The 140041-nt window shown below is 47.8% G+C and overlaps 7 protein-coding genes and 2 long non-coding RNA genes across 10 annotated transcripts in view; 7 read left to right on the top strand and 2 right to left on the bottom strand.

Moving 5' to 3' along the window:
- The first annotated feature begins 10025 nt into the window (after positions 1-10025).
- Positions 10026-11597, top strand: MRPL17 (mitochondrial ribosomal protein L17). Its single transcript, XM_008710966.2, has 3 exons — positions 10026-10302; positions 10629-10697; positions 11039-11597. The coding sequence occupies exons 1-3, from the start codon at positions 10129-10131 to the stop codon at positions 11312-11314; spliced, it is 519 nt and encodes a 172-aa protein (XP_008709188.2). The 5' UTR covers positions 10026-10128; the 3' UTR covers positions 11315-11597.
- A 23290-nt stretch (positions 11598-34887) lies between these two features.
- DCHS1 (dachsous cadherin-related 1) lies at positions 34888-70366 on the top strand. The gene is made up of 21 exons (XM_040630737.1): positions 34888-34943; positions 49506-51419; positions 57161-57349; positions 57449-57680; positions 57821-58057; positions 58384-59409; positions 59619-59812; positions 60026-60122; positions 60224-60381; positions 60579-61443; positions 61536-61775; positions 61852-61977; positions 62608-62817; positions 64021-64899; positions 65024-65137; positions 65304-65515; positions 65605-65759; positions 65957-66087; positions 66203-66486; positions 66825-66963; positions 67298-70366. The coding sequence occupies exons 1-21, from the start codon at positions 34893-34895 to the stop codon at positions 69907-69909; spliced, it is 10065 nt and encodes a 3354-aa protein (XP_040486671.1). The 5' UTR covers positions 34888-34892; the 3' UTR covers positions 69910-70366.
- Positions 70367-71055: 689 nt separating this feature from the next.
- TPP1 (tripeptidyl peptidase 1) lies at positions 71056-78034 on the top strand. The gene is made up of 13 exons (XM_008710967.2): positions 71056-71179; positions 71279-71350; positions 71629-71768; positions 72896-73046; positions 73255-73382; positions 73535-73713; positions 73892-74090; positions 74237-74425; positions 74656-74725; positions 75163-75283; positions 75367-75525; positions 75698-75823; positions 75992-78034. The coding sequence occupies exons 1-13, from the start codon at positions 71136-71138 to the stop codon at positions 76130-76132; spliced, it is 1719 nt and encodes a 572-aa protein (XP_008709189.1). The 5' UTR covers positions 71056-71135; the 3' UTR covers positions 76133-78034.
- A 498-nt stretch (positions 78035-78532) lies between these two features.
- TAF10 (TATA-box binding protein associated factor 10) lies at positions 78533-79916 on the top strand. Its single transcript, XM_040630736.1, has 5 exons — positions 78533-78764; positions 78902-79056; positions 79290-79354; positions 79449-79563; positions 79746-79916. The coding sequence occupies exons 1-5, from the start codon at positions 78533-78535 to the stop codon at positions 79833-79835; spliced, it is 657 nt and encodes a 218-aa protein (XP_040486670.1). The 3' UTR covers positions 79836-79916.
- ILK (integrin linked kinase) lies at positions 79885-86613 on the bottom strand. Of its 2 annotated transcripts, XM_008710968.2 has the most exons (13): positions 86474-86613; positions 85909-86043; positions 82514-82679; positions 82265-82360; positions 81967-82063; positions 81794-81877; positions 81607-81692; positions 81356-81465; positions 81123-81250; positions 80920-81041; positions 80722-80821; positions 80484-80614; positions 79885-80296 (listed from the first exon to the last, which is right to left on the bottom strand). In XM_008710968.2, the coding sequence occupies exons 2-13, from the start codon at positions 85995-85997 to the stop codon at positions 80147-80149; spliced, it is 1359 nt and encodes a 452-aa protein (XP_008709190.1). In that variant the 5' UTR covers positions 85998-86043; positions 86474-86613; the 3' UTR covers positions 79885-80146. The 2 variants fall into 2 exon arrangements, with proteins under 2 accessions (XP_008709190.1, XP_040486669.1); XM_040630735.1 differs by lacking the exon at positions 86474-86613 and having other exon boundaries at positions 85909-86320.
- Positions 86614-86726: 113 nt separating this feature from the next.
- RRP8 (ribosomal RNA processing 8) lies at positions 86727-90881 on the top strand. Its single transcript, XM_008710969.2, has 7 exons — positions 86727-86882; positions 88071-88437; positions 88638-89091; positions 89181-89310; positions 89795-89901; positions 89983-90079; positions 90305-90881. Exons 1-7 carry the CDS (start codon positions 86727-86729, stop codon positions 90422-90424), a joined length of 1431 nt encoding a protein of 476 aa, XP_008709191.1. The 3' UTR covers positions 90425-90881.
- Positions 90882-113286: 22405 nt separating this feature from the next.
- The window catches only part of DNHD1 (dynein heavy chain domain 1), an 80963-nt gene continuing 54208 nt past the window's right edge, over positions 113287-140041 (bottom strand). The window contains 23 exon segments of the mRNA XM_040630734.1: positions 113287-113670; positions 113853-114661; positions 114825-114974; positions 115139-115230; positions 116030-116231; positions 116316-116438; positions 116606-116792; positions 116992-117957; positions 118079-118257; positions 118434-118586; positions 118812-119106; positions 123517-123993; positions 124169-124600; positions 124731-124913; positions 125164-125313; positions 128699-128801; positions 128877-129081; positions 129270-129478; positions 129667-131293; positions 138486-138774; positions 139015-139207; positions 139381-139558; positions 139764-140041. The exon segment at positions 139764-140041 is cut by the window's right edge and continues 2609 nt beyond it. Of these exon segments, the coding sequence (XP_040486668.1) occupies positions 113320-113670; positions 113853-114661; positions 114825-114974; positions 115139-115230; positions 116030-116231; positions 116316-116438; positions 116606-116792; positions 116992-117957; positions 118079-118257; positions 118434-118586; positions 118812-119106; positions 123517-123993; positions 124169-124600; positions 124731-124913; positions 125164-125313; positions 128699-128801; positions 128877-129081; positions 129270-129478; positions 129667-131293; positions 138486-138774; positions 139015-139207; positions 139381-139558; positions 139764-140041 (7831 nt within the window). The 3' untranslated portion in view covers positions 113287-113319.
- LOC121102864 lies at positions 120627-139431 on the top strand. Its single transcript, XR_005834965.1, has 3 exons — positions 120627-121322; positions 138478-138609; positions 139299-139431. It is a non-coding gene; the product is annotated as an uncharacterized LOC121102864 (long non-coding RNA).
- The window catches only part of LOC121102865, a 4426-nt gene continuing 3851 nt past the window's right edge, over positions 139467-140041 (top strand). Inside the window, exon 1 of the long non-coding RNA XR_005834966.1 lies at positions 139467-139593. This is a non-coding gene — a long non-coding RNA (uncharacterized LOC121102865). The remainder of the gene's footprint in view (positions 139594-140041) is intronic.

Genomic DNA, 140041 nt, shown 5'->3' with positions numbered 1-140041 from the left:
GAGCCACCCAGGTGCCACTATTGCATGTAAATTTAATTCTTAGTCCATCTTGAAGTCTTTGAAAGGATAGAGAAGAATTTGTCTTTCCCTTCACTTCTCTGCCACAAAAATATGTATATAAAATTGAAATTTAAATATCAATTGATTTCTTATGGATTAAGTTATCATTTCCATTTTTGTTAGTACACAACAAAATATTTCATAAATCTGTGATAAATAAGTCTTAAACATAAAGAGTAAATTGTTACCGAAAATACATCACCCAAAGAAATGGATGGGCAGGGTTTTTTTAATTAGTTCATGTATCCTTAGACAAATAATACCCAATGCTAAAGTGAGACTGAGTTCAGTGGAGATTAACAGCAAAAAAAAAAAAGAAAAGGAAAAGAAGAAGATGATGATGATGAAGACGACAAAGAAGGTATAGGGCCACTTGGAAGAGCAGGGTGTAAGAAGGTATATTAATTATTGTTGTTTAGGGCATTTTTACAGAATTAACACATTCAAGTAAATCTAAATCTCTTAAGTAGATGGTAGGAATGAATAAATGACCAGAGAATTAGTTGAAAAATGACAGCAATTAAAAGAGGTTAGCCAGAACAAAAATGATATGCATTCACAGTACCCAAACTTTAATCAAAAGCCAATGAAAGAACGTTATGGTATTCAACTTTTACCTCAATAAAGCTGTTTGGTTTTTTTAAAGTGAATTAAGGGGCACCTGGGTGGCAGAGTCGGTTGAATGTCTGACTCTTGGTTTTGGCTCAAGTCCTGATCTCAGGGTTGTGAGATTAAGCCCCACATCAGCATGGAGTCTGCTCAAGTTCCTTTCTTTCTCTTCCTCTGCCCCTTCCCCTCAACCCATGGATGCACGTGTTCTCTCTCTCTCAAATAAAACTTTTTAAAAAAAAAGAAAAAGCCAATTAAAATATTTCTTCTATGAATCTGAATAAATGTTCCTGATTAACTTACCTTCAATATATATTGCTTTTCCTTTTAGATGCAACATTAAACTATAAAAAATAAACAATTTTCATCTCCTAATTCCTGAAATTATATGAAATATGCAACTGTCAGGGAGCAAGAATTCCTGTCCCCTCAGATTCTTCTAGCTAGACTAAGAATCAAATAACATGAGACACATTAACAGGAGAAAATCAAATTTAATAGTGTATATACAGGGAATCCACACAGACATGGAAATTCCAAAGACACTCAAGCAAAATGAGGTCTATGTGTGTATACATGTGTGTGTGTATATATAGAGAGAGAGAGAGAGAGTGAGAGAGAGAGTATATATATATATCATTTCTGAACTAAGGAGAAAGAGGTAGGGATCTGGGATTTCAAAGGAAAGGAATGCACTTCACAGGGTGATAAGAAGAGCAGATGGGTAGTTGGGAAGGTGGCAGCAGAGTAGGATGACCCTAGACTCTATCAAATCATCCTAAATGCCCCAGAAATCAACCTGAAGATTGGCAGAACAAACTCCACAACCAAAGGAAGAGAAGAGGAAACACTGAAGAAGGTAGGAAGTGCGGAGAGATGGTTTGGGAGAGAAACAGATAGTGGCTGCTGCAGTGGGGAGAGAGCCACAGTCACAGAGAAGAGCAAGAGACAGACTAACACACAGGGGAGTGCACGGGGAAAATGATTTCCCATAGCAACTGGCTAGGAAAGTGAGAGGGGCTGAATTTTGTGACTTCTGGCAACTAGTGGAGCTTAAAGACTTAAGTTGTTTATTTTTTTAAATTTTATTCATTTATTTGTCAGAGAGAGAGAACGCACATGCACACAAGCAAGGAGAGTGGCAGCAGAGGGAGAAGCAGGGTCCCCACCAAGCATGGAACCTGATGCGGGACTCGATTCCAGGACCTTGGGACCAATGACCTCAGCTGAAGGTAGACACCCAACCAACTGAGCCACTCAGGCATCCCTAAAGCCTGAAGTTGTAAAGGTCCCTGGGCTTGGCTTGGGAGAGCCCAGAAGCAGTGGGACTGCTCTTAGAGAGAAGGCAGGCAAACAGCCCGCAGACATTCAGCCTGGACACAGCAATCTAAAGAGCGCCTACAGCACAAAGTGGGGAGAATATTTGCTTATCTCTAAGCACATCCCAGAGAGGAAGTGTTAACAGAGAGGCCCCTCCAGGAACAAAGGAACTGGCAGCTGCCCTTTCCCTCCCCCAGCCCTCAGCATAAGCGCAGGGCCACCATCAGAAACCAGCACAGCGCCTAACTTGCTTACACCAGGCCCTGACCCCTTGCATTCTAGTGGAACTGTCCCTCCCAGGATGCTTGCTTGAGTACCAGCAGGAGGGAGGAGACTCCCCCATAAGATGGGCCCAACCCCTGCCAATACCTCATCTCCCAACATGGAAATTTTGTGAGGTCTTGGTTCCTGTGGCAGCACCAGTGACAGGTCTCATTTCACAAGCAGACCAGAACACAACGAGTTAAAACTCATCACATTCAGGCGAGGGACCAAACACTGCCCCCAGCAGGGACGGAGGGCCTCTGCAGATGACTGGCCTGCAGGATAGAGCAACCAGAACACAACCGCAGAGCACATGCCAGGCACACACTGAGAACGATCCTGGAAGGACCAGATCCTGGAGAACACAGTACACTACACTGCAGAGCACTACAGGACTTCTTCTTCATAAAGCCATTACCCTCAAGAACAGGAGATGTAGCTCACTTTCCTAACACACACCAACAGGCACAGAGAGTGAAACAGATATAAGTAACATGCCTCATGGAGAATTTAAAGCAATGATCATAAGGATACTCACCAGATTTGAAACAAGAATGAAGGACATCAGTGAGACCATTAACACAGAGATACACAATAATGTACCAGAGATAAAAGGCTCAATAAAAGAAATGAGAAACACGCTTGATGGAATGAACAGCAGGCTGGAAGAAGCAGAGGAACAAATTAATGACCTAGAAGACAGAGTAATGGAACAAAAGAGAGAAAAAAGAATTATGCAAAATGAGAATAGACTTAGGGAACTCCGTGACTCCATCAAACGTAGTAATATTTCTATTACAGGAGTCCCAGGAGAAGAGAGAAAAGGGGGCAGAAAATTTATTTGAAGAGGTAATAGCTAAAAACTTCTCTAATCTGGGAAAGGAAACAGATATCCAGGAGGCACAGAGAACCCCCAACAAAATCAACAAAAGCACATCCATACCAAGACATATTGTAATTAGGGGAGCCTGGGTGGCTCAGCCGTTAAGCATCTGCCTTCCGCTCTGGTCATGATCCCAGGGTCCTGGGATTGAGCCCTGCATCGGTCTCCCTGCTTGGCAGGAAGCCTGCTTCTCCCTCTCACACTCCCCTTGCTTGTGTTCTCTCTTGCTGTCTCTCCCTGTCAAATAAATAAAAATAAAATCTTTAAAAAAAAAAAAGGACATATTGTAATTAAAATGGCAAAATGTAGTGATAAAGAAAAAATTTTGAAAGCAGCGAGACAAAAGATGGTTACATATAACGGAAACCCCACAGGGCTATCAGCAGATTTTTCAGCAGATGGAATCACTGAATCACTATATTGCACACCTGAACCTAATATAACACTGTATGTTAACTATACTAGAAATAAAATAAAAAGTAAAATAAAAAGAGCAGATGTTTGGTAATGAGATGTTTGCCCTACCATACAGATGGGTAACTCAGATAAAATTTATCTCTGTTAATAATTCTTATTCTGGGAAAGACCCCCAATTTAGATTTTTCTGCATGATTAAGGGAGGGACAAAACTTTCTCTTGAGCTCACAGGGTCTCAAGTGTCTTCAGCTGAAAATAACCCACATGCCAAAGTGGCACATGGGGGAGGGGGGTGACTGTCCTGAACACCCTCACAACTGAGACTTAAGTGAATAAAGATACTCATTGAGTTTTTTTTCATTGCTGAAATTAATGAAAACACAGAACACATTTTGTAGGTTATTTCTCAGCATGATTGTATGTGTGTGTGTGAGAGAGAGAGGGAGAGAGAGTGCGAGTGCATGAGTACACACACAAGCAGGGGGACGGGCAGAGGGAGAGAGGGGCAAAGAATCAAGAAGGCTCCACACTCAGCACAGAGCCCAATGTGGGGCTTCATCTCACAACCCTGAGATCATGACCTGAGCTGAAATCAAGAGTCCAACACTTAACTGACTAAGCCACCCAGGCCCCCCCAGCATGATCTTAATAAATCTTGAATATTCTAACCCTGAGACAGATTAGATAGACAAACTTTTTACTCAGGGAACAGTGTACCGTAATAAGATTCAAGATGGGCAAAAGGAATGGCTTTATTTTTTTAAAAAACGAGAGAAGAGTCGACATGAAAAGTGAGGTGGGAAAAAAGAACCAAAATGCTATTTCTACCTCAGACATATACCCAGGCAAATCAATTTTAGAAGGGACATATGGAGGTTTAGGACCTGGTAAAAATTACCTTAAAACTATCCATACAAGGGTCAGCTGGGTGGCTCAGTCAGTTAAGCATCTGCCTTCAGCTCAGGTCATGATCTCAGGGTCCTGGGATCAAGCCCTGTGTTGGGCTCCCTGCTTGGCGGGAAGTCTGCTTCTCCCTCTCCTTCTGCCACTCCCCCTTGCTCATTCTCACCCAATCTCTCTCTCAAATAAATAAATAAAATATTTTTTAAAAATTATCCGTACATGTGTATCTCTTGCAGAGTCACTGTGTACCCCTAGTGGTGTACATAACTCCTTTTAAAAATAGCTTTCCTAGAATATAAATGCTATGAATGCAGGAACTGGGTGTGACTTTTTTTTTTTTTTAAGATTTTATTTATTTATTTGACAGTTCTGCCACTCCCCCTTGCTCATTCTCACCCAATCTCTCTCTCAAATAAATAAATAAAATATTTTTTAAAAATTATCCGTACATGTGTATCTCTTGCAGAGTCACTGTGTACCCCTAGTGGTGTACATAACTCCTTTTAAAAATAGCTTTCCTAGAATATAAATGCTATGAATGCAGGAACTGGGTGTGACTTTTTTTTTTTTTTAAGATTTTATTTATTTATTTGACAGAGAGACAACCAGTGAGAAAGGGAACACAAGCAGGGGGAGTGGGAGAGGAAGAAGCAGGCTCCCAGCAGAGCAGAGAGCCCGATGCCCGGCTTGATCCCATGAACCTGGGATCACACCCTGAGCTAAAGGCCTCTGAGACCCAACGACTGAGCCACCCAGGCACTCTTGGGTGTGATTTTTTTTTTCCACTGCTTGTGTTGGATATTTTCTGTTTGCCTCCCTAGATATACTTTCCATCCTTCTCTGTCCCAGTCTGTATATCCTGACACTGGGCTCCTTGCCTGAAATAATCCATTTTTTTAACTTCCTTGTCTCACCCTCCTTCTGCCTATAAAAGCTTTCCATTTTATACAACTCTTCAGAGCTCCTTTCTCTTTGCTAGATGGGGTCTTGCTATATTCATGAATTATTGAGTAAAGCCAATTGGATCTTCAAATTTACTCGACTGAATTTTGTTTTTTAACACAAGCAATGTACCTAGCCACATAGTAAATCCTCAATAAATACCTATCAAGTGAAAGACAAGGGGAGGGATAAATAATTGTTCCAGGTAAAGGTGAAATCATCCAGGGACACAGCCAAAAAAAAAAAAAAATCTAAATTCTCTTTTTTAAACTTATATTATAAAGACTTAAAAAATATTTTTTAAAAAAGCACAGCACTAGGCTGGAGGTAGAGGAGCAGGAGTGGGAGAGGAGATGCTTGAGTCATAGTCCTTCCCTGACCTTGAAGGACCTTATAATCCCAGCAGCAGGCAGTTCATCTCACTAATAATACAAGGAAATGAAGCAGGGAGGGGAAAGAACACCACATGAAGAGAGTAAGCCAAGCTGGAAACAGCTAGTCATCATTTCCAAAGAGAAACATCACCACAGATGGTTATGCTGATTTCTGTCCAAACTCCACGTCTCTCTACAGCCCTGGACCACCTCAACTTTAGATGCATATATATCAGTAACTTATTTTCCTAAATTTGACTGCTTACAAGATGTCTTGTTTCCATCTGGGATGTGTTTGACTTACAGTTATCCTCAATATCCTAATGACCCTAATTGTGGAAAACTCATTCTGATTCTAATAGGATCACAATTCTATCTGATACCAGACATAGGCCCTATCTTTGTCTAATCCTTCCCAGAACGTTGGATCCAAAGAGGTTTTAAGACCTTGACCTGAAAGTAAAACACATATCAAGAACCAGGTCCTATGATACTTCCAGACATTGAGGATTCTTGGGATAGAACCACAAGCTGTCTTAGGGTCTAACTGACAATTGCTTCCCACCATCACCACCACATCCCTTGCTGAACTCCCTGTACTGGCTCCCAGGACATTGCTTCAAGGGAACTTGAATAGGATGCAGTCATTCAGAGTACAGGAAAAAAGATTATTCTCTACTTAAGACACTTCTGACACCAAAGATTTCCACACCAGGGAATTCTCTAATTTTTTAAAGACACCGCCTGGGGGTCCTACAAGCCAATTCTGATACTAACTACCTGGAGTTAGCATAGACCCCATAGGTTAAGGGCTCAGTCCCCCACTTCAAGTGCCAATTGCAAGTCCCAGGTTGTCACCTATAAAATGGGGGTTCTCGTGATCACCTCCTCAAATTTGGTAATTTGCTACAATGGCAGGGAAGCACTTTTACTTCCTATTACTGGTTTATATAAAAGGTACAACTCAGAAACAGCCAAATGGAAGAGATGCATAGAGCAAGGTATGTAGTAAGCGGTTCAGAGCTTCCATGCCCTCTGTGGGCATGCTAAACCTCCCAGCACTTCAATGCGCTCATCAAGCAGAAGCTCCCCAAACCCCATTGTTTAGGGATCTTATGCAGGCAAATTGACTAAATCATTGGACACTGGTGATTACGCCAATCTCCAACCTCCCCAGAGGAAGGGAAAGCACCAACCCTCCAATCACTCTAATCACTCTAATCACATGGTTAGTGCCTCTGTTAACCAGCCCCCCTCCTCCAAGAGTCACCTCATTAGCATAAATTCAGGTACAATTGAAAGGGGCTTTTATGATAACAAAAGACAGTCTCATTCCCATCACTCAGGAACTTTTCACTCTGTGACAGGACCTGGACAAAGACTATACACACACATATTATATCACATCACACTGGGATAGTTGGGTAGTCTGCAGTAGTGTGGGCAAGTCCAACCCCCTTCTTCCAGCAGAAGCTATGAAGTTTCATGTATAACAATTTTCCATAGACTGGGGTCTTTCTTCTTCAGCTGCTGCAGAATACTGCTTGGGACTACTTTTTTCATCTTTGCCAGACTAGCTACAGTCACTACCAACACGGCCTCAGGAGCTCAGCTTGGATTCTCAACAGAGTTACTCCCAGTCCTGGCTCACCCAGAATACTCAGATTCATCTGAGAACCTTCCTTGGAGGCTCAGCTGGACACTCAGAACCATTTGGTATCTGCTGGGGAGGTAGAAGCAATCTGCCCTTCTTCAAGCAGAAGGAGGTGAACTATCTATAAAGGATTTTAAAATAGTAATAAGACTAGCGGTGCCTGGATGGCTCAGTAAGTTAAACATCTGCCTTCGGCTCAGGTCATGACCCCAGGACCCTAGGATTGAGCCCCAGGTCTGGCTCCCTGATCAGCAGGGTGTTGGCTACTCCCTCTGCCGCTCCCCCCCTTCATGTGCACTCGCTCTCTATCAAATAAATAAAATCTTAAAAAAAAGTTTTATCACCACAGTGATAAAACTAACCAAAAGTCAACCTGATTTTTATCACCTTACACAACAATGCTAAACAGTGTTAGTGATACAATAACCCTCACATAAAAATCTTTTTTTGGTCTAAATTCTAGTTGTTATGCTTACTGCTGAGTTATAATAATATCTATGTAGGCTTCAAATTATCACTTTTTAAATTAATTCACTAACAAATATTTTATTCTACATGAAAAGTTAATTTGAGGAACTATCAATTACACAGTCAAATTCGGCCACATATGTTACTTTTCACAGTAAATTCATAAGAATTTACGACCTTCCAAATTCACTTCTGGTGCATTTTGGACTCTAACCCTTCTAGCAAAACTATAGCCCTACTTTTAAAACGGTAAATTTAAAATAAACAATTTTATTTGCACAAGATTTTTCTTTTCCAAGTTATTTTTTTAATTAATGTATCAGATAAGGCCCGACACAAAAATATCTGCAAACCACCAGAATAAGCCTTGAACAACACACAGTAAAACACCAAGGTTTAAAATTGTTCCATGAATACCAGCTCACAGAAATTGTGGAGAAAGCTATTAACTATGCAACAACAAAATGTAAGGAAACTGACAGAAAAAAAGAATCAAAATTTGAGTACTGCCAGAAGAAACAAGAGATGATGGCTTTCATGGACAAAAATAATAAAGGACAATGCTTGATGCTGTATGTTTTCACAAAGTGGACATTTCTTCTAAACCACTGCATCAAATAATGTCAGTGTCAGTTCATCTTCTCTTGACTTATGCAGAAGAAAATCTTCACAAGATTTTACCACTAGCAATTTATGATGAATTTTCAATTGTGGAAATCCTGAAAGCTGCAAGAATTGATCCCAAAGAAATAAGACACAGACAATATTATAATTTCTGGAATTTATTGTGAAACAGGATTTGTATAAATTTATGCCAACATATCCATATGTTTAAGACTTTACCTAACTACTTCAGACAAAAGAAACTTTTCAAAATTAAAATTAACAAGAAGTGTTCTCTGGTCATCAATGAGTGAGAACAGAGTTACAAATCTAAGTGTGCTATCTACTGAACATAAATATGTTATTAGTCTCCAAAGCCCTAGGAGACTAATACACTGGTCGACAATTTATTGTCTCATAGTCCTGAAAGCTGGAAGTCCAAAATCAATGTGACAGCTGGGCAATGAATTCCTTCAAGGATCTGGGGAAAATTTTGTTCCATGTCTTTCTCTTAGTTTCAGGTGTTTGCCAGCGATCCTTGGCTTCCAACTGCCTAACTGGGATCTCTGACTTCTTGGTCACGTGGCATTCTCCCTGTGTGTCTCTAGTCTTCACATGGTTGTCTTCACTCCGTGGTGTATGTCTCTCCACTTGTGGTTTTTCTGTTTTTTGTTTTTCTTTTTGAGGACACCAGTCATTTGGATTAGATGCCCACTTGACTCCAGTATGACCTCATCTTAATAATTAATTGCAACTGCAATAACCCTATTTCCAAATAAGGTCATATTCTGAGGGGAGTACGGTGCAGGTTGGGAGGGGTTTGGGCTTAACATATCTTTGGAGGGGCAGGGGAAGACACAATTCAACCCACAACAAGGAGTGATTTGGACATAGTGCAAATTTGCAGACATTAAGACTCAAAACAGAAACTAGAAAGTTACTGCACATTAACACAAATGCATTGGTATGTTTTTCACCTTTTAAAAAAATACACGGATGAAGTTAAAAACTATTAACCCGTTACTTTTCCTTTTACTGCTGAATTTTCTAACTGGGATGGTTACTATATGTACTTCAACAAAAGAAAAAGTTCAGTTAACTGCGCTTCTTTTCTGAGCATTATTTGCTATTCGTTTCATTTCCCCATTATTACGGAAAGTAATTTTGTGACAAAAAAACACGCTCAGGGTGTCAGACCCGCGGGCTCGCCACCGCTCGGACCTGGCAGGACCGCCGGCTACAGCGCCCCGACCCCTCCGGGAGGCCCTTCCCCTCACATACTCACTTTCCCAGCAGGCTCCGCGGCGGAGCCTCCCGTCGCCCTAGAGGCCACAAGATGACTGACGCCGCCCAAAAGAAACTCGACGGCCGCTTCGTCTCACACTAGGGGGCGCCTGGTTCCCCAACAGACAAGGAGTGCCTGAGGCCCGCCCCGCTCGCCTCTGGAAGAAGCCAACACCTCTTCTCCGCCCTCCCCCAGATTGCCAACGAGGCAGGCTCTGATACTCATGCGCAAACACGTCCACCACGCACCTAGGTGTGGCGCATGCGTCCTCCCAAAGCCGTCTCCTCGGCGTCTCCCTTCGAGTTTCCAGTTCCGGCCTCACAAGGGCGGAGGGAAAGGAGGAAATATGCGGCTGTCGGTCGCCGCCGCCATCTCCCATGGCCGCGTATTCCGCCGTCTGGGCCTTGGTCCGGAGTCCCGCATCCACCTGTTGCGGAACTTGCTTACAGGCCTGGTGCGACACGAACGCATCGAGGCGTCCTGGGCGCGCGTGGACGAAATGAGGGGCTACGCGGAGAAGGTGAGGGGCGGGGCCACGCAAGGCGAGTGAGCTGGGGGCGGGACCCTTCTGTCTACCACGAGCGTCTGGCCTGAGATGCGGCTGGACTTGGGGGGACAAGTGCGATAGCCCTGGCAATCCCCGCCCAAAGTCTGAATCCCCTAGTATTGACCCCTGTCCTCTGGCCCCTCAAATGGACGACTAGTTAGAGCTGCGGAGTTAGTAGTGGCCTGAGTTGGAGGGATGCTTTGCTAGTGGAATGAATGGGTTGCGGCCCCGCATTAGAGAAGTAAGATTGGCGCCTCCTTTCTTGCTCGGGGTGGATCAGTGATGTTCTGTCCCCTCAGCTCATCGACTATGGGAAGCTGGGAGACACCAACGAACAAGCCATGCGCATGGCTGACTTCTGGCTTACGGTAAGTGCATCCTATCTCGCTCCCAAATCTCATCCTTTGCTCCCTGTGGGGGAGGGGGCGGTTAGAGGGAGGGGGAATTGGGCAGAATTAAGCTAAGACACTCACTTATAGACAAATATTGTGAACTAAATTAGGTGTGATTTAAGTTAGTTTAATGTTATGTGAATCAACCTGCACAATTGCCTGTAACCCCTCTGTGTAACTTTGACTCTACCGCATTAGGGGGTGGGAGAGTTTTGTGTGAATGTGTTTGGACCCCACTTTTGGAAGTGCTGAAAGTTAAATGTGTCTCCACGGTGGTGCCTGACTCTGCTCTCTCCTGGATAACTCTCCCTCTCTAGGAGAAAGACTTGATCCCAAAGCTGTTTCAAGTACTGGCCCCTCGGTACCAAGGTCAGAATGGGGGCTACACGAGAATGCTGCAGATCCCAAATCGGAGTAAGCAGGATCGGGCCAAGATGGCAGTGATCGAGTATAAGGGGAACTGCCTCCCACCCCTGCCCCTGCCTCGCAGAGACAGCAACCTTACACTTCTAAACCAGCTGCTTCAGGGGTTGCGGCAGGACCAGAAAGCAAGCATCCACGGCTCCCACACAGCTCAAACACCAGGGATTTAATTGGGGCCAGAGGGTGTGTGGCACGCTCATCAATGCCCATGATCACAGGCCTTTGGAGCTCTTTTAATCTCTTAAGAAGAACTGGAGCTAGAGTTGTTAACGGACAGTGTTAATGGAGACAAGAAGCTTCTGGGAGCCAGATAATCATCTTTGCAGTAGATAAAATTCCTTGTATAAATATATGTATGTATATGGGTTTCTTTTTTTCTGCCGTTGGGATTTCTGGGGAATGAGAACTATCCAAATGCTCAGTCTCCGTGGGCTAGTAAATTCACTGCTTATGTTTCTGGCTCTTGTTCTGGGTTGTGTTTGGTTAGGACAATTTTGTTTTTCTTAATGCCAGTTTTTATGGGGCTTATATCCTATAATTCCAAACTGGCCTCCAAAGGTGATTGAGTTTTGACATCTAGCAAAGAGACTCAGCCCCTGGGATTTCTTAGAGAAAGATTACTTCCTGACAGGGTAGGAGAGTGAACATCTAAAACTGAATCTTCCATAATAATCTGGTACCTTAGGAAACTTCAAGGAACACTACAGCTATTTCTCTGTTTCTAGGCAGGATCACATATGACCCTCATGTGCTCCCCTCAGCCCCAAATAGTCCTCAGAGGAGAGGATCTAAGAACTCAGATGTACCACCTTTCTGGCCAAGCATTCAGTAAAGGATAAGCTCCTTCCTCTTGGAGTGGGAGTGGGGGGGTGGGAGAATAAAGAGAGGGTTTAGGTGGGAGGAGGGTTAGAAAGTTAAATGTGCTGGGAATTTCCTGGAAGTTTTTATTGTTGTCAAAACTGGGCTTCTCTGGGAACTCAGAAAAGGGAAATCCGGCTTCAGAATGGCCAGAGCATATGAGAAGTAGGAAGCTCCTTGATATCCACTAATTATTGTGAAGCCGGTCTTAGCCCAGCCAGGCTGCCCATGCCTCAGGCTCAGAGGTTTGACTAGGGTAGTAGTCATGGAAGGCTTGGAACTATCATCCCTGCCTGAACACTTGACATCAAGGCCTGACAGTTCCCATATCTCTAGTACAGTGAAAAGAAGAGATTTTATCTTAGGTTGGCTCTTCAGAGTGTATTTGGCCTGCTAAAGCCAACCATTGTCAGAAAGTAAGGGTGAGGATAGAAGGGGTCAGCGGTCTAACAGGTAGCTATTAGCTTCAGGGACAGAGCTATTCTGTGCTATTTCACTGCAACTGTTCAAGTCTTAAGATTCATCTGCTCCCAACAGGATTCTCCCATCTCTTTGCCTCTAATTTGTCCTTCATGCTATTCTCAGAAAGCTCTTTCTGACATATTTTGAGTTACATATAGTAGACACTCAAAAGTATTTATTCAATAAACCTACAATTCTGAATGCTTCCCCAAAATTCACCCACTTCCTGTCATCTTGGCATGAACATAAACGTCCGCTAGATATCTTGGAGTCATCCCTGACTCCTAGAGAAAGTACTTTATTTAAAATTAAAACTACATCTGTTAAGTAAGTATTACCATAGGTGGGTTATGGCTCAACTCTCAGCTTTTCCTCTTAGTCCCCAGAAACAGACCTCCCTTTGGGGCTTTCGGCAGTTCCTTAAATCCTTCATAAGCATCTGCTAGTATCTAGCATCATTTTAGTCACTAGGGATACAATCTTTATCAAGTGTTTGGCGTATGTCAGGACCTAGGCTAGATACTAAGGATCTAGAGATGAGAAAGAACAACCTTTGCCATCAGGGAGCTCACAATCTAAAGCACCACTTCTGCTGTCACAATGGCCTCATGAGACACTGCATCTTTAATATTTTGGCCCAAAAAGAGTACATGAGTCCTAAAAAGTTTACTAGAGGCTCAGGGATAGCACAAAAGAAATAGACAACAATGTATCAGTTTTCTAATCAGGCCTGTAAATGGTAACTTTTCACCCGAGTGCACTGTGCCCTCAAATCCATCTAAGCACTTCTTTAATAAATTCCAAACCCCGGCAAGAGGGGCCCAGATACACTGGAGTTCCCGCTCTACTTTCAAAGGTTCTCTGTCTTGGGCAAGGTTGACAGCTATGTCCACTTCCTTCAAAAAATAACAAACTTACTCGAGCCTCAACAAATCAGTGACACAATATAAGCCCAATATCCAAAGGAGACACAACTGCAAAAGCCAGGCACTGCTTACACTCACTCTACAGTCAAGTGTACAAGTCTTGTTGGTTTTCTTTCCACAATGTTTCTCAAATCTGCAGTCACCTCCCCTAGCCTGAAATCCAAGACATCTCTATCCTGGATTACTGCAAAAGCCTCCTAACTTGCCTCCCTCCATACCGCAGATGAAGTAATAGAAATATGATGTCTTAATTCTCTGCTTGATGTTCTCTAGTGTGTCCTTCTTTCCTATGGGGAGAGTCCAGGTTCCTTGCCGTGATCCCCTTGGTGACGAGGCATCTTTCACTACTCCATTTATTTCCCTTGCCTCTAATTTTATGCTCAGGAAGCATGGAAGTCCTTATTTTGACCTTTCCTATGCACAGCTCCACTTATCACCTTTTCTTCATGCAGTCTCTACCACCCGGAGAACTCTCCCCCTTTCACCTACCTAACTTGTACACAGACTTTTGGCATCTGGGTGGCTCCTCTGACCATCCCCACACCTAAATTCATTACTTTGTAAACCTGGGTGCTGCTACAGTATTTCTATAATGCACTGAATTTGCCACATTGCATCATAGTTCCCTACAGCTACAGCTATTGGTTCCCAAACATACATTAGTCTAAGGGAGTCCTAGTATTTCCATCCCCTTGCTGTTAATGGGTTCAGGGATGGACGGGTCTAAACAAATCTGAAGCAATGAGAATCTGGTCTCTACTCAATAAGATAAGCATGTTATTCTGAGAGCCATGGGGAACTGGCTTTAGTCTGAAGATGACACAATGTCAGGTCAGAACAACTAGAAGACACTCGATAGTAATCATCTTTAGTGATTATTCCCACTTGCACTGGGTTTGCTGTTACTTGCTACCAAAAGTAATCTAAGGTATTAGTTTGTGCCACTGAACCTTTAGACTAGTGTTTCTCAAAAATGTTTTACTATGACCCACAGATCAAAAAATACTTTACATCAGAACACTATTCACATATATGTAATTGAAACAAAAGCATCACAAAACATTATTTACCTTAACAAATATGATGCACACTAATACTATCAACTCTTCTCTAGTTACTTTTTTTTTTAATGCTGATCACAATTCACTAAAATAATTTTACAACTGAGTAATGGATTACAACCTGCTCTGTGAAAAACATTGACCTGAACCATTATTACAGTGACTCACCGTTGCCTTTGCTGGATAAAATCCAGACTTTTCTCATGACACAAAGGCATTCTATGGCCTGGCCCAGCTACCTCTCAGCCTCTTCTACCATTATTTGCTGCCACCTTTCCTAGGAAACTACTTGTTCTCTAAATATATCAGACCTTTGTACATGAGGTTGCATCTAATATAGCTTGCCCTATGTCACATTACCTCTTATCATTTGATTCTCTCCTCAGAAGTCACTTTTTTGAGGCTATCTTGAAACTTCACACAACCCTCCAAACAGGGGCCAGGTCCCCCATTGTGCGCAGTTACAGTCATCTGGGCATACAGTCCTCAGAGCATTAATCACACCGCCCTACAAGTGCCTGCCTGCTTCACTGACTCCATTCTGCTAAGCTCCCAAAGCCAGGAACTAGAACTCAATCTTTAGATAACTCTGTTCCTACCGTGGGACCTAATTCATAATAGTGTTCAATATATGTTTATTAAGTGAGGAGGAGTAAGCCATATGTTGTCCATGACATGCTCAACTCTCTAGCTGAGCTTTACAAAACCAATAAACATGGTACTATGCATTGACAGTGCTAAGCTACACTGCTGAGTGTACCAAGGCTAAAGAAATGGGCTCCGTCCTCTCCAGGGACTTACATGTTCATAATGACTGTCAAGAATGTGTGTGTCTAATTCACTTCCCACACATTTCATATTCCAACTTCCTGAAATATTTCTAACCAAGCTACAGGTAGAAGACACCTATACATTTTCCAAGTTTTAGCCAAAAGCTGAAAGGATGCCTCTTTTGTGAAGTATTCCCTGAATTCCCCCAAGCGAAGCTAGGCATGTTTCCAATGGTCCAGTTTCATGCTGTACATCTTCACTGTAGCAATGGCACAGTTACATCGTTTAGCACCCATTACTAGATAGTGAGCTCCTTGGGGGTGGGGAGACATACGTAATTTACTCTGGTGCCACACAATAGAGAACGTGGGACAAAATGGGCATCTATAAATGTCTGTTGACTGAATCAGTGTGTTGTACTAAGTTTGTCAGCCTATCTCTGCATTTTGGTTGGGCTCCGTAATTCCTCCCTGCCCCGGTTTCCTCCCACTTCATCCGAAAAAGAACTTCCTGCAAAGCTGATTGCCCATTGTTCGCCGGTGGGTAATGTCTGTACCCTTAGGCTTTTCCTCTCTATGCCCTTAAATGCGTGGGCATATAAAGCTCTCCTCTGACCCTGGGACATGAATTTGGTAGTTAAATTTGAGCTGCCTTAATAGAAATGGTCTGTGTGCTTATATTTTGAGGGAAAAAGTTTAAACTTTTCTGACATTTTACACCGGGTTCCACTTAATATTTAAAAAATGGGTTTCATTTTTACGAGTTAAATATTGTAAATTACACACACACCAGCTTTTTGTTAAAATCAATGCTCTAGGAAGCTGAACTTGTTTACACCGTTGCTTCACATACACCTTGACACACTGCTGTGTAGCCAGCACAAGAAGCACAGCATTGAAGTTTTACTGCTGTTCTCTTCAAGGAGAAATACAAAATACAAAAGCTGTACCTAGGGATGTCACTGAAAACTTTCTGCCATTGTTCTGACTTAGTTTCTATTCGTTTTTCTTTAATATGATCTCAGAATCTTTCTTACAGTTATCTTTTTCTTTTGTCCTGGAAGGAAAAATAGTTTAGGTTTTGTCTGTGCTGAGTTTGAGATGCCTGAGAGCATCTGGAGCTTGGGCAAGAGTTCTTCATTGGGAGAACAGATTCTGGGAGTTGTTGGCAATTAAAGCTAAGGAAATGGATGGGGTGACTCAGAGTGTATACGTAGAAGGAAAGGAGGCTGAGATCAGACATTATGGGACAGACAGGATACAGAAGCAGTGAAGGAGAATGAGAAATTGACTTTAAGAGAGGCAAGAAAACTTGCAAATTCAACACAGCACCTCATACGGTGTCTTCTTTGTGATTAGGAATCACTCGAAAAATAATTATCAAATCCATTTAGCAAGTATAATCTTTCTCCATTCAAAGCACTATGGGAATATAGACAAAAAGGGACCCAACAGGCCAGTTGAAGGGACAAGATCATAAACAAGTAAGTATAACATAGTTAAGACAGGAATTACTAAAGTGATGCACACAGGCATAGCGAGTACCAAGACAGAAGGTGAGTATGGAACTTTTCAGAGGAAACAATGCAAGGGCCAAATTTAAAGAATGAATAGGTATTCATTAAGCATGGGGGAGAGAAGTCAGCTGGGAGGATATTACAGGCAGCAAGATCTGCAGGTATGAGTGCACTGAATTATGAAACAACATGGAGTGGTTGAGAAATTCCAAGTAAGTAATTTGGTACAGCTGGGATTTAGTATTTGAGGAAGAAGTGGAGGAAATGAAGCAGGAAAGCCAAGCAAGATCAGGTTACAAAGGGCTCTGTAAGACATGATAAAGTGCTTAGTTTTTTTACTGAAGACCAGGGAAAGCCACTGAAGGATTTTCAAATGGGGAGAAAAGGGATCAGATTTACATTTCAGAAAGATCATTCGTGCATCAGAGTGGAAGATGGGTTAGAGGGGCAAGACTAGAAACAAGGAAACCAAATAGGCGGCTAGTTAAGGAATCCAGAGGGAGTTGATGGAAGACTAGATGAGGCCAGAGGCAGGGGAGATGGAGAGAAGCTGACAGACCAGACAGCTTTTGAGGAGACAGAACAGACTAGACATTGTGTGTGATTACATGAGGTGAAGAGGATAAGAGGCCTGGATGACACCAGGTTTCCACCTGGGCAATTGGGTGGAGTAATTACATTCACAGAGAACAAGGATAGCAGAGGAAAAGCAGATTTGAGATCACTGTGTTGAACTTTGTTGTAGGCATATTAGTGTTAAGGAGCTATCTCGTGAACAGTTATTCTGGAGATCAGAGGATATGTGTAAGCTAACAATACACATGTGAGAGTCACCCACATACATGGGAGTTGAAGCAATTAATACCAGATGAGATTTCCCAGTCAAAAAATACACAGAGAAAAAGAAGGCCTAGGAGAGGGGCACCTGGGTGGCTCAAACACTTAAGCATCTGACTCTTGGTTTCGCCTCAGGTCATGATCTCAGGGTCATGAGATCGAGCCCCACGTCAGTCTGGCATGGAGCCCCGCATTGAGCCCCACATCGGGCTCGACTTTCAGCAGGCAGTCTACTGGAGATGCTCTCCCTCTTCTCTTCCCTCTACCCCTCCCCCTGCTGTCTCTCTCTCTCTCTCTCTCTCTTTCTCTCTGTCTCTCTCAAATAAATAAATAAATGTTTAAGAAAAAGTAAGAAAGAAAGAAGACCTAATGTTGGCCACGCTCTAGAGTAATGGACTAATTGAGTATCTTTGGCCATTGAACTAGGAAATTAGGGTGTTCACTTTTGACCTCTGATAGAGCAGTCTCTTGAGAGAGGCAAAAGCAAAAACCCTAAAGACAGCTTAAGGTGTGACAATGAAAAGGGAAAACAGGGCAGAGATACAACTTGAGAAGAAAGCAGATTTAAAAAGTAAAATGTGAAGGTTAATGTATTCATTTCTTGCTATGGTCTAAATGTTCATGTCCCCCCAAATTTGTTGAAATCCTAATGCCCATTATGGTAGTATTAGGGGATGGAGCCTTTGAGAGGTGCTTAGGTTATGGTAAAGCCCTTATGAATGAGATTAGTGTTCTTATAAAGAAGAGCCCACAGAGATCCCTTGCTCCTTCCACCATTTGAGAACAGACTGAGAAGGCACCAGCTATGAACAAGGAAGAGGGTTCTCACCAGAACTCGACTGTGCTAGCACCTTGATCTTGGACTTCCCAGCCTCCAGAACTGTGAGAAATAAATTTCCGTTGCTTATAAACTACCCAGTCTGTGATATTTTATTATAGGAGCCTGAACAGACTAAGACAATTTTATGATGAGTACTTTTGCCAAGTCTTAGGTATGGTGATATGGAAGGTTATATATAAATTGAGAGTAAAGTAAAAATCTTGAGTTGAGGGGCGCCTGGGTAGCGCAGTCGTTAAAGCGTCTGCCTTCGGCTCAGGGCGTGATCCCGGCGTTCCGGGATCGAGTCCCACATCGGGCTCCTCTGCTGGGAGCCTGCTTCTTCCTCTCTCACTCGCCTGCTGTGTTCCCTCTCTCACTGGCTGTCTCTCTGTCACATAAATAAATAAAATCTTTAAAAAAAAAAAAAAAATCTTGAGTTGAGGGCAAAGTGGGAGGCAGAGAGCTTTCTCGTTCCCCATTGTGGCTTCCTTGGCTCCTCTACCTTTATTGAAAGCTCTTTCTCTTTTGAGACTCAAAGCATTGGTTGTACCACCTTCTCCTGATGATCTTCTGATGGTCTTGGCCTAAGCTACTAAGGCATGCCTAGAGCACCTGCTGACCCAACAACCTACAGAAAGTCAGTTGGCAAGCTTGCAGTTTGACCATGTCTGCCTTTGAGGAGATGATACGCTAGTACAAATGCATTATTAAATTCAGTCAGTCAGAGACCTAACGTGATGGGCTAGAGCAGACAGAATATCATGAATTCAAACATGACTCAGAAGTCACCATGGAACTAGCAGAGATAGGAGCAAATACAGGAATTCTGGTCAAAAGCATCTCTGGAGGAGTTCTGCAAACACTGAGAACCAGCTCCCCCCACCCTTTTTTATAAAAGGCTGAGTTACTCATGCTGGGCTGATTGGGGGTAGAGAGGGGTGAAGACAGCTTCTAATCACTCACACATTCAGCGAAGTCTTAGGTCCAGAGTCTTGCTCACCATCCCAAGACCTATAATCATTCTATCCATTTGGATGCCCCATCCAAGACATGAGCCCACAGTTCTTCACTGACCTCTCCTGAAATTCATCCTTCCAGTCCACTCTCCTTACCAGGCCTTTGACCCTCTCATGACCAGATCTACTTTACCCCTGATATTTTACCCTCTAGAAAGCTTGCTCTCTAAATCCACCTTCTTGCCTCTGGCTTTCTCATCCCCTTGCACACATATCATACTTTCAACTTGTAACTCTAGTCCTTTGAGTTCTCTCTCCCTTTATGTAACAGGACTTTCTTCCTTTTCAACCCAGCCGGGATGTTATGATCCAATACTTCATCTGTTCTCATGGCAGTTCCTATACAATCCCATGTCTTTCTCTCCTACCTACCTACTAATCCCAGATCTCTCTTCTCCTGTGCCCTCTTCACTGAGAGCTCTTAGGAAAAAATACCATACAAATACCATACAACTGTTGGAACTGGAACCAACAGAGCTGGACCCTGAACACAACTCAACAAACCTGAATTGCTCAATCCTGTCATCTCTTTGACTCCTGCAAACTTTCTCTGCTTTTCTTAAACTCTTTGTAAAACCTTCATCTCTTACTAACAGCACTTAACTTCACCTCATACTTATCGAAAAAATAAATGAAAGCTGCAGGCATGGTCTTCGCAATTTCCTACCCTCCTGACCCTTATCTGCATCCAGGCACTAGGCAATTCATTGAAAATCTATTTACTGAAGACAATTCATCCAACGACCAAGCTACCCAAAAGTCAATTCATCAAATTTTTCGAATTTATCCAACTTGCAGTTTGATACCAAAATCCAATTTGATAACATTATCAATTTACCAGAAGTATGTTTTGTTTTCAATAATTTATAAAATTTATAGAAATTGTGTTACCTGGGAAGGTTTAATAGCTTTGTGAATTCTCTCTCTTTTTTAAAGTTTCAATTTGTTTCAGTTTGACTTAGTTTACTTTTAGTTTTACCAAAGTCTTTTTATTAGATCTGTTCTGCACCAGACTTCAGTCAAACTCTATGGAATGTCACTTTTGTGTGGTATTTATATCAGACACTTAGGATTCAGATACCTAAAACAAGTAGCTAATACTCATTTGATCAAGCTGATAAACCGATCTATGGATTAAGACAGCACTTTCTAACCTGGTATTATGTAGACCAGTATTATCCCTGATACTAAAACCAGAAAAAGACCTAAAAGAAAAAGAAAACACACAAATCAATATCCCTTAAGAATTTAGATGCAAAATTCCTCAACAAAATAACTAGCAAACTGTATCCAACAACATAGAAAAAGAACTATTCACTATTACCAAGAGGTGTTTTTCCCAGAATATAAGGTTGGTTTGCCATTCTAAAAGCAAGTGATGTGATACAACATATCAAATCAATAGAATAAAAAACAAAACCACACGGTTATCTCAATAGACACACAAAAAGCATTAGACAAAATCTGACATATTTTCATTATAAAAACATCCAATAAACTAGGAATAAGGGGAATTTTCTCAACATAATAACATGTATGAAAAACTCACAGCTTACATCATACTTAATATTAAAAGACTGGATGTAGGGCGCCTGGGTGGCACAGTGGGTTGGGCTTCTGACTCTCGGTTTCAGCTCGGGTCATGATCTTGGGGTCATGGGGTCAAGCCCCACGTCGGGCTCCGCACTCAGCATGGAGTCTGCTTGGGTTTCTCTTTCCCTCTCCCTCTTCTCTTCCCATTTGTTCTCTCCCTCTCTTTCTCAAATAAATAAATATTTAAAAAAAAATAAAAGACCGGATGCTTTGTCTCTAAAAACAGGAACAGGACAAGAATGTCTATTCTTACTACTTCTATTCAACATTGCATTGGAGGTTCCACCAGAGTAATTAGATGAGAAAAAGAAATAGAAGACATCTGTATTGGAAAGGAAGAAGTAAAACTATCTCTATTTGTAGTAACATGATTTTATATATAGAAATTACCAAGGAATCCACCAAAAAATAAATTAAAACTAATAAATGAGTAGAGCAAGGTTACAAGACACAAGATTGGTATACAAAAATTAATTGTATACAAAAATCGGTTGTATTTCTATGCACTATCAAGGAACAATCTAAATAAGAAATTAAGAAAACAATTCTGTTTACAATAGCATTGAAAAGAAAAAAATGCTTAGAAATAGATTTAAGAAAAGAAGTATAAGACTTATATGTACTGAAAACTACAAAACTTTCCGAGAAATCTAAAAATGCCTAAATAAATGTAAAGATATGCAAATACTCCTCAAACTGATTTAAGGAACTCATAATAGCCAAAATCATCTCAAAAAAGAAGAATAAAGCTGGAGGACTTTACTTCCTAATTTTAAAAATTCTACAATGTAGTCAAGTCTGTGCTGTACTGGCATAAGAATATAGTTCAATGGAATAGAACTGAGGGTAGAAGTAAACCTACATTTAGGACTGATTTATTTTTTGACCAGCATGGCAAGAAAATTAAATGAGGAAAGATTAGTCTTTTCAACAAATGATGCTAGGACTAGATATTCATGTGTAAAAGAATAAAGTTGGACCCCTACCTCACACCACATATGAAAACTAACTCAAATAGATTAGACCTAAATATAAGAGCTAAAGCTATTAGATGAAAACATGGAAGTAAATTTGTCCTTGGATTAGACAATGGTCTCTTAGATATGATGCCAAAAGTATACACAACACAAGGAAAATTAGACTTCATCAAAATGTAAAATTGTCATGATCCAAAAGCATACCATTAAGAAAATGAAAAGATAATCCACAGAATGAGAGAAAATCAGATTATCTGATAAGGAACTTGTACCCAGAGTATATCAAGAATTCTCACCAACTCAAAAATAAAAAGACAACCCAATTTTAAAATGGAGAAAATATTTGAACAAATATTTCTCCAAAGAAGGTATATATCCACTTTCTCATTTGACAAGAATTAGGAGCCCCACCAGGTTCTCACTGTGAAGATGAGAGAAAATTTCTTCATGCTTCCAGCAGGAGGACAGAAAACATAACCAATTTGAATGATGCAGAGAGCTGTCTCACTGTTCTCCTTAGCAAGTCTTGCCCTCCAGGGAAATTATTTTCCTAAAGCCTAACCAACTCGGGTTTACCAAAGCCTAACTGACATGGAGGAAGGGAAATACCCAACTTCAGCTATTTCTAGCCTTCCTGTCCTAAGGCTAAGGTGGGAAGTGGGGAAGAAAAGCTCAGAGGCACTTGTGAAAGTCACAGCCCAAGGACACAAGCTCATTAAAAGGACTATAGAATAGTTCTTCCCCCACACCTTATCATCACATTAGTAGAGCTCCTCTTTAATAACAGGAATCAGAGCTAAAAGAACTGCAAGCCTCAGGCCCTATTTAAGAAGGAGTCTCTAGGGAAACTCAAAGACAACAGGGAGGACAGAAACAAGAGCACTAGAGGAAATTTTAACCTCCAATACAAGAGCTACAGCACATGGTAAACACTGTCTAACTCCTAGACAAGTAAGGATAAAATCTCACATAAAAGACCTATCTACCTCAGTTCCTTCTACATCATGTCCAATTTCAGCAAAAAATTACAAGCATGATAAAAGGCAACAAGGTTTAAAAAGACAAAGAAAGCATCAGAACCACACTCAATATGGCACAGATTTTGGAATTACGGGACTGGAAATTTTCGATAACTATGGTTATGTGCTAAGGATGCTAATGGAAGAAGAGGGCAGCATGCAAGAAGAAATGGATGATGTAAACAGAAAGAAGGAAACTCTGAGGGGTGCCTGGGTGGCTCAGTCGTTAAGCGTCCGCCTTCAGCTCAGGGTGTGATCCCAGAGTTCTGGGATCGAGCCCCACGTCAGGCTCTTCCACTGGGAGCCTGCTTCTTCCTCTCCCACTCCCCCTGCTTGTGTTCCCTCTCTTGCTGGCTGTCTCTCTCTCTGTCAAATAAATAAATAAAATCTTAAAAAAAAAAAAAAGAGGGAAACTCTGAGAGAGAATTGAAAGGAAATGCTAGAAATTTAAAACATCAGAATGGAAATGAAGAATGCCTTTGATGGGCTTGTCAGCAGACTGGACACAGCCAAGGGAAGAATCAATAAGCTTGAAGATATGTTTAATACAAACTTCCCAAACTGAAAAGCCAAGAGAAAAAAAGAGTGGGGGTAAAAAGAACAGAATATTCAAGAGCCATGGGACAATAACAAAAATAACAAGAACTGGAACAATAAAAAAGTATGTATAATGGGAATACCAGAGAAAGAGAAAAAGGAAGAGAGGAAATATTTGAAGTAATAATGGCTGGGAACTTTCTGGAATTAATGGCAGACACCAAACCACAGATCCAGGAAGCTCAGAGAACACTAAGCAGGATAAATACTGGAAAAAAAATCTATACCTAGTTGTAGAAAACTACAGAATATTCAAACTACAGAAAAATGAACCACAGAAAATCAAAGACAGAGGAAAATTTGGAAATCCACAGAAGATATACAAATAGTCAATAAGCATATAAAAAGATGCTGAACATCATTAGTCATTAGAGAAATGCAAATCAAAACCACAATGAGATACCACTTCACACCCACTAGGATGATTATAATAAAAAAGATGAACAATAATAAGTATTGGAGAGGATGTAGAGAAATTGGAATCCTCATACACCCCTAGGGGATTGTAAAGTGGTGCAGCTGCTGTAGAAAAGTTAGGCAACATTTCCTCAAGTACTTCCTCAAAACGTTAACCATTTAGTTTACAATATGTGCCATACCAGCAGTTCACTCCTGGGAATATATCCAAGGGAACTGAAAAGCTATGTACACGCCAAACTTGTATATAAATGTTCATACCATTATTCCTAATAGCCAAAAAGTGGAAAAAATCCAAATGTCTATCAACTGATGAGTGAATAAACAAAATATGATATATCCACATAATGAAATGTTATTCAGTCATACAAAGGAATGAAGTACTGATACATGCTAAAATGTAGATGAACCTTGAAAACGTGCTGAGTGAAAGGAGCCAGACACAAAAGACTACTATTGTATAGCTCCATTTATATGAAATATCCAGAATAGGCAAATCCACAGATATAGAAAATAAATTATTCGTTGCTTGGGATTGAGGGAAGGAAAGAATGCAGAGTAACTCCTAGTGGGTATGGGGTTTCATTTGGGGCAATGAAAATACTCTGGACTATATGGTGATGACTATACTCTGTGAATTACTAAATTCACTGTGAATATACTAAAAACCACTGTGAATTATACACCTTAAAAAAGATGAACATTATGGCATATAAATCGTACTGCAATAAAAATACTTAAGCATAAAAGACAAAATCAAATTAAAAACTATTTAGAGGTAATAACAACTATATACTTAAGGATGAGGATAAGCAGGGATCCTTCTAAAGTACTGTCTTCCATTGTGATATGAATGGAACTGGCAGAAATCCTACAAATGTTTCTTAGATGTCACTATCACATGAGGCCCATTTATCAATGGTCATCATGATATCTTAGAATAATTATCTTGAACTAATGAGTTTATAATAGAATTTATATTATTAATTTTATCACTTATTATAGTAACTATTAATACCACCTACCAACTAGTGTGAAAATACAGTATGGTCATATTTCAGCCCATATCTATCTATTAATAAAATTGCAATGAACAAAAAAAAGTTTTTAAAACGGCAAATTGTTGTGTTGAAAATATTTTAGAAGATAGAACCCCTCCACCATGATTGTTTATAAAATTTCTTACATTTGAGTCATTGCATAACACTTGCAGAGCAAAATACACAAGAAGTTCTCATTCCCAAAAGTCACAGATTTGAAGTAAGGAAAAACTTAGAATACACTGAACTTTGGCCGGCCATGCCAAAATGACTTCAGTGAAACAGCTGCAAATAAATTAAAACTAAAACTAAGCTAAACGAAACTCCAAATGAGTCAACTGACACTTTGTAGAAATCTTCAAAACTAGTTTAAATCTGCCCAACCACGCAAGTTGTTGTCAACTATACAAATAACTTTAAGAGAAACAAAATTTTGTTTGACAAAATTGGTAAGTTTCAGCAAATTGATCCCTGTGAATCGAAACTGAGAAACCTGGCTTTCTTTACTTCCCGTTCCAGAGGAGAGGGAGCCTTCCTCCTCTCCACATTGAATCCCTCCACCTGTGTTCTAGATCCCATCCCCTTCTGCTTCCTCTGGCTCTTGCTCCGTGGAGGGAATCAGAAGTTTCCTTTTCTCTTTCCTAGAATCTCTCTGGGGAACTGAAGTCCTTCAGAGCCTGGAAAATATACTTGGTTTTGGAAGATCCCAACTCAGACCCTCCTGGACTCTGGCCAGTTTTTAATAATCCTGCTCAGTTTCTCCAGGGCTGGGCTGTCCTGAAGAGCTCTGATGACTGCAGCTCCTCAGGCGCGTATGAGCAGGGGGGCTAAGGCTTGGAGCGGTCTGAAACCAACACTGATGCTACCCAGTGCCTCTTCTGGCACTAAGAAGAAACCAATGAATAACAGAGCCAGCAAGAATTGTCAGCCTCCCATTCTGCCATTCAGAATCATTGTTCCTAAGGCAGACCTTCTGGGTCATCTTCCCTTTCTCATTTGGCCATCCCCACACCGATCTGTCCTTCCTTACCCCTAGTTAACTTTTCCTTCCACTGCTTCCCGGCTGTTTAACCCTTCCCATGGTAGACCTACCCCCCAAGCTTTTCTGTTCTGAAATCTCCGTTTCATGACAACAACCCCCTAAATTCTCAGCCTCTTCATAAATCTCTGAGCCTCCACTTCCTGTGCAAGAGGCTGGCTTTACTTAAGACTTCTTCACTTCTGCTAATCCTTCCACATGTCTGGGGAGAAGAGGGAAGGAGTCTCCAGTCTCAGGGGCCCCCCCAAGGTCCAAATGCAGACAACCGCGTCTCCACACACACACCAACCTTTGAGAATCACACTATCTTGTCATACAAGACTCTACCCTCCTCAATGTTGTCACAAAATGACCTCTCCTCTTTTCCAGCAAGGACTTTGGTGTGGCTGTGCCTGTATCCTCTGCCCTCTCACCTGCATCCTCAATTCCTTCATCCTTTAGGCCTATAAGGCCACCAGCCATCAGTCCCCTTAACGGTGCCTCCATGAAGATCTCTAACATCTTGCCTCTCTCATGCCCCAACTGCCCTCCAGAGAGCATGAGATCATTTGATGGCCTCAAATTCCCACCCTGTCCACCCTCCTCCCCACTGCCATCATTCCCTCACACATGCACATTCTGCATCCTCCCTGTCTTCCCTTCCTGTCTCTTCTGTTAAAGACCAACTGCTGCTTGTACTCATGGTTATTTCTCCAGTCCCTCCTCTCTCCTCTGGGACCTGCTCCACCAGCCATTGCCTCTCCATAAGCTCCTCACCTACAGTGTCAAACATGGTCCTGTTGCTTTCTTCCAGGCGACTGTCCCTTAGTCCTTCCCTTCCCCACTCTTCCTCCCAGCCTCCTGTTACCTGCCTCTCTCTCCTTACTGCACTCATGGAGTAGTGGTCCCTGATTCTGCTACCTCAGTAAAAGCCTTTCTTAACTGTGGAATAGCAGCACCCTTCCTGTCAAGCATACACTTAACAAATATAAAGTGAACACCACCTAAACAGGCATAGCATATATGTGCTACAGTGGTGAACACACCAGGCTGACTGTTTACTGGAGTCTTTAGACATTTAATCAAGTATTCACACACCAGAAACTTGCAACTGTGATAACTACCACCAAGGAGGAGTACCAAGCACCATGAGAATCCATAATATGGACTGACCTAGTCAGAGAAATCAGGAAAGAGGTCTGTGACTAAGTGAGGCTTCAGTTAAGATCTGCAGGTTAAATGAGAGGTCACTTAACCAAGGAAAGAGCCAAAGCATGCCCTGGAAAAATGGACAAGTTTATGGCAAACCATTTTTAACAATCGGTCTAAATAGGAATTGCAATCCTCTTAAGTCTTCTTGCCTCTGCTTCCAAGATTGATCTAGTTGGGCATGTGAGTCAGCCCAGGCCATCTGGAGTCTTTCTTCAGAATTTCTGAATTTTTTGGTGTTTAATAAGGCCTACCTATTTTTTGGACTAATCATATATACAGTTTTAATTTTAAAATTAGTTTAAAACATCAGTAAGGAGAAGAAACGAATCTTCCAAACAGAATAATTCCGAATAATATACTACATATTATAATATATATCATATGCTCCCCCCCTCCAGGGGGTGGAGCTTAATCCCCCCTCCCTGACTATGGGACTTAGAAACTCACTTTCAAGGGTGCCTGCGAAGCACAGTCGGTTAAGTGTCCAATTCTTGGCTTCGGCTCAAATCATATCCTCAGGGTGGTGGGATGGAGCCTCATGTCCAGCCCCACATCAAGCCCCTTGTGTGGAATCTGCTTAAGATTCTCTCTCCCTCTCCCTCTACCCCTCCCCCTGCCACTTGCACTCCTCTCTCCCTAAAATAAATAAATAAATCTTTAAAAAGAGAAAAAGAAAAAGAAACTCATTTTCCAAGAACAGAATATAGAAAGGGGGGGGGGAAGCAGCCTTACAGTAGAAAGACCTGGTAGATATAGCCTTAGCCAAGTGATCAAAGTTAACATCACCTGTGATAGTTCATGTTGCGATCATGTATCCCCTGATATAATGGAGTGAGCAGGGCACTTCACCTCCGTGGTACTCCTTTCCAGTTTAATCGTAATGAAGGCATCAGAGAAACCCAAACTGAGGGATGTTCTCAAAATGCCTGCCAGTACTATTCAAAACTGTCAAAGTCATAAAAAAAATTTTTTTTAATTTAAAAAAAACAAGAAAACAAAACAAAAACAAAGACAGAGAAACTGTTACAGACCAGAGGAGACTAAACATGAAGACTAAACGTAATGTGGTATCCTGAATTGAATCTTGGGATAGGAAAAGAACATTAGTGAAAAAACTGATGAAATCAGAATAAAGTCTGGAGTTTAGTGAAGAGTGACGTACCAATGTTAACCTCTTATTTTTGACAAATGTATCATAATTATATAGGAAGTTATTGTCAGAGGAATGAAGGGTATCATCATTAGAGGTGAAGGGTATATGGGAACTCTCAACACTATCTTTGCAACTTTTCTACAAATCTAAAATTATTCCAAAATTAAAAAAAATTAAATCTGTAGGCAAAAATGAACCAAAATAAAATAAAATGAAAAACAGAAACTAGAGACACAGAGAAAGACTTGATAGTATTTGGTTCCTGTTCCATCTGCCAGTCATCTCCCAGGTTTGGTACCATGGGCCAAAAACTCTGCCCTTCTTTCCTCAGTGAATTCAACTGGGTTTCTTTCACATGCCATTCCATTTTAGTTCTCACACTATCACCACAGTTTATCTCCACTCCCTCCTCCTCTCTCTGTGGCCTGGTTTCTTTCCCCTCTTCTCTATGTCTTTCTTTCCTCTTTTTTTAAAAAAATATTTTATTTATGTATTTGAGAGAGACAGAGACAGAGCATGAGCAGGGGGGAGGAGGCAGAGGCAGAGGGAGAAGCAGACTCCCCGCTGAGCAGGGCCCGACATGGGGCTGGATGCCAGGGTCCTGGGATCATGACCTGAGCGGAAGGCAGCTGCTTAACCGACTGAGCCACCCAGGCACCTCTTGTCTTTCTTTCCTTTTAACAAACTTCATTTATACAATACAGTATTGTCAACTATAGTCACCATGTTGAACATTAGATCCTCAGACTTTGTCTTCTAACTGAAAGTTTGCACCTTTTACCAATCTCTCCCCATTTCTCCCATCCCTCACCCCCTGGTAACCAGCATCCTACAAGTTTCTATGTGCTCAATTTTTTTTTTTAAGATTCCACATGTAAATTTAATAGAGTGCAGCATCCGTCTTTCTCTCTCTGGGCTATTTCACTTAAAACTATGCCCTCCAGTTTCAGCTATGTTGTCATGAGTGGCAGGATTCCCTTCATTTTTAAAGCTAAATAATATTGTTTTATTATCTATCTATCTATACCACATTTTCTTTATCTATTCATCTGTTGACAGACACAGATTGTCTCCATGTCTGCTTTTGTCAATATTGCTGCAATTAACATGGGGTACAGATATTTCCTTGAAATAATGAGCTCATTTCCTTCAGATATATACCCAGAAGTGGGATTGCTGGATAATGTGGCAGTTCTATTTTTGATTTCTTGAGGAACTTTCATATGTTTTCCATAGTGGCCATACCAGTTTACATTCCCCCCAACAATGCACAAGGGCTCATTATTTCTCCACGGCCTCACCAGTATTTGCTATCTCCTGTTTTTTTTTTTTCTTTTGTTTTTTGATAATCGACATCCTAATAGGTGTGAGGTGATATTTCATTGTGATTTTGATTTGCATTTCCCTGATGATTAATGATGTTGAGCATCTTTTCCCATACCTGGTGCTCATTTGTATGTCTTCTTTGGAAAAATATCTGTTAAGGTTCTTTGCCCATTTTTAAATTAGGTTAAATTATGGCTTTTTTGCTTTTAAGTTGTATGAGTTTCTTGTATGTTTTGGATATTAACTCTTTAACAGATATGTGGTCTGCAAATATTTTTTCCCATTCCATAGGCTGCCTTTTTATTTTGTTGATTGTTCCCTTTGCTGTTTGTTTTTGCTTTTGTCACCTTTGCTTTTGGCGTCAACTCCAGAAGATCACTGTCAAGACCAATCTCAAGGAGCTGACTCTCCATGTTGAAGTTCTTCTAGGAGTTTCTGGTTTCAGGTCTTCCATTCAAGAATTTAGTCCATTTTGAGTTGATTTTTGTGTGTGGTGTAAGCTAGTGGTCCAGTTTCACTCTCTTGCATATGGATATCCAGTTTCCCCAATACCGTTTATTGAAGACACGATCCTTTCCTCACTGTATATTCTTGGCACCTTTGTTGAAAATTAATTGACAATATACACATGGGTTTATTTCTGGGCTCCTTATTCTGTCCATTGAGCTATATGTCCATTTTCATGTCAATACCTTACTGTTTTGATTACTAAGCTCTGTAGTATAGTTTAAATTCAGGAAGTGTCGTGCCTCCAGGTTTGCTCTGCACCTCTTCCCTTTGATCACTGAGATCATCAGCTATACCCTAGTTTCAAAATCTAATGGAAACCTGTCATACCTTACCTTATTGTGGTATTTTTATTCTGGTGACAATTCTCATCTTTTTAAAAGGATTTTATTTACTTACTTTTGAGAGAGAGAGAGAAAGAGAGCACACAAGCTGGAGGAAGGGGCAGAGGGAGAAACAGACTCCCTGCTAAGCAGGAAGCCTGATGCAGGACTCCATCCCAGGACCCTGGGATCATGACCTGAGCCGAAGGCAGATGCTTAATCGAACGAGCCACCCAGGTGCCCGAGGACTCCCATTCTTATAGCTGCTTCTTTCCTTGACTTGTGTAATAATACATTGGACACTGCTCTCTTGTTCAGTTCTTCTTGTCAGCTGCTTCTTCTGTTAGCCACCCCTTCACAGACCCTCTTCTCACAACATGTTCTCCATAGGTGACTACATCCATTCTCATGGTTCCACATAACCACCCTTATTCTGGTGGCTCTGAAATATTTATCCTCAGCTCAACAGTCTTTTCTGAGTTCCAGATTTTATATTCAACCACCTGCTAGACATCCTCATGTGGTCATCTCACATAGATCTTAAACTCATCATTTCCAGAATCAAATTCATTATTATCTTATCTCTCTCCTCACAAACCTGCTCTTCCTTTGTTTCCCCAACTTTAAGAATAACATCACTACTATATGACCCAAGAACATGGAAACTGTCTTAGAATCCTATGTCACTACTCCTTCTAGTCAGTCTGTAATTTCTCTCATGTCTTACTCCTCTTTTCTAATCTTATTACCACTTAGTTTAGACTCTCATTACAGTATAAGCCGGGCAACTGAAACTAACTTCTATTTGGTCTTCTTTGATCCTCAGTATTACAGCCCTAATGATGTTGATGTCACATAACCTAATCATTTCATTTCCTGTATTAAATAAAGCTTTCCATGGCTCCTCAGAGCCTGGAACCTTTGTATGACATATAATATCCTCCATGATTTGGTCCCATTTACGTTTCCTGGTTTCTCCTTTCAAACTAGCCTATATGCCCTACACTCCAGCTAACTCAGTCTACTCAGGAACACCACCACTACCACTTATACACCAACCTCCATCACCAGAAACTAGTTTCTTTCACGCTGTTGTGATTTTGAACATGGTGCTGCTGTTTACTCTGCCCGAAAGTCTTTTCTCCCGCCTCTCCATTTGCTATGCTTCTACTCGTCCTACAAGATCCAGTTCCAGTGTCATCTTTGTGACACCATTGGCTGACATCCCAACCCTGGACTGGATGAGGAATCCCCTCTATGTCCACAATCCCATACTTTCCTCTATCATTATGCTCCCCAGTGCCAATTTGCAGATCTGTCTTCACAACTTACTCTTCAGTCATATCTTAACTATGCACTTTAAGTATAAAGCTGGCACATCGTGGGCATTTGCATGAGTCTTCGGTAGATAAAGGAAGCAAGAAAATACATTAAGTTCTCCCATTTGAAAAACTCTGCCTCCTAAAATACCTGTCTACCCTCCCCCTGCTATAGGTCTCTCTCCTTGCCTGCAGTCAAGCCTCTTTAAAGAGCAGGTTGTACTCCAAGTCTTCAGTCCCTCACTCATTCTTTTACTGAGAGCTGACTAGTTTCCACCCCTACCACTCCACCTACCCTACTGTCCCCAAGGTCACCAGCAGCCTACCTCTGGCCAAGTCCAGTGGATACTTTTCAGTCCTTACTTCTCTGGCCTCCTCTGTGTCATTCAACCCTTATGACCACTCCCTGCATTGTGACTTCTTTCTTGGTCTTTCCCTTGACTTCAGTGGCACCACTTGCCTCCCTTTCTTCCTTCTCCCTCTCTAGCCACTCCTCACTTTTCTTTGAAGGCTATTCCTCCTCTTTTCATCCTTTAAGTGTTGGAGCTTCTCAGGATCTGTCCTAAACACCCTTCTCTTCCCAACATACATGCTGCCCCTGAGCAATCATATTCGCTACCTTAACTTCTCTTACCATTTGTCACATTTACCATGTAAGGCAACCCAAACCTAAGGTGACACCTCATTTTCCCAATGAGAAAATCCGAAAAGCTTTTTGAAAACTTATACCTTTAGGGATGAGTATGAAACAGTCAAAAGTCTATTTCTATTAGTTAATTTACTACGCATACATTTAAATTCATATATCATATAAAATAAATATTGATTTATAAATTTTGTTTTTTCTTTTTAAAAATTTATTTATTTATTCATTTATTTAAGAGAGAGAGAGAGCAAGAGCGGGAGAAGGGGCAGAGGCAGAGGGAGAAGCAGGCTCCCCATGGAGCAGGGAGCCCAATGTGGGGCTGGATCCCAGGCCTCTGGGATCATGACCTGAGCCAAAGGCAGATGCCAGGTGTCCCAAATTTGCTTTTTTCTATTCTCATAATTCGTTAACCATTTTATGCATACTTTCAACATGTATCTCCAAAGCAGTGCTTTCTTATTATTAGGGTCACTTTTAGCCATCTTACCCATTTTTTCAGAATTGATGACCTTCTCTCCAGTCCAAGTGAAGAGTTTGGGAGAGGACACAGCACAATTTGAATCCACATATGATTCAGTCACTGGAAACTTTATCCCAAGTCACAAGGGCCATTTGCATCACACTAAGGCAGCTAGTTTTTGGCCTGCATCCTGCAAGAGTATGTTCATGACCTCTAAAAATCACTTAATGAATTACTGCCTTTTAAAAATAATTTTAATTGTTAATTTTTTATTGAAGTATAATATTCATACAGGAAAGGACATAAGTCATGTGTTCAGCTCAATAAATTATCATAAAGTGAAACAACCATATAACATCACTAAGGTCAAGAAATAGAACACTTCCAGTACCCCAGAAGCCCCTCCTAAGTACTACTGTATTACTTTTTAAAGCAATCTTTAGAAAGCATATTTAGAGACATCCAACACATGCAGTTGTGAGGTCATACTACCAGGAATAGTTGCCAAAGCCGTGTTAAACTTCTTTGACGACAGATTCTGTGGCAAGTGACCTACACAAGCATCCAAGATAGCATTGCTGAGGACATTTCAGGTTAATCCATCTTGCCCAAACAGTAAAAATAGCACTTACTGAGCACTTACCATGTGCCAGGTACATAGTACTTTACATATATTAAATAATTTAATCCTTTAGCCCCACTTTATAGATGAGAAAACTGAGGCAGAGACAAGTTAAGTAATTTTTCAAAAGCCACGAAGCTTGTAAATGGCAGAGTCTGGACCCCAAGCCAGGAAGTCTGGCTCCAGAGTCCACAAGCTTAGTCACCATACCATACTGCCCTATCCAGTGGTTTGTTGTTCAAAATAAATGAGAGCAAACCCTGTAATATGAGAGACTTTGTAAGGACTCAAATATAAGGTTACTCCCTCTTTCCTGAGGGAAGATTTTGGAAAAACAAAAAAGCAAAACCTCACCCTATATTCAAGCTTATACGGTATTTGCAGATGACTCCCAAATATTTATGCCCATCTCAGACCACTCTTCTAAGCTACAAAACTACCTACCCTGCAGGCGCGTCAAAGTCGGCAGCCCAAAGCAAAAGTCATCATCTTTCTATGTAAACCCCCTACAAGCTACTCCTGCTCCTTTTATCTAGCACAGCAAAAGTCACTACCATCCACCCAGCTACCCAAGCCAGAATCCTGGATGTTTTCAAGGACTCCAACTTCTCCTTCACTTCTCCCTTTCAAAATCACAGCCCCTTCTGTTTTAACTGAAACTTTCTTTTCTTTTCCCAGAGTTCCTGATTTCTTTGTACCATTTGTATACCTCTCAAATCCAGAATACCTTTGGACTCACAACCTACTCAGAGCCATAAGGAAGGACAGAAGGGGAAGGGCCAAACTCTTCCAGTTCTTTGATACTCTCCAGCTCTGTCTGATTTCACATCTTCCCATTTTCTCTCCCAAGTTGACCCTCAAGACCCTTCCCCACTCCCTGCTTAGCTTCCAACTCATTTTCCTTTTCTGGGGACTGTACCCTGAGTTAGACCAGCAGCTGCAAATCTCTTCCTTCCAATACCTTCCTTCCAATCTCTAGCCTCAAATTTGGGATGAGAGAAGAGGGGAGGTAAAGAGGGCTAAGCAACGAAGAAGGGAAAAGGGATAGAGCACAAGATAAACAGAAGTGACTAGGAGGGTATGGAAAGATTAAGATGGAAGAAGAGGATGGGGAAAGAGGAGGACAGAGAAAAGACGGAAGACAGAAGGAATGGAAGACAGAAGGTAGGACGAAAGGGGGAGGAGGAGGAGACAGGGAGAAAGGGAAGTGAGAAGGGGTTGGGGAGAAAAGAGAAGAGAAGGGCAGAAGCGGATGGGGAGATGGGGAAGGAAGCCGGGTGTAAGAGAATGGTTGAGAAAGGAGGTGAGGAGAATTTGATAGACAACAGGCTGGGGGGAGAGGACCGAGGACAGGGGATGGGAAGAAAGGGGTGGAGAGAAAAGGGTGAGGAGAAGGGGATGGGGAGAAAGGGAGAGGAGACGGAGAGAAAAGGGTGGGAGGGAGAAGGGCTGGGCAAGAGGGAGAACAGGACGGTGAGGGAGAAGAGGGATGATGGGGGAATAGGGGCTGGGAAAGAAGATGGAAGAAGGGGACTTGGGAGAGAATGTCGAGATCGGGATGGGAGGAGGGGGCCGGGCGAAGTGACCGAGAACGGGGACGTGAGGAGCGCGCGGCGCTCGGGCCGGATCCGGCGCCGGGGACTGGGGCCGGGAAGTCGAGGGGCGGAGGGAGGACGAGCGGGCGGTGGGGGGGCCGCGGAGCGCGGGTGGGGGCGGGGGCGGGGGCTCCGCGGGCGGAGGGGCGGGGGCTCGGGTTACCGCGCGGAGGGCGGGGGAGGGGAGGGGAGGGGGCGCGGGGCCGCGGCGGCGAATCTCGCATCCTCCGCGGGGCGGCTGTGGAGGAGGCGGCGCCCCGGCGGCGGCGGCGGCGGCGGCGGGGGAAAGACGGACCGACGGCCAGGGGCGCACGGACCGACGGCCGGCTGCCCGGAGCTGATCGCGGGCCCGGAGACAGCGGCGGCGGACGATGCGCGGCCCCAGGCCCCGCGCGGGCGGGCGCTGCCCGGGGGGCTGACCGCGGCCGGACGGCGCCCCAGGACCGGGCGAGGGAGCCCGCGCCGCGCGGAGGTCAGTGCCCGCGCCCGCCCGGCCCGTCCGGCCGCGCCCGCCCGGCCCGCTGGCCTCTCCCGGGCGGCGGCGGCGGCGGTGGAGCCGGGGGCTTTGTTCTGAGCCGGAGACAATGGGGGAGGGGGGGGCCTGGGCCTGCGGGACGAGGGCTAGCGTGAACGTGAGCGTGGGGGCAGGGCCTGGGGGTCTTTGTGTGCGTGTGTCATCGAGTCGGGTGTGCGGCGGCGTGGAAGTGTGAGGGGGGTGTGGGTGCGGGGTGCGGGCGGGGTGTGTGTTTGCTACTCCGAGTGTGAGTGCATCGGCAGAGTGTGAGTCAGTGCGTGTCACTGGAGGTTGTGTGTCCGTGTGTATCTGTCTGCTTGTGTGTGTATATGCGGTCTCTCCGAGGGTGTGGGGGTCAGAATGAGTGTGTGTCATGGTGAGCAAGTCCCCGTGAGGGTGTGTGTGTGTGTGTGTGTGTGTGTGTGTGTTGCCTGCCTCTGTGGGAGCCATGTGTCAGAATGTGGAGGACGGGTGTGTGACAGAGACGAAGTGAGACAGAGACAAAGAAACTAAGGGGGAGAAGTAAAGAGAAACAGGAGATACAGGCAAAGCCTGAAGTGGAGGTGGGTCACCCAGACTGAGGTGCTTTGAGTTTGTGTCCAGGATGCCTAGATCAGAATCTTGTTCAGGGGACAGAGGGAGGTCACCGCAGGCCTGGTCCCACGTGGAGGGGGTGGGGAGAGGGAGGTCTAGAAGCACAATGAACTCAGTGTGGCGTGGGTTGGGCCCACAGCCATGGGGTCATAGGCCAGAAAAATATTGTTACTTATGTCAACTCCTCAAATACTCACAGGGGACACAGTCATAGCCCTACTCAACCCACAAGGGACACAGTCCTAGGAAACACACACCCACAAGAAATGCCTTCACGGCCAACACGCACCTCCAGAAAGCAGCGTCAGAGCTAACAACACACACCTACAGCTGATGCTCTGAGGACAACACACACCCACTGCAGAGCTCGTGCAGCCAACACATTCCCACAGGTTTACTGTCAAGGCCAGAGCATACCACGGGAGACACGATTACTGCCAGCACCTCCCTGGAGACACTGGCACAGCCAGCCCATCATCTAGGTTATACTTCATCAGAGCGGCCCCAGAGACCTGACACTAACAGGAGGCTGTGTTGCCATCACCCTTACCACACACTCGCTTGTACAACCTGCAAGAGACACACTTTCAGGTGACATGAGTACACCAGGAGTTAGCTGTCCCAATTGCTAAACAAGTTCCCATTAACTTATGATGCTCACGCCATGACTCCTTCTCATCCATAAACCTCCCAGGCTTAACCTCTTGTTCCCTGAAAACTGGAGACCTGGATCAATCTTTCCCTCACCCTATATCCTGCCATGATTCTAAGTGTCCTTCTAATATCCCAGCCTCACAGTTTCTTGAGCTCCTTAGCTCCAGTTATGTTCTTCTTCCCTCCCAGGACCACTTTGTAGAACTGGTCCATCTCTAAAATTGTAAACTACTCCATTCTACTGTCTGCCAGTAGCTTCCTATGTCCCCCCAGCTCTCAGATGCCCTCACTCCCGTTACACTTACTCTTCAACCTCAAATACCCTCTTGCCCTTGACATCTTTGCTTTTTCCTGACCTTGCCCTTTCTGGCTTTGTACTTTCCTTCCAGTTTACACGCCCAGGACTATCCCTTCAGACACTCCTTGGCCACTCTTTGTCCCATTGTCCTTGAGCCCACCCATCCCACAAAGCTTCAGCCCAAATTCTCAATCACACCAAGTGATGCTTCTATAAATTCCATCTTCAACTGACCCTCCATAAATAAATAGATGAAAATTTTTCTATTTTCTTCATACCCCTTAACCTCACATTCCTCACCCCATTGTTTACAGCAGATTAAATAGTCAATCCACTGGTTCATTCATTCAGCAAACCCATGTTAAGTACCTCCCCTGTGCCAGGCAGTGTGGTGGGTGCTGGCATTACAAGGGTGAATGAAATGGACATGGTCTTTGCCCTTATGGATCTTATAGGCTATCCGGTGAGCGCTGTAACATGGCAGTATACAGCAAGGAAAACTAAGCCAATGTAGGGGGGTCAGAAGAGGCCTTCTGGAGGAAATGATGTTTAAGCTTAAGCTTGATGGATAAATGTGGAGATGATGGATAAATGTGGATAAAGGTGGAGATGAGGTGGACTGGGTGGGGTATATTCCAAGCCATGGGAGAAAGCATGGAAAAGCCTACCTGCAAAAAGTATTGTATGTCTGACAGGTAAAGCAACCCAGTGATCCTGGCACTAATAGCATGATGTGAGGAGAGGGGAGAAAGTCTGGGAGAGGTGGATAGACAGTTAGATCATGCAGTTCCTGTAGGTCACAGGGAAAAGATTATCTAACCCCAAAATAATGGAGAGTTACCTAATCATTTGAAGCTACTGTGTGATATGATCAGATCTAGTTTAGAACTACCAGTCTGATAGTGTGGAGACTAAAGGGCAGGCTCTGAAAGGGAGGATGGTTGGCTGTTGCAGGAAGCCAGGAGGAGAGAACACTGGCCTGAACTGGAGTGGTGGCAGCAGAGGAGAAAGCAGATGGTTTCAAGAGTTGTGTAGGCAGCAGGGTCAGCACGGCTCCGTGGCAGAACGGACGTGGAGGTTGAAGAAGGAGGCAGTAAGAGTAGATAACCTGGTCTCACTCACTGAGAAAAGTGAGACCATCCAGTTTGAATTCCCTCAGCTTCCTATCTCCTTTCTCAAATTTTATCCACATTCTCCTCAATCTTTTCTCCTTTCCTATAATTATGAAGAGGTGTCTCTTCTATTTAGGACCAGTTTATCCATCCCCTCCCGCCTCCATGGGGACCTCACTCAACTAATTATGCTGTATCTTATCCATGTCTCCAGTTTCTCCCTTTATACCCCTTTCTCCTGTGAGCACACACGGAGCCTTCAGTCTCCCCTGCCTCCCTTAACTCGGTAATCCCCAGTGAGCTAAGCACTAAGGGGATTACCGACCACTTGGTGTGGTTGAGAATTTGGGTTGAGACTTTGTGGGATGGGTGGGCTCAAGAACAATAGGACAAAGAGTGGCCAAGGAGTGTCTGAAAAGTGATCTCTTACTTCGCCTCGTTGTAAAAGGGTCTTCTGCATGGAGCTGTTCCCACTTCCCCTTTCCTGCCCTTCCAGTATAATGGCTCTCCTAAGAGAAAGTGACTTCTCACCTGCCAAAACTAGAGTTTTTTTTCAAAAATCTTCAACTGCTGGACTCCTTGGGATGGTCTGACATTGTCTTACGGCTTCTGAGCCACCATTTTATTCTGTCCACATTTAGTGAGCTCTCAAGTGCTAACCACACTGCTAGGTGATGGGAATACTATGAGAGAAGACACTACTCCTACCCACAGGAAGTTTAAAGCTCAGTGGAGGAGACAGGCAGATAAACAGATGATTACAATAGGATGGAGTCTGTGCATCTCTCTTCCAGAGCTCCTCCTTGCTGTTACTTCTCACTCACTTTGAGGGCTCCTTTGGGGAGCCCCTAAATGTTACTGTTCCTTAGGGTTCTGCCTTGGATCTTCTCATTTTCTCACTCTATACACTCCTCTAGATGATGTATCTTATTCATTTCCATGGCTTTGTCACCTTTATAGGCTGATGACTCTCAAATATCTACTTCTTCCAGACCTCTCTTCTGACCTCCAGACCTCCGTATCTGCTTCCTACCTGATCTTTGCTGTATAGCTCACAAGCCCCTAAATGTCCAAACCTGAACTCATTCCTTCCTCCCCCAAACCACCATCTCTACTCAGTTATCAAGCTACACATCCAGAAATTAACTGCAGCCAATTCCTCCTCCACATGTCTTTTTCCAACCTAGAAATTCACCAGAACCTGCTGGTCCTACCTCCTTTCCACCTGTCTCTGGCATCCCATCCCCTTTGCTCCGTGGCCACAGCTACTGCACTCACCTCACCATCCTTCCACATAAATTACTGCAAGAGTCTCCTACCTTGTCTCCCTAGACTTCTACTCTTCCCTCTCCAGTCCATTCTTTTCATTGTAGTAAGAGAGATCTCTCTAAAGTGTAAGTCCAGCCATGCATTCTCTGCTCAGTATTCTGCAGTGTCTTTCCATTGTCTTGGGTGAACTCTATTTTATTGAGGCTTATGAGATCCCTCAGGACCTGACTCTCCCCAAGCCCCCCAGCCCCATCATCTGTCTCATTTCCCTACCTTCCTCACATTGCAAGTTCTAGCCATACTGAATTCCTTATAGTTCCTCAGAGACACTGTATTCTTCCATGCTTCTGGCCTTTAGGTCATACCGCTCTCTGCCCAAAAAAGCCCTTCACTGCCCTCTTCTTCTGGCTAGTCCCTTCCCATCCTCAGATCTAGTCTCAAACCCTGCCTTTCCTGACTCACCAGGCAGGCTTGGGATCCTCTTGCCTCTTGTCATTGCCTCTTCCCTGTTCTGTGTCTTTGACTGGGCTGGGGCCTCTTGATGGCAGGGTTGCGTATTATATTCATCATGTTCCCAGGGGCCCTCTACATTCACATTCATGGCAATGAACAAATGAATGAATAAATGAGGCCCCTCACTGCACATATCTCACCCTCATTCACTCTTCAGAAGACTGACATCTGGTCTCAGTAGCCTACACAATCGAGACATTTCCACACATACCCATGTATCCCACTGGAGGCCCTTCCCCTCCCCTCCCCTCTCCCACAAACTATCCTTCCTCAGCCTTTGTCCTCCTCTCTGTCTTTCACCTGGGCTTCTCTTTTCCTGCATATTCTTCCTCTCTTTCTCTGTACTTTATTTCTCTTTCATTCAGTTTGGCAAATTATTTAAGGAGCACCAGAAATTTGCAAGTCCAAATGTATTGCGCCAGGTGCCTATTGGGGTTTCTGGGGGAGAGGAAAATGAGGAAGCTGTGACCTGCCATTAGGCCACAAGGCACTATAGTGCCCACCATCTGCTCTGCTCCACCAAGCCCCCTTCCTGGGAGGTGCTGTAGGCTGCTGCTCCTCCCTCCAACACCCCTCACACACTCCCACTCTGGGCCCTCCCAAATTCTGGCACCCTTTGTCCTGCCCCCTCCCCGTATCAGGTTCCCAGACACTTGTGCCCTCTTCCTCTTCCCTATCCAGTCTATCAGTGGTAACAGAAGCAAGACTGGACCCTCTGATGCCCTGGGACCTGCAAGCAAAAGCCCCTCCCGGGGGTTCATGCTGTTGGATCCCATCTTCTTCCTGGCTTCCTGCTGCCTGCCCTGTCCTTCGGCTACAGGGTCCATGTTTCCTGGGTAACCCTCTCACTTCCAAGAATTTTCAACTACTGACACTTGGGGCAGGGGGACTACTACTCAGTTCCTGTGTCCCCTGGTGAGAGAATACCTCCTCCCATCAGTCAGCCTGGAACCCCCCAAGTGTGAGTCAGGATGCCCCTCTGTGTTCGCTTGGCACACTAGAATGTCCTTGTTTACCTTTCTTTCTCTAAGCTGCTCATAGAAGGAGCTGTTATCTCTCAGAGCCTAGACGGCACCACCCTTTTGGTTGGTGAGGAAGAAGGAAGGGAAGGAGGAAAGAGGCAAAGAGAGGGGTGGAGCCTACCCCTCTGACCTTCCAGCCACATCATCTGCCACCTGGGTGAACTTAGCTTCTCTGAGCTCCCCTTTCCTTGGGTGAAAATGGAGGTAACATTAAGAGAGTTGTTTGAGAATTCAGAAAGAAGACAACTGTTAAGTATTCAACTGTTATGTTACTTAATTTTACTTCTGACATCTCAGTCTCTCTACTCATGTTCTGCCCGTCAACCTCTCACCTCCCTACACTTGTTCTTCCCTCTTGATATCTCTGGGTTGCTGCTATATTCTCACCTCCTCTGCTTGCTCAGCCTCGCCGGCCTCCTCTGCAACCCAAACTCTGATTGTCAGGGTCAGACCTTAGGAAGAGGCCCCTGCTGCCCATCACCACCCCACTTGCTTCCTCACCCTTGTGTGAACACCACAAAGGCAGGGACTCCCATCTGTCCAAGTCACTGCTATATCTCTACTTGTTAGTATGATGGTTGGCCCATCTTCAATAGATATTTGTTGAATAAGTCAGTTAATGAATCATTTCACATGCATGCCCTGAACTTGCCTCTCCCCATTTTCTCTTTGTATCCTAGAGACCTCCAAGCATCCTCTGGTCCCTTCTCCTGTCTCACCACCTGGCTCCATGCCCACCTGACCCTCTGCCTGGCCTGGCAGTTTCCTCATCACTGATCTCCTCTAACCCACCTTGTGCACATTGCCAGAGTTATTCTCCTATAGCAGAATTCTGCTTGTTCTCCTTCCCTGTTGTGTTGCCTGACCAGTGACATGATCCTTCATCAGAGCATTCCAAACCTTCCCGCAGAAAAGCAATATAGGGTAACAATGCACTAGCTTTGGAGTCCATTGGAGCTGTGTCCCACATCTCTCTGCCACCTGCTGAACCTCAGTTTCCTCACCTGTGAAATAACACTTGTCTGAGGGTTATTGTGCGTCTGCCGTACAACAATAGCAGCTGATATTTATTGAGCCCTCACTGTGTGCCAGGTGATGTGCTAAGTTTTTGGTAACATTATTTCATTTAACTCTCCTGTTAACCATATAAAGTGGGCACTTGAATCCCCACATTACAGAGGAGGAACCTGAGAAAGGAAACTCACCCAGGGCTACACTGTAAGTGGCAGAGTCAGAATTTGCACTGAAGTCTGTCTCACAGCAGAGCCCATCTTCTAATCATGTGTGTGCACTTACAGAACAAGAACTGTGGGCCAGACACCATTCGAACCGCAAACACAGTGTAGTAAGTACTATTATTGTCCCTATTTTATAAATGAAGAACTAGAAGCACTGAGAAATTGAGTGGCTTGCCAAAGGTTACACAGCTAGAAAGTGTGAAGCTGGGCAAAACACATTTGGTTTGGCCCCCGAGTCCACGTCTTCACTGCTACCCTGTCCTACCCTACTGTGATATATTGCCTCCCTATTATAGAAGCGCAGTGTGTATTGACGAATCACTCTATGCTGACATCTGGTCTATGGTGAGTTGTTGAGTTGATTTATTCCCTATCATTCCCCACTGCAGGAGGCTTGCACCCTTTGGACTCTCCTGAAACTATTCTCCCCAGATCTCCAGCAAACTCCTAACTGCTAAAATCAATGGCCACTTCTCAGCCCTCATCCTATTTCAAGTCTCAGCATCTCTGGACACTATCGATCCCTCCTTTCTTGTTAAAATACTTCCTCCCTTAACTTCTGTGATACTGCCCCCCTTTTTTTCTCCTCCTCCAAGAAAAATAAAGGTCTCCTCGGCCTGCCCTTTAAATGTGACTCCTCCGTAGGGTACTATCCTAGACTCTCTTCTCCCCCTGCACGTCCTAGCTGATGGGTCTCCATGCCCATGGTTTTCAGTTACCCCTGGATTTGTCCAAATCCCTATCTCCAACCCACATCTCTCTCCTAAACTCTAGACCTGCAAATCCAACTGTGCCTGGACATCACCACGTGGAGTTCCCAATGGGCACCTGAAAAATGGTTTCTCTCCTCTGTGGTACCCTAATGGCACCACTTTAGGAACTAGGCCAAAACCCTGGAAGTCAATCTGGACCCTTCCATTCCACCACCCTTCCCGAAGTGTCAGTGGCCAACCTCACCTCCTTTATCTGTGTCTTCTTGGTCCCACTGCTACTGATCTGGGCTGTCACAGACACCTCATACCTGGTCTCCGTCCTCCCATGGGTTCTCTTCTTCAGGCCTCCATTGTCTTGCTGGGATTCCCTCCCTTCAGCTCCCCTGTCACTTCTCCCTTTCTCCATCTCTCCCTTCTCCCTGCATCCCAGGTAGCATGGGGTGCATAGTCTTGGGATCAAACTGGGGCTGTGTTAACTCAGGAAAGTTGTTTCATGCTAAGCCTGTTTCCTCAGGGGAAGACAGGACACCTTCCTCATAGGGTTGATATGATTAAATGAGATACAGTCTGTGAACTGCCTGGCATAGAGCCCAGCACACTGTGTTCAGAAAACAGGCTTTCCCTCTGCTCGTATCTGTCCCCAGCCTCTCCCTGAAGTGGCTCCTGCGTACCAGTCCTCAGGAGGGATGCAGCCCTCCCATGGGTTGTCTTAGGGATACCCTGGGAAGCCAGTTTGACTGCCTTCTCTTCTTTCCCCTTCCCTCCCTTCCTCACCCTCCTCTCCTCTCCATCCCCCCAGCACAGCTCTGCCTCCCACCTCTATTTATCTCCCTACACCTCTCCAGGCTAGCTGTAGCCGACTCTGACCTAGCTCCCCTCTCTGTAGTAACTGGCTCCTTCTCTCCTTTGCCCTTTGCCACACGTGCTCTCTCCTTTGTCACACTGGCTCACTTTCCCGCAATCTTGCCCCCAACCACCCCCACCAGCATTCTCAGTCTCTTCCTGTCCCCTTTATGCCTGGCCCTCCTTTTGCTTACCAAGGCTACCCTCTTCTTCTGCCACTTCTGCACCAATCTGCCTTTCTAGCCTCCCCCCACCCACCCTGTTGTCGTTCTGGTCCCTGCCCCTCCCTGGCCCTAGGACAGGAAGTTGAGGGAGGAGGACTGGGTGGTGCCAGCTCCCCCAGCCTGCTTCCCTTCTGTACCTCCGCCACTCCTCTACTTCCTCCTGGAGCACCCCTTCCCTTATGGCCCCCCTACTTTCCCCCCCAACCCACCTCTCTTTCCTCTCCCATGTTCCCCCTGCTCTCGGGTCCTGTAGACACACAGGCTGTGGTGGGGGGAGGATTGACATCACATTGCAGGCCCCAATGAACAGCCTCGCCCCTCCCCCTCCTAATGAGAACCAGCTGTGGTTCCAGAGGCCCAGATGTGGGGCTAGAGGGGGAGAGCAGGATGGAGCCAGAGGACAGAGCCACAGGACCTGGACAGTGAGGGCATGCAGCAAGGCAGAACTGGGAGGGAGAGAAGGAACTGATCTGGGGGCAGAAAGAAGACAGGTCTGGGCAGGAGACAGGTGGACAGCTAAGGCCAGATTTCGGGGAAGGGACAGGATAGACCTGGAGAGGGGAGGAGCAAGTGCTGGGGAAGAGGCAGTGAGAAGCATTGGACAGATGGGGAGATGGTGCTGAGAGGAGAGCTGGAGAGAGGATGAGACGGTCTCTGGAGAGAGTCTGGAGTGCGAGTTTGGAACTGGAAGCCCTGGAGCAGGAAGTGATGAGGCACAGTCCAGACAGAGGCCCCAGGGACCGAAAGGTCACAGCTGCAGCCACAGAGCTGACCACGAGTGCCCCGGCAGCATGTGCGAGAGCATGCCTGTGTGTGGGTGGGTCTTCGAGTGTGTGCGCGCGTGCCTGCTGCTGTGTCTGTGCACACGTGGAAGTGCATCTGTGTACGTGGGAGGGAGGGTGTATGTGATTGTGCCTGTGTGTATGTGTGCGGGAGGGTATCATGGGAATGTGCCTGTCCATGGGAGGCCTGTGAGAGAGCTGTCTTTCTGTGTGCACAAAAGCATGCCTGTGTGGGTCTCTGTGTATGCCTGCATGTGTGTGTGGGGGAAACAGGATCCATGGGAATGAATAACCCCAACTGTGTGTGTGAGAATACACTTCTCTGTAAGGAGGGATATCTGCAAATGTGCACTGGCTGCATATATGTTAAAGTGGCCCCTGTCTGTGTACGTATGAGTGTGTGTTGACTGTGCCTGTCTGTGTGTGAGTCTGTGCATCTGTGTATCTGGCTGTGTGTGGGTCTGTGACTTTGTGAGTATGCACCGTTGTGTGTCCACTGTGAGACTGTACTGGGGGAGTTTGCACCGGACAGGAACCCAGGTTGAGTGATGAGAAGGGCAGGGTCTACAAAGGTTGGAGAAGGGGCATCTGTCTGGGCCTGAATCCCTCCTCTTCCAGGCTGGTCATTCACCTGAGATTTTATCTCATACCGTTCATACAACCTTTCATTCAGAAAACATATTGATCACGTACCATACTCTCTGCTACACACAACGGTGAATGAGATACAATCCTGGCCCTCATGTAGCTGACATTCTGTCTCTGGATGGGGAGACAGAGAACTATAATACAGTAATAAATACATCGACCTCACTGTCCGTTACCTTCTCTCCCTACCAACCATAACTGTTTGCTCTCCATTGATTGATTAAATGAATAGGACCAACTCTAAACCCTGGACCCCCAACCCAGTCCCTAGGCCTACATCCCTGACCTGGGCCCCCGGGCCATCCCTGTACACTCAGCCTCTCCATCCACTGAGTCAGACCTATTCTTTTTCTGACCTATTTATCCCATGTGGCTGTTCCATGAGCTCTTCAGACTTGAGTCTCCAAGGACAGGGGTCTTAGTGCACACAGAGAACCCCAGAACTCTGAAGCCAGGATGAAGGGATCCATCTACCAGATGCTCAGCTCTAGGCTTTTTGCTTCCATTGCCTCTAATTCTCACAGAATCATATGGATTATCTCAAACTCTAGAATCCTTGCTCTTTTTATTGCCTCACACAGGTAGGAGAGATGGGGGTTGGAAGAGTAAGCAAGATGTCAGAAACTTCCTTGGGAGGACAGGAAGTCCTAAAGCAGAGCTAATACATAAAACCCGAGGACACACTTCTGTGGCCACAGGACTGACCACAGTGCCTCAGGGACACAGGCTCTCATTGTGTTTGTGCATGTCATCTGAGTTGGCATGTCCACAGACATTTTTGTTTGTGTCAGCATGTGAGTGTGGTGGCATATAATTAAAAGGCTCTGACCATGCATTCAGCACTGATTGCTTACTCACACTCTGCTGGATAGAGAGCAACTAAGATGCTGAACTTGCTGCCCTCAGGGGGCCTGCAATTCAGGGCTGCCATGCAGTTTATTGTCAGTGTGACCAATAGCAGTGGGAGCCCGGTAGAGGAGGTAGGTACTTCTGTAGGTGGGGGTAGAGAGATGTCACAGAAAATTCCACCGAAGTCAGGACATTTGAACCACATCTTGAAGTCTGAGTAGGAGATGGCCACTTGGAAAGGACGTTTAAAGGCGATCTCAGGACGAGAGAGTATTACATACAGGGCAAGGGGTGGGAAGGAACTTGGGGATGGCTTTAGTGTTGGGATGCTGTAGTGGGTGGAAGACAGTAAAGGTGGGGTGCACTGGAGAGGCAGCAGGGCTCAGATCAGGAAGATAGATTAAGGAAACCGTACTTCTATGTTTGGGCTAGAAGTTTTACACGTAGTGTCCACGAACTCCCTGAGACTGCACACACGGTCTGTATGTATGTGTATCTGCATTTTTGTTTCTGGAGAGGGGTGGCAGTTTTCTGCTGTCAGTAATGGGGAACCCATGGAAGCCTCTCTTCAGGAGTGATTTGGTGAAAGCTATGTGGATAGCTCTGGTCAGGAGGAGATGGGTCAGAGGGTCCAAGCCTGGAGGCAGGAGGAGCAGTTAGGGGCTACAATAGGGGCTATTGTAGGAATCAAAAGGAAAGGTAACAGTGCTCAGACTGGGACGGTAGCAGTGCAAAGAGAGGAAAGGGCAGACTTGAGACATGTCTCATTGAGATGGTCAGGTTTTGATGACTAACTGGAAATCAGACCGAAGAAAAGCAAGGAAGCAAGGAGAGCTTCTGAGTGGTGGTGCTGCTCACAGGATAGAGAATGGAAGAAGAAAATCAGCTTGAGGAGAGGGCTAGGGATATGCTGTGAAGAAGTCCAGTCTATAGCCAGCCATGTGTCTCCAGAGCTCTCCAGAGCTGGAGATGGGTGGAAATTGGAAAGGCGTCAGGCAATAGTGCATAGAAAACAATTGGTCCAACTGAATTGAAGGCACAGGAATGGATAAGATCACCCAGGCAGAATAGGGAGGAGAGTTGAAAAAGATGTGGCCTGGGACTGAGGCCTGAAGAGCACCAATTTTTAAGGGATGGGCAGAGGAAGCAGAACTTGTATAGGAAATTGAGGGGTGGACGGAGAAGTACAATGGAATCAAGAGGTGGGGTGTCACCATGTGAAGCCAGGAGGAGTAGGCTCCACGAAGCCAATGATCAGTGATCCAGTGTTTCAGAATGATCCAGTAAGAGGAAGATTTTTTTTTTAAGTGTTCATTGGATGTAGAGCATGGAGATGATCAGAAGCCTAGTGAGAACATTGTCACAGGAGAGGAAGCCTCATGGCATGGAGGGAAGAGGATGTGAGAAGTGGGAAACGGGGAAAATGAACCAGACTTTCAGAGTGGGCAAGCTCTCCACTGATTCTGCTCTCCCTCCTTCACTAAGGCCTTCATCTGGGGCGTGAGGCCTCTGCCCTCTTGAACTTATGCAGTATTTGAAACCCTGGCTCCCCTTAGCCTCAGAGGCACTATCCCTCTCTGGGTTTCTTTTTGTCTCCCTCTGTGGCCAGTTAAGGATACCTTTTTCCAGTTGATGGTTAAGGCCAGAAATGTGCCCATCACCCTTGACTTCTCACAATCCCTCATTTCCGGCCTTCAAGCAGTCATCAAACCCTGCCTGTTCTACCTCCTAAACCTCCTGCAGACCTATCCAGTTCTCACCGTCTTCATTGCTAACACTCATCCAAGTCACCATTGAAGCACCGCCATCACCTGGACTCCCACAGGTGTGTTACAGGGGCTGTCCTAAAATAACAGTCGCATGTGCGTGCCTTTGTTTTCCAAAGGGCACCTGTCTATGCGATCATCACAAAATGTCATATCATGGCACCTCTTCTTAAAATGCTTTTGTGGCTTCCACCTGCCCCTAGAAATAAATCCAAATCATCCGTATGGCTTGAGTCCCTGCCCCATTTCATACCCCCTCCGCCTAGCACTCTACACCTCTACGCCTCACACACATTGCCCCTACTCACCCGCAAACACTCTCAGCCCTTTCTTCACTGTAGACCCTAAGCCTTCCCACTGCCTTTCCCTCTTCTGAATGTTCTCTCCTTTCTATAACCCCCTTTTCTGCCCAACCTGCTTAGCCAACACCTACCCATTAGGTAGATCCTGACTTGTAGGTCATGTCCTCAGAGAAGTTCTCCCTGACTCCCTGACTATGGCCAGCCCCTCTTCTATATATGCCCTCAGAGCTGCCTGTACTTCTTACAGCCCTTATCACACTTCTAATTGTCCACTCCCTAGGCTGTGACATCCCTGAAGCCAGGGACTGTTTCCTTTAGTCATTGATGTGTTCCCAATCCCTTGTTGAATGGAGAGGGAAGTGGGGTTGAGGGAATATATATATATTCCTATCTATAGAAATTCCTATAGTTTCCTATTATCTAACTATCTGTATCGATAGACAGATAGATAATAGGAAAATGTTCAGCATATTTAAATGCTGATAGAAAGCTCAAGAACATGATGGTTAAAGGTGAAGGTTGATGATTCAGGTGAGGTTACCAAAAGCACGTGGTTATTAAGATATTAGTCCTGAATAAGAAGAAAAATGAGAAAGAACTGGCCATATTTTTAAGTCCAGACGCGAAAGGAAGGGAGTCCAAGGGCACTGAGACCTGAACAACAGGAACAAAACAATCTTCTGGGCATGGGGGATGGTTAGCGTGGGATGGGGACCTGCCAGAGAAAGACCGGACTGGGCCCTGAGGAGTTCTGAATCAGGAACTTCTTGGGTCCGAACTGGATGTGTGGCAGCACAAATGCCCTACGGAGGGGCTGAACATGCCGAAGCCTTGCTGTGGCTTAGGTCCCAGTCTCCCTGGACCATTGATTCCACCCCACCCCCACCCCCAACCACCATCATGACCTTTTTCCTCTGCTTTTCTCCCAGGTCAGGGAGCCTCAATTGGAGCCAGGGCCCAAGCTGGACCTGATGCAAAGCCTGAGATCAGGCTGGGCCTGGAGCCTGGCCCAGAGCTGGAGCCCGAGTCGTAACTGGACTGCCCCTGTCATGCAGAAGGAGGCGGGCACTGCACCTTCCTGCACTGGCATGCAGAGCTCCAGGCCCCTCCCCCTAGTACCGCTGCTGCTGCTGCTGCTGCTGCTGGGGGCCGGGGTGTCAGGTGCCTGGGGTCAGGCCGGGAGCTTGGACCTACAGATTGATGAGGAGCAGCCGGCAGGCACACTGATTGGGGACATCAGTGCAGGGCTGCCACCAGGCACGGCAGCACCTCCCATGTACTTCATCTCCGCCCAAGAGGGCAGTGGGGTGGGCACAGACCTGGCCATCGATGAACACAGCGGAGTGGTCCGTACAGCCCGTGTCTTGGACCGCGAACGGCGAGATCGCTACCGATTCACGGCAGTCACTCCTGACGGTGCCACCGTAGAAGTGACTGTGCGAGTGGCTGACATCAATGACCATGCTCCGGCCTTCCCACAGGCTCGGGCTGCCCTGCAGATACCTGAGCATACAGCTCTTGGCACCCGCTACCCACTGGAGCCTGCTCGTGATGCAGATGCTGGCCGCCTAGGAACCCAGGGCTATGCACTGTCTGGTGATGGGGCTGGACAGACCTTCCAGCTGGAGACACGTCCTGGTCCAGATGGGGCCCCCGTGCCAGAACTGGTAGTTACTGGGGAGCTGGACCGAGAGAACCGCTCACAATACATGCTGCAACTGGAGGCCTACGATGGTGGTTCACCCCCCCGGAGGGCCCAGGCCCTGCTGGATGTGACACTGCTGGACATCAATGACCATGCCCCAGCTTTCAATCAGAGCCGCTATCATGCTGTGGTGTCTGAGAGCCTGGCGCCTGGCAGTCCCGTCTTGCAGGTGTATGCATCTGATGCCGATGCTGGTGCCAATGGGGCGGTGACTTATGAGATCAACCGGAGGCAGAGTGAGGGTGATGGGCCCTTCTCCATTGACGCACACACAGGACTGCTGCGGCTGGAGCGGCCACTGGACTTTGAGCAACGGCGGGTCCATGAACTGGTAGTGCAGGCGCGGGACGGTGGGGCTCACCCTGAGCTGGGCTCAGCCTTTGTGACTGTGAACGTGCGAGATGCCAATGACAATCAGCCCTCCATGACTGTCATCTTCCTGAGTGCAGACGGCTCCCCACGAGTGTCCGAGGCTGCCCCACCTGGCCAACTTGTTGCTCGCATCTCTGTGTCAGACCCAGATGATGGTGACTTTGCTCATGTCAACGTTTCCCTGGAAGGTGGAGAGGGCCATTTTGCCCTAAGCACTCAGGACAGTGTCATCTACCTGGTGTGCGTGGCTCGGCAGCTGGATCGGGAGGAGCGGGATGCCTATAACTTGCGGGTTACCGCCACAGACTCGGGCTCACCCCCACTGCGGGCTGAGGCTACCTTTGTGCTACATGTCACTGATGTCAATGACAATGCACCTACCTTTGACCGTCAACTCTACCGACCCGAGCCCCTTCCTGAAGTTGCGCTGCCTGGTAGCTTCGTGGTGCGAGTGATGGCCCGGGATCCTGACCAGGGCAGTAATGGTCAGGTCACCTATAGCCTGGCCCCTGGTGCCCACACCCGCTGGTTCTCCATCGACCCCACTTCAGGCATCATTACCACGACTGCCGCGCTGGACTATGAATTGGAACCTCAGCCACAGCTGATTGTGGTGGCCACAGATGGGGGCTTGCCTCCTCTTGCCTCGTCCGCCACAGTCAGTGTGGCCCTGCAAGATGTGAATGATAATGAGCCCCAGTTCCAGAGGACTTTCTACAATGCCTCGCTGCCCGAGGGCACCCAGCCTGGAACCTGCTTCCTGCAGGTGGGTAAGTCCTGCACACAGTGGGATGCTGCTGTGGGCAGGAGTGAATTAAAGGGTCACAGGGGACCTCAAAACAGAAACCAAGCCTTGCAGGTGTATCTGTTTACGGTGACTATGTCAGAGGGTTTGATCCTAACCTGTGTGCTCCAAAGTCTGTGCGGAGGGTGAGGGCTCATGACAAGATGCGAAAACAGGGTACAAGAGGTGGGCCAGGTAAGGCAGTTGAGGGAATTAAGATTGGATCTACAGGAAGAAGTGTCCTGTGGTGTCAAGAAGTGAGAGACTCTACAAAATCTCAAAGCTGTTCTGAAAGGCAGAGATGGAGATTCTGTACACCCATGTGGCTCCTGCTCCCCAAGACAGATGCCAGCATTTATGGAGCCCTCATCCAGTGCCAGGCTCTGCTGGAAGAAACCGCCATCCCTCTCTGTGGAGCTGAGCCTTGATGAGACATTTGTGCTCAGGCACAAGGATGAGAGATAATAAGAACTATTAGTGAGACCCCATGTCCAGAGCAGGAAGGCCTCTCTGAGAAGGAGGTGGGAGCCCTGGACAGACTCTGGGAGCCACAGAGTGCCTGCAAGTCAGGCCTGGAGGAGACAGAGGGGGCATGAAACTGAAGAGGCAGGCTGAAGCCAGATTACAGAAGTCCTTGGACACCAAGCTTTAAGGGGGTTAGGACTTTACTTGGAAGGCAAAGGAGGTCACTGAACTTCTTTGAGACAGAAAAGGGCATGATCAGATTGTTTCATTTTTGTTTTGTAAAGGCTACATTTTTGAAACAGTTTTAGATTCACAGCAAAAGTGAATTGAGGACAAAGATTTCCCATATACCCCCTGTCCCCATTCATGTAACACCTCCCCCCGTTATCAGCATCCCCACCAGAGTGGTTCATTTGTTTCAACTGATGAAACTACACTGACATATAATCACCCCAAATCCCAAAAAATAGTTTACCTTAGGGTTCACACCTGATGTTGTACACTGTATAGGTTTGGACAAATGTATAATGCATATGTATAATGGACACATGTAGTGACATGCATTACGGTATTATACAGAGTAGTTTCACCATCCTAAAAATCCTCTGTGCTCTACCTATTCATCCTTCTCTCCTTCCTACAGATTGTTTTTTTGGGGAAGCTAACTTGCTTTAAGGGTGAGGGGTGGATTAGATCAATGGGTAAGTGACATATTCAAGAATTAACTTACCCACTATAAGCTTGGCACTGTGCTGGTCCCAGGGAACAAAGAAAGGACATGGTCTTGTTCCCAGGCAGGTCCCAGTCTAGACAGGGAGACACACCAGTAACTAGTGCTGCATCAGATGCCATATGAGGTGCTGTGGAAGCCCAGAGGAGGAGACCTTTGAAGAACCAATGAGACTCTGCCAAATGGATTATATAGAGTATATGCATGGGGATTCCAGGCCTACAGAAAGAGCTGCAGAACCCCATGATGTGTTCAGGTGACTCCACTGTTCAGGTTGGCCTCAAATATGCTGCTAAGAATTCAGAGAGCTGAGACAAAATAGTATACAGGGACCAGATTACAAGCTGGTCTAGACATTGCCTAATGTCCCCTCCAGAGGGCAAAATCACTCCCAGTTGTGAACCACTGATTTGTCTTAAAAATCACAGGGGACTGGGGCACCTGGGTGGCTCAGTCAGTTAAGCGTCTGCCTTCAGCTCAGGTCGTGATCTGGAGTCCTGGGATCCAGCCCCACATTGGGCTCCCTGCTCAGCGGGGAGCCTGCTTCTCCCTCTCCCACTCCCCTGCTTGTGCTCACTTGCTCTCTCTTCTCTGTCAGATAAATAAATCTTTTTTTCTTTTAAGAAAATTTTTAAAAAATCACAGAGGGCCAATGAGGAGCTCTAGGCAAATCTGATATGTCTTTTGAGAAGATTCCTTTCGCTGCATCATGGAATATGGATGCAGGACAGAAAACAGAAGGTAGGGAGGCCTCTTAGGAAACTAGTGCTTGAGGTCTTTACATCTCCGAAGTCCACCAGACCCCCGAGCATCTCCTCAGAGGCTGCCTGTTGGCCTAGACTTCAGGCAGTGCTTGGTCCCAGCTGACACCTTGCCTTCTGGCTAGGGTATTTGCCTGCCTGCTGCTGTCCAGCTCCCACCCACTCCCCCATGTGTTTACTCTCCCTCTTGGCCCAGGACCAATGGGTGATGGCTTCCAAATTTCTTCTTCCTCACTAGTGCTTGAAGCAAGACAGTAACTCTCTAGGTGGTTTCCTGGAGTTTTTACTCTTAGGAACTATAGGGAAGTGGGAGTAGAAATGACTACTGGGTGTTCATACCTGTTAGAAGAAGTCTTAATATTGGATTCATTCAGTATACATTTATCAAGTATCTGCCATATGCTAGTCATTGTCTTAGGGACAAAGAATACAGTAATGAATGAGTCATTACTCCCTGCTTCATGGAGTTTATGGTCTAGAGGGAAGATTCTTGTGCGAAGAAGTAGTTGTACTAAAAAGACTTCCATAATGGGGACTTATATGAGGTACAGATAGGCAGCATGAATGCATCACTAAAGAGGTGACCCTTAAGTTGAGACTCACGGGCTAAGCAGGAGTTTGTGAGGGGGCCAGACGGTGGGAAGGAGGGGCTCCAGGCATAGGTGAAATGCACAGAGCAGTGGGAGAGCCTGACTCGTTCAGGGGCTACAAGTGGCGCAGTGTCTCTGGAGTTTAAGGTCATGCAGTGGGAGAGTGGGGGGTGAGACTGTAGAGGGAGGCCACACTGAGGAGTCAAGCCAAGGTGTTTGAGCACTTTTCTTTAGAGAACGTTGAAGATTTTCAAGAAGGGTAATATGATCATATTTGCGTTCTCAAAAGATGCTTTTGGTGGTCAGTATAGAGCAGTGGTTCACGACTGGGAGTGATTTTGCCCTCTGGAGGGGACATTAGGCAATGTCTAGAGACATCTGTTTGTCACAGCTGGTGGGATGCTACTGGCATCTAGTGCACAGGGGCCAGGGATGCTGTCAGACATCCTATAATGCACATGACAGCACCACAACAAAGAATTATCTGGTCCAAACTGTCAGTCATGCCAAGGATCAGAAATCCTGGGGTAGAGGACAGATTGGAGGGTCAGACCCCTATGAGAAGGGAATCACAATAGTCCAGGGGAGAGATGACTCAGGCCTAAATCAGGACAGTGATAATGGTGATGGAGAGGAATAGACAAATAGGAGAGTTAGTGAGGATTTACTTAGTCCCTAGTTGATTGATATACCGGGAGAGGAAAAGGGAAGAACACATTTCTGGCTTGAGCAACTGCATGGATGGAAGAGTCATTAGAGGGGGTTGGAATGATCATGAGTTTAGCGTTGGACAGGTTGGATTTAAGGTGCCTGCGGGACATCCGAGTGGAGATGTTGAGAAGGCATCTGGATGTACAGGTTTGGAGCTCAGAGGAGTGGTCTAGGTCAAAGTGCAGACGATGGTCAAAGCCACGGAAGTGGAAGAGAAGGTCCTGAGGGAGTATGTAGAGTGAGAAGAGGCCAAGAAGAGATTCCAGGGAGCAAGAGTGTGTGAGAACAGGCAGGGGAAAGGGAGGAGGAGGAATCTGGAGGGGGGCGCAGCAGGGGGAGAGGCAGGAGACACCTGGGAAGGAGGTCAGGACGGGGTGGATGCAGTAAGTTTGTGGTCTGATAGGAACTTTAGAAAATTCACAGATAAGAGTCTTTATTTTCTCCCTGAAATAGTGCATTCAATGAGATGGAGTGAGTGGGGACAAAAGGAGAGAGATGAGCGGGAGAGGGAGCTGACCAAGGTTGGACTGGGCAGCAGGGCTGAGCCTGCTGGAAAGGGAGACTGTGCATTTGCAGTGGAACCTCTAAGCAGGAGCTGCCCAGGCCGGGAAATTCACTTCTGCCTTGGTCATTTCCAGTCAGTGGCCCCTACGCCTTTTGGGGTCACTTCCTGACAACTTCCCCTGACCACTATTTATTGCTTTCTTCCTGCAGCGAGTCAGAGGGCAAAGGTCTTTAACAGCTTCTGGAGATGGTGCCACAGCTGTGCTGCAGCCTGCCTGGATTGATGCAGGGGGATGTTTGTCTCCTGGGATATCTGGGCCCACAGCCATAGTAGAGAGTTGGAGCAGAAACTGTTTCCAGGGTTCAGACATGGCAGGGTCTTAGTGTCTCTCTGGAGGGTAAACAGTGCCACAAATCACTTCTGTCAAGGGCCCGGGCAACAATCAGAAGTCCTTGGCTAGCCTTCTCTCTGAGGAACATTTTCTGGCTAAGAAGGGGGAACTCTCTAGCCTCCTCTTACAGCATGACATGACCCTAGGACCCCTGTATCCACAGAGAGTACTTTGTCACAGTCTACAGCAGTCAACACCAGCTAACACACTGTCAGGGGTCTAATGTGCACCCAACATATAAAACTTAGTTTGAAGGAAGGTTTTGTTGTAAGGGTAATCAGAATGTCCATTTACTCATTCGACAAATACACATAGAGTACCAGCTGTGTGCCTGGCCCTGTCCTAGGCTCAGAAGCTTTTGGAATGGTGTCTCCTGCTGCCTTGGCTCTGAAATGTTCAGAGGCTCCTGACATTGGTGTCCAATAGTTCAGTTTTTCCTGAGCCAGTCTGGGAGATACCCAAGAATTACCCAAGAAAGCCTTCCCCTACTTCTTAGTTTTGAGGAGCCTCCTGGACTTAATGACCTTGACATCCCATAGACTTGCCATTCTCCCTCTCTCACTTCCTCTCTCAAGGCAAGGAATACCACAGGTACACGAGCCACATCCATAAATTCACAGAGCAGACCCGGTCACTCCAGTGATTAGATCCCAATATCAACCAGACCTCGCTCTGGAATGGCCAAACTCAGGAAAAAGCAGGGCTAGAACATCAGTCCCAGTAATTCCACTGGTCATCTAGTTCTCTGCTCAGAGTGATTATGAGACTTGGCGATGGTCACTAACCCCCTGCAGCCCCCTGGAATTTGCAGTCACAGCCCCAAGCACGCTCCCCTGTAAGTGCAGGTGGTTCTCATCATGTGCAGATTCTGTATTTGTAAATTTGCTGACTCTCTAAAATTTACTTGTAACCCCGAATCAATACTCCTGGAGCTTTTGCAGTCATTCCCAGACATGTGCAGAACAGTGAAAAATTCAAGTGGATTGACATGCACATTCCAGGCAACACTCTGCCTTCACGTTTCAGCTCATACTGTAAACAAGGGTCCTTTCTGCGGTCTGTTTAGTGCTACGTTTTTCACATTTTTGTCCCTTTTGCTTGGTGATTTTGCTCCTTAAAATGGTCCCCAAGTGTAATGTGAAAGAGCTGCCTAGTGTTCCTAAGCACAGGAGGGCTGTGATGTGCCTTATGAAGACAGTATATGTGTTAGCTAAGTTTCACTCAGATATGATTTATGGTGCCATCGGCTGTGGATTCAATGTTAATGAATTAACAATATATATTACATTAGATGTCATTAAACAGAAACAGACATAAAACAAGGTTATGTATTGACCAGCTGACAAAAATGTTGTGACCAGAAGCTCGCAGGTACCTAAACCAGGTAGGTGGTGAGGTCTGAGGTGGTGAGGTTGGGTTTTGGCCCATGTCCTACAGGCCCCCTCTCTGGGTCCACCATCCAAAGCCTCTGGCACCCAGCTGGCCCAGGGCCTGCTCCTTCTAATTGCCACTTAGCTCTGGCTCTTCTGGTCAAAAAGATGGGGCATCACTCACCCCAGCCTCTCCCTAGGTGACAGCCACAGATGCAGACAGTGGTCCATTTGGCCTCCTCTCCTATTCCTTGGGTGCCGGACTTGGCACCTCAGGGTCTCCCCCATTCCGCATCGATGCCCACAGTGGTGATGTGTGCACGACCCGGACCCTGGACCGAGATCAAGGGCCCTCAAGCTTCGACTTCACAGTGACAGCTGTGGATGGGGTGAGTGGGCAGACCGTGGGCAGGTTGGGGTGTTGGGAGAGGGCATTCACCAGAGCCAGACACAGGGCCCATCCAACTTACGGCTGCCTGTCTCCCTAGGGAGGCCTCAAGTCCATGGTATACGTGAAGGTGTTTGTGTCAGACGAGAATGACAACCCGCCGCAGTTTTACCCACGGGAATATGCTGCCAGTCTGAGTGCACAGAGTACGCCAGGCACAGCTATACTGAGGGTGCGTGCCCATGACCCTGATCAGGGGCCCCACGGGCGACTCTCCTACCACATCCTGGCTGGCAATAACCCCCCACTCTTTGCCTTGGATGAGCACTCAGGTGAGGATCCTCTCATTCCCAGGGCTTGTCCCTAGACCCCTCTTCCCACCTACTTAAATGAAGTAGTGCCCCCCCTTCCCATAACCTTTCTACCTCTATGCTGTTCCCTTATACATCTCTGCTTCTATCCCTTCTCCCAGGGCTGTTGACAGTAGCCTGGCCCTTGGCCAGACGGGCCAACTCTGTGGTGCAGCTGGAGATTGGGGCTCAGGATGGAGGTGGCCTGCAGGCAGAGCCCAGTGCCCGAGTCAACGTCAGCATTGTGCCTGGAACCCCTGTGCCGCCAGTGTTTGAGCAATTACAGTATGTCTTCTCTGTACCAGAGGATGTGGCACCAGGCACCAGCGTGGGCATAGTCCAGGCACACAATCCACCAGGTATCATTTGTCACTATACCCATTTGGTGCTCTACCCAGCCGCCCCAACATAACCCATTTCAAAGTACCCTAGAGTATCACACCATAGACAGCCTCAGTACAAAACACGCAGGTTCAAATCCCCAACACATCCCCGGGCACAGTGCAGGCACTCTGCTTCATCCCCAGGCACGTGAAGTGCCACCCAGCGTCTCTGCCAACACCTGCCCCTCCCCCTGATGGTTTGAAAGACACAGGTATGGATAGTGCTTAGCCCTCCTTGAGATCAGAGTGCCAACTCGATAGGTGCCCCCACCTCTTTCTTGACTCCTTTCTCCTTCCCCTAGGTCGCTTGGGGTCTGTGACCCTTGCCCTATCAGGCGGGGATCCCCGAGGACTCTTCTCCTTAGATGGGGCCTCAGGGCTTTTACAAACACTCCGCCCTCTCGACCGCGAGCTACTGGGACCAGTGCTGGAGCTGGAGGTGCGGGCAGGCAGTGGAGTGCCCCCGGCTTTTGCTGTAGCTCGGGTGCGTGTGCTGCTGGATGACGTGAATGACAACTCCCCTGCCTTCCCTGCACCTGAAGACACGGTGTTGCTGCCACCAAACACTGCCCCAGGGACCCCCATCTATACACTTCGGGCTCTGGACCCTGACGCAGGCATTAACAGTCGGGTCACCTTTACCCTGCTTGCTGGGGGTGGTGGGGCCTTCACTGTGGACCCCACCACAGGCCATGTACGGCTTATGGGACCTCTGGGGCCCCCAGGGGGGCCAGCCCATGAGTTGGAGCTGGAGGCCCGGGATGGAGGCTCCCCACCCCGCACCAGCCACTTTCGACTACGGGTGGTGGTACAGGACTTGGGGACCCGTGGGCTGGCTCCTCATTTTGACAGCCCTACCTACCGTGTCGACCTGCCCTCGGGCACCAGCCCCGGAACTCAGGTCCTGCAAGTGCAAGCTCAAGCACCAGATGGGGGCCCCATCACCTACCATCTTGCAGCAGATGGGCCAAGTAACCCCTTTGGCCTGGAACCACAGAGTGGTTGGCTATGGGTGCGAGCAGCACTGGACCGCGAGGCCCAGGAGTTGTACACACTGAAGGTAATGGCAGTGTCTGGGTCCAAAGCTGAGTTGGGGCAGCAGACAGGCACAGCCACCGTGAGGGTCAGCATCCTCAACCAGAATGACCACAGTCCCCGCTTGTCTGAGGAGCCCACCTTCCTGGCTGTGGCTGAGAACCAGCCCCCAGGGACCAGCGTGGGCCGGGTCTTTGCCACTGACCGAGACTCAGGACCCAATGGACGTCTGACCTACAGCCTGCGACCGCTGTCAGAAGACAGCAAGGCCTTCCGCATCCACCCCCAGACTGGTGAGCACTGGGGCCCAAATTCTGAGACCTCATAGCCTCATCCTCAGACTGGCGAATACCCAGACAGAATCCCCAGACCCCCGCCATGAGGACCAGGACTGAGCCTGGACTTTCACCCTGGCATTCCCTCCCACACTCCCTAAACCCCAGCTTCTCAGCTGCAGGCCTCAGGCTGCACACCATACATGATCCCTATCCTGCACTCCCAGGAGAAATGACCACACTCCAAACCCTGGACCGAGAGCGGCAGAGCAGCTACCAGCTCCTGGTGCAGGTGCAGGATGGGGGCAGCCCACCCCGCAGTACCACAGGCACCGTGCACATCGCAGTACTCGACCTCAACGACAACAGCCCCAGCTTCCTGCAAGCTTCCGGGGCTGCTGGCGGGGGCCTCCCAATACAGGTAAGTGAAGTGGCAGGACCCTGACCTGAAAAAGTGTGAGAGGCAATGGGGGGTCTCCCCCACAGAGCTGTAGGTGTAGGTAAGAGAGACTGGCTCTTGGAGGTGTGAAAGCAAGAAAGGGGCTCTGTCTGCATTCAAGTGAGGGGAACTTGACCCTGAGATACCTCAAGAACAGGAAGGACACAGCTGTAGGTGAGTTGTGTGTCCCCACAGGTACCAGATCGAGTGCCTCCAGGAACACTGGTGACGACTCTGCAGGCCAAGGATCCAGACGAAGGGGAGAACGGCACTATCCTGTACACGCTAACTGGTATGGGGGGTGGTGTGCAGAGAAGGGAGTTGGTGGTGATGGCATGACCTGCCCAGCTCTGGGACAGATGCCCTCAGCCTTCTTCCTCTGCCTGTTCCCAGGTCCTGGCTCAGAGCTCTTCTCTCTTCACCCTCACTCGGGGGAGCTGCTCACTGCAGCACCCCTTATCCGAGCAGAGCGGCCACACTATGTACTGACTTTGAGTGCTCACGACCAAGGCAGCCCCCCTCGGAGCTCCAGCCTCCAGCTGCTGGTGCAGGTAGGGCTGCCCTTCCTTAAATCTCTCCGTTTCTCCTTGGCCACCAATATGGACTCCTCCAAGAGCTACACCTTCATAGAGTCCTTATGCCCTCTAGTCGGGCTACTCTGACTACCCTTCCAGCTACCCAGCCGGCCAGCGCATACCCCCTTTACATGGGCCCCCTGATTCTGCCCTTCCTCCTCGGTCCACAACAGGTGCTTCCCTCAGTTCGCTCAGCGGAGCCCCCACCGGATCCCTCAGAGCCAGACCCAGCGGCTCCAGTGCCCGTTGTGCTGACGGTGACGGCGGCGGAAGGGCTGCAGCCCGGCTCCCTGTTGGGCTCTGTGGCGTCGCCAGAGCCGGCGGGGGTGGGCGCACTCACCTACACGTTGGTGGGCGGCGCCGACCCGGAGGGCACCTTCGCGCTGGACGCTTCCACAGGGCGCTTGTACCTGGCGCGGCCCCTGGACTTCGAGGCGGGTCCGGCGTGGCGCGCTCTCACTGTGCGCGCTGAGGGCCCGGGAGGCGCAGGTGCGCGACTGCTGCGCGTGCAGGTGCGCGTGCAGGACGAGAACGAGCACGCGCCAGCCTTCGCGCGCGATCCGCTGGCGCTAGCGCTGCCAGAGAACCCGGATCCGGGCGCGGCGCTGTATACCTTCCGCGCGTCGGACGCAGACGGCCCGGGCCCTAACAGCGACGTACGCTACCGCCTGCTGCGCCAGGAGCCGCCCGTGCCTGCGCTTCGCCTGGACGCGCGCACCGGGGCGCTCAGCGCGCCACGAGGCCTGGACCGGGAGACCACACCCGCCCTGCTGCTCCTCGTGGAAGCCACGGACCGGCCCGCCAACGCCAGCCGCCGCCGCGCAGCGCGCGTCTCCGCGCGCGTCTTTGTCACGGATGAGAATGACAACGCGCCCGTCTTCGCCTCCCCCTCACGTGTGCGCATCCCCGAGGATCAGCCGCCCGGGCCGGTGGCGCTGCACGTGGTAGCGCGTGACCCGGACTTGGGCGAAGCCGCACGCGTGTCCTATCGCCTGGCAGCTGGCGGGGACGGCTACTTCCGGCTACACTCCAGCACCGGTGAGTTGCGCCTGGAGGAGGTTGGGGTGAGGGAGGGTGCTGATGTGAAGAGTGTTGAGGTTTCCTTCCAACCTGCCCTACCGCTCACCTAGGAGCACTGTCGGTGGTGCGGTCCCTGGACCGGGAACAGCGAGCTGAGCACATACTGACCGTGGTGGCCTCCGACCACGGCTCCCCGCCGCGCTCAGCCACGCAGCTCCTCACTGTCAGTGTCGCTGACGTCAACGACGAGGCACCCGCTTTCCAGCAGCAGGAGTACAGCGTCCTCTTGCGTGAGAACAGCCCGCCTGGCACTTCTCTGCTCACTCTGCGGGCAACTGATCCAGACCTGGGTAAGACCTGAGGGGATGAGTGGAGAGGGTCGCTGGGCTAGAAAGGGTGTGTTTACCCTCTGATCTCGCTCCTTAGGGGCCAATGGGCAAGTGACTTATGGAGGCATCTCTGGCGAAAGCTTCTCCCTGGATCCAGACACGGGAGTTCTCACAACTCTTCGGGCCCTGGATCGGGAGGAGCAAGAGGAAATCAATCTGACAGGTACACATCGACAGGACCCCAAAAGCCTGAGGTGGTGTTGTAAGCACCAGTGTTACATGGGCAGAACCCCCAAACTACCTTCTAGAAGCTTTGACCTATTATATTTTTGGATCCTTTTGGGGAGGCAAGAGTTGGGCAGATTGCAAGGTGATCTGACTTTTAGGCTGTTGCCATTGTGACCACACAAACTCTCAAATACATAATGCCACAGCTCTGTCCTTCAGGGTTCCCTCAGATTATACTGTGGCCATCTAACAGAAAAGCATATTGATAGTGAGTACCATAGAGGTTAAGTGACTTGTGCAAGCTAACACAGCTTGGAAGTGTAGACCTGGGACTTGAACCCACATGTTTTGATACCTTATTTAGTGCCTTTTCTGTCACATTACCACTAATCCAAGATACATCTTGCATGCACTAAGTATGGGAAGTGGGAAGAAAAAGAGTTTTCTGACATGTATATTTATATGTGCATGTACACATGTAGGCACCCACATGCTTGCAGAGTGTGGAGAGATGGACATTTTCTGGTTCATATGTGCACCTGGTGAACATGTGTGAACGCTGCGTGGTGTGGGTTTCTCCATGGATGGGAGCAGGCTACATCTTACCGATTTTGCTTTGCCACAGTGTATGCCCGGGACAGGGGCTCACCCCCACTGCTGACCCATGTCACAGTGCGAGTGGCTGTAGAGGATGAGAATGACCATGCCCCAACCTTTGGGAGCGCCCACCTCTCCCTGGAGGTGCCCGAGGGCCAGGACCCCCAGACCCTTACGGTGCTGCGGGCCTCTGACCCAGACGTGGGAGCCAACGGGCAGCTGCAGTACCGCATCCTGGGTGAGAACTCTCCCACACCTGCTAACCTAGCACCCACTTGCCGAGTTCTGTTCCTTGTGGGCTTATGTCAGCCTCAGTGTGTCTGGGTTTCCTTTCCCTTTTCTTGGTCTTCTACCTTTTCAATCATGATATATGTGTTTCTGAATGTCTCTTTCTGTGCCTCTTCAACTCTGTGTCCCTCTATGTCTCTGTTTTTATTTTCCTGTTTCTTTTCTTTTTCTTTCTTCCTTCTCCCTATGGAGCACTTGTTCTCAAACTTTTTGGTCTCGGTAACCCTTAATATTTTTAATGTTTGAGAACTCTGAAGAGTTTTTGTTTATATGATAACAGCATTTATTGATATAATAATAGGATATATTATAATGAACACATACTATAAATATATAATAAACACATTACATCAATATTTACTTAGATTTTAAAGCTGAGAAAAATCTTAAAACACCATTGTAAAACAGTCAGTGAAGTATCCCGCTTACTGTATTTCTTCATAGGCACAAAGAAATAGTAGGTGTTCAAATAATTTGTTCGACTGCAGTGGGATTGCAAAGATTATAGCAAGTGTAACTAGAAGTAAGACACTAAAAACTGAATGAGTCAGGGCACCTGGGTGGCTCAGTTGGTTAAGCGTCTGTCTTTGTCTCAGGTCCTGATCCCAGGGTCCTGGGATTGAGTTCCTCATTGGGCTCCTTGCTCAGTGGGGAGCTTGCTTCTCCCTCTGCCTGCTGCTCCCCTACTTGTGCTCACTCTCCCTCTCTCTCTTAAAGAAATAAATAAAATCTTTAAAACAACAACAAAAAACTGAGTCTCTGAAAATACACGTTTATGCTCTAAACTTTCTATCTATATTCTAGAAGACATAAGAATTCGTAAGCACACATTCCATTACTATCCAGGTGATGTCATCACTTGTCATGCAGCATTTCGACTCTACTGTACATTTGTGAGATACTAAGAATTTTAAAAAGGCATCTAATGTTTTAGTATTGTTATGAAATTAGTTTTGATTATATACTCCCTGAAAGGAGTCCCCAGACCACACTCTGAGAAAAGCTGCTTTACAGTATCTTCCTTTACCATCTATGGTTCTCTTCTCCGCCTTTCTCCCAGTTTCTTTCCCCTCCTCCTTCCCATTTGCTGTTGCCTTTAAATCACCCTCACTCCCATGGGCTGACACATCTTCGTCTATGTACTTCCCTGCAGATGGGGATCCATCAGGAGCCTTTGTCCTAGACCTAGCTTCTGGGGAGTTTGGCACCACGAGGCCACTAGACCGAGAGGTGGAGCCAGCATTCCAATTGCGGATAGAGGCCCGGGATGGAGGCCAGCCAGCTCTCAGTGCTACTCTGCTTGTGACAGTGACAGTGCTGGATGCCAATGACCATGCCCCAGCCTTCCCTGTGCCTGCCTACTCTGTGGAGGTGCCTGAGGATGCACCTGCAGGGACCCTGTTGCTGCAGCTACAGGCTCATGACCCTGATGCTGGGGCCAATGGCCGTGTGACCTACTACCTGGGTACAGGTGCAGCGGGAGCCTTCCTGCTGGAGCCCAGCTCCGGGGAATTACGCACAGCCACAGCCCTAGACAGAGAGCAGTGTCCCAGCTATGCCTTTTCTGTGAGTGCTGTGGATGGTGCAGCTGCTGGGCCCCTGAGCACCACGGTACCTGTCACCATCACCGTGCGTGATGTCAATGACCACGCACCCACCTTCCCCACCAGTCCCCTGAGGCTGCGCCTGCCCCGCCCAGGCCCCAGCCTCAGCACCCCAACCCTGGCTCTGGCCACTCTGCGAGCTGAAGACCGTGATGCTGGTGCTAATGCCTCCATCCTGTACCGGCTGGCAGGCACGCCACCTCCTGGCACCACCGTGGACTCTTACACTGGTGAAATACGTGTGACCCGCTCACCTGTAGCCCTGGGCCCCCGCGATCGTGTTCTCTTCGTCGTGGCCACCGACCTCGGCCGTCCAGCTCGCTCTGCCACTGGTGTGGTCATTGTTGGGCTGCAGGGGGAGTCCGAGCGTGGACCCCGCTTTCCTCGCACTAGTAGTGAAGCCATGCTCCGTGAGAATGCGCCCCCAGGTGGGTCCCCAACCATGTCTCCCAGCTTTGTGTCCCTGGATGGGCTGGGGTTACTCACTAAAAATGTCTTGCAAACTCCCTCAATCTAATGCTCACAGTCCAACCAATACCATCCTCTCTGTAGGGACTCCCGTTGTCTCCCCTAAGGCTGTCCATGCAGGGGGCTCAAGTGGACCAATCACCTACAGCATTCTCAGTGGGAATGAGAAAGGGACATTTGCCATCCAGCCTAGTACAGGTAACGGGCAGGAGCAGGGGCTCTGTGAGGGGACAGGCTCCTGGGGGAGCTCCCCTCTGGGCCAGAGAAGGCCCTGGTTGGGGAGGGGCTGCCCTTGAAGGGGCACCAGAGAGGGAGGCTCCAGGGCAAGCAAGGGCTGTCTGTGATGCTTTCTGCCTCCCCTCAGGAGCCATCACAGTTCGCTCAGCAGAGGGGCTGGACTTCGAGGCCAGCCCACGACTCCGACTGGTGCTGCAAGCAGAGAGTGGGGGAGCCTTTGCCTTCTCCGTACTGACGCTAACCCTGCAAGATGCCAACGATAATGCTCCCCGCTTCCTGCAGCCCCACTACGTGGCCTTCCTGCCTGAGTCCAGGCCATTGGAGGGACCCCTGCTGCAGGTGTGGGATGTGATGGGAAGATGGGGGGGCAGGGCTGGCCGGACTAGTCTGTGGCCAGCCTAGTGCCAGCAGCCTCATCCTCCCACCAGGTGGAAGCAGATGACCTGGACCAAGGCCCCAGTGGACAGATCTCCTACAGCCTGGCCGCATCCCAGCCAGCACGGGGACTGTTCCATGTAGACCCAGCCACAGGCACTATTACTACCACAGCCATCCTGGACCGTGAGATCTGGGCTGAAACACGGTAAGGCCTGGCCCTATAGATTCCAAGATCCCATCCTGGCTCCATCCAGTTTCAAGCCCTGCTCTGAATCTCTCTCAATCTCTAGGCCACATCCTGAGTCCCTCAGACCCCCCCCCAGTCTATCGTGAGTCTTCCTAGCCCTGCCCGGGGTTCTCCCTTATCCCCAGGCCCCACCCCTGATTGTGCTCTGTGTCCAGGCTGGTACTGATGGCCACAGACAGAGGAAGCCCAGCCCTGGTGGGCTCAGCTACCCTGACGGTGATGGTCATCGACACCAATGATAATCGCCCCACCATCCCCCAGCCCTGGGAGCTCCAAGTGTCAGAAGGTGAGGGCTCGGTAAAGTGAGAGGTACAGAGGGTGGTAGGGCAGCACTTTACCCCACCCCGGGGCTCCAGGGGTGTCTTGGACCATACCAAATACACTTGTCCCATGTATTGCAGATGCACTATTGGGCTCAGAGATTGCACAGGTAACAGGGAATGATGTGGACTCAGGACCGGTGCTGTGGTATGTGCTGAGCCCATCTGGACCCCAGGATCCCTTCAGCATAGGTCGCTATGGAGGCCGCCTCTCCCTCACGGGCCCCCTGGACTTTGAGCAACGTGACCGCTACCACCTGCAGCTGCTGGCGCATGATGGGCCTCATGAGGGCCGTGCTAACCTCACAGTGTTTGTGGAGGATGTCAATGACAACACACCTGCTTTCTCGCAGAGCCTCTACCAGGTCTGGTGCCCCAGCTGACCCCACACCTGGGCCCAGGGGTGTTCACATTGGAAGGAAGTGGCAAGGCTAGAAGTGTCTGAGGTGGGCTGGATGTTGGAAGACCTAAGGATGGGGCCCTGGGCATGGGAGGGTCCCATCTCAAACTGGCCTTCCACGTCCTAGGACCTATGTCCAGGTTCTTCATCCTGTGCTCGGAAATGGAGGCAGGTGGGCCGTTTGAACACTGAGCTGGCATGGATGCCAAGCAGGGCTCACGGGACCAAGCTCCAGAACACAGGCTGAGTGGACAATAGGGTAGCTGGGAAACTTGGCCATAAACACTTGTCCTCACTCCTTAGGTGACACTGCTTGAACACACACCTCCAGGCAGTGCCATTCTCTCCGTCTCTGCCACTGACCGGGATTCAGGTGCCAATGGTCACATTTCCTACCATCTGGCTTCCCCTGCTGAGGGCTTCAGTGTTGACCCCAACAATGGTACGTCCTTTCCAGGATCTGACCCCTTATCTTTGACAGTGACAGGCCATATTTTGACCCCATTCCTAGAATTTGTCTGAACTCTTAACTCCTAGACCTCTGACCCAGTGAAAACATTTCCCCCCCCTTTGTCTCTGTTTTAAGCCCTGTCCTGACTGCATGTCCAGAAGCCATTTCATGAATCCTGGAGACCGTTCCATAAACTCGCAGCATACAGGTCATTCCCTGGAGTCTGACTTCCAAGGCCGTTTCCCAGGCCCCCATAGGATCACCCCTCTGCTCACCTACAGCCTCTGATGAATGTGTATTTCTCTCCATTCCCTTCTCATCTCAGGGACCTTGTTCACAACAGTGGGAACAGTAGCCTTTGGCCAGGAGGGGCCAGGAGTGGTGGACGTGGTGCTGGAAGCACGAGATCATGGGATGCCAGGCCGGGCAGCACGAGCCACAGTGCATGTGCAGCTGCAGGACCAGAATGATCACACCCCTAGCTTCACGTTGCCACACTACCGTGTGGCTGTGACTGAGGATCTGCCCCCTGGTTCCACGCTGCTCACCCTGGAGGCCACGGATGCCGATGGAAGCCGCACCCATGCCACCGTGGACTATAGCATCGTCAGTGGCAACCGCGGCCGAGTCTTCCAGCTGGAACCCCGGCTGGCTGAAACTGAGGAAGGTAGTGGACTAGGCCCCCGGGCACTGGGCTGCCTGGTGTTGCTTGAACCTCTAGACTTTGAAAGCCTAACCCAGTACAACTTAACTGTGGCTGCAGCTGACCGGGGGCAGCCCCCTCGCAGTTCAGCCGTGCCTGTCACCGTCACTGTGCTGGATGTCAATGACAACCCCCCTGTCTTCTCTCGAGCGTCCTACCGCATGGCAGTTCCTGAGGACACACCAGTTGGAGCTGAGCTGCTGCATGTAGAGGCCTCTGATGCTGACCCAGGCCCTCATGGCCTTGTGCGTTTCACCCTTAGCTCAGGCGACCCTTCTGGGCTCTTTGAACTGGATGAGAGCTCAGGTGCCTTGCGACTCGCCCGCCCCTTGGACTGTGAGACCCAGGCTCGGCATCAGCTTGTAGTGCAGGCTGCCGACCCTGCTGGGGCACACTTTGCTCTGGCACCAGTGACCATCGAGGTCCAGGATGTGAATGACCATGGCCCCATCTTCCCGCTGAGTTTGCTCAGCACCAGCCTGGCAGAGAACCAGCCTCCAGGCACTCTTGTGACCACTCTGCATGCGATTGATGGGGATGCTGGGGCTTTCGGGAGGCTCCGTTACAGCCTGTTGGAGGCCGGGCCAGGGTCCGAGGGCCGCGAGGCATTTGCACTGAACAGCTCAACAGGGGAGTTGCGGGCACGCGTGGCCTTTGACTATGAACACACAGGAAGCTTCCAGCTGCTGGTGGGTGCTGCCGATGCTGGGAATCTCTCAGCCTCGGTCACTGTGTCAGTGCTGGTGACAGGGGAGGATGAGTATGACCCGGTATTCCTGGCTCCAGCTTTCCACTTCCAAGTGCCAGAAGGTGCCCGGCGTGGCTATAGCCTGGGTCATGTGCAGGCCACAGATGAGGATGGAGGAGCCGATGGCCTGGTGCTCTATTCCCTTGCCGCCTCTTCCCCCTATTTTGGTATCAACCAGACTACAGGTGCCCTGTACCTTCGAGTGGACAGCCGGGCACCAGGCAGTGGAACAGGCAATTCTGGGAGTGGAGGCCGGACACGGCGTGAGGCACCACGGGAGCTGAGGCTGGAGGTGGTGGCACGGGGACCTCTGCCTGGTTCCCGGAGTGCCACGGTGCCTGTGACTGTGGATATCACCCACACTGCACTAGGCCTGGCACCTGACCTCAACCTGCTATTGGTGGGGGCTGTGGCAGCCTCCCTGGGAGTTGTGGTGGTGCTTGCACTGGCAGCCCTGGTCCTGGGGCTGGTGCGGGCCCGTAGCCGCAAGGCTGAGGCAGCACCTGGTCCGATGTCACAGGCTGCACCCCTGGCCAGTGGCTCTCTGCAAAAGCTAGGCCGAGAGCCACCCAGCCCACCGCCCTCAGAGCACCTTTATCACCAGACTCTCCCCAGCTATGGTGGGCCAGGAGCTGGAGGACCCTACCCCCGAGGTGGCTCCTTGGACCCTTCACACTCCAGTGGCCGAGGCTCAGCAGAGGCTGCAGAGGATGACGAGATCCGCATGATCAATGAGTTCCCACGTGTGGCCAGTGTGGCTTCTTCCTTGGCTGCCCGTGGCCCCGACTCAGGCATCCAGCAGGATGCAGATGGACTGAGTGACACATCCTGCGAGCCACCTGCCCCTGACACCTGGTATAAGGGCCGCAAGGCAGGGCTGCTGCTGCCAGGTGCAGGAGCCACTCTGTACCGAGAAGAGGGCCCACCAGCCACGGCCACAGCCTTCCTGGGGGGCTGTGGCCTGAGCCCTGCACCCACCGGGGACTATGGCTTCCCAGCAGATGGCAAGCCATGTGTGGCAGGTGCACTGACAGCCATTGTGGCTGGTGAGGAGGAGCTCCGTGGCAGCTATAACTGGGACTACCTGCTGAGCTGGTGCCCTCAGTTCCAGCCGCTGGCCAGTGTCTTCACAGAGATTGCTCGGCTCAAGGATGAAGCTCGGCCATGTCCCCCGGCTCCTCGTATTGACCCACCGCCCCTCATCACTGCTGTGGCCCACCCAGGAGCCAAGTCTGTGCCCCCTAAGCCAGCCAGCACGGCAGCAACGCGGGCCATCTTCCCACCAGCCTCTCACCGCTCCCCCATCAGCCACGAAGGCTCCCTATCCTCAGCTGCCATGTCTCCCAGCTTCTCACCCTCACTGTCTCCTCTGGCTGCTCGCTCACCTGTTGTCTCGCCATTTGGGGTGGCCCAGGGCCCCTCAGCCTCAGCACTCAGCGCGGAGTCCGGCCTGGAGCCACCCGATGACACAGAGCTGCACATCTAGCTGTGGCCCAGGCTGGGCCCCGACCTGGGATACGCACAGTGTCCCCAATGCAGGCCCCATCTGAGCCTGCCCTGGGCAGCCTCGGACCATGATTGACCACGGGGGAGGCCAGCTCCCCATCCTAAACCCCTCCAGTGGGGACAGGTCCCACATCTCACCCGGCCCTGTCAGAGCACAGTGCCACAGAGGCTCTGTTGGGCACTGACCTGGGGCCAGGTCCAATGTGGGGAGAAATATGAAGGAGGCGGCAGCCCTGGGTTCTCCTCAGTGAGGGCTTCCTGCCCTGCACCAGCACCCTGAGGTGGGGCTGAGACTTTATTTATTGGGGGTAGGGGGATTGGGGAGTTCCCTCCAACCTGTTTGGGCCCAGCTCCTTTGGGTTCCACTGACACCCCTGCCCCTGCACAGAACCAAGTGCCAATTCTCACTCTGGAGCCTTAATAAACTGCAGTTTGTACCCAGTGTCTGGCTGGATTCTGTGGGGGCCGTGGGGGTGGGAGGTGATCAGGTGGGAGGCACCTGATACATTGTGGACACCTCAGGGGGCACAGAGGGGTGGTGGACACGGGCATCTAGGGTGGGGACGGCACTGGGAGCCCAAGCCTAGCCTGAGGCTGACTGTCACATCTCTGCAGTTGGCCTTTCCCACTCACAAGGGCTGGAAGGCAGACAGCAGCGGCTTCCTTGTGGCAGTGACCTAGAGAGGGGTTGGCTGGGTGAGGAAAGATCTTGGGCCTGAGGACCCGCATGTAATAAGAGCTCACGTCTCTTGAGCCTTTGCCACACCAGGCTCTCTGCTGAGCAGTGTGCCTGCTTTATCTCTGTAAACGTTCACTGCAATCCTATGAGGCAGAGCCTTTTAAATAGAGCAGCTTCGGTATTCTAAATGAAACCTAGGCTCTGAGAGGTTGGGTGGCTTTCCTGATACCATACAGCTAAGGAGGAACCCCGGTCTGTGGGTCTGTGTGCCCCAGAGCCCCTTGCTGAAGTGGTGCCCTACAGCGCTTGGTGAGTGCCAGCTGGACTCGCAGCAGAGGGGAGCCCTGGACGAACCCAGTGCTGGCGGGGCCCCGGAGGAAGGATCGGGTGGCAGCCCCACCCATCTCCAGCATTTAGGACCACCCATTTGAAGGAGGAGCCAGCACGGCCGAGTTTCCGAGCAGCCGCGTGGTGGTAGTGGTGGTGTGGTGGAGGTGGTGGAATATAAGGCTCATGTGATCTGTCACATGACAGCAGATCTCCAGAAAGGCAGAATGAGACTCCAAACCTGGTGAGACATTAGGGGGCCCCGGGAGGAGGGGATCATGTTGGAGGGTGGGACTACAGTGGCGGCCCGGCTCCTGCTGAAACCCGCCTGCCGCCTCTGCAGCCTCCTGGGGCTCCTTGCCCTCTTCGTCCCTGGCAAATGCAGTTACAGCCCAGAGCCTGACCAGCAGCGGACGTGAGTTGACTTAGCACAGACCGCCCCCTTCCCTATGCCCTGTCCTGTGCCCACTGGCTTGGCCCAGCCTCCCTCGCCCCCTTACCAGCTCCTGGTACCCACTCCACAGTCTTATCCCCAGGTTCCCAGGCTCAGTCCCCAATCATTCACCTCCTATGAGCCATATCTGCCTCTGGGATCCTCCCCCAGGTCTCAGCCCCTAATCCTGAACCTTCCATGACTAATATTTCCCATCCCCACACTAACAAAGGCCATGTTCCTGACCTCTGACCCTGCAGGTTGCCCCCAGGCTGGGTGTCCCTGGGCCGTGTAGACTCTGAGGAAGAGCTGAGCCTCACCTTTGCCCTGAGACAGCAGAACGTGGAAAGATTGTCAGAGCTGGTGCGCGCTGTGTCGGATCCTGGCTCTCCTCGTTATGGTGCCTGTTGGGATAGGGACTGGGGCGGGAAAGTGGGATGCAGTGAAGGGACCCAGGGCTGGGCCGAGTGTGGGATGGCGCACATAACGTCAGGATCATGCTCGTGGTGCCTAGGGAGGTGGTGATATAGGGCAGTTGAATGGCAGTGGCTCTTGTTGAAGAGTTTCTGAATTTAAAAAAGTGAACTGGAAAGAAACTGTCCGAAACTCACTCAGATTCTTTCCCCCAAAACTTGCTAGAAACCTGAACGTGAAGAGCACAGGCTGTGTGATCAAATTTGGATTCAAATTCTGACTCCACTACTTACCAAACACGTGGGAAGTAGTATCCAGTCCAGATAGGTGCTCATCAACTCAAATTCCTTTCCCACCCTCAAACCCACGCCCGTTTCCTCTGTCAGTTGGACTCTAGAGCTGTCATTTCCAGTTCTGGCTCTCAAAGAGCCTTTGGAGTCATCCACTTTTTATCATTGCTTGTTTCCGCCCACTCATTTGTTTATTCTTGCACCCAGACTGCTGCCCAGTCCCCGCCCTGCCCCCTACTCTGCTCCAAAACAGCACTCTGCTCCAGTGCTCATGCTGGATAGTGTCCCTGCCCTGCACGAAGCCCTTTGTGGTTGGGGGGCAGTGGTACGCGTGTGAGGGGGCAGTCTCAGATTCACCCTGGAGCTGTGTACATGGCAGTGTGCAGGAAAATAGTGACTCACCATCACGTTAAGCTTAAAATCAACAAGTACGAAGATTGGAACTGAATTAGATGTCACCTTATAATTGGTTCTAAAGTTTTGAAAACTTTTCCTGGAAATAATATGGAAAATTTTCAATTTTAACCTCATTTGTTTTTTGTGATTATGGCAATACATGCTCCGATGCAGCACTTTCTGGCTTTTAGAGTAAATCCATATTTCTGGCCATGGCATTCCAAGTCTCCCCAGCCTTTTCTTCCCCTGGCCTCGAAATAGAGCTTGCACCAGCACAGCCTGCCTTTTTGCTAGAAACTTCCCACCTATCCCTCAGGACCCTGTTCCAGAGTCCCTGCGAAGTCCCAGTGTCTCCTGGTTGAGGTCCAGAATGGGCAACTTGGAAAAGCAATGAATGAAGGCAAGCTCCTCTACTGAATCCCTGCAGGAAAATACCTGACCCTAGAGGATGTGGCTGAGCTGGTCCGGCCATCACCACTGACCTTCCGCACAGTCCAAAAATGGCTCTTGGCAGCTGGAGCCCGGAACTGCCACTCAGTGACCACACAGGACTTTCTGACTTGCTGGCTGAGTGTCCGGTGAGAGGGAAGGATTGCCCGTGGAGGGTACCAATCATCCCATCAGGGAGACAAGTCACCCCAATGGGAGAGAGCTGAGAGCTGGTGGGGGCTTGTGGGTGAGAGCTAACGCGCAGGGAGACAAGGATGAGCAGTGATGCTTAGATAGCCTCCTCTGCTGTGGTCTGTGCTGCTTTCTGACCTCTGTTCTCTGATCTCTGACCTCCAGACAGGCAGAACTGCTGCTCCCTGGGGCTGAGTTTCATCGCTATGTGGGGGGACCTGCAGAGATCCATGTTATAAGGTCCCCACGTCCATACCAGCTCCCAAAGGCCTTGGCCCCTCATGTGGACTTTGGTAACACCCAGTGGGGTTGGTGGGGTTTGAAGCAGGCAGAACCAGGGGCTGGAAAAGTTTAGGTGCCATGGGGGGCTTGGGGTGGGGTCAGTGGTAAAGTGGGGGTTGGAGTCCAAAAGATCTCCTCCTCAAGTCTGACCCCTCTCCCACAGTGGGCGGGCTGCACCGCTTCCCCCCCACATCATCCCTGAGGCAACGTCCTGAGCCAGAGGTGTCAGGGACTGTTGGCCTGCACCTGGGGGTGACCCCATCCGTGATCCGTCAGCGATACAACTTGACAGCACAAGACGTGGGCTCTGGCACAACCAACAACAGCCAAGCCTGTGCCCAGGTGAGCCGGGCAGAGAGCTCCAGCATCCTGACACCCTACCCAAGGGGCCTCCCCAGGCTGGGGCTTCCTCTCTGCCTCCTCCCCTTGGTCCTCACCCCCTATCTGGAATAGTGTTCCCTGCCCTGACCTTGGGGCTGCATTCTCTGACCCATGATACCTGATCTGATTCCTTCTGTAGTTCCTGGAGCAGTATTTCCATGACTCGGACCTGGCTGAGTTCATGCGCCTCTTTGGTGGGAACTTTGCACACCAGGCATCAGTAGCGCGTGTGGTCGGACAGCAGGGCCGGGGCCGGGCTGGGATCGAGGCCAGTCTGGACGTGGAGTACCTGATGAGTGCCGGCGCCAACATCTCCACCTGGGTCTACAGTAGTCCTGGTACTGCCAAGGGGACTGGTGGGTGGAGAGGGGGTGGTGGGGAGTGGTGATCACTGCTCCTTCAAGGGAGTCCCATGAGCTAGAGGGAGACCCTGACAAGCTCCCAAAGGACCGCCCTTATGCTCCTTCCCTTCCCCCAAATCCAGGCCGGCATGAGTCCCAGGAGCCCTTCCTGCAGTGGCTCCTGCTGCTCAGTAACGAGTCAGCCCTGCCTCATGTGCACACCGTGAGCTATGGAGATGATGAGGACTCCCTCAGCAGTGCCTACATCCAGCGGGTCAACACTGAGCTCATGAAGGCGGCCGCTCGGGGTCTTACCTTGCTCTTTGCCTCAGGTGACCTCCTACTCTAAACTTAGACCCAACCCAGCCCAGGAGTTATTACCCCACGGGGACTCCTGTGATCTCTGACTTACAGTCTGAACTCAATAGGGACCACTGATGTGACCTCTGAACTCTGACCTCTTGTAGTAATGACTGACTCTTGACTTTCTTTTCTGACATCTGAACCCACATATCAAGTTCTGACCAATGAATCTGAGTGCTAAACTTGGTCTTTCTCCCAGGTGACAGTGGGGCTGGGTGTTGGTCTGTCTCTGGAAGACACCAGTTCCGTCCCAGCTTCCCGGCATCCAGGTAGGCACCCCAGCCCACCACTGACCTGTGACCACCAATCTTCCATCTACAGCTCCATGATCTGGAACCTTTGCCTTAACCCCACCAGGCGCTCCTGTAGCTGAGACCTCAGTTTAACCAGCTCTGGTTGCTGCATTCCCTTCTTCCTATAGGTCGAGGCCCCATGGCTTCTGAGTGGAATGCAGTTCCCAATATTCCTCTTCTCAGTTCCCAGACATTTTAGTAGAAGATTTGGTGAATGTTCTGTAGACAAAAGTGTGCACTGTCACCTCAGGCCATGCCTTGAGGGCTCAAAATCTCTTAGTCTTCCCCATGTACCTGCTTCCCCACAGAGTCCAGCCCCTCTAGCAAGAGCCAGCCCACACTTACCCATCTCCCACACATTTTGGAGGTCCCCTTGGGACCCGTACAATCTGAGTGCTGTTTTCTGTTCTCAGCCCCTATGTCACCACGGTGGGAGGCACATCCTTCCAGAATCCATTCCGAGTCACAAATGAGATCGTTGACTATATCAGTGGTGGTGGCTTCAGCAATGTGTTCCCACGGCCTTCATACCAGGTATGTGTATATGTTTGTGTGGATGGATGGGTGGGAGGCATCCTCAGTTCAGCAGACAATACTCACTCAACAACATCTTTCAGGAGGAAGCTGTAGCTCAGTTCCTGAGCTCTAGTCCCCACTTACCACCATCCAGTTATTTCAATGCCAGTGGCCGTGCCTATCCAGATGTGGCTGCACTCTCTGATGGCTACTGGGTGGTCAGCAACAGCGTGCCCATTCCATGGGTGTCTGGCACCTCGGTAAGAATCAGCCTGGCTCCAAACCCCTACCCAGGAACTGTCCTCACCCTCTACTAAGACCTTGTACTCAGAACCCCTGACTCCTCAGAGACCTCTGATCCTTTCAAACATCCCTCCCCCAAATCCAATCACTGTGAACCCCTGACCTCTACTTACACCCTCACTCTTGCAGGCCTCTACTCCAGTATTTGGTGGGGTCCTATCCCTGATAAATGAACATAGAATCCTCAGCGGCCGCCCCCCTCTTGGCTTTCTCAACCCAAGGCTCTACCAGCAGCGTGGAGCAGGACTCTTTGATGTGAGTATGGAAGGGAAGGGTGTGGACATTTTCATGAATATGGGGAGTGCAAAGATGAACTTGAGGGCAGTTCTGATGGGGTCCTGAAATGTAAATACAAGGTAAGAGGGCTTAGTCTGTTAGTACTGGTACGGACAGGCCCAGATCTGATGCCCACCTTCTCCCTAGGTAACCCATGGCTGCCATGAGTCTTGTCTGAATGAAGAGGTGCAGGGTCAGGGTTTCTGCTCTGGCCCTGGCTGGGATCCTGTGACAGGCTGGGGAACACCCAACTTCCCAGCTCTGCTGAAGACACTAATCAACCCTTGACCCTTTCCTGCCAGGAGAGTGAACCTGTCCCCTGCCCCATAGCCGGTGGCTTGGTCCCTTATTCTGCACTATTGGAAGCCCTGCGGAACCCACAACCATAGACTGCTGCAGACAGCTTATCTCCCTAACCCTGAAATGCTGTGAGCTTGACTTGACTCCCAGCCCTACCCTGCTCCATCATGCTCAGGTCTCCTTACTCCTGCCTTATGTTCCTCTACAGATGCTGTAACTAGTATTGTTTGGGAGCCTCCGCCCCAAACCCCCCCCCCCCATTTCACCCAACACCACCCCATTTCTTCTTTCTCTTTTCAACCAGGCTTTTTCAAAGAGTTGTCTGTGCTCTCTGTGTACACTATTTCACTTCATGGTTCTCTCCTCAGTTCATTGCAGTGAGACCTCTGCTCTCATTTTTTCACTCTTTCTTCCCCTGACAATGATGACAGTGGCCGTCCTGCTGCTTCATCCAGTGCACACTTCCCAATCTTTGCTTTATGGGGTCTCTCTCATTGCTGTCCACTGCCTTTCCTTCTTTAGCTTTCAGGGCTTAACTTCTCTCCTAACCATTCCCACTTCCTCTTTCATTTCCTCTTCCTCCTTCTCTTTCTCTTCTTCCTCATTGAATGTTGGTATACTTCATTGCTTCATCTTTACTCTTTTGCTTTTCTCAATCTACCCAGTGTTCCCTAGGACAAGTCAGTCACCTATAGCCACAGCTGTCACCATCTCACTAAATCAGACTTTCTATCAGACAATGATTGATACCTCAAATTCAAGGTGTATGATACTCAATCCTTCATCCCCCTCCTTCCCAATTCCAGACCATTCTCTTGTGTTCCCTCTTGGTAAATGAGACTATGCTTCTTCCAAGCAAGCCAGAAACCTAAGTGTTATCCTAGACTCCCTTTTCCTTCACCTCTCCCTCCCATTACCACTGTCAATAAGTCCTACTGATTTCACCTCTTAAATATATCTTTATCAATCCACAAGTCCTGCCAATTCCATTTCCTATTTATGACTAGAACTCATTTACTTCTCTCCATCTCTACTGCTAGTACATTAGCTTAGAACCATATTTTCTCTCCTCTGAATTGTAGGAGGCCCTTGCAAAACATGTCCTTACTTCCTGCCTGTCCACAAAACCATTTTTCTAGAGTAAAATGCAAATCTCATCAGGTCATTTACTTAAGACCCTTCAAAGATTACTGATAAAGTTCTGGCTTTTTGCTGTGACTCACACACCTGATCCTTTCCTTGCTATTTGTTCCTGAGTAACAAATTGTTTATCCTGTCTTGTTCTCCCTCCCCTTTCCTCCACTTCCCCACTTTCACTTTTGCTCAAGATATTCTGTGCGCTTAATATGACCCCTGACTCCCTTTGCCTGGTTAGTTTCCGGGATTCTTCGAAGACCCCACTCAGAAGTCTTCTCCTGTGAACCTTTAGCTCTCTGAAGCTAGTTGATTTGGTGTAGCAGAAAAAGCCTAGATTTTTTTCAAACCAAACCTGTTTGATTCTTGGTTCTGATGTAGACTAGGAGAGAGCTTTGGACAAGTACATCTCCTTGAATCTTTCCCCTCCTCTGTTAAGTGGGGTTATCAATACCTGCCTCTAACAATAATCAGGGAATAATTAAATGGAATAAGTTTGATAGAGTGCCTGACACAAAGCAGTAGGCAGCAGGTGTTAGTTCCCTTCCTCCTTTGCACTGCATACTCTGTGTCTACCTCTAGTATTGTAACTCCAACATAGTATTGAAAATGCCAGTTTACCTCTTTGCCTCCCTTTCCAAGACTGTTCGTGCCTAGAGGACTAGAATCTTGTCTATCTTAACTTTGTACTCCCAGGCCCTAGCTCAGGATTGGCAAATAGGAATTAAATAAATGTTTGTTGAGTTGAAAACCTCACCCTCACTCGTGATTTTGCATTTGTTGTTTACTCAAGCTGAAATACCTCCCTTCCTATCTACAGCAGTACTGTTCGCTGTCCTGCTGTCCTCACGTCTTTGGGCAGCTGGAGGGGAGTGGGGCTTTCCAACCCTTAAAAGGCTGAATAAGGGAACTAGAAGGAATGCAGACTGGCAGGCAACCTGTGGTCGAGGGGTGTCACAAAACAAGGTCTTTAAGCGCCAGGTTGCAAGAGGGGTTCCAGACCCACGGAAGAGTGTCCTAGACACTGACCGTTCCCATCCCAGCGCAAGGGCCTAGGATTACGGCCGGGTGGGAGGTGGCCTTTTTGGCGGCACCTCACTGGCTGGTAAACAACCAGGAGGCGGGAGACGCGAGAGAGACAGCAAACATGGCGTGGGAGGGGCGAAGCGAGGGGCGTGTGACGTCAGCCCTGGTGTGTGCGTAACGTGAGCGGAAGCGGAAGCGGCTCTGTTCGCCGCCTCTCCCACCGGCCCGATGAGCTGCAGCGGCTCCGGCGCGGACCCCGAGGCGGCGCCGGGCTCCGCCGCCTCGGCCCCGGGCCCGGCGCCCGCGGTCTCGGCCCCCGCAGCGTTGCCCGCGGGCACCGCTGCGGAGAATAAGGCCAGCCCCGCGGGGACAGCAGGGGGACCTGGGGCTGGAGCTGCGGCAGGGGGCACGGGACCCGTGGCGGCGCGGGCCGGGGAGCCGGCGGAGCGGCGCGGGGCGGGTGAGGGCCGGGCCGGGTGAGGGTGAGGGCAGCGCCGAGGGCTGGGTCCAGTGGCGGGTGAGGGCAGAGGGTTTGAGGCCGACCTAGCCGGGCCCCGCATCTCCCACCTCCATGTCTGTTTGCTGGTTCTCCTCCAGCTCCGGTGTCGGCGGGCGGCGCGGCGCCCCCGGAGGGGGCCATGTCTAACGGGGTTTATGTACTGCCGAGCGCGGCCAACGGGGACGTGAAGCCGGTGGTGTCCAGCACGCCTCTGGTGGATTTCCTGATGCAGCTGGAGGATTACACGCCTACGGTGGGCTTCCTGCCTGAACAAGGCTATTGGCGCGCTGTCAGGCCAACTTTCTGCTACACCGCCTGGATTTCCAGCTTCCTTTTGTACTTCCTCCCCTACTAGCTCTGATTTATCCCCTCTGCCCACCCAAACTGTGAGCTTCCTGAAAGCCAGGCCTGTCCTCCATTTCCTCCACCCTCTCAGCCCCGCAGTGCCCAGGGCAAATACTGACAGTCGTCTCATTGATCTCTCAGATCCCAGACGCAGTGACCGGTTACTACCTGAACCGTGCTGGCTTTGAGGCCTCGGACCCACGCATGTGAGTACAGCCTGGGTGGGTAGGTTAGAGCCTTGAGTGCTTGTGTGGAGTTTATTGCCCCATTTCCTTTCTCACACCAGTTTTTTCTCTCTAGAATTCGGCTCATCTCCCTAGCTGCCCAGAAATTCATCTCAGATATTGCCAACGATGCCCTACAGCACTGCAAAATGAAGGGCACAGCTTCTGGCAGCTCCCGAAGCAAGAGCAAGGTGTGAGGGGAGCCTCATTGAATCCGTAATTACCTCCCACAGCATCGGAGGCTTAATTTGTCCTGAAACCCCTTTGGGAAAACTAAGCCCTAGGGGAGGTGAAAGACCTACTCAGGGTCACCCACCTGGGATTGAAATCTGGGATTCCTGTGCTCAGCTGGTGCTCTTCCCTCTTCCCTCAGGACCGCAAGTACACTCTAACCATGGAGGACTTGACCCCTGCCCTCAGCGAGTATGGCATCAATGTGAAGAAGCCGCACTACTTCACCTGAGCCACCCAACCTAAATGTACTTGTCTGTCCCCTTGTCCCCACACCAGCCTGTTTTCATAATAAACTTTATTGTGACAGGCAGGGCTGGTCCCTCCCATGCTGGGAGATACCGTGTGGCAAGTGACAAAGCTCTGAGCCTAGCCCCTTTGGGGGCTGCAGTGGTAGGGATGGGGGCAGGGGATGGGCCCCATGGCTGGGGTAGTACCATGAATGGAGGCAGGGGAGGCAACCAGAGGCCTGCTGCTTTGGGGAGACATACTCCCTTAACCGTGTCCTGACACCTCTGGAGTTTAGGCAAGGGCCTTCCAGCTCTACTTGTCCTGCATCTTCTCTAGGATAGGCACAATCATGTCAAACTTGGGCCGCTTAGCAGGGTCTTCATTCATGCAGATCTTCATGAGCTTACACACATGGGGGGAAATGCCTGGTGGGATGGTAGGCCGAAGGCCTTCCAGTGCCACCTGCAAATACAGGAAAAAACAAAATGGGTCTCAGAACTTGAATATCCTGTGGGAAGAGGCCTCTAGTCCTCAGGACAGGATTACTGTATATTTGAACAAATATGGGAAGAGCCCAGCCCTGCTATAGTTATTGTCACCACCACCACCACCATTCCCCCAACACAAGTGCATACAGTTGTGCTCTCACCTTCATTCCTATCTCCATGTTGGAGAGGTCAGCAAAGGGTACCTCCCGTGTCACCAGTTCCCACAGAAGCACTGCAAAACTCCACATGTCTGCTGAGCGTCTGTTTGTATCTTCAGGCTTCTTCTGCAGAGCTGGAGGAACAGGAATTAACTGTTCCAGCTGCCTGTCCTGTTTCTGCCCCCTTCCATTACTACTGAGCTGCCCCTTCTCTACCTCCCAACATGATGCCCTCACTCACCTTCAGGGGCCACCCAGGCAGGTGCATACATGCGCCCAGGGCATTGGAAGGAGAACTTGACGTCGGCCATGCTGATTCGAGCAGTCATGTCCTCATCAATCTGAGGAAGAGAAGATAGATATGTGGAAGGAGGTAAGTCCTATTCTAGACAGGAAAAGGGCTCTGGGGGCCTGGGCCAGGAATGAAGCGTGACCTCACCATTACACTGCGGCTATTGAGTGCATGTCGTGGAATGAGGGGCTCTAATGTGTGTAGGAAGGCCATGCCCCTTGCCATGTCCAACGCAAACTTCACAGCCTGGCTCTGGTCCACAACGAAATCTAAGGAGGCAAGAGTCAAACAGTTTGGGGAGGCTCACACACCCTGCCCCCATCCCATGAAATTTGGTATCCCCTACTCACTGGTGCCTTCGTGTAATACATTGTACAGGGATCCATATGGCATCCAGTGTGTGATGAGGGTGGGGTGAGGAGCAGGTGGAGACTGACAGGCACCTAGCACTGGGAGCACATTTGGATGCGAGAAAATCCTGGAAGACGGAGAGTATCCCTAGCTGAGATGCGCATAAAAGATCTCATGGGTGCTAGTCAGGGTTTCTTGGAACCAGCAGCTTCCCATTTAGGCCTTGCCCCACCTGAGACGGGGACACTCCTCGTTGAAGTCCCTGCTCTTCCTTGTACTCCAGTCTCGAACCTTTAGCACCTTCACAACGATGTCATTGCCCTGCCAACGGCCCTTCCATAGCTGAGAGACAGGTAAGGGTTAGGAAGCTGTAACTAAGGCCACTGTTTTCTTGTCCACTAACTGGAAGAAAAATTTAAAATAGGTGCAGAGCAGGTAATTTGTAGGGGATTGGGGAGGAAGGGGTAAGAAAGGCAGGGTCACCTCTCCAGAGTGATTTTCGTTGAGCTTCGCCAGAAAGTTGAGCTGTTTGAAGTCAATGCCGGAGTGTTTGTTCAGAGTCCCATTTCCTGAGAGTGTGGGCAGGTCAGGTACCCAAGCTTCACCCTAACCCAGCTCCAGCAGCCCCAGGTTATTCCCTTGACCACCCCTCCCCTTACAACTGACTCACGGGGCCGAGTGCGGGTGGTTCCCTTCCAGAATGTGTCCTTGTATGGAATACGGTTAAGGTTCTGGCCCATCTTCTCTGCCCGCTCTGTGGAAGAAAAATAGCTTTGGCTCCAGTTGTAGTATGGAGCAAGGAGATAGGGAGAAAACAGGATACAAATGAGTTGGGGGACAGACCTCGGAGGAGCTCTCTCAGGGGTGCCTTGGCTTTGTCCACAGGCATCTCTCCATACTTGTTACAAATGCTGACAAGGGCCCCATTAGCTACCAGGTCCTGGAATGAAAAGGTGGTTGTGATGAGGGGCTCTGCTGCCTTCCTGGCAGTCACAACCATCCATCAGTACAGACGTAGTACCAGCTCTGAGCGTCATATATTCAGCAGTACTTACAGGATGGATTGAAGGTTCTAGAATCTCCCATGCAGGCTCAGACTTTGCTTCCCACCCATCCCAGGGCTCAGGGCCTTAGTACTCACCTCTGCAACCTGATCTTGGCCCCAAAAACAGGCATAGTGCAGGGGCACATTTCCATGCTCATTCACTGCATTGATGTCAGCTTTGTACTGCAGCAGCTGGTCCCCATGGCCAAGTAGAAGAGGCAGAAGACAGTCAAATGAGAGATGGGAGTTGAGGTGTCCAAGGAAGAAGAGTACACATGTCATAATGCTTGTGACTAACTTCCAGACATGTATGTAATGTGGGTGAGATGGAGCATTCACACATACCTTCTGCACAATATCACGATGTCCATGACTGGCTGCCAGGTGCAGGGGGGTGTCATCCCCACGGTTCATCACATTGATTCGTGCCCCCCGCATGATCAACATCTCAACCACAGCAGAACGGCCCTCTCGGCAAGCCCAGTGCAAGGGGGAGAAGCCATGATCATCCCTTTGAGGAAGGGACAATTGGTCATTGATCTGGAGGTGGGATGGGGGCAAAGGCTTTGATATGGGAAAAACTGGTAGTTACTCTGAATAATCTCCCTGGGAAACCTTACCTGTCCAGGACTCTGATTCTCATTCATGCCAGCAATTCCCAAAGCCATCCAATTAAGACCTTCCCCTGAGCTTCAAACCTAAGCAACCACCACCTGAAATCTCAACAAATCCATATGATTCACCATCTCTATCACCATCTCCCACTAGCCTTTCTTCCTTGGCATGCCCTATCTCATTAAATGGTAGCATTTTTCATCTGGTTTTCTCTGCATTCCTTTTGCAACATCTGTTTGTCCTTTCTGTTTCCACTGCATTTCACATCCCCCTAAGTATACTACTTGTGGCACTGGATTGTAAAAATCTTAACGAGCTGTCTTGTCTGCTAGACTGAGCTTCTTGAGAGAATGGATTGACAGCAGGTGTTCAGTGCATGTTAATACAAGGGAGGGGTGTCTTGGAGAAGGAAAGGCACAAATCATGGGAGAAGAAGGAAGCTTACCAATAGGCTCTGGTACTGAAACCGAAGATCTAAAAATGGACTGGAATTAAAATAACGTTTTGGAAGGGTTTATCATGAAAAAGAGATGCTTTTGATAAGTCATTACTAATCAGGCAGATATCAAACCAGGATTTGGTTTGGTAAAACAGGATTCCTCTACTCAAGCAGGCCTGGTCCCAGAAAACAGAGGAAAATCAGAATGGCTTCTTTAGAAAGAAAACGATCTGACTTTTTACCCCCAAGGACATGTATTTTCTAAAGTCAAAGAACTGTACAAAAAACTGACTTTTTACCCCCAAGGACATGTATTTTCTAAAGTCAAAGAACTGTACAAAAAAAGAAAGAAAAAACACTTGGTGGGAGCTGGGCCTGCCTGACAGCCCGGGGCCATAAAAGGAAATTCCCTCCAGTCTCCAGTGTGTGAAGCTCCAAGGGGCGGGGCAGGGGGCGGTCTGTGGTCTGAGACTGCAGCCTCCGGATGCCTTAGTGCTGCGGTCACTTCCCTTGTGGGGGCTCTAGGCATGGCCTGAAACAGATCAGGGGTCTGGCCACTGCAGGCCATCCAGATGACCCCCTCACCCAGGGGACGGGGGTGTGTGTGGCCTTCAACGACTTCCCTCCACAGCTGCCCACATCTGCTCACTTAGAGATAGCCAAAAACTTTCCTGGAGGTGGATTACCCCGACCCACCCCCCTCTGAAGCAACTACCATCCCCTACTTATCAGTGAGTTTTGCCTCCCAGCTCTTTAATTTGTGACCTGGTTTATCAGCCTCCTGCAGTCTGTGGCACAGCAGGCCAGAGCCTGAGGGCAAAAGTATGAGCAGAAGGTTCCGCTCACTGTCAGACTGCCTGTCATCTCAGGGCCGCAGACTATAAGCCGGAAGAGCCCTGCAGGGAGTTCACCCCACCTCATATCCAGCATATAGCCAGCTTGGGCCTCCAAAGCCTTTCCCCTCAAACCAGCACTAAAGCCTTCCAGTTTCACTAATGCCAACCCTTCACCTCTTGGCATGAAAGAGTTTTATAAAATGCAACTGGATAACTTCACCTAAGCCTTTAGAACCCTACCAACAAAATAATAAGAGTACTCACTGTCCTTATCTGAGCACCCTTTGAAGAATTACGAAAGAATTATGTAAATTATAGAAGAATACAAAAAAATGGGAAAAAATGACCAGGAATTATGGAGAAATAGCAGAAAGCCTAATGAGAACCTGTGAAGCCTGGATGAAGATGACAGGTGATCCTTACCTCTCAAACCTAAAAACTGAAGAAATAAAATTTTAAAATAAAAAAAACCTAAAGCCCACCATCCTGAATCATCAACATCACTACTGCTTTTCTTGCTATCTCAGCCAACCTTGAAGAACTTGTCTACATCCACTCTCTATTTCCTCACCTCCCATTCAGTTTGCCACCAGGCTGCTGCCTTGAGGGCTGGCATTATGTCTGATTCCGGGCCTCTAGCACAGGGGTATTCATAGTACTTTAAATGAAGGAACCCGGTGTTACCTGGTTTCTTCATCCATCTTCCTCAATGGCAGCCTTCACAAACATCATCAAATACATTATTAATCGTAAATTCAATTGTTACTTTAAAGTGCTCAAGTTCTTTGACTTTTCAACAGCCTATACTACTGTTGACTACTCCCCCTTCGTTGAAACATTCACTTCTCTGAGCTTTACTGACATATTTTCCTGTTTCTCCTGCAACCTCCAGGTGCACCTTTTCAGTCTTGCAGGCTTCTCATCCCCTCTGTCACACCCATGTCTTCAGGTTTCATCTATACACTAACATCTCTCAAATCTGTGTCTCCAAGTCAGATCTCTCTCCTGAAATCCGAATCTGTATAACCAACAACCTACTCAACACTTCCACTCCACTGTACCGTCACTTTAACATGTCAGAGCGGCAGTCATCATCCTTCAGCCTTGTCCAACTCAGTAAAAGCAACCACCATCTACCCAAGAGTCTGAGCCAGAACCCTGGTCATCATCTTTACTTCCTCACTTCCCACACCAAGTCTCATTAGTTCTTTATCCTAAAGATTTCAGGAATCTGATCACTTCTTTCTTTTTCATCTGCCCCCATTCTAGTCTAAGGCATCACCACTTCTGGGACAGACTAAGCAATTGCTTCTCCACATGGCCACCTGCTCTTCAGAAAATATCCAAGATGACACTTAAATGGACAATCTCATCACAGCAGGGCTTTAAACCCTTGTTCTTAGAATAATGACCTTATTATAGCATAAATATCCTTGCACGATCTGACTGACGCTTGCAGCCGACCTCTCCAGTCTTATCTCCTGTGGTTTACCACTTGCACCCAATGCTTCAGTCCACAGAAGCTCATAGAAGTCGTCTATCCTCCAGCCATATGGACCTGTAGACAATTTCCAGACACTCCGTTCTCTGTCTTGCCTCCTAGCTCTTTCGCAGTTCACTGAGGCTGGAAAGCTCTCTGCAGCCTGTGCCCGTGAAACTCTTGTTGAGCAGTCAAGATTCAGCAGAAACACAGCTTCCTCTGTGGAGACCCTCTGCTCCCCACAGGCTGTGCTTTGCACTCGTCGTACTGGGTAGGAAAGTCAGCCGTTCCCAGCCAACGTGAGCACCCCACATCGCGGAGAGGGACATGTCTTTGCCCTTCTTCTCACCCACCAGCCACCTCAGCTCACCCCTGGTTGAGGTCGTTCTCCGTGTTGTCCAGCCACAGGCGAACGGCCACCGCGTTGCCCTCCCGGCACTGAGTGAAAATGTCGTCCATAGCAGCGTCCCGGCGCCGAGTCCCCTAGACTGGGGAAGCCTGCGGACTGTGGAGGGATCCAGGGAAGGGGAGTAAACCCCGAGCTTTGTCCCCTACCGAGATAAGTGTTTGTGAAGGGAGTGGGGGTCTCCCGCTGCCTCCCCGGCTAGTGGAGGTCTGGGAACGAGTTCGGGAAGGCGGGATGATCCCTGACCGTGTCCCCTGGGCGCGAGGGAAAGACAGGTCCGCGCGAGGTAGGGGGTGATTAAGAAGTAGAGTCCCGTGAAGGGGTGTCGGCGAACAAGCTAGGGGACCCTACCCGCGAACAGACCTGGGGGGAGGGGGAGTTCAGGCGCCCTATACCCTGGAAGAGGCGATCGAGGGGGGTCCTTCCCGGGGGTGGCCCTCGTTCCCTACTCGGTATTCGAGCCGAGTGAAGGCTGACGGGTTGGCAGGGGTCGAGCCTTGGGGAAGGGCACGGGTACTCCCGCACTCACCGGGACTCGGGCTGGAGGAGCCTTCTTCGGGGAACTCCCGTCCGGCCGCGCCCGCCGCCCGGCCCCGCCCCTGGCCCTCTCTGGCCAGCGCGGGCCCCCATTCCTCCCTCCCTCTCGCCTCTCTTGTCCTTCTAGCCGGCAGTGCCTAAACTCGATGGTTTCCGGCGCCGCGCCGGCCGCTCTAGCCGCCCAGGTTTTCACTCTTTGGTTTCCGGCTCAGTTCCGGCGGCTCTGAGCGCTCGGTTTACTGGAGATGCGCTCTGCACGTGGAGAGTTGTGTGGACCAGGCGATCTCGCCCACCCCACCCGCATGTTTGAGGAGCCGGAGTGGGCCGAGGAGGCCCCAGTAGCCACGGGCCTCGCGCCTGTAGCCTCACGGCCTCGGCCCGCCTCAGTCTCGCAAGTCAAGGTGAGCGGCCCTGCAGGGAGCTGTTTGAAGCGGAGAAGCCTACCCTGGTGGATCCGAGGAGCGTTGGGGCTCGCTGTGTGTGCGTGTGTGTGCGTTGGGCGGGGCGCCTGCGACCCGCAGAAGACCCGACTGAGAGCTGTTGCGTAGAAGTTAGTGGAGTGAAGGCGGAATCTTGGACAGGAAAAGCACGTGCGGAGGCTCTGGGACAAGAAAGCATGTCCTGTTGTTAGGGTTACACACAGAGTAATCTGTGTGGTTGGAGCACAGAGAGTGAGAGGGTATGCCATTGAAGTTGGAGAGGCAGAGTAGAAGTTTTGCATATTTTACCGATAGAAGCCAGTGAAACGGTTTTAGCAGGGGAATGATTTCTTAAGATTTGCATTTTGAAAAGTCGTTGGTTTCATTGTGGAGTTTGGATTGGGGAGAGTAAGAGTGAATGACAATGAAGGATTTTATCAGCACTACCATTCTAAAGGAGTGGTGCAGTGTGGGTACTGAAAACCTGCAGGTTAAGTGCCTAGCCTGGGACCTCCCAGCAGGACTTAAATCCAGAAGGCCTCCCAGACAAGAGACCTTCTCCTTTTAGCCTTTGCAGATGTGAAGGCGCTGTACTTCCTCAGGCTCTTCCTACCTTTCAGTCAGCATCCAACATCTGCCTTCTTTATTCCCTCCTCTTCATTCCCTCAACCCACTGCTATAATCATTGCCACTGGTCTTTCCATCTGCAGCTTGTCCCTTTCTGCTTATTCTCTACACTACAGCAAGACTCATCTTAAGTACACACCTGTGATTCTGTCACTCTTGTTTTCAGAAACCTCCCTAGCTTTTATAGAAAGATACAGAAAGCTGCAGGCAAAAGCCTGAGATTGAGGTCTGGAACTCCTGTTCTCTGGCCTTGGTCCTGTTGCTTGTGGCCTTACCACATTCCTCTGGGGAACTCCATTTTCTCATCTGCAAATTGAAGAAGTGAGGTGGGTGGTTTCTCTGCTCTCCAGCCTCCCAAAGGTTGAGATGGTGACTTAAAAGTTGTTCAGGGTCTGGCAGGCTTCATGACAAGCTAGTGAAGTTAACTAAGAATAATCCAGATGCTTCCACCAGCATCTGAATCAGGTCTCCACCTCTGTCTTCTTACTCTCCAGGCCCCAGCTATTCACCTCGCCCCTTCTCTCTTCCCTTGTTTTCTCTCAGGGCTCCAAGCACCGTCAGCTTTTGGCCACATTACGGGCCCTGGAGGCAGCATCTCTTCCCCAGCAACCCCCTGGCCTGCCCAGCAGTGACTCTGAAGAGGATGTGGTGGAAAGGAAGAAGAAACGCCCGAAAAAGGCCTCATCTGCTGGTGCTTCTACTGAGGTAGAGAAAAAGAAGAAAAAGAAATGTCAAAAACAGGGCCCACCTGGCAGTGACTGTGAAGAAAAGGAAGTAAAAAAGAAGAAAAAGTGCCTCAGAGGGGTTCTTAGTGCCAGTGACTCTGCTGAAGAACGGAAAAGAAAGAGAAAATGCCAGAAACAGGCCCACTTAAGCCCCGCCCATCTCGTGGACATTGACAACCAAACAGGTACTAGTGGGTGTGTGTATGTGTGTGGGACATGACAGAGGTTACCTGCCACCATTAGGTTTGGGGTTAGGCAATAAGAAGTATTTTCATCCAGGCCACAGTCTCTTTTTCAAGGATAGGGGTATGGCCAGGATGATTGCCAAACCTCCAAATCCAGGGGCTCTTGCCCCAAATATGCTTTTTCATCTCCCTCCCTTCAGGTCCCAAAGCTTGGAAGAGTAGTGCTACAAATGACCTATCCAAGTCAAGTCCTGGGTCCACTTCTGCCAACCCTGCCCAGACCTTGAGTCGCAAGCAGTGGCGGAACCGGCAGAAGAACAAACGTAGACATAAGAACAAGTTTCGGCCAGCTCAACTGCCAGACCAAGCTCCAGCCACAGCCCCCGCAGAGGAGACAGAGATGCCTCCTGCCCCCAGTCCAGATCACCATGAGGATCGGGCAGGGGCTCTGCGAGCCCGCATGGCACAGCGGCTGGATGGTGCCCGATTTCGCTACCTCAACGAACAGCTATACTCAGGGCCTAGCAGTGCTGCACAGCGTCTCTTCCAGGAAGACCCTGAGGCCTTTCTCCTCTATCACCGCGGCTTCCAGAACCAAGTCAAGAAGTGGCCACTGCAGCCAGTGGACCGCATCGCCAGGGATCTTCGCCAGCGGTGAATGGGGGTTGGGCACTGTGAGAAGCAATGTGGGTCAGTCATAGCTCAGACTAGACCAGTGAGTGATCCCTCGCCTCCACTCCCAGGCCTGCGTCCCTGGTTGTAGCTGACTTTGGCTGCGGAGACTGCCGCCTGGCTTCAAGTATCCGGAACCCTGTGCACTGCTTTGATTTGGCCTCTCTGGACCCCAGGGTCACTGTGTGTGACATGGCCCAGGTAAACCCTTCTGTCTCTCTGTGTATGTGGCCTGTGCTCTAGACCAGCCTCCATGTGCTAATCTGTAACGCTCCCTCCCTCCGCACCCCCCCATCCTGGTGTCTGGTGCTAGCATTCAGTGCTGGGTTTCTTCCTTCCTTCCTTCCTTCCTTCCTTCTTTTTCTTTCTTTCTCTTTCTTTCTTTCTTTCTTTCTTTCTTTCTTTCTTTCTTTCTCAGACATACTTGGTTTATTTATATATTTTTTAAGACTATTTATTTGAGAGAGAGAGAGCGTGTGCGTGCACAAGCAGGGGGAGCAGCAGAGGGAGAGGGAGAAGCACCCCGTTGAGCAGGAAGCCCAATATGGGGCTCCATCCCAGGACCCTGGGATCATGATCCGAGCTGAAGGCGGATGCTTAACCGACTGAGCCACCCAGGCACCCCTCAGTGCTGGATTTTTGCTCCCCATGTTGTGTGCTTTATACAGTACTCCCACTCTTACAGGTGCCTCTGGAGGATGAGTCCGTGGATGTGGCTGTGTTCTGCCTTTCGCTGATGGGAACCAACATCAGAGACTTCCTAGAGGAGGCAAATCGAGTGCTGAAGCAAGGGTAGGAGCTCCCGGGACACAGATGCGTGTATATGTGCACAGGTATACATCTGTGTATTTATGCAGAATTTCTTCTTCTCAGGGGTCTCTTGAAAGTGGCTGAAGTCAGCAGCCGGTTTGAAGATGTTCGGACCTTTCTGGGAGCTGTGACCAAACTGGGCTTCAAGATCATCTCCAAGGTGAGGGCCCCAAGAAGTCTCCCTATTTTTGTCTTGTGCAGTCTTTTTTAGGGTAATGGTGTTTAGGAAGGAGGCCATAGGCACAGGCACAGACATTTGCTTTTTGAAGGCATGACTCATGGGAGAGCCCTGGGAAGCTTTCTGAACAAAGGCGGGACATGGATAAAGGTGTTTTGAGGAGCTAGGACGAGGATTTGGAGCTCACTAGGTCTTTTCCACCCCTAGGACCTTACCAACAGCCACTTCTTCTTGTTTGACTTTGAAAAGACTGGGCCTCCTCGAGTAGGGCCCAAGGCTCAACTCACGGGCCTGAAGCTTCAGCCATGTCTCTACAAGCGCAGGTGACCTCTGGGCCCGCCTTGAAAGGGGAGGCCAGTCTTGAACTCCAGGCTCACAACTCTGAAGACTGTATCCAGCCAGTCTCTGACCCAGGAACTGGTACATCCCTGTCGCTGTCCTCAGACCAAAGTGTGATGAAAACCTCTGGTTCAGCCCCGCCCGCTCTAATGAAGGCTTCTTATTGTGAGAAGCATAAAGTCATTTGGGCTAGCTAAAGAATAGGAGTTTATTGTGAAAATACAAGGGTATCTGGGAATGATGGGTCCTCCAGATGTGGGAACTAGCTGGTTTGGAATTCAAGGCATCTCTGGGTTTGGCTCCTCTTTCCATCTCTCAGGAGTCATATGGACTTTCTGCCCTGGCATCTCTACTTTCTTCTCTTCTCACCTCCGTCTGCTGAGAAAGTCTGCAGCCAGGACTGGATGCATAAGAGGTGCTCAATAAATTATAGCTATGGCTGTGATGTGTTGTAAGCCTTACTATTTTTTAAAGTTCTTCCCTAGGTAGGGTTGGAGGTCAAAGAGTGAAGAATGGATTTGTTGACTGAGGAATACTTTGGGAGGGCTCAAGATAGGCCTTTCAGTGGGCTTCATTTCACAGGGTATTTAGAGATTGTTGATAAGACTCTGAGATGTTCTTGGAGGAGGGCGGTAAGGGAGCTGGGTCTCTTCATAAATAACAATTGGTTGGGGCGCCTGGGTAGCGCAGTCGTTAGGCGTCTGCCTTCGGCTTAGGGCGTGATCCCGGCGTTCCGGGATCGAGTCCCACATTGGGCTCCTCCGCTGGGAGCCTGCTTCTTCCCTCTCCCATTTCCCCTGCTTGTGTTCCCTCTCTTGGTGGCTGTCTATCTCTGTCAAATAAATAAATAAATAAATCTAAATAAATAAATAATAAATAAATAAATAACGGTTGATGCCATGGTAGGCTGGGGGATTGGGCTGTCCATTGGCACAAGGGTCTGTTTGTTGTTTCCAACTTGCAGTGGGCCCCAGATCAGCATGTCCTGGGAAAGCTATGGGCAAGGAAGTTTGGTGTTGGAAAAAGATGAACTGGGATGATAGACCCTTGGCCTCTCCTGGAAGGTATCTGCCATGTCCAGGCGTAAAGATGCAGCATCTTACCTATTTGTAAGAACAAAAACTGAGACTGCCCACTGGGACACAGCTTCCAGGGCTCTGAGCCAGTCATATGCCTCCAGTGAGGGGATGGCGGCTTTGAGGTAGGCTGTGGGCCAGAGGGCATGTTGGGAGGCTAGGCAGTGCACCAAAGCGTCTTTGCGTGTGCTCTTGTCTGCTGAGTGCTTGTCTGACTGACAGTCTTATTCATCCTAGCTTGGTGGTTCCCTACCAGTACCACCGCTCCTAAAGCAGAATTGATTTCTTCATCTGCATTCTCCAGACTGCATTGTAATTGCTTTGTGCATTAGGCTGCGGTCTTTTCAAGTCATATTTGTCTTTGTATTTCCAGAGCTTGTCGCTGAGATGGTGGAATAACAGGTCTGTTGAAGGACTGATGAGAACAGAGTATTGCAGGAACCCAGGTTCAGGGTACAAGATGTGGGCACTGAGGACTAGGGACGATGGAAGAAGTAAGCAGATGGAAGAACTTGAACAGGTGGGGTGATGAGGGTTGGTGAGAGAGAGGAATCTGCAGTGAGTCTGGTTTCTCGCCTGAGCAACAGGTTGGGCTGGTGCTGCTGTTCAGAATGTTGTGTTGTAGGTAGCTCTTCGATGTTCGTTGGGAAGAGGGACGTCAAAGTGCCAGGAGAGACCCGTGCTAGGATTTGGGAATCAGCAGTCTAAAGGAGGTGTTATTCAAGTCATGGGAATATATAAGATATCCAGAGTAAGGGGCGCCTGGGTGGCACAGCGGTTAAGTGTCTGCCTAGGGCTCAGGGCGTGATCCCAGCGTTACGGGATCGAGCCCCACATCAGGCTCCTCTGCTATGAGCCTGCTTCTTCCTCTCCCACTCCCCCTGCTTGTGTTCTCTCTTGCTGGCTGTCTCTATCTCTGTCAAATAAATAAATAAAAAGTCTTAAAAAAAAACAAAAGATATCCAGAGTAAGGTAGAAGAGAAAAGGGCTCCGAAAAAACTGGAGCGTTTAGTGGATGGGCAGAGGCAAGTGGATCAGTCACGGTGACAAGACGAGAAGGTCAGGCTGGAGACGGAGGAGTGAAACCGGGAGAGTGATGCTTTCAATGTGGAAGGAAAGCATGGGGAGGTTGTCCGCTGTCAAACTCTATTGCAAGGTCTGTTAAAACTTACAGTGAAGTCAGATTGCAGTGAGTGAAGTTTGCTGAATACTGTTGAGGTCCTGTTTGACTTTATATGACTTTATGGTTACACCAACCAGCCCAGTGTGTGGTTATCTCTGCCTGCTCAGCAATCTAGGTATAATGGGGGGGAAAATGAGTACTAAGGGATCATCCAGAGTTGGAATCTTGCCGTGCAATAGAAACGAAAGCAAGCGAGGGCATTTCACACCATTCAGAAGTAACTGATCACTGCTGGATCGTGCACTATTGTAGGAGAGGTAGGAAAGTGAAGACATGGGGTGGGCTATTGCACTGGGAATCATTAAACAAGCGACCTGGGCAGGTGAGAGGTAATGGTCAGAAATGGGAGCGCTTGAATTATTAGTGATGGAAGCACAGCAGCTCCTGGTGATGGCTGCGTCTAGAATGAAGCCACAGGGCCTGAGAGGCGTGTGAAAGAGGTTGCACATACATTGGGTAATGGACGGAGAGCTTGGGTATTATGGGGAGGTCTTGTCTGAATGGACTTTGACGTTCTCCAGGATGATGGTAGAAGTTGGCATGGAACAGGTGCCAACCTCTCAAGGAAGGGGGCGGATCCATGGAATGCATTTCAGAAGTGCAGGGAGTTTGGACTGCCTTCTAGAAACTTCCATTGCGGGAGCGATGTGAGGCTGGTGAGTGGAGCTGGCTTCCAGGCAGCCAAGATAAAATACCCTCACCGTCCTCTCCAGCTTGTCAGGGTTCACTGGAGATTACTGGGGAAATGATTATTACGGCAGCTGCATGGGACAGGAGCCTCCGAGGGTAAGGGGAAGCAGGCCACAAAGTCCAAGGAAAGTGTTGGAGTAGCAGGCATCTCGCTGTGGGACACACATTACCGTTGATAGTTCCCTGTCTCTGTTCTTTTGCACATGTTTATATTCCTAGATCTTGGTTAATTTTCCCTGTTTTTCTATTCTCAGCAGGACAGCTGGGTCTCTGCCTTTCTCCTTTTTTTTTTTTTTGTTCTCCTTATAATTTGGATTCTTTTTTTTTTGCCTATTCTGGCTGTATCCACCCAAGTAAATGTCTCTGGGTTTTACTCAGGCCTTGGACTCCCCGTAACTCAGTCCAGCCCCACTAGTGTCTCCGTCAGTTGCTCCGATTCTGAAAGCGGGACTCCCCTGAACCTGATCTGGGGCCCCCTGGCTCCATCATCAGCTTCAGGACAAACTCTCGGGCAAGCCCACGTTCCTTGGTGTTTAATGCCAAGAGCCTAGGCTGGAGAGGGAACAGTGTATCTCCTTAAGAAATACAGTATGCCAGCTGTTCAGAGAACAAACTAGTTTAAAGAACAATTTGAGAAGAGATTGAAGGAAGGGCAAGAGTAGTAAGAGGTAAGTTGGAGGGGGTTGCTGTACCGTGCAAGGCAGTGCATTTTAATCACCTAGTGATGACCAGGCCCTCCCCCGGTTTCTGATTTGCTTTGGTTTTTCACAGTGAAGCAGGAAGCAGGGTTGAGAGAGTAGCAGGGAAGGAATTGTAGTTTTGAGGCAAAGAGTGCATAAACATCCTTAAGAGAGTTAAGAGGGAATGAACGAGTGAGGGAAATGGAGTATGGTTGCCGGTGGTATTAATAGCAGGCTTGAGGTTCAAGGTCAGAAAGAGGATGCATGGGAAGAGACCGTGTAGGATCTCTGTAGAGAGCTTACTGTTGTGAGACAGCACAGCTGGACTGTGAGGACCTACCCCCCTCACCTCAGATCTAACTGTGAACTCCACTGGGACCATTCAGGAAACTTGAGGTATTTATATTCCTTCGGCGAAGGAACGATGAGCCTGGAGTCTGACTCGTGCCCTGGGAACGTAGAGGGCAAGCAGAGGCTCACTATACTGTTTTAGTGGTGGAGCGGGGGGAGGGCCGCGGCTTTTGCGTTGGCCTGCATTCCCAGAATTTGCTGTGGCAAGTGATGCATGTGTGTATCCTGTGCGTCTTGCAGGAGAGAGGGAAGCGTGGGGTGGTCTTGGTTCCTTTCCAGTAGGACCGTTTGAGGAGGCAAGGAGCCCTCAGCACAAAGAAGCTAGGCGTGTGCCTTGTGGGCTGAGGAGGGAATTGCAGGAGACCACCCACTAAAGCTGCATCCACCAGGGTCAAGGGGACAGCCGGGATGTCCCCTTTAAATACCTGCCAGGCCCACAGGGCACAGAACCACCCAGTCCAACAAGAACCTTCTTTCCTTCCTTACCCCTTATTTCTGTGCAGCGGGACCCAGAGTAGTCAGCAGCTCTTAGGTAGCCTGGAGGTAAGAAGAGCAGAGAGCATACGGATTATTCTTCCCCTCCCCAGCTCAGGCTCCTTGAGACTAGATGTAAGTGGGGCAGGGCTGGGAGGGGAAAGTAGTTAAAGCTACAGTAGGTGCACATTATTTATCGTTACATAGGGTTAGACATTCTAATTGCTTGAGATGGTAAGACTGTTACTAAGAATGAGCTGAAAAGTCACAGGCTTGCTGCAGCTTCTCTCCACAGCAGGGAAGAGTGCCCCCACATGGAAAAAGTTTGGAGGGGTGGTAATAAACAAGAATAAGGTTGGGTTTGGATGGCAGCCTGTGCCTTGTACTTGTTCAGTGTGCTTTGAGAGGTTTCTTGCTGCTGCAGTTTCCGGTGTGCTCCAGCTTTTGTTCCTGTAACAGTCCTGCAGGAACAGGGTTCCAAAGGAAACAACATGATCTGGCAGAGACACAGCTCAGCTCCAAACACTCAATCATTTACATAATTGCACAAAGCCCTTCACAGCTTTTCACAGACACAGACCTGCAATTAGAGCTTTCTATACACAGGTTGTCCTCCTTCCCAGGTGACTTCTCAGACCAGCCACCTGGTTCTAGGACATTCACCACTGTAGTAACTGCCTTACTGGTCTAATTGCTTCCACTCCTGCCCCCAAACCCATTCATTTCCCACACAGCGAAGTGATGTTTTTAAAATGTAAATCAGATATGCCATTTCTCTTTTTAAAATCCTTCAATGGGTCCTCAGCACTCTGAGAACAAAAGATGTAGACTCGTTCCCAGGCCCTTTGTGATCTTGCCCAGGCCTCGCTCTCCAGCTGCATCTTAACCCACTCCTTCCTCCCGAGGCTCCAGCCAAACGGGCTTTCTTTTTCATCCCTCAAGCGTTCCAAGCCGTTCCCGCTGGCCCTTACATATGCTCCTCCGCCTTTCTACAGTACTTTTCGTGATGAGCTCGTTTTCATCTTCCAGATCTTCACACCAATATCCCCATTTCTTCTGTAGAAGAAACTGGCTAGATGCTCACCAAAATGTCCTTTTCACGGACACACAGGTAAACTCCGTTTCCCAGCTCCTTGCGTCAAGGTGGGGCTCCGTGAATAGTCCTCACCAAAGGAAAGTAGGTAGAAGTCATGTTTTACTACCAGACCAAGGCAACTACGGAGGGGATGAGCCTCCTCCACATTCCCCCACCCCCTCCTGCCTTCCTCAGTAACCTCGAAGCACACGTTTTGAAGACAGTGGAGTCAGAACCGTGGAGTCGGAGTCACTGCTTGGAGGAAAGCTCTTTGACCAAGAACATCCACATTGGACTTTAAACAAAAAGAAACCGCTTACATTAAGCTACTGAGCTTTGGGAAGGTTACAAATGTTAGCATTATATACCCTGGCTAAGAAATCCTTTCTGGGCATCCTGTCCACCTTACTCGAGATCACAAAACCCTGCTTCCTTCGGGGTGCTTCACACATGTTGTTTTACCAGATGCCAGTCAACACTCCTACCTGTCCCATAACTTTGATCTTAATTGAGAGAAAAAAATGCCCACATGAGGAAGTTGAGATGCTCATTTTATCAGTTGCATTTTGATTGTGACCAGAAGAAAATATCTCACTGAAGAATGTCCTAAACAAATCAGATGTTTATCCTAATATTATTAGAAACTCAAAGGTAGGTGGCTGTTACCATTGGTTTAGGAGCTCAAGGATGTGAACCACTAGGTCTCTGTTACTCTTGGTCTCTTGATTCTGATGGTCACAGGTGACGTGTTCTTGATTAGGGAGGGACACCCTACTCTTCTGCTTGGGAGTCTTGCTGATTGCCACAGCCCCTACTTCTTTGACCTTACTTCAGAGGTCCTACATTGTTAATACTCTGGTGTAAATATGTTTCATTATTCCTTACAACATAACTGAGGCCAATCTAAAATACTAACATTTTAAATATATTTGTCTCCCCCACCCCTTCCCACACCTCAGTGACCTGTGAGAACTTATCCAATTCAAAGCTCTTCTTCCTCCAGCTCAGTGGGTGGGGAAACATGGTCTGTTTCTTTCACTCCTCTGTTACTTAAGATTGGGATGAGGAGGACACATTGGAGGAGAAAAAGCTAAACTCCATCAGTGTGGAGTTTAAATGTTGGCTCTCGTGTGAGGTGTTGGGGTTCTCTGGAGGCCCCATGGGGACTTGTTCACTGACTGGTTTTGCTTCCCTCCTTATGATACACAGCCCACACTCCCCTTCAGCTCCTGCCCCTGTCCGTGAATCCACAGCCTCCAGATGCTAACATCCCTCCCCCTGTGTAGCCCTTCTGGGAGAGGTCCCAACAAACACCTCGAGACTGGGTCCCTTTCAAGAAGCCCACCAGAAACTCATGCCTATTTGTCCCACCAAACACTGAAAGTGCAGCCCAGCCAGCAGCTGACTCCTCTCCCCCTGCTCGCCCCTGCCAGCCCGACTGACTGATTTCTCCATATGAGAAATAAGCACCAATCTCTATATTCATAGCACTTTAGATCCCCATAAGTGATTCAGGTTCTGTTCTCCCAAGAAGCCTCTGCCCCAGGCTCCACCTCAGTGGTTATATGGAGATGGCTCTATTCAGTTCCTGAGTGTGGCAGACCTCTAGCTAGAGAATGTGATCTGAATGAATATAAAGCCTGTCTCTTACGGGAACACAGAGTGACTATAAATGATTCTCTTGGAGCACTCCTCACTTGATTTAGGATGAAGGGAACAGCACTGCCCCTTTGCCTTTCAGGAAGGAAAAATTCTCTATTCCTAAAAATTCCCACCTATGCATCTTTCATTTCTCACTTTTTATACTGTAGAAAGTTGGGGGCTCTGGATCAGCTTTTTATCTTAGAGTAAATCCTATGTGGATATATCCAGCACCTTCATTTAGAATGTGTCAGTACCTGTTACCTGTTGTGTTCAGTTTTGGTGTATATCCAAAGATCTTAGACAACTGAAAAACATTTAACGTCCTCTTTCTTGCGTACATATTCTAAGAAAGTGTGAACTGTTTGTGCGTGCACTTTATTTATATAGAGCGTTACACTGTATTCTTACTTTCCCTCCCCCCTCCCTCACTCAACTGTGTTTTGTTTTTTTTTTAAGATTTTATTTATTTATTTGACAGAGATAGAGACAGCCAGCGAGAGAGGGAACACAAGCAGGGGGAGCGGGAGAGGAAAAAGCAGGCTCATAGCTGAAGAGCCTGATGTGGGGCTCGATCCCATAACGTCGGGATCACGCCCTGAGCCGAAGGCAGGCGCTTAACCGCTGTGCCACCCAGGCGCCCCATCAACTGTGTTTATAATATCCATTCACCTATCAATCAGGGCCCTGTCAGGAAGATACAAACCACACTAAGTATTTCAAGTGATGGCATTTAATACAGAGAATTGACTGCAAGTGTTGGAAGGCTGAAAGAGTAGGAAGAAGTTGCTGATATAATTCAGAAATGTTAACTGGAGATACCAGAACATCCTAAGTTCTGGGAAAACAAACAGGAAGAAGTTCTATAATCACCGGAAACTAGGAGCTCAGAGAAGGGGCCCTTTTGATGATACTCAGAGCTTTGTGGGGGAAGCTTCTTCCACACACCTAGTGCTTGGACCTCTGAGGAAGGGCATAGCTGCCTGTCTGCTGCTAACATCTCTGACAAGGGTGGCAAAGCTGCTGCTAAATGCGGAAGCACCTGAGGTAGTGTGACAGCGGCCGGAAAACAGGAATGCACGGCCTCCCTCCCGTCTTTCACTTTCAGTGTCCCTTTAGGACGTCCCATTGGCAGGACCTGATGGAACCAGCCGGCAGGAGACTCTGGGAAATAAGAGTTTGCAGAATCTCAGCTGGTACAACACAACCAGAGTGTGTGTGAGGGGGTGGGCGGGAGGGGTGGAGTGAGAGGTTGTGTTGTGGAGGGAGATAATGTAGTGGCTTAGGAGCCCCAAGAAAATAGGTAAATAAGGGATAGAATCTAACTTTGTCGCTTCTGTCAGCTGTGCGGTGCTCCAGGGTATGCATCCATCACCTGGTTGCTTCAAATTCTTTGCTACCTGGAAAAATTAAAATCCTTGGAGCTAGGGTTCTTCTAAAAATTATGTTCCACCAATTAGATGCACTCATGAGATTTGGGAGGCAAGGGTCATCTTCCTGCTGCTTGGCCGTTGCTGCTGGAAAGCGGGTTTATCTAGATGTTGGGCTCTCTGCAGCCGCATTCCCACTGACATCAAGGATGAAGTAAGGGTGCTTACTGTAATGGCTGAAGTTCCATGTGGGACGGAGGTTCAACAGGTAAAGTCCCATCTACTCTGTGACACTTTGAGTTTGGCTATAACAAAGTGTGGTTAAGAAGAGAAAGTACCGGGGGAATATCAATAAGTAATTCGCAGAACTCGTGAGAAGTCCAAGGAGTGAGGCTTAGAAAACATTCCTGGGGGGCGCCTGGGTGGCACAGCGGTTAAGCGTCTGCCTTCGGCTCAGGGCGTGATCCCGGCGTTATGGGATCGAGCCCCACATCAGGCTCCTTGGCTATGAGCCTGCTTCTCCCTCTCCCACTCCCCCTGCTTGTGTTCCCTCTCTCGCTGGCTGTCTCTATCTCTGTCAAATAAATAAATAAAATCTTTAAAAAAAAAAAAAAAAAGAAAACATTCCTGGACCAGGAGAGGATGGACAACTGTAAAGACTAAGGTCAGGATGGCACTGCTGGCCTTCTTATCTCTCTCATTGCTACACAGATTGATGCTAAGAATTGAGTTAAGCCTCCTAAATTTATGGCCCTATTTTAGGATTGGCCCATGAAAGCCCCCTCTCCTGTTCTCTCTTTTGTTTCCTTTATTCCTGATTCTCACTCCTCTGTTCCTCACCCCCACAATGTACATGTACGTTGTACCATATGTTGGTACATATGTGTTGTGGCAGAGACTTGCCAGCTGTTTCTCACACCCATTTTCTTCTTTCTGGGAAATCAGCTGGACTGTGTTTCCAGCTTCCCTTACACTTAAGTGTGGCCACAGGATTGAATCTAGCCAGTTGGTTGGTAGTGAAACTAGTGTGTGCTACTTGCAGATTTGGGTCCTTACATTTTCCTATACATAGTCCCCTGTTGTCCACTTTGGCCAACTTCATGCATTTGCATATGTGACCTTGAAAGCTACGTGCTGAAGATGATGGAGCCAAAAGATGGAAGGAGCCTAGGTCCCTGAAGCATCACTTAGAGAAGAGCCACCCACCAATTAGTGATATAGGAAATGGTTGGGGTTCAGAGCTGATGGCAAAGAAAAAATTCTTGAGATGTCTTTGGTGCAAAAAAGATGGTTTTATTAAAGCATGGGGACAGGACCTGTGGGCAGAAAGAGCTGCATTGGTCATGAGAAGTGGCCAATTATATATTTTCAAGTTGGGAGGGGGTTAGGGATAGCACAGGCCTCAAGGTATTTTGTAAACAAGGTTTCTAGGACCTTGAGGAGGCTAGCTATTGTTAGGAAAATGTCGTTTATTACTGTTCAGTAAAAACTCAGTCATGAGACCCTTCAGATGTATACCAGTGGGCCATATGCTTAGAGGATGATTGCTAACATATATCTTGGAGGGGGGGGTTAGAGATAAAGGAAGTTTCCAAAGTAGTTTTTAAATGTTAAAGTTGACTTAAGGATCCTGGGGGTCGACTAAGATTTCTTTTTGCCCTTAGCAAAGTATTAACATTGAGGCAGTTGAATTACTAGAGGAATGTCACGCTGCCTGTTTCAAGGATTTGTTAATGGACTGTAAGTAGTAACGAAACTTAATTTTTCTTTTGCCTTTGTTTCCCACATCATTAGGACACCTGTTTTGGACCTCACATGAGTGAGAAATCATTTTCTTTATGGTTGAACCATCACACACTTGAAGGTTTGTTGTTACAGCAACTATCGATCTTTTTTTTTTTTTTCCAAATCCCTTTTAGTTGAACACATCAGAAAAGTAAGCAAAACACACATCCATATAGAAAAATAAACTAAAATGTTTTGCCCATGGTTTATCACAGGCCAGCACCACTGTAACCACCATCCAAACTGAGAAAGTCTCAGCACCCGAAAGCCTTTTATGCTACCTCCCAAACATCAACCACTTTCTTCTCTCAACCATACAAAGTTACCACCATCCTGACTCTCATGACACTAATTTTCCTGCTTTTCTTTATAGTCTTACTAATTAAGCATTGTGATACTGCGATTTATAATTAAAAAATACGTATTTCTAACACTGACCTTCTAAAACCCTTGGAATTTCTTATGTGATGAGGACTGGGACACTGTCTTTTGTTATGTTAACGAGACGAGTTTTGTATGCCCCAGGTGCCCTAGGATGGAGCGGTTGCCTTCCCACATGCTTTGCCTAAGCATCTTTTCCACCTGGATGTTCAGTGAGCCATTCTAGGAAATTAATTGAACCCCAGGAGTAGGGCGGTCATTGGAACCTCTGTAGCCAATCTGTAGCCAAATCTGTAGCCAATCGGTGAGAAGCTCCAGTTGACATCCTGGATTTGTGACTAGCATCTGAAGTGAGGGAGGAGGGCAGTCTTGTAGGACTGAGCCCTTAATCTGTGGAAGCTGATGCCATCTCTAGGCAGTTAGTGTCAGAATTAAGGTGAGTTGTAGGACACCCTGCTGGTGTCTCAGAGAATTACTTGTTGGTGTGGGGATACCCCATGGTGGAATTGGGTGCTCAGACCCCCTTTTAAGTACCTATACCTAAATAGTATATATTTCCATGTGTCTGGCTTTTACTCAACAATAAGTTTATGGGATTCATCCATGTTGTTGAGTACAAATGAGTTTTTTTCACTGTTATTATTGTAGAAGTATCCTGTTCTGTGAGTAAATTATAACTGTAAACCACAATTGATTGATTCAACTGTTGATGTACATTTGAGTGGTATATCAGTCCGAATGGGCTGGGCCATGCTGCAGGAAATAAAAATCCAAAATGTTAATGGCTTAACGCCACAGAAGGTAATTTCTTACTATTGCCAGAGGCAGAGACTGCTCACAGTCACTCAGGGACCCCAGCTAATGCCGTACATGCTTCCAAAAGGGGAGAAAAGGGAATAAGGCAGATCAGTCCCTGGCACCAAAAGTTTCGGCCCAGAAGTAACACATGTCCTTTTTGCCCCATGTAATTGGCCAAAACAAGTCTCCTTGCCATGTATAACTCCATAGTTGGTAAGAAAATACACTCCCACCGTGTACCCAGGGGAAAGACAAACAAGGTTTGTGAACCACCTAATGACCAGTTTCTGATTCCCGTGAATAATGCTATGAATAATCTTGCAAATGCCTCTTGTGCATGTATACACATTCAGATTGGGAATATAACTAGGAGTAGAACTGTTTGGTTGTAAAGTATATATATATCCTTAACCTTTAGCAGATAATGCCAGACTGCTTGCAGATTTTTCAATTTATACTCTCTTCACCAAGAATATGAGAGTTTAATCCATGTGAGAATTCACTTTATTTCATATCTCTGCTATCTTGTGGCATTTCCCCCCAATTGTTTGTGTAATGTTGTATCATTTGGTTTTGCTTTGCATTTCCCTGATCACTAATGGGATTGACCTTTTCATGATTCTACTGGCTGTTTGAAAATACTCTTCTCTAAAGCGCCTGTCCAAGTCTCTCGCCCATTTTTACTATCGGATTATCTTTTTCTTACTGATTTTGCAGTTCTTTGGGTATATACTGGATATAACCCCTTTAAGTTATGTGTGTTTCCAGTACCCTCTCCCATTCTGCAGTTTGCCTTATCACTCTTCATGGGCGTTTACTGATGAATAGAAGTCTTAATTTTAATATAGTCTAGTTTATCCATCATTCCCTTATGATTAATGGCTGTGTGTACCTATTTAAGGAGTCATTCCTACCCTCTAAAGGTAAAGATATTCTACTAAATTATCTTTTGGAAGTATTTGTATTTTGCCTACAACCCATGTGCAACTGATTTTTAGGTGTGGTTAGAAGAGGAACCTAAGTGTAATTTTATTTCCATCTAGATATCTAATTAATCCAAAGCTGTTCACTGAAAAAACTTTCCCATTGCTATGCATTGTCTGCTTTCCATATTTTTCTCTATATGTGTGAGCCTGTTTCTGGTCCTCATCCATTTCTAGGTCTATATGTCTGTCTTGGCCCCAGTACCTCACAGTTTTCATTACAATAGCTTTCTAATCAGTCTTCATATGTGGTACAGCATGTCCCACACAATTTTTCTTTTCCAAAAGGACTGTTGTTGGCCCTTTACATTTTCATGATTGTCGAGCTCCCCAAACATCCCGATGGGATTTTCTTATGCTGGATCAGCTTAGGGCGAATTATAATAGTGAGTCTTCCAGTTCTGTGGCCTTCATGCTCCATTTCTTTAATTGCTGCAATAATATTTTATATTGACTATATATAAATATATTACAAAAATAATATTTTATAGATTTGTGTACAGAGTTCTGCACATCTTTTGTTAGATTTAGTCCTTGGCATTTACTGGTTGTTGTTTTTAATGACTTACAAATGGGATCTTTTAAAAGTTTCATTTTCTGCTTGCTTGAACATAGAATAAAATAAATTTTTGTGTGTTGACCATGGAGTAGCACCTTTGCTAAATAACCTCATTTACTAATTCAGTAGTATATCTGTATTTTTTACTTGTCTGCATACATATGCCTGTTGTTTCTGAATACAGCAATTTTATTTCATTCTTTCCAATTTTGTACCATTTCTTTCTTTTTCTTGCTTTACTCCACTGGCCAGGAGATCTGTTATTGTGTTCAAGAGAAGTAATGTGGGTAGAAGGCTCTGTCTCATTCTCAACCTTGAAAGAAAAGCTTTAAGTATTTCATCATTGGGTATGATATTGGTAGTGAGGTTCTGATTAACAGTTGTCAGATTAATGATGTGCCTTTCTGTTTGCTATTATTTTTATCCTGAATTGGATTTCAAATTTTGTCAAATGCTGCTTTTGAATTGAAATATCATATATATTTTTAAAAGTTCTGTCAGTGTAGGGGCATCTGGGTGGCGCGGTCAGCTGGACATCCGACTTTTGGTTTTGGCTCAGGTCGTGATCGCAGGGTCGTTAAGATTAAGCCCTGCGTCTTGAAACTCTCCCCTGCCCCTTCCCCCCACCACATCACGCTCGCGGTCTCTCTCTCTCTCAAATAAAAATAAATCCTAAAAAAAAAAGTTCTGTCAGTGTAGCAATAGATTCATTTCCACGTGTGAACTCAACCTTGAATTTTTAGAATATAATCACCTTAGTTGATTATTATCCTTTTTAATATATCGCTGAAATCAATTTGCTGATATTTTGTATAGGACTTTTACAGCTCTGCTCATGAGTGAACGTAAATATTTTCCTATAAACCTTTTTTTGCTCAACACAGTGCTTTTAAATAAGTGCGATACATGTTGCTGTATGTACCTTTAACTCACTTTTCCTCTTCTTCAGATGCTCTAAGGGCTTCCCCTCTCACTCTTAACATAGTCCAGAGTTCTTCCTGGGGCCCAAAAGGCCCTGTATTTTCTGGATTCGCATTATCTAACATTCACTCCCTCTACTCATGTCTTTTCGGCTACACAGTCCACCATGCTATTTATTGAAAATGCTAGGCATGCCCCTGCCACAGGGTCATTGTACTTAATAATCCATCTATGTGGATTGTTACTTCCGTGATAGCTAAATGGCTCACTGTGCACTTTATTCAGGTCTCTGTTCACATGTCACTTTTTATAGTCCCCCTCTCTACGGCCATACCATGCTTAGTTTTTCAAGGAACTTGTCACCTTTTAAATTGTACATTTATTTGTTTATATGATGATTGTGTATTTCTCCACACTAGAATGTAAATTCCAAGGCAGCAAGGACTTGATCTCTTTTATTCAGTACTGTAGTCCTACGATCTAGGACTTACTTGCCTCCAATGTCTGTTTAGTGTTCCAGAGTATTTGTTTAGGACATTTAACATATCCATTCCCCTAGTGAAGGACATTTAGATTATGCAAATCTTGTGACCACAAAAAATTGGGTAAAGAATTTTCTTATAAATGTTCTCTTAAAAATGTATGTGAGTGTTGCTTCCAGATTTCAAGTTAATTTGTCAGGCCTTTATTCCCCTATAAAATACAACAAAATTAACAACTATAAAATCTAAACAAAATGTAAACCAAAAAGCAACTATCTGAAGACATTGACAAGTGAACAGAAGCAGGCAAAAACTAGAGGAGAATTTACCCTTAAAAGACTTCAACTGCAATGGATAAAATGTGATTTTGTGGTCTTTGCCTGAAGGTCCCTCCCAACCCCACCCCATCCACCAGTTCCAAAGGCAGAAAACCACAGCCTTACTGGCTTAAAATAGCAGAGAACAGAGTTCAGGGCTGGTAAAGCAGCTGGAAATTGAAGAGCAGAAATCCTGGAAGTGAGAGAGTGGCATGAGGGGTAAAACCAAAATGTGAACATAAACTTTGCCCAAGACTGCTAAAGTACACATGCACAGAGGAGACTCAGGGGGCCTAGCAAATAAGGCTGGCAGAGTCCAGTCAAGAGTCTACCTTTGACTGACAGAAGTGCACTGGCCGAGATGTGCAAATTTGCTGCGTTTTTGACTGAGCGCATTCCTCAATTCATGTCCAGCTTGGGTGGCAATTGAAGTGTCAGAGGACAGGGTTTTGTAATGGAGAGCAGCTGGAAATTTAAAAGGAAAGCCCCCAGAAGCAAAAGGGCTGTAGAGGAAGTGAGCCCCAAAATCTGAGCCAAAATCTGCTCACATCCTTGGCCAGTGACCGAACTATGTAAATGCAGGCGAGATTCCCTGAGACCAGGCTTAAAAAAAAAAAAAGCAGCTGCTGCTAGAAGCTGGAAGAAATAAGCAGAGCTATCTACTGTTACATAGCACAGGAAATAAAAGATTTGCAATTTAAGCCCACCCTTACCCCAAGATGCCTACTATAACTATACCACCAATAAATCTTCAGAATATAACAGAAGGAAAATGTACTGCAATATATTATCCACAACAACAGCTTTCAACCAAAATTACCAGACATGCAAATAAACAGGAAATTATAACCCTGTTATAAAAACATGAAATTATAAACAGTAATTTATACTCAGGATAAAGGACACTCAATAGAAATTGACTCGAGGGGGCTCAGATATTGGATTTAGCTGTCAGATACTTTAAAGTAGCTGTTATTTGTATGCCTAAGCAATGAAAGGAAAATACAAGAAACTAAAAGAAAGTAAGGCTTGAGTGAATATACAGATAGGGACCTTGCCAGAGATAGGAACTACAAAAATGAACCAAATGGAAATTCTAGAACTGAAAAGTATAAGTAACTAAAAGAGGGGAAGAAAAGAACAATATAAATCACTCAATTTGAGTGACAGAGAAAATTGACTAAAAGAAATGGACAGGGCCTCAGGAACCTGTGGGATTATAAGAAAAGATCTAACGTTTCATCAAAATCCCAGAAGGAGCTGAGAACACTTGATGAAAAATAGCCGAAAATTCCCCAAATTTTGGCAAGAGACAAGCAGAGTGAACCCCAAACAGGATAAACATGAAAAAAAAAAGTCAATATCAAACATACAATTAAACTTCTGAAGACTAAATAAAAAAGTATAAATATTGAAAGTGGCTAAAAAAATGACACCTTACCTAAAAAAGAACAATTTGAATGACAGTAGATTTCTCATGAACCATGGAAGCTATAAGAAGTAGTATGATATTTTCCAGGTTTTTGAAAGAAAAGAACTATTAACTCAGAATATTATACCCAGTGAAAATATTCTTCAGGAATGAAGGGGAAATTTGGACATTCTCAGATGAAGGAAAACTAGCAGAATTTGTCACTAGCAGACCTACCCTAAAAGAAGGGTTAAAAGAAGTTATTTGAACAGAAAGGAAATGCTAAAAGAAGAAACGTGGGAACATCCAGAAAGATGAAAGAGCATATTAAATATACATGCCAACTGAACTAGCTTTCCTTCTCTTGAGTTCTCTGAATTGTGTCTAATGGTTGAAGCAAAAATATAATGCTGTCTGGTGTTCTAAACATATGTGGGAGAAATATTTAAGATAATTATAAACAGGGAAGGATAAAGGAAGGTGAGGTTTCTATACTTCACTTGAACTGGTAAAATCACAAGACCAGGAGACCATGTTAAGTAATGCATTTATAATGTAATACATACGGCAACAACTGAGAAACTATACAGAAATATAAATTCAAATTCACTATAGGTAAGGCAAAATGGAATTCTAAAAAGTACCCAGTTAACCCATAGAAGGGATAAAAAAGAAAACAGGCAAAAATCAGGGAGAGCAATCAGTAAAGAAAAAATGGCAACTTTACTCCCTAGCATCAACAACTACATGTTAATAAACGGAATACACCAGTTAAACAACGGAGGTGGACAGAGTGGTAAAAAACATGACTCAACTATACTTTGTCTACGAGAAACTCACTTTAAATGTAACAGTGTAGGCAAATTGAAAGTAAGAGGGTAAAAATGATTTATCATGTAAAAATTAAAGCAGGAGTGGCTATATTAATGTCAGATAAAGCAGAGGAGAATTGGGCAATGACAGGGAGGGACATTATATAATGATGTATACATGTATCGATGCATCAAGAAGACCTAACAATCATAAATGTGTATATACCAAAGAATATTGTGCAAAATGTGTGAAGTAAAACTGATAAAACAGAAAGGAGAAAGAAAACCAAACCACAGTTGCAGCTGGGAACTTCAACACCCCTCTCAAAAACTGGTAAAACAACTAAGACAGAAAACCAACAAGTAAGTATACAGAAGGACTCAACAACACCTTCAACCAGTGGGGTCTAATTGACATTTATAGAATACTCCACCCAAGAAAATACACATTATTTTCAAGTACTCATGGAACATATACCAAGAAAAGGCCCTATCTTGGGCCATAAAATAAATTTTGAGAAATTCAGAAGAATTGAAATCATATAGAGTGTGTTCTCTGGCCACAACAAAATCAAACTAGAAGTCGGTAAAAGGAAAATCTCCAAATGTTCAGAAGCTAAACAATATACTTACAGATAATCCACGGGTCAGAGAGAAATCACAAGGGAAATTAAAAGTTACATTGAATGTAACGAAAATACAAACAACATATCAAAATTTGTGTAGCTAAAGTGATGCTGAGAGGGAAGTTTATAGCACTAAAAGCATACATTAGAAAAGAGAATTTCAAATGAATAATCAAAGCTCCCACCTTGATAGCCTAGGGGTGAAAAAGAGCAAAATAAATCCAAACGCAAACAGAAGAAAGGAAATAATAAAGAGAAGAGCAGAAATCCATGAAATTGAAAATAGAAAAACGAGACAAAGGGCCATTTTTTTTTTGAAAAGATGGATAAAATTACAAACCTCTAACAAGAGTAACAGAAAAGACACAATATCAGGAGTGAAACAAATATTACTACAGATCTTGCAGATATACTATATAAAGTAATACTGCAAATAACCGTATAGACATATATTTAGCACGTAGTTAGGATGGAGCAATTCCTCAAGAAAAAAAAAAACAAGTATTACAACTCATGCAATATGAAATAAATAATTAACCCTATAAACTATTAAGGAAATTAAACTTACAATTTTAAAACTCCCAGGAAAGACATTTCCAGGCCCCAGTTGTCTCACTGAAGAATTCTGCCAGGTGTTTAAAGAAGAAATAACACCAAGTCTGCACAACCTTTTTCAGAAAGTAGAAAGGAACACTTCCCAATTCAGTTTATGAAGCTAATATTACTTTGATACCAAAACCAGGAAGAGATGGTGCAAACAAACTACAGACCAATATCTCAGATGAATACAGGCACAAAAATCTTTAACAAAATATTAGCAAATAGAATCCACCAGCATATAAAAAGAATTGTATGCCATGGCCAACTGGAGTTTATTCCAGGAATACAAAGACTGGTCCAATAGTAGAAAATCAGTGTAATTCACTATATTTAAAGGCTAAAGAAGAAAAGTCACAGGATTACATCAATTGATACAGAAAAGACATTTGACAAAATTCAACACCCATTCATGATAAAAACTCAGAAAACTAGGAATAGAGAGGAATTTCCTCAACTTCAGAAAGAAAATCTCTTTTTAAAAAATCTATAGCTAACATTACACTTAATGGTGAAAGGTATGCTTACTTCCTAAAATTGAAAAGAATGCAAGGATTTCCATTCGTATTCAGAATAGTGCTAGAAGTTCTAGCTAATGCGGTGTGGAAGACACAGAAAAGAAGACTCAAACTGTTGCTATTTACAGTTGACATGTTTGTCTATATAGAGAATCGCAAAGAATGTACAAAAAAATTCCTAGAATGAGCTCAGCAGGGTTACAAGGTACAGAATAAGCATACAAAAAACCCCTTGGTTTTGTACACTAAAAATGAACATGTAGACACTGAAATTAAAAAATACCATTTATACTTGCTCGCAAAGAAATATGGAGTTGTAAACCTAAAATACATTTGTAGGACTCATATGGTAAAAACTATATGACGCTGATGAAAGTAATCAAAGATCTAAGTAAAGGTAGAAACATTCCATGTTCACAGATTGCGGAACATAACATGGTAAAGATGTCATTTGTGTACGCATGTAAACCACAGAGGGCTTAACACAGTTCCTATCAAAATCCCACCATGATTTTATGTAGACACAGACAAGATCATTCTAAAATTTGTATGGAAAGGCCCGGGAACTAGAATAGGAAGACAGTTTTGAAAAAGAATAATAAAGTAGGAGGAAGCTATCTACCCAGTTTCAAGACTTACTATGCAGGTACAGTAATCAAAACTGTGGTATTGGTGGAGGGAGGGATAGATACGTAAATCAGTAGTACAGAATAGAAAACCCAGAAACAGACCCACACAACTCTGCTGAACTGATTTTTGACAAAGGTGCAGAAGCAACTGGGTGGGAGAAAGCCTTTTCAACAAATGGAGCTGGAGAACTTGGACATCCTTAGGCAAAAAATGAACCTTGACCTAGCCTCACACCTCAGACAAAAATTAACTCAAAATAGATCATGGACTTGAATGTAAAGTACAAAACAATAAAAGAACTTTAGAAAAGAAACACAGGCGAAAAATCTTTAGTATCTATAGTGAAGCGAAAAGTTTTAAATATGACATCAAAACCATGATCCATAAAAGAAAACTGATAAACTGGACTTCATCAAAGCTAAAAAACCTTTGCTCTGTGAAAGATCTGGTTAAGAGAATGCTTCAGACTGGGAGAAAATATTTGCAAACTACATATCTGAGAAAGGATTAGTAGCTAGAATATATAACCAACTCTCAAAATTCAGGAGTAAAAAACCTAGCATTAAATCTACTAAAGAAATTGAATTTGTAATTTAAGACTTCCCCCACAAAAACAAAACTAAAAACTCTAGGCACAGATGGTTTTACTGGCAAATTCTATGAATCATTTAAGGAAGAAAGAAATGTCAATCCAACACAAATTCTTTTAGAAAGTAGAGTAGGAGAGAACACATCCCAACTCATTTTGTGTGTGACCCACTAAGACATAAACCTGGGAGCAGAATTGCTAGAACGTAGTAAATACATTTTTTTAACTTTTTCATCCTGTCAAGTGCACTTCTTTATCCTCATCTCCTATCTCCCCCAACCCCCCCCCACCTCCCCTCTGGTGACCATCAGTTTGTTCTCTGTAGTTAAGAGTCTGTTTCTTGGTTTTCGTCTCTGTTTTTTCCAGTATCCATATCATAAAGGGGTCAAGGGACACTTCCTCCTGGCCACGCCACTCTTAATGCTCGTGGGGCCACAGTAGGTCCGTGCTGCAGAGCAGTGTCCTTTTAGAGTCTTAGTAGGGAAAAGGGCAAACACTTCTCCCTCCACAGCACCTCAGTTTACTGCTGCATCCCGAAGTCCCAGATGAGGTTGATTTTGTCACACTGGTCCCTCCTGTCTCTACTTCATTTACCCCCATCAGGACAGGATGGGACCCGTGTCTCCCTTTTGTCATTTGTCTTACTTCTTCCTTCCTTTCATTGTTTGGAACTTTGATTTTGTAATGGGATTTTACTTTATCTGATGACAATAGTGAAGTTGTCTGGTCTGGAACATTTTTACATGGCAGTCATTGTATTTGAGCTATGCAGTTAAATGGTACTTATTTTATAATCTCTAATTGATTAAAAGTTTAATACCTCAAGAAAGCTGAAATTACAAAAAAATCCTACGTAAAAGAGAAAAAGAATGGATTTTGGTCTAGAAAATGGTATGGATTTGTAGAAAATGTTCTGTTCTAACCAATTTTACGTGGTTTCACAGGTACTGCACTGTTGCTCCCTGCTTCCACTGGAGGATAGATAGTAGCGATGGTGTATGTGGATAGAGGGTAGGGTTCATTTTTCCAAAGGACTTCTTTAATACTCTGCTAATCTCCCCTCCTAAAGGGACAGCCCTGTTCCTGATTGACCATGGAAAAGAAAATGAAAGGCTTTCTGAGGAAAGTGGAATCTTTTGCCCCTCTGCTCAGCCTTTTGTTAAAGGACATCGGCTACTCCACAGTCACTGGTGAGGGGGTGACTGAAGAGATTGCGAGCCAGCGCTCAGTATACACTGCTGTTTGCATTACCTCCCACCACATAGCTCACACCTAGCCACACAGCGAGGGAAGTAGGTTGTACCTAGTAAGTTTTCGTGCTGAGAGGTAAGGAGAGGAGCCCATGTAGGCCTTTAGCTCCGTTACGTGCCAACCCAACTTTTATCAGACAGCATGCAATCAGTCAATAAAAACTGAACATATCAAGGCAGAAGTCTTGATTCCCTACCCCCAGCCTGTCCCTCCCTCAAATTTCCCATCTCAGTTAATGACAACATGATCCACTCAGTTGCTCAAGCCTGAAATCTCGGCGTCATCCTAGATTTGTCCTCTTCCTTCACTCCCACTTCCTTCACATCCAATCCATCAGCAAGTCTTGTTGGCTTTGCCTCCAGAATATTTCCTAAATCCATCAGTTCTCCATTCCTGCTGCTGGGACCCTAGTCCAAACTCTATCATCTCCCACTAGAATTACTTCAAACCTCCAAACAGATGTTCCTCCTTGTTACTCGGGATTTTCTCCCACCCATCCGCCATAGAACAGCCAGAGTGATCTTTGCAAAATGCAAATTAGATCATGTCCTCTCATACCTAATACTCTCCACTAGATTCCTCCTTATGCTTTTAAAAGTAAGATACAAGGTGATTATCATGAAAAGGCTCTATGATCTACCCATCTATACCTTTCCATCATTTCTTGTCACCCTACCCCTTATTCACCATACTCCAGCTCCATGTTCTGTCCTGCTTCAAGACCTTTGTGCCTACTGAGGGCTCTACCCAGAAACGCTCCTCCTAGGTCTTCAAATAGCTCTCTTTGTCACATTCAGGAAGCGTCTCCTGACCACCCAAAGGATACTAACTGCTCTATTCTAGTCATGCTCTAACACATCAGCCTCCTTTATTTTCTTTATAGCACATACAAATCAAATTTAACTTACCCATATGTTGACCTTTTCTTGTCTGTCTTCCTGCTCTGGAACAACTTCATCAGTGCCAGGAAGAGTATCTGGTTCAGAGGCGTGCTCAATAAATAATTGTTGAGGGGCTCAGTTGGTTAAGCATCTGACTCTTGATTTCGGCTCAGGTCATGATTTCAGGGTCATGAGATAAAGCCCAGCGTGGGGCTCCCTGCTCAGTGGGGAGTCTGCTTGAGAGTCTCTCTCCCTCTGCCCCTCCCCCCACTAGCCTGCACACTCTTGCATGCACAGACTCTCAAAAGATAAATCTTTTAAAAAAATAATTGTTGAATGCACATTAAAACCTTCTATCTTATTTGGCTTTTGTTTTTTTATGTATATGATCCACTTGGAGAATACTTCACAGCAGAGAGGATGACTGGAAGGGAAAGACTGAGGCATTCTTGATAATACAACAAAGGCTTTAAAAAATCATTTTCAGTTCTAATGTTCTATCTTCAGAAATATCCCTTGTGAAAAAAAATATATCTCTTGGGGATTTACCACAAGTACTCAGACCACAGTAGAAAGCTGGGCGAGGGTTCTGGGTCCTGTGTATTAGCCACCCCATCTGCCAGGCCCCTGGGATGCAGGACCAACACCAGGCCCATCTCCCACAGAGTACCAGCATTCCCCCCTCGGTTGTGCACACTGGGTCTTCCCCGCAGCAGGTCCGTTCTCCATGTGCAGACACCCTGCCCTGCTAAATCTCAGAAATCCTTCATTGAATCACCCCAGCTTTATTTTGTTTGCGGGCTCACAGCAAGGGTGGGCTGCACACATGGACTCTCCGATGGTCACAGGTGGCGGGGCTGAGCTTCGTGGGTAGGGGCAGGTGCATCAGGATGTGCCTGCTGTGTAGCCTAGTGATACCCAGGGGCCCTTCCATGTACACAGGACAGGAGTACACAGCCAGGCCGGTGGGGGGTGGTAAGTCACTGGGGCCCTGGGCCTGGGCGCTGATGCTGACCGGAGGCAGAGGGCTGGGCTGGCTGGAGGTGCTGTCCTGCAGGGCCCCTGCTAATGGGTCCCATTCGGCATTCCGGAGCTGGAGCCCAATCAGCAGCAGCCCCATCTCTGGAACAGTAGGATTTGGACCCTTTACCACCTAGAGGCGCCAAAAGCTGATCAGGCAAGGCTAGGAAGCTGAGGCGTCGTGGTGGAGGGATATCAGAGCATATGGGGCTATTGAGGAGGCAAGATCACCAAGAGGCAAGGTGGGGTAATTGTAAGGTGGAATCAGGGATTCGAGGGGGCGGAAGTGTAAATGGAGGGCGGGCATGAAGATACCTGGAGGTGCAAAGGGTTGCTGTTCAGCTCCTGATGTTTATGGGGGAGCCCACTGGAGCTGGAGCCTTGGCAAGCAGGGAAATTCGAGCTAGGCACACGCTGGTTCAGGGTGGCCATAGCAAAGGTAGCCTCCCAACGCAGTGACAGCAGCAGGCGGCGTGGGTGGCAAAAGGCTGATAGGTGAAAGATGCGCTCTGGTACTTTGGTGTCCACGCCCAGATAGCGAACTAACAGCTGCCCACGGCGCGACAGATGTCGCAGCCAGTGCCAGGGTGGCTGCGGGCCGGCAGGCGCATGGGGACGCCAAGGCGGGGGGAAGCGGCCAGTCCAGAGAGCTTGGGCCACAGCGGCACAGCGCGGGGAGGCGCAGGGGGGCGCGCCCTTCAGCTGCTGCAGCAGGCAGTCCAGGTCCCGTAGCAGCGTGCCGGCCAGCTGGCTCAGCTCCAGCACCTCTGTCTGGAGGAAAGCCTGCAGAGGCCGCCGCGAGCTCAGTCCCAGCACCGCCCACCCGGCGCCAGACTCTTCCTGGCGGGCGGTCTCCGTCAGCAGAGCCTGCAGCGACTCCAGCCTCCGCTTGGCCAGCGCTAGGCGCTGCCGCAGCCGCTTTTCAGCGCGTCGGCAGCCTCTGCTAGACGCAGGAACCCAAGTGGGTAAACTCCGCTGCAGCGCGCTCAAGAGAGCCCGACTCTGGCGTCGTAACAGCCAGGCCTGGGGGCCAGCACTCAGTCCGCAGCTCCGGGGTTCAGGGGGTGTGGGCAAGAGGTGCATCTGGGCCTTGCACTCTGCCAAAGCATCGAGCTCCCCTAGCCCTTGGAGGTGAAGGGGAGGGGTGACACTTTAAGCCACCATCCCATAACTGTGTGACTATTGCCCCCTCCTACACCTTTGTTGGTACCGCGGTTCACATTCCTGAGAGGGGCGCATTACACAGACTGTCCCCCACCCCAACACAGGTACCCGGCTGCAGCTTACCTGGGCTGGGCAGCAGATTAGACAGCAGATACTGGGGTGTGTGTGGTTGAACCCAGCTCCCGTTGCTGGGGCTCAGGCAGGCTTGTGTTAGGCTAATCAGGGCCTCCCTGTCCTTCTTGTCTCCCAGAGGACCCCCATAGAAAACCGAAGCTGAGAATAAGGTCAGAGCCCCTCAGTTCTAGCCCTTCCAGTTTCCACCTCCTCCCAAACCAAAACCAAAGCTGGGAATTATGTCCCTGTCCCAGTACTCCCACTCCCACACCTTTCAGGGCTCCTGGGGGCTGATTACTACATGGGGACAGGAAGGGTCTCACCGGCCAGCTCCTGCATGGCAGCACTGGGATTGCTAAGGCTGGCCCTCAGCTGGTCTTGGATCTGAAGGACCTGAATCAGGGTCACTTGACTCCTGGGGGAGGGGAGCAGGAAGTAGGGTTTCAGAACCATCCATATGCTGAGGACTCTGGTCTTTCTAGACCAAGCTTGTAACAAGCTCCAAACTCACGAGGGTTCACTAGTCATTGCCACTTAGCACTTCAAATTCAACTTGCTTTCAACTGAAATCATCATTTCCTCCCATACCAGCCCCCAGTTGTCTTAGGCAGAAATCTGGGAGCCACCCTTGACTCCTCTTTCTTCCTCACTCCATATTTACTTTCTATCCCTACTGTGACTACCCTAGTCCCTACCACCCATACCATGGTTTGTCCCTTCAGAAAGCCAGAGCCTCCTAAAACAGCTCTGCTTGCCTCCAGCCCTGTCCTATCTGGTCCATTCTACACACTGCAGCCACAGTCATCTTCCCAACAGATAATTAGGATCACGTTTCTTCTCCTACTTAAAACCCTCCAGTGACTTCCCACTGTCCTCAGGATAAAATCAGGCCCCTTGCCATGGTCTTAAAGGCCCTTTACCATAAGCCTCGCCTCTCCCCACTCAACCCCCAACATGTCCACCTTAGCCACACTTCCTTTTGCTGAGCTTAGTTCCCTCTGCTCAGAATAGCCCCGTCTCCACCTGATCTGCCTCTGCTTCTAAGACTCAATTCAAAGCAAGATCTCAAAGTCCTTGGAGGAGCCTTTCTTGACTTCCCCTTGCCCTCACACTTTGGTGCTGCCCAGGCAGGAATTAGTCATACTCCTCAGGGACGTGGAAGATGCTGTGTTTGCTGAACCACTGACTGAGCAAGATGGATGGGGGCCCCTCACCAGCGCCCCCTGTGTGCCTGCAGCTTCGTTCCATAGAGCTGCCGGTGTAGCAGGAGGCCATGTAGGAGGAGCAGAGGCAGCAGCCTTGCTGGGGGTTGCACAGAGAGCTCTTGCTGGGCTAGCTCCAAGCTGTCCCTCAAGACGTGGCCCAGCTCCAGAGACTGGTCCCAGAAAACAGGCATGGAGTGTTGAGTCAGCACAGCTGGGGCAGAAGGAGAGTGCTGGGTCAGCACAGCACAGTTGCCCTCCTCCTTCAATCTGAGGGCCTACAGCGGGGACCCCTCACCTGGTAAGGAAGCAATAGCCTCTGCAGACAAAATAAGCCAAAGACGGAAATCTCTGTGGACAGTCGTCACACTCCTGCTTGCAGGTGGGGCTAGAAGCAGTTCTAACTCCAGGTCCGGGACCACTAGAGGTCGGATATGGGGCTGAGATCAATCAATGGGTAAAGAATCAGACACAAGTTTAGGATCAGACTTGAGGCTCTGGGCTCAGGAGGGAGATATGGGGGCAGACTTGGGGTGAGGTGATCAAGCTCAGGCCTGGCCCCCGCCCCGGATTAGGTAGCAGACACACCCCTGGCTCCATCCAACAGCCTCAGCAAGGGCTGCAGCAGCTCCTTCGGCCAGCGAGGCATCAGATGACAGTTCTCCAACACCAGCCAGTGCCCTCTGTGCATAGCCTGGCATAGCGTGCTGACCACTACTGAGACTGGGTCCCAGGCTTCAGAGCCTAGGGCGATCACCTCCAGATGCTTCTGCCCCTGAACACCAACAGAGAGGTGGCAAAGAACTCAAAGTGATCCTGGGGTGACCCAAGGGACCCAAAGTAATGCCACAAATGACCCCAAAAATCTCTGAGTAAGCCAGAAAGAGCTATAAGAATGCTGGGAGGGGGCCACCACACCCCATCTCGGCCCACAGGGGTCTGGGGTATCTGTGGCCAAGAGACTAGGCTCAAACCTGCTCATGCCTGGCAGCCAGTTTCTGGATGACAGTCAGGGGATGCATGGTGGCTGTGGGGTGACCAGGTGGTGGCAACAAGATGAGCACAGGCTGAGTCGCCTGGCTGCATTCAAAGGGTATTGTGGAAGCACCCAGGTTTTCGTCCAGGGGCCGGCCCAGGAGGCTGGTGGTAAAGTCTGCCAGGGCCCCTGCCAGGCATTCGGGTCGCAGCACACGCCACAGAATCAGCTTCTGGAGGAGGCTGAGTGGATTGGGCCCAGGCCTAGGCCCAGGTGCAGGACCCAGCACTGTGGATGACAGTGACAGGTAAGCCTGCCAAACAGTGGAGTGCCCTGCCAGGGAGGCACACAGCCCAGCAAATGGGGGCAGCAGCTCCAACATGCCACATTCGTGCCAGGCTCTCAGCCCTAGCCAGGCCGGCCGAGCCACATCAGGCTTGCGGTACCCTGTGCTAGGAGAGGCTGCCAGGCCAGGCCAAAATGCCAGCCTCTCCAGCTCTGGTGCTTTCCTTGCCGCTCGCAGCAGTGCCAAAGCGCCCAGGGCCCCCACCAGTGGTACTTGGGTCGGGCCCAGTGCAGCCACAGTGCTGCCCAGGAGCTGGCGGGTCAGCTGTGCTCGCAGATGCAGCAGATGGCCGGGCAGGTCCTCCCCCTGATGAGTCTCTCGCTGCTTCATGCTGTGCAGAGCCCGCCTGGTGGCTGCTAGCCAGTTGTCAGGGCTCATGCGGAAAGGCGGCAGCAGGTTCTGCAGTGGGCTAAGGGCCTTTATTATGGCCATTCCGTGCCAGACCACACGCCGATAGGGTGCCCACAGTGCCACCTCCTGCAGTCTCATGTCTTCCAGATCCTCGCAGTGGGCGCGCAGCTGACATAGCTCTGCCTGGGCCCTCACCATGTCCCGCAGGAATTTCGCTGGTTTCTGGTATTTGGGGTTCTGGAACAGCAGCATCAGCAGCAGCCGCTCCTGCAAAGTCACCTGTTCCGTGGGTCTGACCCTTTCCCACACAGTCCACCAACTCATCTCTGCCCCCATACCCAGGCCCCTCCAAAGCTCACTCCCACCCACAGCCGGGACCCCCAGGCACCTCCGCAGCCTCCACAGCTTCACAGCTGTCCAGGGCTCTGGTCTTTAGGTCCTCCCAGCGGCTCTTGAGCTCGGGACACTCTATGCACAAGATTTCATGCAGCATCTGGTCTTCTAGGATATCCATGTTCAGGCCCAGATCCAGCACATTCAGGCCCTTCAGCAGTTCATAACCTAGCACTTGGGGTCACACGGGAGATGTTTAACCCTTTCCCCTTGGCAAAGCCAGTGGGTGGGGCGCACTGGGCGCAAGGCTCCCGACCACAGTCCTGAGCCTGCTCGGGGCCAGACTGAGGGAAGCGGGAGGCCTAGTATGTCCACAAAGCTGTGGTGGCAACTTACCCACTGGGGCTCACCTTTTTCCAAGGCACTGAGGGGGAGAGTAGTGCTCAGATAGAGACAGAAGCCAGGCTGCACCTGGGGAAGGCTCAGCTCCTCCCGCTGCAGTAGCCATTGCAGTTCTTGGCTCCCTAGGCCCAGCTCCATGTTGGTCAGTAGCACAGGCAGGCCTGCGGGGGGAGACGAGGACACCATACCCACCATGCCAGCACCCTGCCCCTCTGCCACACGAAATCTGGCTCTGAGCAGCTCCCTGCTGGCTGAGAGGAGGATTCCCTCAGGGCTCTTCCACACAGTTAGTGCCTGACTTAAGGATGGGAGCTGAGGTCAGGCTGGGGGTGAGAGGCTTGTGGGGCCACAGAAGGGGGACATGGTGGGTGGGGACCCATTCTCACCACTGGCAGCTGCCTCCTGGAGCTGAGGGCCCAGCTCTGGGTCAGCGCCTGAGAGCACACGAAGGTGGGGAAGGGGCAGAGATCCAGTCTCAGAGGCTGGCCTTGATCCCTCTCTCTCTGTCTCCTCCTCCTCCTCGTGCTCTTGCTCTTCTTTTTCTCCCTCCTCCTCCTCATTTTCCGTGTCCTCTGTCTTCTGCTCTTTTGTCTTGTCCTTAGCCTTGGCACACTCTTCTCCACTGTCATCTTCCTCTTCCATGGCGTCTTCTTCTTCTTCTTCTTGATTTCTCACAAAGCCCTTCTCTGTGGCAGAAAGATGCAGAGGACTCCTCTCAGAGGATGAACCAGGATCCTAGGGAGCACTGTTCACCCAAGGGCCCCAATCTCATGAGGGAAGGCCCGCAGGAAGACACCTTAGGAAAGTCACTTAAGCTCCTTCTGACTCAGTTTCCTTATCTGCAACACATCTGCAACATGGGGTTGATATCAGTGGGTACCTCACAGGGTTACCATGAAGACGACATGAAGTGATACATAGGAAGCAGTCTGCTGGACCTAGTAAGCACTCAACAGATGTTAGCTGTCATTATTATTCTCTAAAACTCCAGGGAGGGGTTCTAGGTATCCCTGAAATCAGCTCCATTTCTGCTTTCCACCACATTGGTTAGGAGAGTCTGTGTATTTCTCTTTTTGCCTAAGCTAATTCTATCGCAATGAAAAGAATTGTTGCTAATATAGATATCAGTGCCCGGAAGTAGCAACTTGTAAGTGAAAGGCCATAAACTGGAATTAGCCAAGTGATGGGGTGTACGGTGGACACGGATGCCTCCCTCCCCAGTCCCCTTCTCCTTTGCCTCCTCTCCTGCAGGAATTAGATAAATATTTTTTAAGTATTAAGAAATTTAAGAATTCTAATAATTTTTTAAAAAGTGTTACACATTGGGGCACCTTGGTGGTTAAGTGTCTGCCTTCGGCTCAGGGCATGATCCCAGGGTCCTGGGATGGAGCCCCGCATCAGGCTCCCTGCTCAGAGGGGAGTCTGCTTCTCCCTCTCCCTCTGCCCCTTCCCCCACTTGTGCTCTCTCTCTCTCAAATAAATAAAATCTTTTTGTAAAAAGTATTAAGCATTAAGAAGTAGGCGAGTGGAGGTTGCCAGGTCCACAGTTTAGTGGATTCATTTCCTATTGCTTAACAACTTACCACAAATTACCACTTAGCAGCTTAAAACAACACCCATTTATTATGTCTGAGTACAGAAGGTTAGAAGCCCCGCACAGAATGACTGGATGCTCCACTTGGGGTTACACGGGGCTAATCAGGCAGCAACTGGGGCTGCAGTTCTCGTCTGGGGCTTGGGTCCTCTTTCAGGCTTTCTGGTTTTTGAAAGAATTCATTTCTATCTCACACTTTCCCAGTAGCCCACTCCACCTTCAAACCAGCTCAGTTTCTTGAACCCTTCTCATGTTTCAAATCTTCCTGTCTCTTCTTTCCTCCTTGCTTCTTTGAGGGGCACATGTGATTACGCTGGGTGCATCCAGATAATCCAGGATATCTCTATCTTAAGATCAGTTGGTTAGTAATCTTAGTTACATCTGCAGAGTCTTTCCTGCCATGGAACATAGTTACAGGAGTAACAATGGAGGACAAATGTCATGGGGACCAAAACTCTGCCTACCACATTTGGCTATTCAGACTTCTGGAAAGATCTTCCGTTTTCCTGATAAAAAGGGTGAAATGGCTAGCAGCAACTCTGACACGACGCAGCCATTGGATAGCAGCCATATGGTAACAAATTACCACGAATATGATGGCTGAAAAAAAAAAAACCACAAAAACTTATTTCCTCATAGTTCTGGAGGCCGGAAGTCCAAAATCAAGGTGTCGGGAAAGCTGCACTCCCTCTGAAGGCTTTAAGGGAGACTCCTTCCTTGCCTTCTCCAGCTTCTGTTGGTTCCAGGAATTCCTCGGCTTGTGGCTACATCACTGCACTGTCTCCATCCTCCTGAGGCCTTCCCCCTGCGTACCTATGCCTTCTCTTTTTTCTCTTATAAGGACAATTGTCATTGGATTTAGGGCCAATCCAGATAATGTAGGGTGATCTCATTTCAAGGTTCTTAATTTAATTATACCTACAAGACTCTTTTTCCAAATAAGTTCATATTAATTAATATGAACTTTGGGTTAGGATTCAACCCACTACATTCAACCCACTATAATGTGATAAGCCAACATTCTAAGGATCATTGAGCAGAAAGATAGAAGAGTCCGGGTACTTGAAGTCAATACTGAAGCCCTGTGCCTGCTTATCTCAGTACTTCTTATAATGTGAGATAAATAAATCCTTCTTTCTATTCTCTTTTTTTTAAATAGGCTCCACACCCAGCGTGGAACCCAGTGCGGGGCCTGAACTCACTACCCTGAGATCCAAGCCTGAGCTGAGATCAAGCAAGAGTTGACTGCTGAACCAACTGAGCCATCCAGGTGCCCCAATAAATCCTTATTTCTTATGCCATGGTAAGTTGGGCTTTTGTTACTGATCGTGATAGCATTCCTAGCTGATACAGTGAGTTAGTGGTGGGGAGGGGCAATGAGGATTTTTCTTTTCCCTACTAGGTTATGGGGTGGGCAAGAAGTTGGTTTATCTCAGGGGACTTGGACCATATGCTCACTGAACTTCAGTGGATTTAGTAGGAGGCATGCTGGCTGCTTCTCTACTTAGATAAGAGGAACAACCTCCCGAAAAAAAGCTTAGAGAAAATTCCTTTCTGCTCATATCAAGCAATTTCAGACCACAGATGATCAGATACTCATGCATCCTGTTGATTTGTAAAAATGATTTTCTACTCTATGGAGCATGGAATAGGAAATTATTGGCTATTGGAAGAACCTGGAAAATCAGGGAAGTCTAATTCTCCAGGTCCATCCCAAGCACTTCTCTTTAAGCACTATTCCCTGCTTGACAAACGCAATAGCCTCCCTCCCCCTTTTGATTTGGATACAGCCCCAAGTAATAGGGGCTACATTCCATGGCCAATTAGCCTAAGCTCACTACTCAGACTGTTTTATTACTACAGCTCTGAGAAGAAGGCCAAGGTTTAGCTGGATGACAATTACATTGAAGCTTAGTGGGATTGCTACAGCCCCAGAACCAATGTTAGGAGAGAAGACAAAAAATGGGGTTTAAATTCGTGAATGAGAATATATCAAGATTTCTGACATTGGTTAATAACTAATAGAGTCCTTACAAATGAACTCCGATGGAAAAAGATGAGAGATTTAAAGGAATTAGGTAGAAAATCCCCTGTCTGGTAACAAGTGATCAGTGTTTGCTTAATTTTAAGGCAAATCCTAAGCCCCCATCCCACTCCAACAGGAAGTGGGTATGTAAGGCAGAAGCTACAAACAGGGGACTCTTGCCCAGCGTCCCTTTCACAGATAGCCCTGGGGACAATGGACAAGGAAAATTATGCTGTTCATCAGACCCCAGGACAGCCAAAGTGGCGGTCCAAGAACTCTCTATAGCCAGTGACGTGATGCTCATCATTGGCCTTACTGTCGCTGTTTGGCGTTCCACAGCACATGCTGAAGACTGGTACACAAGTGTGTGTTCCTTACCCTTACCTGGCTTTTGAACAGGAAGTTTACTGTAGTTATCTCAATTTGATTTTGCTTCACCCTGCGTATCAGGTGTATTACTAGGGTGAGTTTTAGCGTGTACTCTATCATAGGTTATAGAATCACAGAGAGCCACATCTAGGCCTGATCAAGAACAGTGAACACCACTGACAGTTCGTGAACTCAGCATTGGATGCTGCAGCTGGACGTTTCTTCAGGGTGTCTCTTACTAGAGAGGGGTAAACTCACTCACAGTTACAGATGGGATAGTTGTGTCATGGGCATTTTTGTAATGGGGTATGGGCACAATGGAAGGTTGCGCTGGACAGCCAAGGAATGGAGTGGAATAGTAGTAGTAGTAATTCATTAGTAGTGATACTAACATTTTTGGAAACATGTTATTTTTAGGCACTGTGTGAACCCCTTTTACATGCATTATCTTACTTAATACAGTGTTTTATGAGATGGGTATAATTAAGATGCTCATTTTATTGGCAAATAAATTTAGGCTTAGACTGATTAAGTACCTTGCCCTATTTGCACAGCTAGTAAAGAACAGATATTTGACCCAGACAGTCTGATTATAGAGCCCATGTTACAGACCACCTTATTATATACTGTCCATTGTAGATGGCTATTATTCTCCCCAGTGCAATTCCCCTTCTTCTGGAAAATTAACACCCTTTTTTCCTTTCCCTACTTCCCCTAGGAAACACCTCCTTCTGACACTCCACCCAGATGGGTCTCTGCTCCAATCAGAGCTAATAGAAATATTTCCCCAGAATTCCTGAACATGGGATAAATTTGGATAGTAAGGAAGGCTCTGAGTTGTAGGCCAAGTTTCTAAGAGTGCTGGGCAGACCAGGGAAGTGGAAGATCATGGACTGATCAGCCATTTAGATTCAGAAATCATTGCAATATAGGCCCCAAGATGTAAATATGACCTAACTGATTAATATCATATGGGCTGATGAAGTCTAGGATACCCTGGCCACAAAACTTTAGTGTCTTCATTATGAAAGGGAAGACCACATGTGGCTGAGAGTGCTGGCTGTTCAGATCCCCGAGAAGCATTATGTTTGTTATCCCTGGCTTTACCTCTGCACTCAGTGGGGCCTGGGGCCAAGCATCTGGTCTCCTGCAGAGGCAGAGGGTTCAGCCAGCTGAGGGCCTGGTTGCTGGGGTCAAGCACCAGAGGCCAACGGCGACTGGAGTAGTGGCTGTTGCTTCGCAGAAGCAGGCCTGCCAGGCGGGCTGACTTGGCCTGGGGCTTCAGGTTTCGGTCCCACTGGAGCTGTTCAGATGCAGAGCTTAGCAAGGACAGAAGGCTGAAGGGAGAGCGTATGGAGAGCAGGGGGTTCTTTGGTGGCACGACGATAGATTTCTGCTTCTGCTTCAGTGCCTGTGCCACATCGTCTGGGCCCAGGGTCTCCTGAAAGCCCCTACACAGAGCCAGCCACTTGTCTAGTAGCTCCTGGCGCCTCACTGGCGGGAAAGGACCCAGGTAGGTGATGGCAGCCGAACACAGGAGGGCGTCTCCGAACACAGTCAGGCAGTGCCCCTTCAACTTCTGGCGGGACGGGAGAGCAGAGGGCATGTGGGCCAGCGAGGAGGATATAGGCAGAGAGGGAGTGAGGCAGGAGGTGCAGGGAAGCATGGCAGGGAGAGCCTAGGGAGGAGCCGAGGGGTTGGGGGCTGGGGTGCAGAAATGAACTTTGGGGGGAAATCCGGGAGGGACTGCTTACCTGGAGCTCTGTGGTCCAGGAGTGCATGGGTGTGAGCAGTGCCGCCTTGATGGGCCACTTGTGATATTGGCCACACTGAGCCTGACTGAACTTCTCTATCATATGGTTGTTCGAAGCCTGGGCCTCTTCCAGCGCCTTGGCCAGATCCAAATTGTGCTCTCGGGTCTCCTGGGCCTGGAACTGGTGGTGGCCCAGGCGGGCCTGCTCCCGAGCCAGCGTGGCCTCTATCTGCCGCAGCAGCAGGCCCGTGGGCAGTCCTCGGCGCTGGGCCAGCCCATAGCGCAGAACAGCCCAGAGCCAGGCGGCCAGGTTTGCTGCGGGTATGCTTACTGCCCGCAGAGCTGCATCGCTCATACCTGGAGCCTTCAGAGCTTGGGTTAACTTTATCACCTCTGAGTCCGTCATCTTCTCCTTGGGGAAGAACACCAGCTCCTGGAAAAGTGGGTTAAGAGGGGTAAGGGCAAACATAGGTGCTCTGGACCTTGCCCCAACCGCCTCATTCTGCCAGGGTCCCCCCCTTAGGCCTCCACTCTCCTCCTCCATTGTGCTCCACATTCCCTACCTGATAAAAATCCTCAGTGCATAAAAGTTGCTTGGCACTGGCCCAGCCTGTTTCACAGTGGAACAGGTCGCACAGGGCATCGGTCACCTGGACCACTGATTCTGGTGGCGCTCGATAGCTCCGTAACTCCTCAAAGTCAGCCACCTGCAGCTGGCTCAGAGGTCCCAGGAAGGCCTTGCCCATCTAAATGAGGAGAGATGCACTCTTGAAGTGAGTTCCCAGAGTGTCCTCTTCCTTCAAGGTGTTGCCAGGAGGGATCACTTCTTCCTAGGGGTTCCCATGAGTGACAGTGCCTCAAGCCATTCTATTACCTTTGCCCCTCCCCCAGAAGACTCCATGACAGGTCGCCCCATTCTCCCCTCTGGGCATCCTGTGAAAGGCCATCCCCTCCCCAGAGAGGACCAGTGCAGGACAGGCAGCAGGAAGAGCCCACCTGCTCCAGGAAAGCCTCATGCTGAGCCCGCAGGGCATCCCGCTGCTTGGTCAGGTTCTCAATGAGCTTCTCCTGCTGCCGACACTCTGCCAGCTGCTGCTTGGACAGCCCCTTGCCCTTCTCTAGCTGCTGCTGAAGTAAGCTGATGTTCTGTAAACAGAGATCCAGGCTCTGCAGCTCCGGATCCTGGGCCAGGTGGGAATACCCCAAAAGGAGCCCCGTGGGCTTGGGACTCCAGCATACCCCTCACTTGATGGTGAGGACGACCAAGTTGAACTCCATCTAGGCCCCAGATAAAGACTGAGCCCTGGAACTGTCACTTACTGGTGTGTGAGTTACGCACCAGGTAATGCAGCTCCAAGTGGGTGCTTACTTCTCCTGATCTGCCACGCAGGCCCAGGCAGTCTGACTCCAAAGCACACAGCTTAACCGTTATGCTACACTTGCATCTTACTTGACCCATTAGCAGCATTTGTCACAGAAGACAGTTCCCTCCCTCTTGAAGCACTGTCTTCTCTGGACTTTCGTGACCCCGTGTTAGCCTTTGGCTTTCTCCAGCTTCGGTGGCTGCTCTTTCTCTGTCTCTTCCTCTACCATCCCTTAACTATTCCTCGGCAGTGTTTCAGAGCCTCCTTAGCTTCTCATTCTGCACTCCCACGTGTCCTCCCTAATCTCATGGCTTTGATGACCACTCTGCTTGAACAACTCTCAAATCGCTACCTCGAGCCAGATTGTTTCCTGAGCCCCAAATCCAGGTATCCGTCTGCTTAGTAGCAATCTCCTCTTCGATGCCTCACAGGCCCCTCGGACTCCACACGTCCACAAACGAACAACGTCTTGGCTGTGCCCCATCGGATCTCTTGCAGTCTTACTTGCCTCCTCACCTGTTCTTTTTCTCAGAAAACTGTGGCAAAACTCACTCAGGTTTCCCAAGGAAGAAAACCTCATTGTAACCCTGACTCCATCTCTTCTATTCCCCCAAACCCAGCCCATCTTCAAGGCTGTGCAGGTCTACCTCCTGTCTGTCCTTTCTGCTCCCCTGCCTGTGCCCATGCTCCCCCACTGCCATCTCAGCTTCTGCTCTACTCCTCTCTCCATACTGCAACCAGATACCATCATCATCATGCTCCCAAACACTCACCACTCTCCCAGTTGGTTTATGAGGCCTCCGTGCCCAGGAGGCCTTGACTCCACTTTGCAACCTCATGTCTCTCCTCCCCCAGCACCCCACTCTCCAGCCGTTCCTGACTTTCAGCTCCTCTGACGTGGTTACATGTTCTCTCGCCTCTGGGCCTCTGCCCGTGCTTACTGCAGCCCGTGACATCCTCCCCACCCCCACTCCCTTTTATGCCAAATCTTAGCTAACCAACAGGTATCAACTTTGGTGCACTTCATTCATTTGTTTCCATATTTAAGGAAGGTTTTTTAGTGCTTGCCTGTTCTACACCTTATTCATTGTGGTACTTTGCTTTCTCTAGAAAGTCTGGATACTTCAGAGCACTCTGGACTTTCTCTGTCATAACACACTGTCTTGTAATTGCCTGGATGAGTCTATGTGTTCCAGTAAACTAGGCACCATGAAGGCAAGGACAGTACCTTACCTTTCTTACTAGGAGGAACTATCATTTATTGAGCTCTTACTATGTGCCAGCACTTTCAAATGCTGTCCATGAGAGAGCTCATTTAATCCTCATCCTAACCTCTCTGGATCTTAGTTTTCTCATCTGTAAAACGGGAAAAAGGATAGCCACCTCAGAAAGTTATAGCAAGGATTCCATGGACCTAGATCTAGATGTAGACACAGACATACGTATTAATGAGTGGGTGGACAAAAAGTGGAGTTCAGTTCATTTCGTAGAGTACAATAATGAATAAATGAACCAGCTGACTATGAGAAAGAAGAGAGATGGAGGGCTCCAGAATGACTCCTGGGATTTGGCTTAACTAAGTGGATGGTGATGCCATTTCCTGGGGTGGGGAACTCTGAAAGAAGTACACACTATTATGGTTGTTAAGTGAGTAGCCAAGGGATCTGACACTGAATGCCTCTGACACTATGAACATCTCTCTCTTTTTTAAGAATTTATTTTAAAGTAATCTCTACACCCAACACAGGGCTTGAACTCACAACCCTGAGATCAAGAGTCACATGCTCTTCTGACTGAGCCAACCAGGCGCCCCCACTACGAACGTCTCTTATCCAGATTTTGGGCTTCTTATGTTGTCCTTCGATATAACTGACCCAGGGATCAAAGAATAATAGCACCTTTAAACCAAATCAATAATCCTGGTATTAATCATCTTGGGAAATGGTAGGACCCAAGACAAGAAACTAGAATTTGGAAAACATGGGAGAGGCCATTCCTGTCCCTCTGTGAACTTTTTTTTTTTTTAACCTCCTTGAGTCTTGAGGTTTCATCTAAGCTAGTGATCCTTGGTGGTGGATGGTAGGAGGGCACCAGTACTGTGAGAACTCCAGGGAGCATCATTTACAGAGAACACAATGACAACCATGCATATAGATACAATGGAAGCCAGACTCCTACTAGAGTTGTGCAGCACTGCGTGATAGCCCTGAGGCAGCCGTCAAAAGAGACTGGCTAGGCATTGGGAGATTATGGCCTGAAAGCCCAGTAGAGGGGAGCATTTGTCTGTGTGTAGGTTGACCACTAGTTTACTTCTCTGAAATTATCCCTGAACCTTCACCAAAGCCTTCTGTAGCAGGAAGATAAAGAAAAGCTATTTCAGAATTCCTTTTATTAAAAACAAAATGGGATTTAGATTTGGACTAGAAAAATTCTCTCTTGTTACATGAGAATTGTATTGGAGGAGCTCTAAAGGAAAGATGGAGGCGCTGAATAACACTGTGGAGTGGGCACAGGGAGAGGTGAGGAGAACAGAAGAGCTGGTTACTGGGACATGTCCTGTAGAGGAGGGTTCCTAAGAAGTTCAGGACAGTGAGATCTAGTGTACCATTCCACTCTCTTTCCGGTTCTGGTCTAAAAATGTAAATTGCCCTACTGTCATCACCCATCCACATTTCCCCAATGTACATGTGATCCTTGTATAGTTGGTGCTTTTCTGGAAGGAAGAGGTATACGGACAAGCTGTATGGGGAAAGAGGATGGCCATAACAGGTGTGCCAGTGAGCCATGATAGAGAATCCAGGAGAAGAGGGGGTAAGAGTAGAAGTAACCATGAGAATGTAATCTCTTCCTCGTCCCTGATGGGAATCTATACAGGTCTTGGGAAGTATACTGGACTTCCCATAGTCAAAGTACACACTAAGGACAGCAGAAGCAGACACTGGGATTTCATGTATTTAGAAGAATCAGCCTGGTCTCAGCTGTGCCTTGGGGAACTTTGAGCCTAAACTCTGGAGGAGGAGGCAGCAGGGATTAAAGAGACCCCCTGGGGAAAGGGGTATTCTCGAGAGATAAGAACTAAGGTTCTGGCCGATTGGTTCCTCCAAAGCCACCTGTGGGCTCCTGCTGTGACCCTACTGTGCACACCTCATAATCTACTCCCCCTTTACCTTGCGGGAGCCTTTCAGCAGCTGTTCCAAGTTGAAGACAAAGTTGGTGTAGGCATTGTGCTTCTCAATCAGCATTCTCAGATTATCCAAGGCATTCTGGATCCTGGAGATAGGATGTACCAATAAGTAGGCCCAAGGAAGCAGGAGGGGGTACAGTGCAGGACATGGGACCACTCACCGCTGGGCCTTGTTCTTAATCTGCAGAGTCATCTGTTGCTGCAGCAGCATGAAGGTGTCCAGAAAGTCTAGGAAAGTCTTGGGGGTGACGAGTGGCAACTCAGGGCATAGGTGTCCGTAGTAGCTGACAGCCGAAAGGTGAATGAGAGCCATGGCTTTGGCCACCCTGGGAATTGCCTCCTGGAGGTCTGGGCACTTCAAGGAGTCTGAAATGGGCATGAATTTAGCCTGTGAGCTTGTAGGAGAATGGGAAAGAAAAGGGACCCTCTTCTGATTCAGGAAGGCAGGCAGAAAAGGTGAAGGGGATCACTAGGTTCTAGGGAGAGAGAGAGAGAGACTGGAATCCTCACTAAAACCTGGTTGACAGGAGTGAGAACAGGTAGAAAGGGCTCACCATCATCAATGGATACATTCTGAGCACCTTCCAGGTAGTACCGGACCACATTGATCAGGGAGTCTTGGTCCCAGGGTTCATAGCGGTCAATGCTAGCAATGGCCAGTTGAAGAAGCCTCAGGAAAAGGGTGGAGGGCAGCTCTTTGTGGGCCTGGTCATCTCCGATCAGGATGAACATGTGCAGGTGGTTGCAGACTTGCTGATAGAACCTGTGGGCCGGGGCTCAGATACTGTCCTGCCTCTTCTCCATGTCCGCCCATCTAGGCCCTCGTCCCAAACCTGACCCCTGAGCCCCAATCTTCTGAGCCCTCAAAGCAGCTCTGAGATTTCTTTTTGGCCTTTTGGCCAGCACAGAGCAAGAGCAGAGCAGCCCCTCACATGGGGTTCTTGGCCTCACCTCTGCAATAGCGTTTCCTTCTTGACGTTCTGCTTGACACTCAGGTTCTCCCTGGGGAGCTGTTCTTCAATGCTGTCCAGATCTGCCTCTGTGTACTGGTCAGGGAAACTGCCCGAGGTTGCCAGGGCCAGCAGACGATGAAGGGTAGTAATATCCACACCCTTGGGCACCAGCAGGGCCACCGGCTGGCCTAACATGCCAGCATGCCAGCTGGCATCCCGTAGGCACTGGAGAATGGCCCCCTCTGAGCCAGACGGCAGATGGAAGAGGCGGGCCTTATAAATGCTAGCTGCCAGAGTGATGGCAGTACGGCGCCCAGTACCCAGAGCCCTTGAGAGCAATAGGCCATGCTGCCGGGGCCTGGCCAGCACCCGGACCAGGCGCGCCACGTGCTTGGCCATGGAGTGGCACCGGGCAAGGTGGGCGCTCAGCTTCAGCTGAGCAGCCGAAGTGGACAGCTGCTCCTCCAGGCTCTCCCACTGCCGTTCCAGGTACAAGCTGGGGCTCTCAGAGTTGGACCCTAGTATCAGCTCCTGACTGAAGACCAGGTCTGAGGGCTTTTCCTGGGGACGGAGTAGTAGCACTGGTAGCAAAAGGGGTGAGGCCAGGTCCATCCGGGATGTTTTCTGCCACCAATTCTTGCTTTTGTTTAACTGGAGTTTGTAGCCAGAAGCCTTTGTGCCCTCCTCCTTGCTTATCTTTGGACTTAGGCTTTCTATGGTCTCCCTCCTTACTGGTGCTATGGAAGGTGGTAGACCTGAGTCATTGGCGGGTGAGCCTGTGGTGACCTGCAGGCCATAAGGGTCCTCCTCCTCCTCTGTCTCACTGCCGCTGTTGCTGGCTTCCTCCCACTGGGCCAGCTCCCCTTCAGATTCCACTTCTGGCACTCTCTTCTCCTCCTCCTCCTCCTCCTCCTCCTCCTCCTCCTCCTCCTCCTCGCCCTTGCCCCCATTCTGGGGCACTGGCCCACAGCAGAAGACACCCTGGGCTACTTCTAGGAGCAGCTTGGCACAGCAGGAGCGTTCCCTAGGGCTGTCCAGCCGGTCACAAAATGTTCTCTGTGCCTCATGCAACCAGAGACGCACCATGTTGCGCATGGCCATCATAATTGCCAGGCGGGTGCCCCGCAAGCCTGACACCCGGCGCAAGTGCTCCTGATGGTTGGGACAGTCCAGAAAGCCCCGGGAGCCCATCCGGGTTGGCAGCAGCTGCAAGCTGCCCAGTAGTTGGCTCACAGAGTGCAGGGAGAAGCGGTAATGTGGGTGGAGGGGGGAAGGCAGAAAGCAGTTGCCCACGGCCTCCCAGGCCTCCACCGAGGCCCGGACCAGGGCTTTTGCTAGAACCCCCTCCCGTTCCACAGAGGGAAAGCGCTCAAGCCAGGCCTGGGTGCTAGGTGTGTGCCTGCTCAGCAGCATGGCCTGGGTCACGCTACCCAGGGCCAGCACTGTGAAGAGTCGAAAGAGGCGTGGGCACAGTGGGCGCTCGCAGAAGCCTGGCACCGTGGCAGTGGCAAGGAAGTTGACTACAGGCTGCAGCGTCTGCAGTTCCAAGGTGCTGTGGGCATACACCGTGCCATCTATGGCCTGGCGCAGAGTCTCCAACACTGGCTGGCAGCTCTTCTCTGGGTCTGTAGGACACGAAGACCGACAGTGAGGACATGCAGGGGTGCACATGACAGTGTCACTCTGTTCTTCCTACCCCCGCTTCACTGGCTTTACTTCTGGCACACACGGGGTTCTAAAGGAAACTTGTATACTTGATGCATTGGGACTTGGTCGTGTCTGAGTAAATTGATCTCTCTCCCCCATACTCCCCCTAAAAGTGAATAATTTCTTCTTTTTCTCCCCACAAATCCTACCTCTGTGACCAGCTACTCATTAACAGTAGGAAGGTTTGGAAGCTGAGATGGACGGAAACCTGAGCTGACCTCAACGGGGGAAAGTGCAGTGATCACAGTCAGAAGGAGCAGTTAGCACATGTGCATTTCTGTAAAGTCAATGTTAAGATATGATCTATACAAAATAAAATGTACGCATTTTAAATGTATGGTTCAGTGAGTTTTGACGAATGTATACACCTGTGTAACTGCTACCCCAGTGATATTTAGAACATTTTCATCATCTCAGAAAGTTCCCTCATGGTCCTTTACGGTCAATCCCCCTACCGCATTGTCCCAGGAACTTCTGTCTCATCTGATTTCTATCACTATCTAGTAGCTTTGCCTGTTCTTTTTTTTTTAAGATTTTATTTTATTTATTTTAGAGAGTGAGCACGAGCAGGGGTTGGGGCAGAGAGAGAGGGAGAATCCCAAGCCGACTCTGCGCCAAGCAGAGCCTGGAGCCCGATGCAGGGCTTGATCCCATGACCCCGAGATCATGATCTGGGCCGAAACCAAGTGTTGGATGCTGAGCCACCCAGGTGCCCCAGAGCTTTGCCTGTTCTAGAGTTTCATAGAAAGGGAATCATATCATGTGTAGTTTACCACGCCTGGCCTCTCTTACTCAGCATGGTTCTGGGATTCATCCATGTTCTGTGTGCATCTGTGTGTTTCGTTTTATTGGAGTAGTCGTATTCCATTATAAAAACCCTAGAATTGCGGACCCACTGACACACTGATGGGCATTTAGGTTGTTTCCGGGTTTTGACTATGCATAATAATACTGCTACATGTGCCATTGGCCGCTCACAAATCTTTCCTCTATGAAGGATCTAATCTTTTATCCATTTTTAAAAATGGACTATGTTTTCTTATTGAGTTATAAGAGCTTTTTTATGTATTCTGGGCATAAGTCCTTTGTCAGATATGTGTATCATATTTCTGTCTATGGCCCATTTTTTCATTTTCTTAACAGTGTCTTTTGAAGGGCATAGGTTTTTAATTTTCCTAAAATCCAATTTTTGTGTCCTATTTAAGAAATCATTGCATCTAACCAAGGCCACACAGATTTTTCTCTAACATTTTTTGGTAAAGTTTTATAGACTTAGCTTTTACATTTAGATCTTTAATTGGTTTATAATTAATTTTGGTGTATGTCATGGGGTAGGATTTAAGGTCCCCTTTTTTCCCCACACAGATATGTAATTGTTTCAACTCCATTCATTGAAAGGACTATCCTTTCCCCAATTGAATTATCTTGGCACAATTATTGAAAACCAATTGACGATATGTGATCATATATCAGATTCTCTGTTTTGTTCCACTTGTCTGTATCCATGTCCTTATACCAATACCCTACTCTCTTGATTACTACAGCTACATAGTAAGCCTTGAAATAACTAGTGTAAGCCCTTCCACTTTGTTCTTCTTTAAAGTTGTTTTGGCTCTTCTAGGCCTTTTGCATTTCCATAAATCTCAGAATGATCTTATCAATCCTGTCATTTTCTACGAGGGAAAAAAAAAAAAGCCTGCCCAGATTCAGATTGGCAGTGCATCGAATCTATAGATCAATCTGGGGAGAATGAGCACCTTAATGATATTGACTCCTCTGACCCATGAACATGGTGTATCTCTCCATTATTTCAAGCCTCCTTTATCTCAGCAATATTTAGTAATTTTCAGTGTATATCTCTAATTAAATTTATTCCTAAATATTTTAATCCTTCAGATGATATTTTAACTATATTTAAAATTTTGCTAGTAGGATATAGAACTACTAATGATTTCAATAAGTTGATTTTGTATCCCATGACCCTGCTAAATTATTTTTTTAAGATTTTATTTATTTGAGAGAGAGAGAGCACGCGCACACACACAAATGGGGGCGGGGCAAAGGAAGAGGGAGAAGCAGACTCCCCACTGAGCAGGAAGCCTGATTTTGGGGGGGGGGGTAAGTCCCAAGACGCTAGGATCATGACCTGAGCCAAAGGCAGACACTTAACCTTAACCGACTGAGTCACCCAGGCGCCCGACCCTGCTAAATTAAATTCACTTATTTATTCTAGCAGTTTTGTAGGGTTCGTGTTTTTCTTGTTGTTGTTGTAGATTCCTTAGGATTCTCTATGTAGAATCATGTTATATACCAGTAGAGACAGTATTACTTTGTCTTTTCCAATTTTAAAGGCTTTTATTTCTTTTTCTTATTGCACTGATGTGGGTCTCTGGTGCGATACTGAAGAGAAGCAGTGAAAGTGGACATTGTTGCCTTGTGACTGAGCTTTGAAAAGGTTTGGTATTTCACCACTAAGTATGTGATTAGCTATAGGTTTTAGTAGATGCCCTACATCATACTGGAAGTTCCCTTCTATTCCTAGTTTGCTGAGTGTCCCCATGAATAGTGTTGAAGTGTATCAAGTGCTTTCTCTTTATCTATTGTGATGATCTTACACTTTTCCTCATTCTGTTAATGTCATGAATTACACTGATTTGAGTGTTGAGTCAACTTTGCATTCTGGGGATATACTACGTAAGTTACATCCCACGGATTTTGATAACATTTTGTTTTCATTATTATTCAGTTCAAAATATTTTCTAATTTACCTTGTGGTTTTTTGGATGCATGAGTTATTTAGATGTTTATTTATTTTATTTTATATTTTATTTTATATTTTATTTTATTTTATTTTAGTGAATGTGAGAGAGGGGAGTGGGGAGGGGCAGAGGGAGAGGTAGAGAGAATCTTAAGCAGGCTCCATACCCAGCACAGGAGCCTGATGCGGGGCTCGATCTCATGACCCTGAGATCATGACCTGAGCTGAAATCAAGAGCCAGATGCTTAACTGACTGTGGCACCTGGGCACCCCTAGAAGTCTGTTGTTTAATTTCAAAGAATAGGGAAATTTTCTAGGCATATTATTGTTACTAAGTTTTATTATTGTAGTCAGGGAAAATATTCTATAAATTTTAACCCTTTGAAATTTGTTGAGACTTATTTTATAGCCCAGCATATTAGCTGTCTTGGAGAATGTTCCATGTACACTTGAAAAGAGAATGCATTTTGCAGTTGGTGGGTGTGACATTCTGTAAATATACATACAGTTGATGGTGTTATGGAGATCTATATCCTTGTTTCCTCTCTCCTGTTCTCTCAGTTATTGAGAGGAGTGTTAAATCTCCTAATATGATTTTTGGACTTGCTATTTCTCTCTCATTTCTATCCATTTTTTTCTTTATATATTTTGAAGCTGTTTCAGGTGCATACACATTTAGGACTTTGATGTCTTTTAGATTAATTAAATTTTTTAATTGGGAGATTCCAGTTCTCTATCTCTGGTAATACTCTGTCTTGAAGGACTTTTTGGAGTGCTTAGGACCTTACATTTAATGTCATTATTCATATGGTTGGTTTAAAGTCCATCATACTGTCAATTGTCTTCTAATTGTCTCTTTTATTTTTAATTTCTCTATTGCTCATTTCCTGCTTCCTTTTATATAACTTAAGTATTTTTATATGTAAAATATATTTTTTACATTATACTCTTTGCTATTATTATTTAGTGATTTTTCCAGGGTAATATTATGCCTCCTTAATGTATCAATACTTTTAAATAATATCATGCCACTTCACACTTCATATCTGACCTTTCCCACTTCCTATTTCACATTGCACGAATGTATGAACCTTACAATAGTATAATTTTTACTCACTGCTCCCTACCCTGCCCTTTTACTAGTGTTCCAGTCTGTTTTCTACCTCTGCCTACATTATCAACTCCATCTAAAAATGTTATTACTTAAATTTCACATATGAGTAAAATCATATGGTATTGTCTTTCTCTGATGTATTTCACTTAGCATAATACATTCTAGCTCCATCTGCATCATTGCAAATGACAGATGAACATATGGGAGAGGGGGGGAAAAGAGAGAGGGAAGCAAACCATAAGAGACTCTTTAAGATAGAGAACAAACTGAGGGTTGATGGTGGGAGGTGGGTGGGGGATGGGCTAGATGGGGGATGGGTATTAGGAGGGCACTTGTGTTGAGCACTAGGTGTTGTATGTAAATGATGAATCACTGAATTCTACTCGTGAAACCAATACTGCACTGTATGTTAACTAAAATTTAAATAAAAATTTGAATAATAAATAAAAACGCTATTTTTATTTTTAAACTATTGACTTGTTTTAAGGAAATTAAGAGATGAAAAAGATAGTTATTTATATGCACCCACATATTAACCATTTCTGGTGCTCTTCATTCTTTTCTGTAGATCTGAGTTTCCATATGATACTATTTCCCTTCTGCCTGAAGAACATCTTTTAGGCTTTTTGTTTTGTTTTGTTTTGTTTTGTTTTTTTAAGAGAGGAGAGAGCGAGCATGGGGCAGGGAGCTGGGCTACGTAGGGGGTTGGGCAGGCAGTTCAGAGGGAGAGGAAGAGCGAGAATCTTAAGCAGGCTCCCCACCCAGCGCAGAGTCTGTCACAGGCCTTGATCTTACACGACCCTGAGATCATGACCTGAGCCAAAATCAAGAGTTGGCTGCTTAACCGGCTGAGCCACCCAGGTGCCCCTTTTAGCATTTCTTACAGAGCAGTTCCAGTGACGGTTAATCTTCTCAGTTTTCATGCACCTGAAGTACTTTTATTTCATCCTCATTTATGAAGGGTATCTTTACTGTATAGAGAATTCTAAGGTGACAGCTTCCCCCCCCCCCCCCCTTCCAGTCCTTTAAAGATGTTGTTCCGCCATCCTCTGGATTCTGTTGTTTCTGACGGGAAGTTAACCATCACTGTTAACACTGTTAATCTGTACATAACATGTTTCATCTTTTCTCTGACCACTTTCAAGGTTTTTTCTTCTTTGATTTTCAGTCGTTTGACTATGATGTGCCTAGGTATGGTTTTCTTTTTACTGTTTTACTTGGGTGATAATTGAGCTTTGTATATCTGAACGTCAAATTTCCAAGAAATTTGGGGAAATTTTGGTCATTATTTCCTCATAGGTTTTTTTTTCCCCGCCCTATTCTCTCTCCTTTCTTCTGGAACTCCAGGTGTGTGTGTGTGTGTGTGTGTGTGTGTGTATGAAGCTCTATTCATATTCAATATTTTTCTGTTCTTCAGGATTCACCAATCTGCTATTAAACCATGCAGTGAATTTTTCATTTCAGTTACTGTATTTTCTACCTCCAAAATTTGTTTAGTTATTTTTAGTTGTTTCCATTTCTTTGCAGGGATTACCTATGTGTTCATTCATTCAGATCATATTTTCCTTAAAGTTCCTGAGGACTTTATAGTAGCTGTAATAGCTGCTATAAATATTTGCTAGATTCAACTTCTAGACCATTTCAAGGTCAGTTTTTATTGACTGTTTTCTCTAGACAGTGGGTCACAGTTTTTTGTTTTGTTGTACATTTATTAATTTTTTATTTTACACTCGTTGTTTTGGTGGCTGTCACCCTAGGATATCTTTTACACTGCCAGCTGTAATATGCTTCACTCCACAACATTGCTTGCAATGTTTTCAGCCTTCCTGTTGAAATCTCTTCTCAGTTGCTATTCACAGATCTTAATTTACTCTTTCTATTTTCCACTGACAATCTGATTATTTGTACAAATTCACTGAAAGGCCCAAATAATATAGTTGTAGAAAATTACAGGTTTCGGTGCTACACAGACTTAAATTTTCATCTTGGTTCTGACACTTACTGGCTAGAGTGTCTTGGGCAAGTTATGAAATCTTTCAGCTTCTTCATCTTTAAAATGATCATTACAAATCTCCATCTTAGTAGGCTTTTATGAACACTAAAGATGACCTAGATAAAGTGTTCAGCACATAGTCCTCAATAAATTGTACACCACCAGATTCACATTTTCTACATCCCATAAAAGACTTCAGTGTCTAACTGGGCAATCCAGCTAATGCTTTAGTCCACTGACTTCCCTGACTCCATTTCTGCCCATTCCCATGGCCAGATTCAAACCCGAAATCATCCAGAAGCATACCACTTCAGAAACTTTAAACTTCAATATTCCAAACTTTTATCACAATTTCCTCTTTCCTTTCTAATCTCTGCTTCTACAAACTCTTACTGCACAATTTACTTCCTGTTGAGTCTATCAAAGTAAGACAAATCTCTCTTCTCATGAACCTCAGAGTGTAGTGGAAAGGATCAACAAGTAAACATATAATCATAAAACCATGGTTGTCACAGACTTTTGTACAGAACACAAGACGAGCATCTAACCTAGCCTGGAGGCTCGGGTTTCCTGGAGAAGATACTGACCAACATTATTTGTAAAGAACAAAGACTTGGCCAGATAAATAGAGTAAGGAAGGCAGAGAGGACAGCAATCCCAGAGGCTAGAGGAAGCTTGACTTATTGAATGCCTGTACATGGTTGAGTCCAGTTAGAGTACGGAGTGTAAGAGCCCAGAGAAGAAAGCCTCACTACAAGCCTTGCAAGAGCATTCACCAACATTCCAGGTAACGACTATCTGAACGAGGGAAGATGGAATGGAAATAAGTGGAAAGATTTGAGAGATACTGAGAATGCCAAATTGAGAGACATGGTGAATGGACTTTGGTAAGAAAGGGGGAGAGCAGGTTTTAAGGGTAGGATGATGAGTTCACAATTGAATCTGAAGTGCCGATGGGACAACAAGGTAGAGATATACGGTAAGCAGTTAGATAAACAGGTCTAGTGCTTGGAAGAAAAGCCTGACCTGGGATAAAGATTTAGCAGCCAAACACAGAGATGGTGGATAAGGCCATGAGAGGGGTATGATTGTTCGGGGAGCATACGTACAATGAGAAGTTATTAAGAATGGGATGCTGGGATTTGGTCTGTAGGTATTTAATTGGGAGTCAATAAATATTGTTAGGGATTTTACAGTCTCAAGAGATCACAACAACTCCTTCCTTCCGTCTATCCAGCTCCTTACCGGAAGCGGCCAGGTGCAGATCCTCCAGCAGGAAGAGGAGGGAGCCTTTGGAATCCAGGTGCTGCCCAGGCCATGGGGAAGCTTGTGCTTGGCCCTGGACCCCTCGACTCAGCAGCAGGCGAAGGTGGATGGGAGTAAAGGCAGGGTGGACGGGGCTGCACGTGTAGGGATGATGTGGCCCCACGAGCACCTCCACAAAGGTGGATTTGCCGCTTGCCGCCTCTCCAGCCAGCAGCACTGGGTGTCCCTCTGACAAAAGCAGGTCCACCACGTACAAGAGCCGTTCAGTCTGTAGGACAGGAGCAGGGCTTACTGGGGCAGCACCAGGTTAGGATAGTAATTTAGCTGAAAGCAAAGTTTAGGGGACTCATCTTAGAGCTGCACTTGCAGAACATTGCACATATTCTTGTGATTACGAAAACATATCAAAGAACGGGAGCGGGTGGGCCTTAGCTGGGCCTAGAACATGGACTCCCACAGGATATCTCCTTGAGCCCCAACCCCAGCTGCTGCCCCCCTGTCTTCACACCTGGGGAGAAGGGTTGAAGGTGCCCAGAGTTCCCTTGAGGCGGCTGCCCAGGTAATGGCCAGTGAAGGGGACCAGTGTCCCGTTATCAGGGCACACATGTAGATCAAACACCAAAGCTGAAGGCGGTGGCTCAGGATAGTTGGAGAGGCAACTAATAGAACCCCTCAAGAAGGTATCAAAGAGGGGCCAGAGCCTGTTCAGACGGATGTGCGGGCAAAAGTGTCAGACAGTTACAACAGTTCCATTTGTGACACACTCACACATTCCACTCCTCCCCCCGACAGTGACGTCGCCTGGATTTTAACTTCCGTGACCAGTCCATCTCAGCCCTCGGCATCACCTCCCCCACCCCGCCCCTGCAGATACCTGGAAGGAAGGTGGGCTCCAAAGCCCCAGATCAATGCAAAAAGGAAGCTGCTGACGGCCAGCAGATGTTCCTTGCGCTGATTCGGTACCCCATCACTATCAGCCTGGGACTGACTCAGAGAGCTGCTTTTGGAAGACTTGAAGCTTGGGGCCACAGGATCGCTAAAGCTGAGGTTGTCTGCAAAGGTCACCATGGCCAGAATAGGAGCCCAGGTAGGAAAAAGTGGGGGGCGGGGAGAGTAGAGATTGGCTCTGTCACTGTGCACTTTCGGTCCCCTGGCCCAAACCCACCAAAGAACCCATGCTCCAGGCACCAGCTATATGCCAGCTGTTCTCAAGGCCCCTTACCTCCAAACCATCCCTTCCCTCTCCCTTCCCTTCACCTGAGATATGTGCCTTCTCCCCCTCATCTATGCGCAGGTGGGGGTCAAGCAGACACCGTAAGATACGGGCCAGGCTGGTGACTTCGGCCACACCTGGGCAAACGGCCCGCTGCCCATGTACGTGCAGCAGAGAGCTGGCACCCTGGCGGGTGAGGAACTGGAATGTTGCTGGCACGAGCACTTCGGCCAGGTGGTTGAGCTCAGTGACGGTCTCCAGCGGCAAGCGGTACTCATGGGGCAGGGCTGCCATCAAGACACTCAGCATCCCCTGCCACGTC

This window comes from Ursus maritimus, unplaced genomic scaffold (genome assembly GCF_017311325.1).
Source record: "Ursus maritimus isolate PB19 unplaced genomic scaffold, ASM1731132v1 scaffold_16, whole genome shotgun sequence".
NCBI classification, from domain to species: Eukaryota; Metazoa; Chordata; class Mammalia; order Carnivora; family Ursidae; genus Ursus; species Ursus maritimus.
Note: the sequence above shows the minus strand (reverse complement) of the source record. Positions and strands in the feature narration are given on the sequence as shown.

Coding starts and splice junctions, on each gene's coding strand:
- RRP8 (XM_008710969.2), top strand. CDS start 86,727: ATGCGCTCTGCACGTGGAGAGTTGTGTGGACCAGGCGATCTCGCCCAC. Junction 89,311..89,794: donor CTGTGTGTGACATGGCCCAG/GTAAACCCTTCT, acceptor CCACTCTTACAG/GTGCCTCTGGAGGATGAGTC. Junction 90,080..90,304: donor GCTTCAAGATCATCTCCAAG/GTGAGGGCCCCA, acceptor TTCCACCCCTAG/GACCTTACCAACAGCCACTT.
- ILK (XM_008710968.2), bottom strand. CDS start 85,997: ATGGACGACATTTTCACTCAGTGCCGGGAGGGCAACGCGGTGGCCGTT. Junction 82,361..82,513: donor ATCGTGATATTGTGCAGAAG/GTATGTGTGAAT, acceptor CATGGGGACCAG/CTGCTGCAGTACAAAGCTGA. Junction 80,615..80,721: donor TGCCTGGGTGGCCCCTGAAG/GTGAGTGAGGGC, acceptor CTGTTCCTCCAG/CTCTGCAGAAGAAGCCTGAA.
- TPP1 (XM_008710967.2), top strand. CDS start 71,136: ATGACAGCAGATCTCCAGAAAGGCAGAATGAGACTCCAAACCTG. Junction 73,383..73,534: donor GGCCCCTCATGTGGACTTTG/GTAACACCCAGT, acceptor CCTCTCCCACAG/TGGGCGGGCTGCACCGCTTC. Junction 75,824..75,991: donor GTGGAGCAGGACTCTTTGAT/GTGAGTATGGAA, acceptor CCTTCTCCCTAG/GTAACCCATGGCTGCCATGA.
- DCHS1 (XM_040630737.1), top strand. CDS start 34,893: ATGGGGAGATGGGGAAGGAAGCCGGGTGTAAGAGAATGGTTGAGAAAG. Junction 61,978..62,607: donor AGAGGAAATCAATCTGACAG/GTACACATCGAC, acceptor GCTTTGCCACAG/TGTATGCCCGGGACAGGGGC. Junction 62,818..64,020: donor GCTGCAGTACCGCATCCTGG/GTGAGAACTCTC, acceptor ACTTCCCTGCAG/ATGGGGATCCATCAGGAGCC.
- MRPL17 (XM_008710966.2), top strand. CDS start 10,129: ATGCGGCTGTCGGTCGCCGCCGCCATCTCCCATGGCCGCGTATTCCGC. Junction 10,303..10,628: donor TGAGGGGCTACGCGGAGAAG/GTGAGGGGCGGG, acceptor CTGTCCCCTCAG/CTCATCGACTATGGGAAGCT. Junction 10,698..11,038: donor TGGCTGACTTCTGGCTTACG/GTAAGTGCATCC, acceptor CTCCCTCTCTAG/GAGAAAGACTTGATCCCAAA.
- TAF10 (XM_040630736.1), top strand. CDS start 78,533: ATGAGCTGCAGCGGCTCCGGCGCGGACCCCGAGGCGGCGCCGGGCTCC. Junction 79,057..79,289: donor TGGAGGATTACACGCCTACG/GTGGGCTTCCTG, acceptor TTGATCTCTCAG/ATCCCAGACGCAGTGACCGG. Junction 79,564..79,745: donor GCTCCCGAAGCAAGAGCAAG/GTGTGAGGGGAG, acceptor CTCTTCCCTCAG/GACCGCAAGTACACTCTAAC.